This window comes from Ipomoea nil, unplaced genomic scaffold (genome assembly GCF_001879475.1).
Source record: "Ipomoea nil cultivar Tokyo-kokei standard unplaced genomic scaffold, Asagao_1.1 scaffold0317, whole genome shotgun sequence".
NCBI lineage: Eukaryota > Viridiplantae > Streptophyta > Magnoliopsida > Solanales > Convolvulaceae > Ipomoea > Ipomoea nil.
Window position 1 is genome coordinate 3096956 of NW_017616745.1, and position 144179 is coordinate 3241134.

General features: G+C 34.0%; 10 protein-coding genes and 2 long non-coding RNA genes across 15 annotated transcripts; 7 read left to right on the top strand and 5 right to left on the bottom strand.

Moving 5' to 3' along the window:
- The first annotated feature begins 1987 nt into the window (after positions 1 to 1987).
- LOC109169572 (KH domain-containing protein At1g09660/At1g09670-like) lies at positions 1988 to 6149 on the top strand. 2 transcript variants are annotated; one of them, XM_019318454.1, is made up of 8 exons: positions 1988 to 2160; positions 2279 to 2385; positions 2937 to 3022; positions 4159 to 4304; positions 4542 to 4673; positions 4763 to 4879; positions 5115 to 5301; positions 5544 to 5624. In XM_019318454.1, the coding sequence occupies exons 2-7, from the start codon at positions 2282 to 2284 to the stop codon at positions 5268 to 5270; spliced, it is 741 nt and encodes a 246-aa protein (XP_019173999.1). In that variant the 5' UTR covers positions 1988 to 2160; positions 2279 to 2281; the 3' UTR covers positions 5271 to 5301; positions 5544 to 5624. The 2 variants fall into 2 exon arrangements, with proteins under 2 accessions (XP_019173999.1, XP_019173993.1); XM_019318448.1 differs by having other exon boundaries at positions 1992 to 2160; positions 5115 to 5258; positions 5577 to 6149.
- Positions 6150 to 7218: 1069 nt separating this feature from the next.
- Positions 7219 to 12956, bottom strand: LOC109169463 (probable serine/threonine-protein kinase At1g09600). 2 transcript variants are annotated; one of them, XM_019318347.1, is made up of 8 exons: positions 11561 to 12956; positions 10860 to 11144; positions 10464 to 10775; positions 9713 to 9940; positions 9284 to 9384; positions 8458 to 8545; positions 7932 to 8348; positions 7219 to 7855 (listed from the first exon to the last, which is right to left on the bottom strand). In XM_019318347.1, exons 1-8 carry the CDS (start codon positions 12092 to 12094, stop codon positions 7652 to 7654), a joined length of 2169 nt encoding a protein of 722 aa, XP_019173892.1. In that variant the 5' UTR covers positions 12095 to 12956; the 3' UTR covers positions 7219 to 7651. The 2 variants fall into 2 exon arrangements, with proteins under 2 accessions (XP_019173892.1, XP_019173894.1); XM_019318349.1 differs by having other exon boundaries at positions 7687 to 7874; positions 7931 to 8348.
- A 14863-nt stretch (positions 12957 to 27819) lies between these two features.
- On the top strand, positions 27820 to 33211 carry LOC109169544 (arogenate dehydratase/prephenate dehydratase 1, chloroplastic). The gene is made up of 11 exons (XM_019318410.1): positions 27820 to 28581; positions 29025 to 29092; positions 29182 to 29274; positions 29369 to 29569; positions 29996 to 30076; positions 30145 to 30240; positions 30474 to 30551; positions 30638 to 30727; positions 30819 to 30883; positions 30971 to 31052; positions 32833 to 33211. The coding sequence occupies exons 1-11, from the start codon at positions 28296 to 28298 to the stop codon at positions 32887 to 32889; spliced, it is 1197 nt and encodes a 398-aa protein (XP_019173955.1). The 5' UTR covers positions 27820 to 28295; the 3' UTR covers positions 32890 to 33211.
- An 845-nt stretch (positions 33212 to 34056) lies between these two features.
- Positions 34057 to 37090, bottom strand: LOC109169587 (putative lactoylglutathione lyase). The gene is made up of 9 exons (XM_019318467.1): positions 36993 to 37090; positions 36250 to 36372; positions 36020 to 36144; positions 35634 to 35698; positions 35331 to 35543; positions 35011 to 35058; positions 34811 to 34918; positions 34582 to 34734; positions 34057 to 34318 (listed from the first exon to the last, which is right to left on the bottom strand). The coding sequence occupies exons 2-9, from the start codon at positions 36366 to 36368 to the stop codon at positions 34277 to 34279; spliced, it is 873 nt and encodes a 290-aa protein (XP_019174012.1). The 5' UTR covers positions 36369 to 36372; positions 36993 to 37090; the 3' UTR covers positions 34057 to 34276.
- Positions 37091 to 39306: 2216 nt separating this feature from the next.
- Positions 39307 to 43000, top strand: LOC109164888 (5'-adenylylsulfate reductase 1, chloroplastic-like). Its single transcript, XM_019313444.1, has 6 exons — positions 39307 to 39408; positions 39852 to 40149; positions 40277 to 40414; positions 40501 to 40630; positions 41434 to 42217; positions 42572 to 43000. Exons 3-6 carry the CDS (start codon positions 40285 to 40287, stop codon positions 42800 to 42802), a joined length of 1275 nt encoding a protein of 424 aa, XP_019168989.1. The 5' UTR covers positions 39307 to 39408; positions 39852 to 40149; positions 40277 to 40284; the 3' UTR covers positions 42803 to 43000.
- A 3443-nt stretch (positions 43001 to 46443) lies between these two features.
- Positions 46444 to 51868, top strand: LOC109169599. Of its 2 annotated transcripts, none has more exons than XM_019318487.1 (4): positions 46444 to 47828; positions 48631 to 49217; positions 49322 to 49541; positions 50027 to 51868. In XM_019318487.1, exons 1-4 carry the CDS (start codon positions 46587 to 46589, stop codon positions 51374 to 51376), a joined length of 3399 nt encoding a protein of 1132 aa, XP_019174032.1. In that variant the 5' UTR covers positions 46444 to 46586; the 3' UTR covers positions 51377 to 51868. The 2 variants fall into 2 exon arrangements, with proteins under 2 accessions (XP_019174032.1, XP_019174035.1); XM_019318490.1 differs by having other exon boundaries at positions 46587 to 47828; positions 48631 to 49202; positions 50027 to 51376.
- Positions 51869 to 52933: 1065 nt separating this feature from the next.
- On the bottom strand, positions 52934 to 54916 carry LOC109165871 (zinc finger BED domain-containing protein RICESLEEPER 2-like). The gene is made up of 5 exons (XM_019314840.1): positions 54437 to 54916; positions 53649 to 54342; positions 53509 to 53559; positions 53148 to 53205; positions 52934 to 52970 (listed from the first exon to the last, which is right to left on the bottom strand). Exons 1-5 carry the CDS (start codon positions 54914 to 54916, stop codon positions 52934 to 52936), a joined length of 1320 nt encoding a protein of 439 aa, XP_019170385.1.
- A 172-nt stretch (positions 54917 to 55088) lies between these two features.
- On the top strand, positions 55089 to 74321 carry LOC109167397. Its single transcript, XR_002051854.1, has 3 exons — positions 55089 to 55202; positions 55867 to 55870; positions 74308 to 74321. It is a non-coding gene; the product is annotated as an uncharacterized LOC109167397 (long non-coding RNA).
- Positions 74322 to 90365: 16044 nt separating this feature from the next.
- On the bottom strand, positions 90366 to 92135 carry LOC109165876. The gene is made up of 2 exons (XM_019314854.1): positions 90826 to 92135; positions 90366 to 90421 (listed from the first exon to the last, which is right to left on the bottom strand). Exons 1-2 carry the CDS (start codon positions 92000 to 92002, stop codon positions 90366 to 90368), a joined length of 1233 nt encoding a protein of 410 aa, XP_019170399.1. The 5' UTR covers positions 92003 to 92135.
- A 10566-nt stretch (positions 92136 to 102701) lies between these two features.
- LOC109165884 lies at positions 102702 to 110835 on the top strand. Its single transcript, XM_019314865.1, has 5 exons — positions 102702 to 103325; positions 103744 to 103820; positions 104161 to 106022; positions 106122 to 106666; positions 110830 to 110835. The coding sequence occupies exons 1-5, from the start codon at positions 102702 to 102704 to the stop codon at positions 110833 to 110835; spliced, it is 3114 nt and encodes a 1037-aa protein (XP_019170410.1).
- Positions 110836 to 113920: 3085 nt separating this feature from the next.
- On the top strand, positions 113921 to 114490 carry LOC109165898 (uncharacterized mitochondrial protein AtMg00810-like). Its single transcript, XM_019314867.1, has one exon. It carries the CDS (start codon positions 113921 to 113923, stop codon positions 114488 to 114490), a length of 570 nt encoding a protein of 189 aa, XP_019170412.1.
- A 7483-nt stretch (positions 114491 to 121973) lies between these two features.
- LOC109167380 lies at positions 121974 to 123031 on the bottom strand. Its single transcript, XR_002051832.1, has 2 exons — positions 122964 to 123031; positions 121974 to 122238 (listed from the first exon to the last, which is right to left on the bottom strand). It is a non-coding gene; the product is annotated as an uncharacterized LOC109167380 (long non-coding RNA).
- Between the last annotated feature and the right edge of the window lie 21148 nt (positions 123032 to 144179).

Below are 144179 nucleotides of genomic sequence, written 5' to 3' on the forward strand. Positions count from 1 at the left end.
ATTAGACACATAGTCTGGTTGACTAATAACTTCTAGTTATTCAGTCTAACCAGACCACTTAATAATAAGCCTAGTAAGAGTACCATAAGTGAATGTGTTATATCATCAATCATCATGTATCCCATAAATCCAGGATTATATTAAACACATAGTCTGGTTGACTAATAACTTCTAGTTATTCAGTCTAACCAGACCACTTAATAATAAGCCTAGTCAACTTGTATCACTTAATTAAGACCTGAATATATAATATATAATATATAATATATATTATTAGGGAAAATCTTACACATACATCATGCATGATACATGTTGATTGCATTCAAAAAAAAAAAATGTTGGATGATTGAGTTGAGACTATATCGTATGAGCCCAACATATATTATTTGAATATTTATGTTTTTTTTTTTATTATCTTCACACCAACTAATTTAATGTTTGAATACAAATTTATATGCTCCATTTTTTTTGAATGCTACTACCTCTGCAATCTACTGAAACACAAAGAGCCAATAACGCTTTCATTGAGGCTTGAACTCACAACCTTTCAAATAGAAGTCTAACCCGGGTACCATTAGACCACATGGTCTTGGTTATATGCTCCATTTATGCAAACCAAACATTAAAATAATGTTATTACTTTACACCTTTATATTCATTTTAAATTCCCATTTATATATTCAAAAAAATGTGTATTTTATTACGCGAATCAAAATGCAATTAATACTTCTAACAAAACAATGAAGATACATATTTGTATTAAACATAAGACTATATTGAGAGATACTATGCAAATTGAAATAGAAAGTTTTACTTGATAAGAGATAGTATATATTCTCAATACTCAATTTACATTGATGAGCTAAAAAGATCACATCCAATCAATACATCAATTACAAAGTAGGCAATATTTGAAAGAAGACCAAAGTTTGAATCTTGACGGCGATAGTGTATGAATTACACTCAAAGTGGATAGATCACTTGTGCGCAACAACAGTTGACCATGTACGATGAGCCATTGAATTATAATGATTTACATCATTCCAAATACTCTGTTGAACTGGGGTGTGGGTGCCATTGAGTTACCATGATTTACATCATCCCAAATACTCCGTTAAACCGGGGTATGGGGCCATTGAAGTTGGGGATTCAACCTTTTGGGAGAAGAATTACGGCAAATTATTATTACAGCAAGGTGGACCTGGGTCCAAATGTTCCCAATTTACTTTTTAAAAATTAACGATTTGCATACTACGAACACACAATGTTAACATATATGTAATTGATTATCTTGTTTTGTATTCACAAGTTCCTTTCAAATACTGCAGCCACACAATATCAATTGCAGTTGTTATGTGTTTTTGACTTTAAAACACAATTTATATTCTAGAAGTTCACAATTTCAATATTATAAATACACACTTTATACGTCGTTTAGGATCAAAAGGTGGACCCTGGTCCATGGTATAATAGCTCAAGAATTACAAAGTAATAATTTTTATATCGTCATTCTTCCAAAAGGAAGAATGCCAACCCGACAGAGCATTTGGGAGGATGTAAATCAGACTCGATCTCGGATCATTCTTCAAAACTTTCACCTCTATAACCAGTTGAGCTGCCCATGCAGGTATTTTTATATCGTCATGAATTAGCACATTGGGAGTCATAGGTTTAAGCCCTAGTGAGCGCGGTATTGACGCTTTGTGCTTCAGTAGGTTAAGAAAGTAGTTATGAATAGATATTATATTGTAACAAAGTCAGTAATACTAAAAAAAAAAATTATCGTCACGAATTATACTATGGTATATTTTATAACAAATGTACATTGTTCTTAAAAAAAAATAGTCATAATAAATTATAACAAGTAAAACTCTATAAAGCATTAGAGATGGGGAATGAATCTAAACGTGATTAATGTAGTGCAAGAGACAATAGTAGATTAGAGTTGTTTAACAGTGGTAACTGAGGTCCACCACACAGCCACAATCCAGCGCTGTAGTATAGTGACTGTTGAGTGGCATGAGTAAGTAGGGGTTTTCTTCTTTCTTTCTCCCCCCTTCAAACACCAATCAATCTTCTAATAAGGGGGGAAGCACACCCCAGAACTCATCTTCTTCTTTCTCCTCCTTCTCCTCATCCTTCCACCCCCATTGTTGCCCAGTAATTGCCCTTTTTATCGCTTCATGTGTTCATAATGTGTTGGAGTTTTGAGGATTTTCTTGATGCAACAGTGAACAAGTTGAGTTCTTTTTGTGATTTTTGGTTTGGGTTTTTGCAGGGAATGGAGAGCAAAGTGCCACCCGGGAGTTTCTTCCATTTTTCTCCGGCTGTTGTTCTTCAGGACCCGGTCCACAGGTCTTCGCCGCCTCTCACAGATCGTGAAAGGTGAAACTGAAATCTCTTTTTGTTGTTTCTGTGCATTTTTTTGATATTATTTGATTGTGTATTCGCCCACAGTGCTTGGATAGTTCATTTGGGCATTTTTTGAATCCATGAATTTGCTGTTTTTTTTTTTTTTTTTTTTTTTTTTCACTCTAGCTCACTCTTCCTTCCTTTTAGTTTGTGTTCCAAAATTCATTCTTGTTGAAATCTTGTAGGGTCTGAATCTAGAAATTAACATTCATAATGTCTCAATTAGGCTAATTACTTGTTACATCAGAGAGATTCATGGGTTTGGCATAATTGCAGAAAGACTTTAGGGATATAAATTCGGAGGATTGATTTGATAATATGATATTCAGTTTTATGGATTACAGAAACGTTTAGAGTTTTAAGCATAGCAGAGAAGTTCCCTAATTGAAATGTTGATCTTTAGTATCATTAACTCCCTCTCTTTATCTCTCGATCTGTTTGTGGACATATCTATATGTTCATTCTTGCTCTTTATCTGTTGCACTTTTTGCCGGATTCTAGTGACTGGTTTCTTCAAACGACAGGTATTTGACGGAGTTATTGGCGGAGAGGAATAAGTTGGGACCATTCATGCGAGTACTTCCCACGTGCAACAGGCTTCTTAATCAAGGTTGTTTGTATGTTCTTACCACTAGAGATTAGTTGTTGCATATGATAGTTCTTTGTTGCCCCATACTATTCTGAACTATACCGATGCACATTCCATTTGCTCACAATTTGATCATTGAAAAGCAAAAAAGGCAGATTTTTATTTGAACCCTAGTGACCTGAAAGATCTTTCATTACCTTGGGATGCATATCTTGACGCAAGATTGGAATGAATTACAAACAAACCTGTATCATTCCTTTAATCATAAGGTGAAACGATTACAAATAGGATCGATGGAATGGTACAACATTCCTTATAGTCAGACATAAAAACAACTTTCCTAGCAATGCTACAGAGAACTTGAGTCGCAGATTGTTTCACAAATTTGAAGCAAAATTCGTTAGAGGAACCTAACACTTCTTTAGTATCGTTGATGAATTGATCAAACGTAGTCAAAATTGACTTTGGTTGAAAAGTCTTGCACATCACCCGAGTATCTATTTTCATTCTTCCGTCCATTGACAATATGTCCATCGAGCTGAACTGCAGATGCTATTTTTCATTGTCATCTTTGTCACACTGCAAATGAAAGTCAAGTGTCTTCCTAATTACTTATCAAAGTAACAAAATGCCATCCTTATTCTTCTTCATTATCTCATATCATGGAAGTTTTATCACCTATTACATTTAAGAGTGTCATTAGTTTACTTTTTGTTCTACTTGTTTATTGGATTTCAAATTGATGCATGACTGTTTGTTTTTAGCACGTACATGTTCAGAAGGAACTTGATAGGAGTTGTTGTTGCTTCTTCTAACTGGCGTATTGTTTTTTTGGTCAACCCATGGGGTATCCTGAGCTAACTGTAGGAGGCACCTTTAAGCCTGTACTATACTCAGACTAATCCCCATTCGCACCGATCCGGCCCAATTAAGGGGCAAAGTGCTGGCCAGATTAGTTTTTTCATACAAGAGGGGGTTTGAACTCCTGATCTCTCTTAAGGGATGAGAGTGCACGGCCACTCACGCCAACAAAGTTGGTTAACTGGCGTATTGTTAAATCTTTTAAAGAGTCCTTTGGTCACAACAGGGTGTATTGGTGGTCCTTTTCTTTGACATATTTGATTAACCTACTTCGTTGTCTCTTTATTTGTTGACAGAAATAATGCATGTTCTGGGATTGTTATCCAACCAAATTGCAGATCACGAAAGAATAGGACATGATAATTTGAATAGGTCCTTTGGGCAACACCTCAATGGAGTGCTAGTAAACGTGGATGCATGGAATGCTTCCATACAACTAGAGGTACGATTCGATGTTTTTGTTGGGCCATACTTATCGTGTTTGATAGTGATCTGGACTCCACTGAAAGAGTCGAGAGACTACTTGAATTGTTAACAATTTGCTTGATCTAGCAAATTTGTTAAAATCCCTTAATATACTTATTCGGTTATTCGATTGCTGCAATCTTCTCGTTCTCTTTAAGTAAGAACTTGCTCACATTTGAACGGGTGATTCATTTACATCCCGGTTTTGCTTCAGGAAAACAAACTTCTTCAGAAAATGGCCACGTTTCACCCCACACCTTTGGATTGGGCTGTGCCACCCGGCACCACAACTACTATAGTGAAGCGAGTAATCAGACTGGATGTTCCTGTGGAGAAATTCCCGAATGTATTTGCATATCTATCTATTTTTTACCTTGAATTTTACAAAAAAAAAAACAATAAATTCTTACCACAAAAAGTAAAAAAACTATGCAGTATAATTTTGTTGGCCGAATTCTTGGACCACGTGGAAACTCCCTAAAAAGGGTTGAGGCCATGACAGAATGCAGAATATACATTAGAGGCAGGGGCTCAGTAAAGGATTCAATCAAGGTATTGGCCGCTTTTATTCCTAATGCTATGGTGCAATGCTATAGTATAATGTTTTTTTTTTTTTTTTTTTTTGGTCACGTTTATATGATTCCCTATCTCTATTCCTCTACACAAACATGTAAAACGGTGTAAGAATTGATTTATTTAGATTTTTATTCAGTAGGTTGCTTGATGTCTTCATGTCATTAGTTGTACTTTATACTCATACTGGATTGGATTTCTTCGTTTTCTTTAGGAGGAGAAACTAAAAGATAAAACTGGGTACGAACACCTTCAAGAACCACTACACATCCTCGTGGAGGCAGAATTTCCCGAGGATATCATAAATACCCGCATAGATTATGCAGTGAAAATCCTGGAAGACCTTCTAAAGCCTGTGGTACGAGTATAGGAGTAATATTTATCTGTGTATTTGACTGAAGGTTTTTTTTTTTTTTTTTTTGGGTCAAACCACGAGGTGTCCTGAGCAGACCCTAACTATAGGAGGCACCTTTAAGCCCTTACCATACTCAGACTAATCCCCGGCCCGGCCTGGCCCAATTAAGGGTCAAAGTGCTGGCCAAATTGATTTTTCCATACGAGAGGGGGTTCGAACTCCCGACCTCTCTTAAGGGACGAGAGTGCACGGCCACTCACACCAACCGAGCTAGTTACTTGACTAAAGCTTATTAACTGCACTTTCTCGTCTTGTCATCAGGATGAACCTATGGATCAGTATAAGAAACAACAGCTAAGGGAACTCGCCATGCTCAACGGAACACTAAGAGAAGAGAGCCCGAGCATGAGTCCAAGCATGAGCCCGAGCATGTCTCCATTTAAAGCAACAGCAATAAAACGAGCCAAGACAGGAATGTAACGGGTAACTTCTTGTATTCATGACAGCGGGGGTCTTCTCATTGCTGGCACCCGGAGTTCCTTCTAGCTCTCACATCTTCAGCTCATTCCGGCTGGTTATGCAATCCGTCCTCAAGTTTGAATTCAGCAAACAATGTCAGGAGCACAGACGGGCAGGTCTATTAGACAGGGAAAAATGGTATTTTGCATTGGTCTTCGATTAGATTTTGGGTGCAAGTTCAATTGTTCAATATCAAGTAGCAATAATCGAATTCTCGTTTTTAATCAGTTTTGTGTAGTAGATAGTTGGAACTGCAGCACTGACTTTTGTGTTACTCACCTGAAAAGACTTAATAGGAAATTTGACATGATAAGCTTGATGGACTCATGTACTGCTACCATCTACCAATTCAATGTGAAGATTTAGTTCTCTTAACCATTCATTGCCATTTTGTATTTCATCCATGGGCATGTTAAAATTTGAAACTCATTCTACATAACTTTGGGGGGATGCAAGGAGTTTTTTCTACTTTTGGTTATACAACTATTGGATCATTTTTACATTTGGTCCCCCTGACTTTTAGAACTTTTGTCACATTTGGTCCTCCGACTTGATTTCCTATCATCGATGACCAACTTTATCTTTCAAGATAAGTCACTTAATTATTTATGTACTCATGTTCAATAACATAAAGATACAAATTTGGTCATCGATGACCAAAAATTAGACCGAAGGGCCAAATGTTTCGTGTGGCTAAATGTGGAAATATTAATAGTCAAAGACCAAATGTTGAAATGGTCCAATAGTCATAGGACTCAAAGTGTCAGGGTCAATCAGCTTGGTTGGCGTGAGTGGTCGTGTACTCTCATCCTTTAAGACAGGTCGAGAGTTCGAACCCCCTCTCGTATGGAAAAACTAATCTGGCCAACACTTTACCCTTTAGTTGGGCCGTGCCGGTGCGAATGAGGATTAATCTGAGTATGGTACGGATTTAAAGATGTCACCTATAATTAGGATATGCTCAAAACACCTTATGACCTGACCAAAAAAAGTGTCAGGGCCCAAATATTGAAATGGAACAATAGTAAAAAAAAAAAAAAAAAAAAAAAAAAAAAAAAAAAAAAAAAACACCATTGCATAAGTTGTTTTTTACTTCCAATGTATTGAACATCCTCTGAAGTTAGATACAGAAGACTTAAATCTACATGTTTAGTTCACAAGATAGGTTTAAAATGAATCATGAAAATAAGCTTATTCTAACATACTCCTGATTCTCGAGACATTTTTTGTATATTCCATTGAATTAGATTCTTATTCTCTCAAAATTCAATCCGTAAACCAAACGCATTGTTTGTGACGAACATTTCTCCCCAAAAATTTATCATTCTGGGCTAGAAGGCTATCAACACTAGTACACTGCTTGCTCAAAGCTGCATCACAATCATATGTTATAGGAGCAGTGATATGAACAAAGCAACAAATTGCAACATAGGGCCAAGCAATGATGAAAGTAAACACTATAACTATTCATGATATTTGCAAGAAACAATCTATTGTCTATTCAGTACATGTTTTCAGTTTCTATTCATCACAGCGGAACAAGAAAGGTTTCCGCGGGAGCTCCTATTAAGATGAGATGTTAAGACGATGTTATACGTATGAATCTCCTCTATATGCATTTGCGACACTGATTTATGCTTACGAAAAAGGATTAAATTGATCAAAAACTGTACAAGAACGTTCCTGCAGTGTTTAAACGAAAGTTTTCCCGACCAAATAAACAAATTTTTTTTACCCTTTGTTGATCCCGAGCTCCATTCTTGATTCTCTGAACACCGGTGGTGGTGCTATCTTTTCTCCCTGCTCGATTCCTCGTTTTAACGTTAAGGGATATGGTGAAAACTGAAAAACTGCTGCCATGTGTCGTCTCGGAAGAATCACCGGCCTGTACCCACGTACTGCAGGAGAGATGTGGTTTGCCCGCCATGATCATTATGGTATGCTTTCTTCACCTTAGCGTTATTGAGATGATGAGCTTTGCGGACAGCGTGTTGGATTTGTTTCTCATGGTCTTTAAGGATTTCTTCTATGCTTCCCCCGGGTGGAAACAACGGCCCCGAGTAGTGCATTCTAGCATTTTTCTGTGGTGAGGATTAAATCAAAGGATTAGCGGGCGAGCCTTTGTATAGCAACTGTGATCGTAGATTAGATCCTTACCATTGTGTGGTCCTTTTTAGACGGCTGCTGATCCTTTTTGAACGAGTGATTTGGTATCCTGAGCAAAGAATGAGACGACTCTGGGTCGTTTATCGAGTTAAATTTTCGGTCAAATTGCTTTTCGGGCCAGTGTGATTGGTGGCAGCCGTCTCTGATAAGGTCAAATCTTGAACTACCACTGGCGGCCATTGAATTCGAGAATCTGGATAGCTCGGCCCGGGGTTGGAAGGATCTGTGCGGTCTCAGCTCTGGACCGTGGCCCGAAGAACTAACCTCATTATTCCATCCTCCATGAACCGCTAAATGACCATTATATACCGCTCCTCTAGACGCCACACCCGGGAAAACAGAACCACCATTCTCTGCCGGATCAAATTGCTCACTGATGCTCTTGGCGTTTGAAAGCCCTCGCCACTTCTAAATATCATCATTCAACGTAAATTTAATACGTATCCTAAGATCACTTGAAAATCGGATATATTTGTAGACGGAAATTGCAGGCACACACATATGAAACAGAAAATACCTGTATGGATGCTTGCAACTCAGCGTTAGCATCAGGTGCTGGCACAGCTTTAGACACTTTCGTTTCCCTATTAACACCGCCTTTTTGCCTGGCATTAAAATAAATGATTAGCGAGTCATAAGGTTTTGACAAGAAAATAAGACGCCATGCTTCAATCATAATGTTTTTGTTACAAACTAAGAGAGCTAAGGTCGCTCAACTGGGCTATAATGCACATGGGCCAAACCCCACTACAAGATTGAATCCAACCAATTAGCTAGTCTAACACATGACCTTATAAATCCATATGTTCTCTCTTATTTTATTGGGACTTTAACACTCCCCCAAGTGGACAACCAGGCCATTATAAATCTAACCGGTTAACCACCAAACCAAAGTGGACTGAACAAGCGGGTTTACGAAAGCTTGGACGACACCAATACCCATAATTGGACCGAGCAAGCTCTGATACCATGTTACAAACTAAGATTGGTTTAAGGTCACTCAACTGGGCTATAATGCACATGTCAAACCACACTAAAAGATTGAATCCAACCAATTAGCTACTCTAACACATGACCTTATAAACTCATATGTTCTCTCATATTTTATGAAAGTGAGACTCTTAAATTCAACAAAGCGGATAGTAGTTTTGTTGCAGACAAAAAATCCACACAAATAAATCTAGATGACCGAAAAAGCACATGGTTGTAATGGGATAGATTTAGTCGTAAATAACGGATCAGGGATCACATCTTGTAGTAAAGCATCTTATAGATACAAGATTAGGCAGAGAGAAAAAATAATAATAATAATAGAAAAGAAATTAAAGAAAAAATATATTTACTTTCTCGCTTCCTCTTCTCGCATTTTGATATCGAATTCCTTGGTTGGTGAGTACTTAGGCAAACAAGATGGATCGGATGGAAGAGGCTGTGTTGTGAAGAACTGAAAAAAGGAAAACCAAAGTGAAACTCAAAGAAAGTACATATGGACGTCGTGTTTACTTTTCAAAGTAGCTAGAGAGATAGGATAGCGGGAGAGACGAAATATGTGTAACGTGAAATAAATCCAATAGCCATTTCGAGCATATTGGATGGTAGCGGGTTAGAAATTGCAAAAAGGCGGAGTTTCCAAACACATAACGTTACTTCAGATCAAGAATTCTAGAAATCCTAAAGAAAATTGTTTTGATCAAAGATCTTAGGAACACAAAATGGAGAGCGATAAAGAAAAACAGAGTAAAAGATTGATACTCAGAGGAACAAAACTTTACCTCACTTTGAAGTGCTGAAGATGCAGATCCCCGGCACTCGGGTTCAAAAGCCAGGAGGGAATCCAGAATCGATAATGCTGATGGTGGGAAGTCCTTGAATGTCTCGGCAAAACAGCGTTTGTAAGGGTGTTGAGGTTTAAAAATGGTTGCATGTGGCAATTTTGATTTTGTCCAGTACTCATCGGACGGTGAACCGCAAAGTTTAAAGATTTTATGTAGCTGTTCAACCTGCAAAAAAAAATGCAAGGATACCAGTAAGTGAGCCAATTAGTTTAAACCAATAAATATAACAAATTGACAATTGCCAAACAAAACATGGAAACTATAATCTCAGTTACACCAAACAAAACACGGAAACTATAATCTTAGTTACACCAAACAAAACACGGAAAAACCAGCTTGGTTGGCGTGAGTGGCCGTGCACTCTCATCCCTTAAGAGAGGTCGGGAGTTCAAACTCATTCTTGTATGGAAGAACCAATCTAGCCAGCACTTTGCCCCTTAATTGGGCCGGCCTGGTGCGAACGGGAGTCTCAGTATGGTATGGGCTTAAAGGTGTCTTCTATTGTTAAGGCCTGCTCAGGACACCTTGTGGTCTGACCAAAAAAACAAAAGCCCCTTAATTGGGCCGGCCCGGTGCGAACAGGAGTGTGAGTATGGTACGGGCTTAAAGGTGCCTCCTACCATTAGGGCCTACTCAGGAGACCTCGTGATCTGACCAAAAAAACAGAACACGGAAACTAGACACGTACCTCAGTTCTTCCCGGCATGATAGGTTTTCCTGCAAACAATTCGGCAATGATGCAACCAGAACTCCACAAATCTACGGCTACTCCATAGTTTGTAGCGCCAAGCAAAAGCTCCGGTGGTCGATACCACAACGTGACTACACGACTTGTCAGTGGCTGATTGGAGCGGACAGAGGTTGCAAGTCCGAAATCAGCTATCTTTAGATTTCCGTTGTTGTCAATTAGAAGGTTTGCACCTTTGATGTCACGGTGCAAAACCCCCCGACCATGACAGTGTTCAAGTCCACGAAACAGTTGTTGCATATAACACTTTATCTACACATCACATCAAAATCTACTTAATTACGGATTTCCGGACAAGAAAATAAATTTCACGAAATGATGATATTGAATGAATACCTGTGACTCAGTAAACCTGACATTCGTCGATGCAACGAGACCTGCAAGATCATGCTCCATATATTCAAATATAAGATATAAATGTCCCGAAACCCGAGAAGTCATAAGACCTTCAAGCTTCATCACATTTGGGTGATCCAACCTACGGAGTATAACGATTTCTCTCGCCATAAAACGAACACTTTCTGGATCCATGTTTGCAAACCGCACTTTCTTTAAGGCAACTAGTTTTTTATTTTCAAGGTCTCGGCCTCTGTACACACTGCTATATGTCCCTTGACCAATCTACATCATGTTCATAGCAAAGAAAATAACTAAGACAACAATCACATATTTATCTCGATATTATACAAAATACATATGAATTACCATCCCAAAAAACCATTTGTTCCTTTTTTTTTTTAGTACTACTAACTCTGTTACAATGTAGTATCTGTTCATATAACTACTTTCTCGAACCTACTGAAGCACAAAAGTCAATATGGCCCCGGGCTCGAACCCATGACCTTCCATATGGGAGAGCCACTTCGTGCCACTAGACCAAAGGTCATTGACTTATTTAATTATATAATCATACCCTTAGCAACTAAATGGAATAGCTTGTTAACCCGAAAAACCAAGAATACATAAACAGATATGAAGAATTATAGTAACAAAGTCATCAAACGCAGAGAAAAGTGAGTGTTGGAATTGGAAAAGACCTTTTCTAACTTCTCGAACGAATCCGCCTTTCGAGGAATCCACCCTTTAATAGCTTCCCCGGCCACATCAGTTAGCCACGATGGCCACCCGGCGACGACCTGAGCACCATCAACTCCATTCCTCACACTGAACACACTGTTCAACTGAGGCTGCACCCTGCCCCCGCCCCCGGGGGCACTGCCAGCAGCATCAGTTGCGGGCCGAATTTGAACCTGAGGCACAACAGCCTTCTCGGAAACCTGCTCGCCCCCTTCATCCCAACCAGCGGGGGGCGAGGAGCCTGCACTTTTCTCTAAAGACTCTATGGAGATAAGCCTAGTAGTGACCTCATTAGTGCCACTATCAATCCCCACACCCAGATCATCCTTTCGATAGGACGCCACGGAACGTTTCGATGAATGTTTCTTTGATTCTTTCTCCTTCAATTTTCCATGCTTCTCTGGTAGCTTTTTCCTGGGAGATACCCCCTTTGAGCACATGCAGCCCATGATTTCTAGGCTAAAACCTAATCTAACTTTTCCCCCCTTCAGCATTAAGCTCTATTCCAACCGGCATTTCTATCCTAATCCTTGGATCAAAACACGAATCTTTTATCTATCCCTAATCAATCAATATACCTTAAAATCTGGCGTTCTCTATTCCAACCGGCATTTCTATTCTATCCTAATCCTCGGATCAAAAACCGAATCTTTAATCTATTCCTAATCAAATCAAATATACCTTAGAATCAACATGAATCCATTCCTAAAACACTCACACTCAACCCAATCAAACACTTGCTCAAATAAACGCCATCGGGCTTCAAACTGGAAATGCGGCCAAAAGAATTGGCACCCACCCGACGATCCAGACGCGAAAATCTTGGATCAAACTCAGTTCAAGCAGCCCACATTGCCCGAAAATCAAGTACCCAATACCCGACACCCAAAAATGAATCCAAAATCCGGAAAAGAAGATACAAAATTCCCAGATAAAGTCAAGAAACTTTCGGCACGAGAGAGGGAGGAAACGGTTGGGAGGAAGCAGTTCTAGTCAAACAAAAAAAACGTTGGGAATCAAATGCAAATGCCCATTTCTTCCGGTATTTCGGGTAATTCCGAATAAAATTGAAGATAAAAATTGGATCTTTAGGGAAAGAAAAAAAAAAATTGAAAGTTTTGCGTATGTTTAAAGATAAAGACTGAAGAGTGATTCTCGGATCTTACGAGGCCGGCAAATGCTACTGACCTTTCAGATATCTGAGTTTCAACGACGGGGTATCAACTATCAATATCAGAAAAATTCTTTTAAAGAAAAAGAGAGAAAAAAAATTTTTCTATTCTTTTCAGAAGAAGAAGCGTATCAATGGGGAATTTCTTGAGAGTTGAGAGAGAGACACGGACACCTCGTGAAGAAAAAGGAACATTGTGAGACTGCCAGAATGGTAGAATGGTGATGTCTTGGTAGGGCCCACTCTTAATGCCACGCCAGCAAATTATATATTTTTCCTTTTTGGCTTTTTCGTGATTATTAAGAAAATATACTATAACTATTTTTTCTTTTTTTGAGATAAATAACTATCTTTTCTAAAAACATGAAAATACTATAACTATTGTCACCCAATTTATGTGTATTTGTGGGGTCCATCCACGATATTTATACACTATGAGGCCTGGTTTCATACTCTTAACTTAGTGCTATACTCGTTTTATTTTATGTGTCTGGTTCGATTTGAGTTTGATTGAAAATTTTTTTAATTCAAATTTTCATAATATTAAATTTAGTATTAATATACAAACTTTATATATTTAGAAATTACACTAAAAGTATTATTAAACACAAAAAATTAAATTTACAAATAAGTAAAAAAAATACAAAAAAAAAATAAATAAATCAAACAATAGTTGGTTTGACCAATAAATAGTAAGTAGGACAGATAAAATGAGGTAATTAAAATGTTACTCCATATAAGTTTGACTCCAAAACTCTATGTATGAGTGGTCTATTAATTTTTTTTAGAGTAAATACCCAAAATGGTCCCTCGACTATAGCTAAATTCACAAATTGGTCCTTGACTTTCAATTTCAACCAATTAAGTCCTTAACTTTGTAATTTTGACACGATTTGGTCATCCATCTATTTGACCGTTTGTTTGACCGCGATCTTTGAGGATATATATGTAGTTTCACGTGCAAAGCTCAAGAGAACGCTCTTGGAGGTGACATCGTTGTTTCGGAGAGGGAAGTGCTTCTCCGCTTACTGCTTGGGGATCACGAGCCGGTTCAGCTTAGAGAACGCTCTTGGAGGTGACAGCGACGTTTCGGAGGGGGGAAGTGCTTCTCCGCTTGCTGCTTGGGATCCCGAGCCGGTTCAGCTTGCCTACATCGCTTGGAGTCACGACTTCCTCGAAAAACCACTCCAAGGATTTCGGCGATCTATCTATCAAAAGCTATAATCTCTCCGGCATGGGGTGTTGCGCCGACAGTGGATTCAAATGTAACAGTGCGGTCTAGAAATGCAACCGGAACCTTAAAAAACTGACGATGGACCATGAAATTACATATATATCCTAAAAAAGTGCAGTCAACAAACGGTCAAATAGACAAATGACCAAATTGTGTTAAAATTGCAAAGTTAAGGACTTAATTGATTGAAATTAAAAGTCGAGGACCAATTTGTGGATTTAGCTATAGCCGAGGGACCATTTTGGGTATTTACTCTTTTTTTTTAAATTTATTTTATTGTGGTAATTTATTTACTAAAGTCATAATATGAAATTTACTCAATGCACAATTTCTCGTTATTCAAAAAAATTAAAATAGAGAATATTGTAATTTATGCATTTCACAAATATACCAATTATTAAGGTCACATTTGAAATATTAGTGGTGTAAATGTTAGCTCTCAATTTTTAAAATGTGACATATTTCAAAATGTTTCGAGGACAAGAATGGAGAGTATAGTCTCCACGCAGCCCTGTCCCGTTGTCATCCCTAATTACTACTTTTAGATGGTTTTAATTTATACTTTTAAAATTAAATAAACACTCGGGCCATTGACAACAACCCAATAAAAAATGGGCCAACCCATGTGTATCAGGGTGGAATTAGATCCGGAAATTCGGTCCTAATCCGAATAATTAGACAGGATAATGAGAACATGACAAATACACATGACAGAAATTTTCCTAATTATATGTAATATGGTATGGATTAATTATAAATATTATATTATGGAAAAAAATCATTGAATATTTTTAAATAAATTATTTTGTTGAAAATATTTTTTAAGTAGCAATCAAAATTACTTAAAAAAAATTATCTAAACAGGAAGAAGCCACCGATTGTGTTAACTTGATGACAACAAAACCTTTTTTAGATGTTGAGAAAAACTCGCAGTGATAATCCGAGTATGTGTAAAGTTTTTTTTTTTTTTTTTTTTTTTTTTTTTTTTTTGATGTTGTAAACCTCACCTTATGACCTTAGTCGGCAAAGTACCACAATGACAAATTATCATAGATTGCACATAGCTGATTGGCTCCACAATTTTTATCTCCACCATACGGTCTCCCATCATTGCTGATGTGCACTAATATAATTTTAAAATGTGTCTCGGACATAGTTTAATTGATTGATTAATTTAAAATAATTTGATATCTTAACTTTTCGATGAAAGCTCTTGAGTTTGGAATCTAATCTTTTAAAATATATATGATATGACATTATGAAACTATCAACTAATTTTCACCACATTTCCCACATTACTAAATTCAGTAGAATTAGTAGAGGACTGGTCATTTTCAAATATCACAACCAAACCAAACGACAAAAATGTCCAAAAAAGACCAAACAAATACCATTAGATAAAAAAACAAACAAACAAACAAATATATTATATATATATGTTACTACATAGTTGGATACATGGTTCAAATTTTATCGATGACTAAAAAAAGATATATGAATTTGTCATTATTGTTAACACTAATATACAAACCTAAAAATTATGAGTTGTTCTATATTACAAACACCATGATTATGAAACTGCCAATACAATCATCCGTAATGATGATACCATACTATAGAGATTAGGATATGAGCGGGTTCTCCAAAGCCCCTAGGCCTCAACTCTATCATGCTCAACGAATTGAACTAATCAACTAAAAAATTTGTTGCTCTATTTTGTTCGCAATACACATGAATCACTATGTAAACATCACATTGTCTACTCATCTCTTTCATGCATGCATGCAAACAAGCTAAGTTAGATATGTGAAAATACACATATGATGTTTGTATATATAGAAAGAAAAAAGGATTTGATATTATTGTATCTAAAACGAAAATAATGATGATACTTTTTGATATTGTTGTACCTAAAACGAAAATAATGATGATATTTTAGAATAAATTATGTATTTTTCTTTATGTTTTAACTATTTGATATTATTACAAAAAATCCCATTTTCAATTTTAAGGAAAAACATTAGAGTATGAAATATTGAAAAATTATGCTTAAAACAACAACAATAATAAAAGACACATATATATGAGGTGATGTTATGTTAGGCATTATAAAGACTTCAAAAGTGTGGGTGACAAGTCCATATATATATATATATATATATATATATATATATATATATATATATATAGGCGAGTTCAGGTGCGGCAGTGTCTTACAGTGCGGTGATTTCTTACGGTGCGGCAACACCAATAGTTCAACAAATATGCACTATCAACGTTAGGAAAATACACCACACAAAACAGAGTAAACAGAGCCCTGCATCACCAAACACACACCATTAGGTGTGAGTAAAAACACCATACACTGTTCGGAAATACACCATTGGGGGTGGTGAGTTATATGGTGTATTTTTTTGAGTTTGTTGTGTATTTTGTGATGTTTTATTGCATTTCATTGTGGTGTGTTTTTATTACACTGTTGGTGCATATTGTTAACACTGTTAGTGTATTCTGAAATTTCGCCGCACCGCCGCACAGTAAGACCCCGCCGCATATGAGCGCTCTTCTATATATAATTATATATATATATATCCTAAAACAACCAACCATAATGAATATTATTGGATCATGTGATGTTTTGTCCCAATTTTGTTTCACAAACTATGAAAATGTTCTGCCAACAATTTGCTTATTTGGCAAATCACTTTTGATTTATGAACAATAATGAAATGAAGAAAAATATTGACTTTGCCAAATCCACATAATAGAGAACTCATATATATGGGAAAGGCTCAATATATATATATATATTTGTAGACATTATATATATTGGATTATTATAATAAATAAATTTGATTTTATATAGATTTTAATTACTAGGAATTTGTTAGTTATTTAAAAAAAAATATAAATATTGAGCATATGTTTTTGCGCATTATGCATAGAAAAAAACTAATATATATATGTGTGTGTTGAAATCACCTTTAGAAAATCACTTTCAAACTCCTTTCTCAAAACATAATAATTGATATAAAAAATTCTAGAACTTTTATGGTTATGTTTAGATAAAATTGTACATTTCATTTAAAAAAATATATTATATAATATAACTTTATTAAATGTATAACATTCTTATATATGGTACGGTAAATTTTTCTTAAAATATTTAAGCCAACTAACATTACATAGTTTTTTTTTAATAAATGTTTTCTTGTCTTAATCATTTTAATAAACTATTTTAACATTATATAGTTTGCTTTAAATTAGGTGTGAATTAGTGTGAGGGAAAGTAAGTAATAGCGGGTAGAGTTTGATTTTTATTAAAAAAAATAAAGTAACTATATTTAAAAAATCAATATAATATAATAGTTTAATCCTTTTAAAATGAGTATAAAAATGTTGAAAATAGCAACAAAGAGATGACATATGTTCTCGCTCTCGCTTGCTCATTGTTGTACAACACATGATCAATATTATAAATGTAACGTGCGTATAATGTTGCTATAACTCTAGAGATGTATTGTTATCATAATAAATGAATTGTTTGTCGAACCACTAAACTGTTGCGTTATTCTTTATTTTAATATTTCCAACATCTTTAATCTTGCATAGATTACAATGAACACAATTTAATAGTATGGTCTCTTCGGGAAGAATCTAAAAACTTTGAAAATAACATTGTAAGGGTAATAATTAATAATCAATCAACACATCAACTTATGTTAGATAAAATAGAACAAATGTAGTACAACTTAGGATACGTTTGGAAAGCATAAAAATGACTTCTGAAAATGTTTTTCAAAAAATGCATGACTCATTTTTCGAAAAATATTTTCCTTCCCGTGTTTGGTTGCATTTTGGAAAATATAGGAATGGATGAAAACTGAAGAATCGAAGGCAACCATGTTTTGAGTGTTGGCGGAAAATGACTTACGCCAAAATTTGGCGTAATGCCTACATTTTCTCAGTCAACGGAAAATGTTTTCCGTTAACTGTATTTTCCTACTGCATCCAAATACTGAAAACTCGAAAATATTTTCCAGAAGTCATTTTCCAGGTTTCCAAATGGGCCCTTAGGTGAAAAACTTTATTAAGTAGTTTGTTTGTTTTTTTTTGGGTAGGAAAGTACTACCTGGACTCCCATGTTGTAGACAATTTTGTTGGGACCCACATGATAAAAATATTCAATCCTTATTTGTCATATCATGGAGTAAAAGTGAGGGAGTAGAATTTGAGAGTACATGTAGTAGTACTTTTTTTGTTTTTTTTTGTTTTTTTTTTGTTTTTTTTGTTTTTTTTGTTTTGTTTTTTTTTTTTGTTTTTTTGTTTTTTTTTTGTTTTGTTTTGTTTGTTTTTTTTTTTGGGGTATTTTTCTCCCAAAATGTTGAATTCTTAATCCCAGGCTCTCCCACTTTGAGCATAATCCCCACACTGTGATCGCCGAAGTTCAAACATTGAATTTTTATCCAAAATACTACATACTGAAACATTGAGCTAAGTCGCTGCAAGCTTTAATATTTTTTAAAAAAAAATTAACAACAATTAGGAGCTCTGTTGGCCCACAGTTTGGAATATCGCAAATTATGCTGTGCAACCGAATGCACCATGCGCATGGTGCATTCGATGCAAAGCGACGTCGTTTTGGTTATAAAAAAAAAAAACGCGCGTCCCACTTAAAGAAGAAATCAGGTTCGATTCCCGGTAATAGCATTTTTATATATCCATAAATTCACAACTATATATCCATAAATTCATAACTATATATCCACAAATTCATAACTATATATCCACAGTGAATGAATGAAGTAAAAATCCACAGTGAATGAACTAAATATCCACAGTGAATGAATGAAGTAAATATCTATAATGAATGAACTAAATATCCACAATGAATTAACTAAGGGTGTGTTTGGTTCGCACATAGGAATCGGAATCGGAATCGGAATGGGTATCAAATACTTGGTAATGGTAATGGGTTTTGGTGAAAGTATTTAACATGTTTGGTAGTAGGGTGGAATGGGAATGGTTACTAATAGTAGTGTTTGAGAATGAATAAGGGAATGAAACCCTTATTTTATTTGGGTATGGGTTTTTGAATTGCTGGGGTATTCAAAATCCATAGTGGTGTTCTAAAAACCTATCAACCAAACAGCAACAATCACTTTTATACCCATTCCTATGGGCAAAACCCACCAACCAAACACACCCTAAATATCCATAAATTCATAACTATATATCCAGAAATTCATAACTATATATTCACAGTGAATGAATGAAGTAAATATCTACAATGAATGAACTAAATATCCACAATGAATGAACTAAATATCCATAAATTCATAACTATATATCTACAAATTCATAACTATATATTCAGAAATTCATAACTATATATCCACAATAATGCTATTGCCGAGAATCGAACCTGATTTTTTTTTAAGTGGGACGCGCGTTTTTAGTCAAAAGGACGTCGTTTTGCATCATATGCACCATGCGCATGGTGCATTCGGTTGCACATCATAACTATTGTTGGAATATGTGGTTTCCTAGTTTCGTACTACAATCATGCCGTAAATAGGCTATATACCCGGGACCTGGAGAGATTGCCCGTTGAAATATGTAAGAGGCTGAACTAGTGGACTGGCAGTCTATTGATTCATGAAGTTGTTGTAAATTGAAGTTCTAAGTTGTAACTTATAATTACTAATTTGTAAGTTTGTAACACTTGAACTAAAAAGTAATATATTTTGTATTTTGTATTTTTTTTTAAAATTCGAACAAAAATCGATATCCGATAAAAACCGTTCGAATATGAAATTATAAATATCTGACCTTTTTAACTAATTAACTAAACGGATTGGATATAAAAATAAAAATAAAAACCAAAAATCGAACGGGTTGACAGTTCATACATCCGAACTGTCTGAACCCGTCCAATGTACACCCCTAATTACAAACTTCAAAATTATTGTATTCAGGGCAAAAGGCACTAGTACCTATATAGTATATGAATTGAAATAATCAATATTATTGTAATAAGTCGACAGTTTAATAAAGTATATAAAACTTCAAATTATTATGTAAGTAATTTAGATTTAATTATATTCTTCGTAATAACATTTTGAGGACTTGTTATTTTGTTATAAGAAAATTTGTAATTTACGGCTCTCACAACTATACCAAATATAAATGTCACCTTTGAATTATTAGAAGTGTAAATGTTGCCCCTCAATTTTTAAAACGTGAAATATATTACATTTTTCTTAATAGAAAAAGAAAAAAGGAGAAACATTGTTGTCGGCAGAAAGAGAACAAGCGAATAAAAAAATGGAGGGGGGAGGGGGAATGTGGTCTTCGAACATGAAAAACAGCGGGGAACCACATTTACACCACTAATAGTTCAGAGAATAAGCAATATATGTCACGTTTTAAAAATTGATGAGCAACATTTATACCACTAATAATTTAAGAGTGACATTAATAATACACATATTTATGAAGGGCATAAATTACAATTATACTTTTATTATATTGAAATGTAATATGTCAATGCTGCTTTGTTGTGGATTAGTTGACATGGGGTATGTGCCATAACAATGACGTGACAAGAGGTATCCTTGATTAAAAAAAGAAAAAATTATAATTTATATCTCTACATAATATGTTAATTATCAATATCACTCTTAAATTATTAGTGGTGTAAATATTGTTCTTCAATTTTTAAAATGGTATATATAATGCACTCCCATAGTATATGAATTAAAATAATAAATATTATTGTAATAAGTTGATAATTTAATAAAGTATATAAAATTTTAAATTATTATTTAAGTAATTTATTAGATTTAATTATTCGTAATAGCATTTTGAAGACTTGTTATTTGATTATACTAAAGTTATAATTTATGCCTCTCACAAATATACTAATTAAATATTACTATTGAATTATTAGTAGTGTAAATATTGTTTCGCAATTTTCAAAACGTGACATATATTACCGATCTCTTAATAGGAAAAAGGATAAACATTGTTGTATGTGAAAAGAAAACAAATGAAGAAAGAAAAATGGAGAAAAAAATGTGGTCTTCGAACATGGAACACGGCGAGTAACCACATTTACACCTGTAATAATTCAGGGGATGAACAATATATATCATGTTTTAAAAATTGAGGAACAACATTTATGCCAATAATAATTCAGGAGTGTCATTAATAATTGACATATTTGTGAGAGGCATAAATTAAAATTTTTACAATTGTAATTTATGCTCCCCATAATATATCAATTATCAATGTTACCCCTGAATTATTAGTGGTGTAAATGTTGCCCCTCAATTTTCAAAACAATAAATATATAAAATAAAATAAAATAAATGATAGAATTACCAAATTTGCAAAGTATTTAAAATTATATTAATTGTTGTGGACATTATGAACATTGATTGTGTAACGGTCGTAACGACAGTCGAAGATTTTTTATCATTATTGTTTTCCGTTACAAATGTATATTTTATATAGTGTTGTAATATGTAAAAAGATTGAATGAATGGAATTCTGAGTTCAATTAGGTTCTTCTCCATCATTTTCTTCTTTGTATTATTCTGATCATACAAGTAGCGATTACACAAAATTTACACAAGATTAGATTATAATTTACAACAATTAATAATTTTTCCATTTCTATTGTTTTTTATTGATCTCCCTCTCACTATAAATACAAATGCATTCTCCTATTCATTCATATATAGTAACATAGAAATATCTATCATAATGGCTTCTAAAGCATTGATATGTTTCTTCATTATTTGTCTCATTCAATATTGTAAGTCTTTTTATATTCTATTTTTTCCTTGTTATTCACAAATTATTACTTCCCAACAAAAAAATTATATCTTATAGATTTATTTCAATTTTATATTTACTTTAATAATCATATTCTCTAATTTTTCATTTCACCACGCCATATTCTCTATTTACTTATTTAGAAAAATGTACAAAGATAAAAACGCATTCTCTACTTTTCTTTATATATTTTTTATTTGTTCACTCCCAACTTCTTGTAATTAAACATATTCTCTGCTTTTCTTTATTCCAATTTTTTTTTCACTATTTATATTCTATTTGCAGAAATATACAAGTACTTTTCTCTTTCCTTCTCTAGCTTTTTGTTTTAATGAAGAATTTCTCCACTTAATAAACATAATTAATATTTGTTATGTATTTCATTACTTGTATATGTAGGTGGTTCGTTTGAGGCTGAGGCAAAAATTGTGGGAGATGGACATTGCAAGTCTAATAAAGACTGTCAAAAGATTTGTGAGACTCCAGTCCCCAACGACTATTGCGATCTAACTACTCACATATGTGTTTGTCATGCAAATGCTAGGCTAAAGTTTGAAATGGTGAATGAACAAACCATTTCTTAGGCGCCTATATATTCTTAATTTAATTTATTAAAAGTGTGAAAAATACCCATTAAAAATTAATACAATCAACTATTTGAATTGAAGTACTCGATCTTTATTTGTTTGTTACAATTAAATACATATTATGACAATTTCAGTGCAAAATAGAAAATTAACAATCTTCTTCTCTAACAGGGCGTTTGGTTGGAGGGATTTTAAATTCCCTTCCCACTTAATTCCCACCTAATTCCAAAGGCCATTAAATTCCGTAGTTTGGTTGGAGGGAATTGCAATTCCCCCATTTTCATGGAATTAAAATCCCATGTCCCCCCTGGTATTTTAATTCTTGGGAAAAAAAGATAGTGATGAGTCAAAATTACCCCTTCCTTTTTTAACCTAAAATAAATGTCTAACAACAATAATGAACATTTTTGACTTTATACTACTTATTCCCTTTCAATTCCCATGTATACCAAACATTGGAATTGAAATTCCCAGTAATTCTATTCCTGTCAACCAAACACTGGAATTTAAATTCCCACTTTATTCCCAATAATTCAACTCCCATGGAATTACAATTCCTTGCCCACATAATTCCCCCCTCCAACCAAACGCCCTGTAAATGTCTCATTTTCAATTGTGTCATATCGTCCCTATTTTTCTTACACGATCATGTTAAAATCATGTTATTTATTTTACAAATGAAATATTGGGACTTAACAAGATTATAATTAAAAACAAAACATTAGAAAGTATTAAAATGCACATGTGCACAAAGTATATTTTTAATAGAGTTTAATATTTGTTACTCCATAGATTAAAACTGCATCGTTTTTAAAGAGTTAGGAATGTATATTGCAATGGTTAAAAATTAATAATTAAAACGACTAGTAGTGAACAATTGAGGAACTAAAATTATATTTTTTCCAAAAAAAAGTTATTCTTTCATACTAAATCACTACACGATGTTCTCTTCCATGATGTGGTATTGATTAAAAATGAAAAACTTTTTATTTTTATGAGTTATTGTCTCCTTGTGATCCCCAATAGAAATTTTTGGTGTGATTTTTTAGGAATGAAAGCTTACGTGGAGGAAAGAGAGATGAGAGAGAAACTTTTGGCTCTCTCTGCAACACTTTGACCCAAATTATTATTAATGTAAGAAAATTTTAATATGACAATTGCACAGGGTATAAGTGAATGTAAAAGTTTTGGATTTTGTATTGGGCGCAATAACGACATTATAAAGTTTATTTATAGGGACAATGTCTTTATTGCAATGTTACAAACTTTAAATTTATTGTCCATCCAGTGCATGAGATACTAATACCTATATAGTATATGAATTGAAATAATAAATATTATTGTAATAAGTTGATAATTTATAAAGTATACAAAATTTGAAATTATTATTTAAGTAATTTAGATTTATTTTTTCGTAAAAACATTTTGAAGGCTTGTTATTTTATTATAAAAAAAATTGTAATTTATACCCCTAACAAATATATCAATTATCGATGTCACTCTTAAATTAATAGTAGTGTAAATGTTGCCCCGCAATTTTCAAATTAAAACGTGACATATATTACCCATCCTTTAATAGGAAAAAGGAGAAACATTGTTGTCTGCGGAAAGAGAACAAACGAATAAAGATAAATGGAGAAAAAAATGTTCGAACATGGAAAAAGGCGGGTAACCACATTTACACCTGTCAGGGAATGAACAATATATTTCATATTTTGAAAATTGAAGAGCAAAATTTATTCCACTAATAATTCAGGAATAACATTAATAATTGACATATTTGTGAAGGGCATAAATTACAATTTTTCTAATTGTAATTTATGTCCCTCCATAATGGTTCTGTTTGGCGGAGCTTATTTAGGAGCTTATAGCTTATTTTAAGCTACTAATAAGCTATAAACCCTGTTTGGTAATGTTCCCAAAATAAGCTCCTAGCTTAAAATAAGAGCTTATTTTGGAACGCTACCTTAGGTAGCGTTTCAAAATACGCTCCTAGCTTCCTAATTTTTTTTTCCATCTTTATCCTTATTATTTTAAAGAAATAACATAATTTACCCTTCCCAATTAAAACTCTTTTCTATTCTCCTTTATCCGCAACTTTCACCTTTCACTGCAAATATTATTATTATTATTATTATTATTATTATTATTATTATTATTATTATTATTATTATGAGATTTGCAACAATATTGCTACTTTATTATGAGATGCAAGATCATGATTATGCTTATAGTTTTATTTCAAAATGTTAATTTAAAAAAAAAATAAAAAATGTTAAATTTTAATATGTAAACAAACTAATTTAAATTTTATGAAGATGTCCTTTTTAGTTTTTTTTTTTTTTTTTTACATTTATCAGCTTATCAAAAAGTTAATTTTACCAAACACTTTCAATCATAACAGCTAGCTTAACAGCTCTTCAATTTTCAGCTCCGAGCTTATAGCTTTTCAGCTTCCAGCTCCTTTTCAGCTAAGTTTGCCAAACAGAGCCAATATGTCAATTATCATTATATGGTTTTTTTTTTGAGTTAATACCAGTCAAGGTCCCTCGAGTATAGTGATTCCGCCACCTATGGTCCTAAACTTTCAAATCAACCCTCCGTGATCCTCTAAGTTTCAAAATTGACCTATCATAGTCCTTCCGTTAGTAATCTCCGTCTCAACCGTCAAATGTAAGGTTATAATAGTCTTTTTACATTTTGCTCACCCAAAACAATTCAGAAATTAAAATTACTTACTTTTCGCGTTTTGCTCAGCCAGAGACGGCGAGACGGAGGAGTGGCTGAGAGACAAAGATAGTGGGAGGGTCGAGAGTGGAGGAGACAGGGAGAGTGCGAGGTTGAGAGCGGCGAAGGAAGAGAATGGCGTGTGAGATTCTTGAAAAGCCCTACCCGAAATCGATCGAATTCCGACCTCCGGAATTGGTAGGAGCTGAGCGTGAGCGTGAGCTTGAGCTTTTCCGATTAAGAGGCGCCGGAGAGACAGAGTCAAACCGGCACGCCCAACTGCTAGGTGGTGGCCGCCGCCGTCCTCAAGAGCTTAGCCGTTTTCGGAGAAATCAAGGATGATTTCATCGAGGCTCATGTTCAAATGGTGAGAGCACTAGCTTCGTGCCCGTTAATCGTCGATTTCTTAGTGGACCACGAATTCTTGAGCCGCATTGCATCCGTACTGAGCTGCGGGATTTTAGGCGTCCGGATAGCAGCGAGAGCGGTTTCCGACAGCCTTCTCCGTCTTCTGTAAATTACACGCGAAGGCCGCTCTCGGTTGACGCTGCGAGGTTGAATATGGAAGTGGGCGAGATTCAATTGGTTAATTAATTTGCAAATACTAAGTATGTAAACTTGGTTATATGAATATGTGGATGTGTATATACAGGTTTAGTGGATCATTCTTGTGTATATAAGTGATTTCCGAGTTTGTGAAAAAAGGATCATTACTGAGTAAATTAAGGTAGATGAATAGAAATTCATAATATCTGTAAATTTGGTTATATGAATACGTACACACAGATTTAATGAATTAATGAAACTAACGCAATTTTCTTTATTTATTTATTTATTTATTGCAAATTCAAAATTCTGAGTTTATTTTTTGGAAATAAGACACAGTAAAGTTCAATTAGCTTTTAGATCTATGGGTATTAATTTGAGCTAACAGTATTTTTATTTCTTATTCTTTAATTGTATTAATATATAGCAAAAAAGGGGAAAATGTTTTGTTTAATGGTTCACTTACTGTATTTGAAATTGCAGGTAGAATGAAGGATAGAATCAGATTTGATAGTGGGAGGGATGAAGCTAGGCCTCTCCGGGCAGATTCCGGTGTCGAGAACCCCTACTATAACATCATATGCATAATCAGAGTTGGGTTAGAGGCCAGATGATTCAACTAAGCCCAAAAATGCAAAAACTAAGGCGTGCGGGTGGTGAGGAGGCGACGGACGTGATCTGGGAGGACAGATACCACGTCGGAAACTTTTCCTAATTCAGACGCTTGGATTAGTGATAGGGAGGCATGAGTTATTTTATTTTCTGATCGAATTAATGTGTATTGGGTGAGCAAAACGTGAAAAGACTATTATGCCCTTACATTTAAGGGTTGAGACGGAGATTACTAACAGAAGGACTATAGCAGGTCAATTTTGAAACTTGGAGGATCACAAAGGGCTGATTTGAAAGTTTAGGACCATAGCTGGCGGAACCACTATACTCGAGGGACCTTGAATGGTATTAACTCGTTTTTTTTTTCTTAAAATATTTAAGCCAACTAATATTATATAGTTTTTTTTTTTAATAAATATTTTCTTTTGGGTAAGAAGAGTTTGGACACTAAAAAAATTACACAAATGATGCCATCAGAGTTTGATCAAATTATCAATAATTTGAAAACCTGAGTTTTTGTGTTCTTTTTCATATCTTAACCATTGAACATAAAGCATGTCTTATGTATTATTACATATGTAAAACAATTATTAATATCACAATTGACCAATCATGTTCCCAACTTACTAATATCAAATTTACTCAAGTAAGAGCTAGTAGAGTTTAATTTTTATTTAAAAAATAAAGTAATTATATTTAAGGAATCAGTATAATATAATAGTTTAATCCCTTTAAAATGAGTATAACAATGTTGAAACTAGCAACACAGAAATGATAAATGCTCTTGCTCTCACTTACTCATTGTTGTACAACACATGATCAATATTGTAAATGAAACGTGAGTATAATGTTGCTATAACTTTAGGAGTGTATTGCTATCATAATATATATGAACTATTCGTCGAACCACTAAATCATTGCGTTATTCTTTATTTTAATATTTCCAACATCTTTAATCTTGCACAAATTACAATGAAGAAAAAAAGAAGACCAACAACGTTCAAGATATGACTACAATTTAATAGTATGGTCTCTTCGGGAAGAATCTATAAACTTTGAAAATAGCATTGTAACGGTAATAATTAATAATCAATCAACACATTAACCGTTATGTGAAAACCTTTATTTATTTATTTATTTATTTATTTATTTTTGGGTAGGAAAATACTACCTGAATTCCCATGATGTATATATTTGTTCTGGGACTCACATAATGAAAATAATTCAGTCTGTGTTTGCCCTATCATGGAGTAAAGTGAAAGAATAGAATTTGAGAGTACATAGTATTTTTTTTTTATTTTTGTATTTTTCTCTTAAAATATTGAATTCTTAATCCCAATGGCTCTTTCCACTTGGGCATAATCTCCACATTGTGATCGTCAAAATTTGAACATTAAATTTTTATTTTAAATACTGCATACCAAAACATTGAGTTAAGTCCGTGCAATCTTTAATTTTATTTTCTTTTTAATTTTTTTTAACAACAGAGGTTAGGAGCTCTGTTGGCCCATAGTTTGGAATATGTGGTTTCCTAGTTTCGTACTACAATCATGGCATAAATAAGCTATATACCCGGAGACCTGGAGAGACTGCCAGTTGAAAATTTTTACCGTTTTTAGCTGGAGGCTTATTCATTGTATCCGCCGCCGCCGCCGCCGCCGCCGCCTCATTGTCGTCCACCGCCAAGAGAAAACGTGGTGGCAACGTTGTATGTATACCTAACCTGGGAGGGTTTTTCTACAGGGATTTTTACAGCAAGAACACAGCCAAAGTCTATAAAGCTCGGGCCCATGTTAAAGATCCTCGATCAAATGTTAAATTAATCCCAATCTTTGACCTTTTGATTTTTTTTTTTTTTAAATTAAAAAAAATTCACGTTGTCTTATCTGGGTCTTCCAAGAACTCGACCAACAACTCAAGAATGCGCCATTCTCTCTCTATCTGATGAGTCTTGGGGGTGGTTGGCGCAGAAAGATATGGCTTTGAGGGCCGTGCCAATCTGGGGTTGTTGCGCGAAGCGACAACATTGTTTTCTGTACGCTAAAAGATCCGACTGTCAGGCGGGTGTTTCCGAGGTTGGGTTCTTGAATTCGGGTGGGGAGAGGAAATGGCGGTGCTCGGCTGTCCTGGTGGAAGCTAAGGAGAAGCCGCCATTGACGCTATCTGGTGTTGCTTCACTGCCTGGTGGAAGTGGGGTTGAAGAAGAAGAGCCTCAGATCGCTAAACCCAGTGGATTTCACAGGGATTTGCAATCTCTCCCAAGTTAGTTGTTCCAAATGCCCACAATAATTCATGTTTTTTTTTTTTTTATGCATTTGAGGAATTTCAATACTGGGTTGTTCATAATGCAGTTAAGGTGCTTGTAGAATTGAATCTTGTTTGGTTTATTTGGATTTCTAAACAAAGATTGCATGAAATGATGAAAGTATCCTAACTTTTAAAGGAAAAGAGTCAGCTTTTGTGGCAGATTATTATGTTCTGATACATATATTCCTTTAGATTGCTAATGGAAGAAGAGTCACTTTTCTTTAATGGTGAATTAGAAGTACTATTACTAGAGAGAATGAAGAATATACATTTGTCTTCCTGAATAGATCTTTGTTGAGTGTTTCTACTTTCATTTAGAGTGCTGTCTTTTAGGTTTTTATTTCGTATGGAATCTCTGTTTGTGTTTAGTGTCATTTACGCAATGCCTCAAACTGCAGAACCATTGACAGCCGCTGATTTCTCTTCTTGTCCTAACGATGCCTCAAATGTCCGGGTTGCTTATCAGGTACGATGAAACGTGGTTTAATGATGTTAGATACATCCTACATTGTATAATTGATGTTTCGTAAGCTTGTTTTCTTTGCCCAATTTTAGGGAATTCCCGGTGCATATGGTGAGGCGGCTGCAATTAAAGCATATCCAAGTTGCGAGACTGTTCCATGTGAGCAATTCGAGGCTGCGTTTAAGGTTACTTGTTTATGAAATACGAAAAATGTTTTTAGTTTGCCAATGAGTTTACACTTCACTATGGCGTTAATTGCTTTTGCTTTTTTCGGGGCAGGCAGTTGAGCTTTGGCTAGTGGACAAAGCGGTGCTTCCCATCGAGAACTCTGTAGGGGGTAGCCTCCACCGTAATTACGATTTGCTCCTTCGTCACAGGCTGCATATAGTCGGTGAAGTTCAGTTGGTAGTTAATCACTGCCTTTTAGGTCTTCCCGGAGTTAGGAAGGAGGAACTAAAACGTGTCTTGAGCCACCCCCAGGTAATTAATTTTCATCGTTTATTTCGGTGATGAATTTAATTCGATCCTTATTAATATGGTAAAAGTTTTGGTTATAAGCACTTTAACCTCTCTAATGTAGTGTGAATCGAGGATACGGTGCCGTTTTGCCTAGGATACAACTAAAAGCAAATTGGCCTCTTAGGATTTTTCGTGAATTGAGTACGAGATCCTAAGAACACAAAAGACTATGGAAAATTTAATAGAGTACGAGATGAATAGTCAACTGAATCTAATGAAATCCACTTCTCAAGAAAATAGTTTTAGGCCAAATTCACCCGTCTCTCTACTCACATTTCGGCTTGAAAATTTTTCTTATTTGGTCTATTAGTGTATTATTCTATTTCTTAATCTTAATGCGTGTGTGGATCTTCCATTTTGCATAAGATTCCAAATTTTGCGTTTTAGGCACTTGATCAATGCGAAATGACTCTGAATAAGTTGGGTGTTGTTCGAGTCAGTGTCAATGATACTGCGGGTGCTGCCCAGGTATGTTTTTGAACTTTTACTCTTACCTTTCCTACTTATCGTCAAAATTATTTTTAACACCTGAATAGATGATAGCCTTGGAAGGAACGAGAGACACGGGAGCAGTAGCAAGTGCTCGAGCTGCAGAAATCTATGGCCTCGATATCCTTGCAGAATACATACAGGTACTGATGTTTAAAATGCACTTTTACCAAATTATTGGTCTTTTTATCCTTAAAAACTGCCCATTTATGGAAAAAACCATTGTTAAGCCTGACAAGCTTTGTATGAAGTTATAAGCTATAAGCTCCTAAATAAGCTCTGCCAAACAGAGCCTTTCTGTTTCACACTTTCACATTTATTTGCCATGTTTCTATGATTCTAAAATTTGATTTCATTGTATAAACCCATTCATCAGGATATCTCCAACAATATTACCCGTTATCTGATACTTGCAAGAGAACCGATAATTCCAGGAACAGATAGGCCATATAAGGTAACTTTCCTCTGTTCAGCAAAATCTCTTGTTTTGGTTTTTGTGTTTTTCGGGAAGATTGAAATTAAATGGTCTTATCTGCATAGACTAGCATCGTTTTCACCCTAGAAGAAGGACCGGGAGTTCTATTCAAGGCGTTAGCATGTTTTTCTCTGAGAGGCATTAGTTTGTCGAAGGTAATTAAGTAACTTTGCGGACTTTTGTTAAAAACTCCTTTTTTTTCTGAAAGGTGCTGATATTGTTTTCTCTCTCACGATGTTCCAACAGATTGAAAGCCGGCCACAGAGAAAAAATCCATTGAGAGTAGTTGATGCTTCCAAAGGAAGTGTCAAGTGAGTTCTTTATGATCTAGATTTATACATAGATTTAAAAAAAAAAATCCCCGTTTTTGGCACCTTCTAAAGCTTGTCCTTTTGCAGGTACTTTGATTACTTGTTTTACATAGACTTTGAAGCATCTATGGCTGAACCCCGTGCACAATACGCTTTGGGACATTTACAGGTAACCTTACTTTCTATTTGTTTTCTGAAATCCTTACTATCGAGCAAATACTACTTGCGTAGTTGCATATTACCCCTATTGAGGACCTTGCTCCATCACCCTTTCATAACTTAAATAAAACGGGGCGTCAGTGTCATCGAGAAAGAGAAACATACGAAACTGCTAACATGGGGTGTAACTCTAATCTGCCGAGGTATATGTATAAGGACACAATTAAAATTAGTATGCATTCTTAATCAGTGTTGAAAAAGACGCTAGGCACCCTTTTTTTTTTTTTTTTTTTGGTTATTCGCCAAAACGACGTCGTTTTGGCGAATAACCTTAAAAAAGAAAAAAAAACAAAAAACGGGGTTCGATTCCGGCGTTCCTCGACGCAGCCGGGCACCACCTAGGCGCGAATTTTGCAATCTTGTTCTTAATAACGGTTTTTTCAAGTATGAGCTATGGCCTATGGCCATCAATGTGAGTCAACCCGATATTATGAGACCTGAACTTGAAGTTTCTTTACTCTTCACATTCTATTTCTCCATACTCCATAGAAAACTTGAGTTTATTCCATTTTTGGTCCTTCAACTATTGTGTTTTTTACTTTTTTTACACTTTCGATCTTCAAGTTCAAATCCACAAAATTTGGTCTTCAATTGGTTAAAATGTATCACTTTTAATCCTCGCACAAAGGACTGAAAGTGGCACATTTTCAATAGTTAGGGCTTTAGTGGCCAACTAAATTTTAGTTGATTTTGAATTCGAGGGTAAAAAATGGGGGAATGCAATAATCAAGGGACGAAAACAGGAATTAACCCAAAACTTAAGTCTACCATAATGCGGAGTACATCTTTTTTCTTGGCGGGGGTATGTAGGAACTAGGAAGGAGACTTACTATGTTCGAATCTGTCATAGTGTCATGATAATGTGTCTATAAGCTTTAACGATCTCAATGTCAAAAGTAGCTTGGTTGACATGAGCGACCGTGCATTCTCATCTCTTAAGAGAGATCGGGAGTTCAAAACCCCTCTCGTATATAAAAATCAATATGGCTCGGACTTTGCCCCTTAATTGGGCCGGCTTGGTGTGAACGGCTTAAAGGTGCCTCTTATGGCAAATTATGCCGTGGAACCGTGTCCACCTTGCAAGGTGGACACGGTTCCAAAATTGTTCATAATTATGAATATAGAGTTCTATAATTATGAACATAGAGTTTTATAATTATGAATATAGAGTTCTGTAATTGTGAATATAGAGTTCAATAATTGTGAATATGAAGTTCAAAAATTATGAACATAGAGTTCAGTAATTATGAACATAGACTTCCTGAAGACAATTTGGAACCGTGTCCACCTTGGTTCCACGGCATAACAACTCGCTTCTTATAGTTAGGACCTACTCAGGACACCTCGTGATCAATTAAAAAAAATGATGTCAATGTCAACCTAGCCCAAATCGGTTGGCCTAGGCGTGGCCTACGTGCTATAGTACTTGGACCAATCCGGTCCAATCGAGATTACATGAATGGTGGCCTAGCATTAGATTACGTGCTATATACCTGTTCATGCTTGACCGACCCAAGTATTGTATCACGTGGACCGTGTCTGGGCTTAAGCTCACATTGCCATCTAGGCTTCTTACTTTTCTAACACAAATTTACGAAGTTACCTGAAATGCGCTCGTTAACTACTCATCAACCATCTAACTTGCATTGTTGCTCCAGCACGGTTCCACACCGCCCTTTTCTTTTTTCACCAGACAGATCTTTGATAATCCTTGTATATGTTTCTGGCAGGAAATTGCAAGATTCCTTCGAGTCCTTGGTTGCTACCCTATGGATACTGCTTTATAAATGCCTGACTTCTAGTGATCAACATGAGAGGAAGTTTAGTGCCTTCCCCGCTGTTTGGTAGGATATGCACTCTAATGGAGGATTTAAGCTGTACATATAATCCTGTCAGAATCAGGAGCTGAGCTGGTGTTTTCCTGGATTAAAACTGGGTTTTTGTTCCATTCTTCCATATTCTTTTGATCTTTTTTTTTTTTTTTTTTTTAAACTGTATATTAAGTTTTAGAGATTCTCATGGGTCATATGGATCGGAATGAATATGATTTCGACATTAGTTGTAGCAGTAAATTTGATTTGGAAAGATGTATTCTTCCTTTTTGTTTTCTTCTGAACTTCTTACATCACATTATTTGGTAACTATGATTGATTAATGGATCAATGAATCCTCTGAGTAAGTTTACTACTTAATTTTGTGTAGAACACAATAAGAAAGCCTTGTGCGAGTATAATTTATTACAATTTTGTTAGAGGGAAATCAAGTTCCTTCGTTTTGCCAAGCACCTTGTGCTCAGATGACACATCTCTTATGTGGGAGGTCATGAGATCGAACCTCAGTGGAGGCGTTGTTGACTCTTTGTGTTTCATTAGGTTGAAAAAATATGTTTGAACAGATACTACAATGTAATAGAGTCAGTAGCATTTAAAAAAAAAAGTTTCTTCGTTTTAATATAAATGACAATAGGACGGGATAAGGAGTTGTTGACTCTTTTGTGTTTCATTAGGTTGAGAAAATATGTTTGAACAGATATTACAATGTAATAGTAAGTAGCATTCAAAAAAAAAAAGTTCGTTTTAATATAAATGACAATAGGGCGGGATAAGGATCTCACCGTTCCCTGTGTTGGTTCGAGAATCTTTTTTTTTTTTTTTTTTAGATTACGGGATTTTTTCACAACCCTTTTGGGTGTAAATAAATTCAAATTTCACATTGTAATCCTAACAGGCAAAAGACCACAAAAAAGTAAATCAGCCTACATTACTCATAGCTGATCAGCTCAAATCAAGAAGAATCAAGAAGACAAGGATTCAAATTCGTGACTTTGTGATTACAAGTGTGGATCTCTTACAATACTGACTGACGAGAGGGAGTCCCCCTGTCATATTCAGATCTGGGTAAAATTGCCATCCCTACCATCAAAATACAAGTCATTGGTGGAAAGAATCGAAAGATGCATTGTTCGGCTAAAACTTTAACATGCTTATTATAACCAAACTTACTCAAATGTCATGTTTTCTAGTTACAACAGTCATGAATTACACAGTGCTGCCATGCAAACGATGCTCAAGCATAGTTGATAATCTAAGAATATTCATTTTGCAGGCATATAGGTAATTCATGTTTTATTCTACGAAGATTCTGAGATTGTTCGCTGTTTCACTCGTGCTGTGCTTACTGAAGCTCCTTCAGAAAATCTTCATTGTCAACCAGAACCTATTAACGTAAAGACGAGGACCAAAACAAGATGTCAGATCAAAAAGTGTGTGTGATACTTTGCAGAAAAAAAAGGGTTTCTTATGGCGGAAATGATGCCTAGTGCCCTAACTTATTTGTTGAAGTGTATAGTGACATGAAGGCTTACTGTTTTCCAACCATCTGGGTGTAGGAAAGATGTGATTTTGGTGTTGATTATGGCAGTAAATGATGCATAACGCCCTAACGTATTTGTTTAAGAGTATAGTGAGACGAAGACTTACTGTTTTCCAACCATCGGGGTCTAGGAAAGAAGTGATTTTGGTGTTGATCCCAGGAATTGGACCTGGTTGTCGAGTTATCTTTCCGCCAAGCTCTTGGGTCACAAGGTTAACAACCTCTGCACTTTTGTACACATCATCTGTGCTGATCGCAACCTGGACCAAAACACGAAACTTTTATTATGAGGAAGAACAACAACAAGAACAGCAACAACAACAAAGGGAAACAAACCTGTGCATAGGCATTTCCTTTGGTGTACTCGGTAACACCATAATTGTATGTTAACTCCAAAACGATAGTCTCATGTTCCGGAGCATATCCCATCATTGCTATGGTATACTGTATAGTTAAAACAAATGGTATTTTTAGGAATGGTTCGAATGTTACAAAAATTCCAATTCAAATCAAAATGAAGAAAAGCAAAGTATAACCTTCTGTTCTGGCCTGTCAGTTTTCTTTAAAAGTTGCATTCCTAATGCCTGCATGAGAAAACCAATTAGATTTGCAATCGTTATGTACATTTTAAAGGCGCAATACAAGTACTCTAATAAGAGATGAACCATTAAAATCTAAAAGGATCTGGAATAATATACACAAGGACACAATGATGTAATGACGAAACTAATTGCAGTCAGTCAGTCACACTGTAGAACCCTAGACCAAATCTTTCATGGAAGTTGCATTTGAAAATCCACTAAATTTTGTGATCAGCTGAAATAGAAGGATTAAATAAATAATAATTTAAAGTCACCTTTTCATAGAACTTGATAGAACGTTCCAGGTCACCCACGCGGAGCATTACTTGACAGAGTGGTTCAGGAGTAGGACCACGCTGAATAATCTCAAAGAGGTAGCCATCGGGATCTTTCACAAAAGCAATGACAGAAGTTCCACCTTTGACAGGACCAGGTTCACGAGTAACAGTTCCACCCTTAGCCTTGATGTCTTCGACCAATTTGTAAACCTTAAAGAATAAATTTTCAAGAAGGAAACAGATTCAAAAAAACAAAAACACACACATTTTCCTACTGAACTTCAGAAAAGAAGCACTTACATCTTGTGTTGCAATAGCAAAGTGTCCAAACCCAGTTCCAATGTCATATTTGTCAACTCCATAATCTAAGGAGCAGTTGATAAAAATGTTAAATGTAAAAATTAAGCACCTTACTCAATTTGATGTAATGAACAGAGTAATAAATAATTTGAGTGAATATCTATCCTCTCACCATGGTGGCACACCTTAGAATTGATTTTGGAACACTCCTACAGTCCCACCCCGCCCTATCCCGCGAAGGCAAACATTTTTTTTTTTTTTTTTGGAGTCGGAAAACAATCACATACTTATCAAAAAATTGCAAACCCACCATGTAAATCGTATATCGTGATGACTATAAACCATAAAATACCATACATAGGAAAAAAAAAATAGCCAAAACATACTGTAAGTCAATTCCACGACAAAGTGAGAATCTTCAGAGCCATAACCAAGGAAAGCATTTGCATATTTCTCCTCAGGAACATCTCTCTTCCTTAATAACTTCATCCCAAAGCACTCTGTGTAAAACCTAACAAGAGCAAAGCGATTACAATTACAATAACAATCATCAACACAATGTTAACACAGCTGACTGCTGATATAGGAAGCAAATAGTGTCCTTCGAAATCCATACTTGATGGTTCGATCAAGGTCCCCAACACGATACACAGCATGCAGAAACCTGCGCTTATCCTTCTTTGGCCATTCCAACAACTCATCACTTGGAACAACAGGTGCAGCAGCTTCAGCCATGGTTCTGATCTCGATTAAAAATCAACCAATAATGATTAATACCATAATCTGTAAAAATCCTAAGAATATTCACAAAAGTTTTAAGGAATAAGATGCATACAGGAATTGCAACTTCCAAACCCCAAACTTTACACTACCAATCTTGGCAAACAGCAGACAACACCACAAGCAGCAAAAAAAAATTCAATTTCTAATGGTGAAACATAACGCCAGAGATTAATTTGAAGTTACAAACATTACACATAAGTTAACAAAAATAGAGCTACCATAAACAACTATTCTATTGGCTACAGCAGACAACACCATAACAAGAAATAAAAAAATAAAATTAAAAAAAAAAAAATCTCATAGATCATAACGCTAGAGATTAATCTAAAGTTCCAACTATACACTTAATTAACCAAAATAAAGCTATCACAAACAATTATTCCATAAAAATATATCATTTTCCTTAAAAAAACACACAAGAATATGTGGAATCTTCCAACTTTTGAAATAACACAATCAATCAGGAACTAAAGATTAATAACACATTCAACTGATAATCGATGGAGTAATCATGCAAATATGCAATTCCAACCGCATAGCTTGCCATCGAATGTAGAGAGAGAAAGAGAGAGTTACCAAGGGAGAGAGTGAGGAACCGAAATGGAGAACAGTCTGGAAATATGAGCACGCTAACATTTATTTATATACTGCAGTGAGGTTAGTTCATCACCGATAACGCAAGAAATTGAGCAGTAGCCGTTCGATGAGCGATACTTAGAATCGAACGGTTGATCTCATGTCTGTTATGCACAGAAATAACTAGCAGATAATTTTAGCTTATTTATTTTTCTTTAATGGGGTGGTTGGCACTAAGGGGCTTTTGGTTCGGGTCATCTTAGATTACCTAGGTAATCTGAGTCTGGTAATGTTATATGTTAATTTATATCCTACATTACGGTGCGCGTTGTACTATGCGCCCAGATGCAAAACGACGTCGTTTTATTTTTTTTTTTTTTTTGAAATTTCCCACCCCAGTAAATGGCAGTAGTTTTTTCTTTAAAAAAAAACCCGTTATTCAAGAATGTACATAATGTTATACTATAATACACATAATTGTATACATAAATGTACATAATTATATAACAAAATATACATACTCTTTTTAAAAGATAATACACATAATCTAACATAATACATAATAAACATAAACTTTTAATATAATACACACAAATTTTCTGATTCGGATGTACATAATTGTACAAAAAAAATGTACATAATTGTATAAAAAATGTACATAACTGTATGAACCAATACACATAACTGTATGAACAAATACACATAACTGTGTGAACAAATACACATAATCTCAGCAACTTCATATCGCGCCTCCCAAAACGACGTCGATTTGGGAGGCGCGCGGTGCACAGTGCTATGTGCACCGTGGTGTAGGGTATAATGATTGATGTTATATTACCTTGTTTGGTTCAAGTTACGGTATTACCAGGTAATGTTATATTACCTGAAAGCTGATGTGGCGGTAATGTTTCAAGGTAAAGTGATTACCCCCATTTTTTTAGGTAATCTTAGATTACCTTGAATTATTCCAACTTTGCCCTTGTTAACTAATCCTTATATTATAATAATAATAATAATAATAATAATAATAATAATAATAATAATAATAATAATGAAATTAATATATATATATATATATATATATATATATATATATATATATATATATATATATTTATATAATCAAATATACATATGTGTATATTTATATATTTAATTTTTTTAATATTTAAGCTTTGATATACATTCATAGATATAAATAAATACACAGACATTATATATATATATATATATATATATATATATATATATATATATATATATATATATATATATATTATTGAGGACATTATTGTAAATTGATCCATATAACCTAAAATATAATTTTGAACCAAACAATGTAATATTATATTACACCATCCAAACCAAACACATAAGATAATCTTACATTCTCAAAATCTCACATTACCTTTCAGGAGGTAATCCTATTACCTGGGGTAATCCAAGATTCCGTGAACCAAACGCCCCCTAAGGAATTATGAAGGAAATGAATTGTAATTCGGTATAAAAAAAAAAGGTAGAAATAATGTAGGAATTCAAATTAAATTGTTTGGTAATGAAAAATATAATAATTATTGAAATTGTGAAGGAAATAAGTGGTATAAATACTAAAATACTCTTGTGTAATAATAATCAAGAATAATAGTGCCATTTCATCTATTTTTTCCTTTGCCACATTCATTGAATTATAATTCAGTGGAATTACAATTGCTTCCAACTAAATAATGTAATTGATAACTTTTTTTTTTGAAAACATGTAATTGAGGACTTCATTGAATTGTACAAAAAAACTACATTCAACCAAAAACCCCGTAAGTGTTTCAAATTAACGATTATGAGTTAAAGTGGTAAATAAAACAATGGAAGCTTTATTTATTTATTTGAGTACAAACAATGGAGATTTTAAATAGTAACTATTATGCACGGGATGAACACTATATCATATTATAATAATATGAAGTGTTGTTTTAATGTTATGATACTAAGTAAATTTAATTTTATTAAAAATGTAAATAAATTATACAATGTAATAGTTAATATTTTTAAAAGTTTAATTAAATTATTATTATGTTCATTTTAAAGTTTATTGTTGCGTTCGAATGATAAACAACATTTGTATTATTATTTGAATTTAAAATAATAAATTTAATTATATAGCTAACATATTGAAATAAAATTTGTAAATAAAAGAAAGAATATGAAATTAAGTGATTTTTTAAAAAGATGAATAAAATTTACAAATTATTAATAATTTAATGATAAACAACGTTAATGGTTGAAGTACTAACTTTATTTATTTATTTATTAATAATTACAACTTTAAAAAGTTCATAAGCCTAATTGACTTATTCTATAAAATTTAAGACCTATTTGACATTTCACCAAAATTAAATTATTATACATACTCATTTTTAGAGTTAATTCCATTTTGGTCCTAGATTTATCGGTAATATTTCACTTTTAATAGTATTTTTTATTAGAACATTCACATTTTGTCATAATATTATTGTGACATGACTATTTTTTGTCATCCGTCAACAAAATCGTTGAAATATCGTTAAATACAAAGATATTTGGTAATTTTTTTTATACAAAGTAAGTTGACCCTGTTATATTTGTATGTTTTTGTTTTGTTTTGTTTTTTTTTTGAAAAAATCTGTAATTGAAAGATCAAAATGACTTTGTATTTAACAACATTAAAACTGTTTTGTTAATAGATGACAAAAAATAATCATGCTATAATAATATTAAGAGCAAATGTGGATATTTTAATTATAAAAAAGAAACTATAAATAGACTGATACTTATAAATATATGACAAAAATAGATTTACTCTTATTTTTAAATATTTAAATACAGTAATTTGTGGATAATCCTCTTTGACCGGACCGGTTATAACTGTAATTTCATCTCTCTTCCTCCCTTCCCGGGCGCATCACCGTGAAAGGCCATGATTCACCTCAAACTCGAAACACGTCTAGGTTCACCTAATAGCCCACATCTGCAAATTCGTATAATCCGGCGCATTTGCTCGCCTAATTTCGACGGAAAATTCATCAAGCTTTTGCGTTTTCTGCAATTCCCAGAGTGGCAGAAATGGCATTTGCGTTCAGTTCAACAGCGATTCATGGCGGCTCTCTATCTCAACATACAAAAGGTGCCCTTTCATTTTCGTGTAAAGATTTCAAATTTGGTGTTTTTTTCATGTGTTTAAGGGATTTCGGAGTCTGGGTTTTGGATTTTCTTAGTTGTAGTTTTGTTTTTTAATTTTTTTTTTTAAACAGGATAACAAATGGGATGCTTTCCGGCGTGGGATCGGCCACCGCCGGCGGTGAGTTTCTCCGGGCGGCATTCCGCCGTGAGGCCATTGAAGGCTGAGGCAAAGCGCACCTCAGCCTCAGCAGCAGCCATTGTTGCTCCAGGTACCTAACTTTTGCTTGAATTATCTGTGCCTATATATTCATGTGTGGTTTGAGCAAGGAAGATTGAAAATGGGTGTAATTTGCAGATAAAATTGCTGAGAAAGTAGAGGCAGAAGACTATGGGAAGCTAGCTAAGCAACTGGAAAATGCTTCCCCTCTTGAGATTATGGACAAGGCTCTTGAGAAATTTGGGGATGAAATTGCTATTGCCTTCAGGTAATCTTTATACTCCATTCTCAGCTTCACCTTAGCCTTAGGTATATAATAAAGTAACAATTGTTTATTTGTTTGGGTATTTATATAATTTATTACATTTACCCCCCAAAAAAGTAACAATTGTTTGGACCAACATAGCCAAGTTGGTCAGACTGGTGGCTTGATAACCACAAAGTTCGGTCTATTAGTCTTTCTTCTTGATTTGAACCGGTCAACTATAAGCAATCTATGCTAGTTTACCTCCTTGTGGCCCTTTGCCGGCTAGGATCACAAGGCGCCAAGGCGGGATTTACTCTATGTACACTCTCGAGTAGTAGCTACGAGTTTCCCTTGTCACAAACAAAAATAAGTAACAATTGTTTGGACCAACACAACCTAGTCAGACTGGTGGCTTGATAACCACAAAGTTCGGTCTATTAGTTTTCCTTCTTGGTTTGGACCGGTCAGCTATAAGCAATCTATGCTAGCTTACCTCCTTGTGACCCTTTGCCGGCTAGGATCACAAGGCGCCAAGGTGGGATTTACTATGTGCACACTCTTGAGTAGTGGCTACGAGTTTCTCTTTGTCACACACAAAAAAGAAAAAAGAAAAAAGTAACAATTGTTCAGTCTTCCATAAGCTGTTGTTTAGAGTGGTAATTTACAACTTGATATTGTCTTGTGGTTGTAGTTTTATCTGAATCAGATGATCTGGAAGTGATTGATAGAAGGGAAAAAATGATTTAAATGATGTTATTTTGGTGTTCATTCTCATGCTACTTGTTTATTTGCTAGAACGGGTTTTGACAGTTTATTTATTACAGTGGCACAGAAGATGTTGCTTTGATCGAGTATGCATGCCTAACCGGTCGACCATTTAGAGTATTCAGTCTTGATACTGGGAGGTTAAACCCGGAGACATATAGATTTTTTGATGTAATCGAGAAACGCTATGGTATTCATATCGAATACATGTTTCCCGATGCTGTTGAAGTCCAAGCTTTGGTGAGGAACAAGGGGCTTTTCTCTTTTTACGAGGATGGCCACGGGGAATGCTGCCATGTGAGGAAAGTCAGGCCGTTGAGGAGGGCGTTGAAGAGCTTACGTGCCTGGATCACCGGGCAGCGGAAAGATCAATCCCCCGGCACCCGATCTGAAATTCCAGTTGTTCAGTTAGATCCATTGTTCGAGGGGAAGGTTGGAAGCTTGGTGAAGTGGAACCCTTTGGCGAATATGGAGGGAAACGACGTTTGGAGCTTCCTCAGAATCATGGACGTGCCTGTGAACTCGTTGCATTCCCGAGGCTACATCTCCATCGGGTGTGAACCGTGCACGAGGCCCGTCTTGCCCGGGCAACACGAGAGAGACGGGAGGTGGTGGTGGGAAGATGCAAAGGCCAAGGAATGCGGTTTGCATAAAGGCAACATCAAAGACGGAAGCTTAAATGGCACCGGGAATGCCGCTTTCCTTGCCACTAAAGCGGATATTCTAGACTCCAAGCGTATCGTGACCTTAAGCAGGCCTGGAATCGAGAACATGTTGAAAACCGAAGAAAGGAGAGAGCCGTGGATGGTTGTTCTTTACGCCCCCTGGTGCCGATTTTGCCAGGTATTGATCCCAATATGCCATCAAACCATTCTGTTAACACAGAAATGTCAATTACAGGCCCGCATGGGTAGCTCTACTGGTCATAGAGGTGAAAGTTTGGAAGAATGACCAGAGATCGAGTCTCACCAGCGGCAATGTGGGAGCAACCTCTCAAAGTGAGGGGGGCTCCTTGTGCTTAGTAAGCTAAGGTCTAGCCTCTGTGGTCCATGTTCAGTTGAGTTACCATGATTTACATCCTCCCAGATGCTCTGTCGGGCCGGGGTGTGGGGCCCTTAGGGTTGGGGTTCAACCTTTTGGAAGAAATGTCAATTACAGACATCATTACAAGCGTTAAATTGATTCATTTCTATGCAGGCTATGGAAGAACCATACATTCAGTTGGCCGAGAAGTTGGCAGGGTCGAGCATTAAGCTCGCCAAGTTCAGGGCCGACGGTCTGCAGAAATCCTTCGCCCAACAAGAACTACAGCTCGGCAGCTTCCCGACAATACTCTTCTTCCCCAAGCACTCTTCTCGCCCCGTCAAGTACTCATCCGAGAAGCGGGATGTAGACTCGTTGCTGGCTTTCGTGAATGCCCTCCGATGAACAACCAAATGAGATCGATACGATATGCAAGTAGAAGATGAGGAATCGATATTTGTATCTCGGAGAATAGGTGATAGTTTAGGAAGCTCTGATATTGTAGACATCCTTTAGATAGAATTAGGAACTGCAGAAATATTCCAAATCCATTAGTCTTTTTCTGTTTGTCTGTGATTGATTGAGTTTTCACTTTACAGAGTTTCTAAAGCTTTCAGTTTGGGCAAAAAGCTAATTTGGTTCGGTATATTCGGTTAATAAGTGAATCGAATTAAGAGAATTTGCAAGATGCTTTAACCATTAAGTAAATTGAAATTTTTAATTTTATTTAATTGATTAACTGAAATATTTTAGTTAAGTGAAACAAATTTTAAAATTTGTAAATGGAAATTTTCAATTTACAAACAAAAATATACACACCAGTCAATTGACATTTTAAAAAAAAAAATCTTAATTTAATTGACATTAAAAAAAAATTCCTAACCCTTAACCTAATTAAGGGTGTCTTTGAAAATTAACTTCTGGAAAATACTTTTTGAAAATTAGTCATTTAAAAAAATATTTTTATTTCCCGTGTTTGGTTGCATTCCATAAAACCGTCTTGGTGTGTTCAGTTTATTTTTCGAAAATTGGGTAAAAATTTATAATTAAACATTTTAATTTTTTTGTTTAGAATATAATAATAATAATAATAATAATAATAATAATAATAATAATAATAATTGGCGGTAGTGTGGTAATGGTGGCGGTGGTAGTGTGGTAATGGTGGCAATGACGACGGTGTGGTGTTGGTGTGAAAATTGGAAAATGACTTCACAAAAAATGGGAGGAAGTCATTTTCCAAGAATATAACGGTATTTTCATTGGACTAAACACTCATTTTCGTTTGACTCACATTTTTCACTCTTTACCAAACATAGAAACCCATAAAATGATTTCTAAATTTTGAAACATACTCTAAAATTTATGAATTCCGTAGTTAACGGGATTTAACCAACACAATAGAGATCATGGGGAGTGGATTTAAAAAGTGTGATTTAATACATAAAAACCAAGTGCAAATATGTAAAGAAAAAAATAAAATAGAAACATAAGATTGAAAATAATGTATAAGTGTACATAAATGAAGCAAAATGTATAAATTATTATATTGAAAAAAAATTCAAATTAATCATCAAACTAAATACAAAAACGCAATTAGGTAATTGAACTAAAAAAAAAATACAATTAGATCTCTAAGTAGTCAATATGTTCAATTATAAAGTACCAAATAGTAGGTTAATCCCTTGATAAGACTAACCTCATCCCCGAAATTTCATTCTTCCAAAAGGCTGAACCCCACCCTAAGGGCCCCCTACACCCCGACCCGACAGAGCATTTCATGGCTTGCTAATGATGTGGCAAGAAAGAGAGATTTTTTGTTGTTGTTGTTGTTGTTGTTGTTTTTTTTTTTTTTTTTTTTTTTTTTAATTGTTTTTTAAGTCTACGAGTATTGGCAAGGGAGACAGAATTGACAAACTTAGCTATCCTTATCCTTGTAAATATCTCTTACTCTGAAAATGTGTCACACTCTCACATAATCAAATTTGCAAATTCTCTATATTTATTCTATATCAATGCAAATCTTTCCGACTTTTAAAAATGGATCTCACTTTCATATTATTTTTTTTGAAAACCAAAACAATGATATATTAAGCACTGAGCAATTCAGAAATACAAGCATGTGGGGAAAAAACTCACGAACCTAGGACAGACTCAGAACCAGTTGCCCTTGCAAGAACATGAGTTACGTGATTCGCTGACCTACGAATATGACGAACAATAACGCTCCCAATATCCATAGCAATAACATGAACCACGTGATTCGTTGACCTACGGATATGACGAACACGTGATTCGCTGATCTACGGATATGACGAACACGTGATTCGCTTATCTACGGATATGACGAACACGTGATTCGCTGACCTGCGGATATGGCGGACAGTAACGCTCCCAATATCCCTAGCAATACTACGACATTGCATAATCTCACTTTTATATTATATTATAAATATAATAAAAAATAATATTAAAAAAATAATAAAAATAATAATAAAACAAAAGGTTTGCTGGCGCCTGGCGTCAGCTTAGCCAATTCTCTCTCCCTTTGCCACTATTATATGTCAAATTGGATTGATTTTTTTTTTTTAATTGACTATATTTTCTTTGAATATCCAAACATGAAAAAATCTAGAAAACATTGTTCATGCTTTTAAACAAATCCTAAAATCATATCATTATTTTTTTTTAATACTATTGACTCTATTACAATGTAGTATCTTGGGATTTAATCATGTGACCTTCCCTTAAGAAGAGTCACAGAGGTGTCATTTGAGCACAAAGTATATAATAATTCATGTTTGAGGTGCCAGAAAATACTGTTCATATTTTTAAACAAATTCTAAAATCATATGATTATTTGAGTGTATTTAAATAATTAGAAAAATCAATAACCACTACTCGGGGAGTGTCCGTTATGCACATTCACTATTATATAATAATATAATTGACACAATATAAGCAAATCACACTTCTAAAAAAAAGAAGAAGAAATAATAAATAATAAATCATACTAAAACTATTTCGTGGAATAATTTGACCAAAGAGACACCCACTTAGCCGGCAAATTATACTGTCCATCCGTATGCACCATGCATGGTGCCTACGGATGCAAAAACGACGTCGTTTTAATAAAACGCGCGTCTCCCCTTAAAAAAAAAATCAGGTTCGATTCCCAGTAATAACATATGAACTAAAATTCCATAATCGATGAACTATATTTCCATAATCGATGAACTATAATTCCATAATCGATGAACTATAATTTCATAATCTAATCTATGAACTAAAAATTCCAGAATGAATGAACTAAAATTCCATAATCTATAAACTAAAATTTCAGAATCGATGAACTACAATTCCATAATCGATGAACTATAATTCAATAATCAATGAACTATAATTCCATAATCTATGAACTAAAATTTCAGAATGAATGAATAATATAATGTTGTTGCTGGGAATCGAACTTGAAAATTTTTTAAAGGGGAGACGCGCGTTTTTTAATAAAACGACGTCGTTTTGGCATCCGTATGCACCATGCATGGTGCATACGGATGCACAGCATAACGATTGCACTTAGCCACCCATTGGGCAATACAAATTGTATGACTATTAACTCTTATATAGGAGTATATATACTAGTTATCACGTGTGCATTGCTCGAATAATCTGATATCCAATGCATATTTTTAAATTAGTGTTTCAAATCTTATCAAATTATCATTCGGTATCTTGATGTATATCAATGTAAAATAGAAAAAATAATAAAAAAAATACTAAAATCAAAATAATATGAACCATTCATTTCAACGAACAATTACACAAACATTTTTGAGTTCCCGTTAGGAGCTCTTATTAGAGAGATGTATATATATAATAATTTGTATATATTTAATAGAAAAAAAAGATAATTAAATGCTTTTTAACTATTTATTTATTTTATAAAAGTTTAAAATTTGGACCCCATATTTATATATAATTTATATTTATATATCAAATATTTAGTCATTTAATTTAATTTATTTATAAGATTTTTCGTGAGAGAAACTGAGAAAGCGCCTCGCTGGTAACGCACACAGATCAACACCTCCTTGGGCCGCCCCCTGGTACCCTCACTGTGACCTACACGTATAGCTGCGCTGCATAGCTAAGCTTCCTCGTAATCGCCGTTCGAATTCCGGCGAAAATGTTGCCGCCGGAGCTCCAACCGCGGACGGTCCGTCCCTACATTTCGTCCTCGATAAGCGTTCCAAATCTCTCATCCACTCTGACCAGCGGCTACAGCCCCAAACGGAACCCTAGCCTCAGTCCCGATTCTTCGTTCTACGGTCTCGGCAGCATCGCTTCTTCTAGATCGCTCAAGAACTCCAGGTTTGCTCCGTCGTCTTTCGCGCACAACGCTAGAATCGCCGTTGCCCTGATCCCTTGTGCCGCCTTCCTCCTTGACCTCGGCGGTACTCCCGTGATCGCCACCATCACTTTCGGCCTCATGGCGGCCTACATCCTTGATTCTCTCAATTTGAAGTCGGCTTCATTTTTCGCGGTTTGGTTCTCCCTCATCTTCGCTCAGATTGCTTTCTTCTTCAGCTCCTCACTTACTGTCACCTTCAATTCCATTGCTCTCGGCCTTCTTGCCACCTCGGTTTGTGCTCTAGTCAATTTCCTGATTGGAGTTTGGGCTTCGCTGCAATTCAAGTGGATTCAGATAGAAAATCCTACCATTGTGATGGCTCTTGAGCGGCTTTTATTTGCCTGTATTCCGGTAATAGCTTCCACCATTTTCACGTGGGCAACAGTCTCCGCAGTTGGTATGATCAATGCGGCTTATTATCTCATGATATTTAATTGCATATTCTATTGGCTTTTCTCGATTCCCCGTGTATCATCATTCAAGATGAAGCAAGAAGTGAGTTACCATGGCGGAGAGGTTCCAAATGACAGTCTAATCCTTGGTCAGCTCGAGAGTTGTTTGCACACCCTGAACCTTTTGTTCTTACCTCTGATGTTTCATATTGCCTCACATTATTCGGTTATGTTCTCCTCCAGTGCTGCTGTTTGTGATTTGTTTCTTCTTTTCTTCATCCCCTTTTTATTTCAATTGTATGCCTCCACTAGAGGGGCTCTGTGGTGGGTCACTAAGAATGACCACCAGTTGCAGAGCATTCGCATGGTGAATGGTTCTATTGCTTTGGTTATTGTTGTAATTTGCCTGGAGGCTAGAGTTGTTTTCCATTCATTTGGGAGATACATTCAGGTGCCACCGCCATTAAATTACTTGCTTGTCACCATTTCAATGCTTGGAGGGGCAGCAGCAGCAGCTGCTTATGCTCTTGGGATGATCTCTGATGCTTTTTCTTCATTAGCATTCACCGTTGTGGGTGTTATCGTGAGTGCAGCTGGAGCTATTGTAATAGGATTTCCTGTACTGGTATGCATTTTATGTTCTGTAGCTTATCTTAATTGTGCTTTTCTTGATACCTCTCTAGTTCTAGATTCATGATGATTTTTTTGTCTTTTGATGTTAATTACAACTAATAAATCTTCCACAAGTTTCGCTTCTGAGCTGCAGTGTTCACAGGACGCTTCAGTTGGCCATGTTTACTAGTTTGGTGCTTATCATCCATATATATATATATATATATATATATATATATATATATATATATATATATATATATATATATATATTTTTTAATATAAATTAGCCAGCTTTATGAGCATAAAATTGTTTTTATATGTTTCTCAGAATATTTATCTTCTTTTTTATTATTGTCAACAATCCAATGCTATACTGGGTATTGGTAAAAAATGTTGTGCTACACCTAGAAAGGATTAAAACTATATTTAAAGCAAACATATGATCTGTACCCTCACCTGCATCCCAATGCAAAGATATGTAGTCCATTCAAACTTTCCAACTGGCCTCCAAAGGTTTCCCATTCATAGCATATGAAATTCAAGATATAATATTATGAAACTGTTAGAAATGATCATCTATCAATATAATTGTTGATTGAATGACAAAAATTAGATATGAGGTAACTAATAGGGTAGAAGAGAGATAGAAGCCTTGTGGTTCCCACTGTTATGTTAATTTATTATTCTGCAACAACTTGTTCCTTAAAATGACTCAAAATAACTCTTACATTTTGCTAGTTTCTTTCCCTTCTTTTTTTCAATTCTTTTACCTATTCTGTTTATTGAAAACAGTTCTTTTCTTGTTTTTGCAGTTTATTCCATTACCATCAATTGCTGGATTTTGTTTGGCTAGGTTTTTTACAAAAAAGAGTGCTTCATCATACTTTGCATTTGTTGCACTTGGGAGCTTGATGTTTGCATGGTTTGTGATGCACAATTATTGGGGTCTGAATATTTGGCTGGCTGGCATGTCTTTAAAGTCCTTCTGCAAGCTTATTGTTGGTTGTGTTATCTTGGCAATGACTATTCCTGGTCTAGCTATCCTCCCTCCGAAATTTCGATTTTTAACTGAGTTTGGTTTGATCAGCCATGCATTGCTGCTATGCCACATTGAAAACCAGTTTTTTAGTTACTCCAACATATACTATTATGGGATGGAGAATGATGTGATGTATCCAAGTTATATGGTTTTCATGACTACTTTTTTGGGTTTAGCAATTGTTAGGAGGCTGCTTGTGGACAATCGAATTGGACAGAAGGCAGTCTGGGTTCTAACTTGCCTTTATTTCTCAAAGCTGTCCATGCTTTTCATATCATCAAGGACTGTTTTGTGGGCATCAGCTATTCTTTCTCTTGCTGTTACTCCTCCAGTACTTCTTTATAGGTACTCAGTGTCTCAGTGAGTGTGATATTTATTCATTTTTCTCACGATTTTATTCCCCCCTCTTCCAATACGCAGTTTAAATGATTTTTTTGAAGATAGTTAAACTGCTAACATTTCAGGGACAAGTCAAGACCTGCCTCAAAGATGAAGCCTTGGCAAGGTTATGTGCATGCTGTGGTGGTTGCTTTATCAGTATGGTTCTGTTGTGAAACAATATTTGAAGCTCTTCAGTGGTGGAATGGCAGACCTCCGTCTGATGGTTTGATTTTAGGTTCCTGTATTCTATTGACAGGATTGGCTTGTCTGCCCATAGTTGTGCTCCATTTCTCCCATGTTATGGTATTAAGTTCTAAAGCTTTTGTTTGTTTTTCCTATTTATTTATCAATTTATATATAAGTATTTGTGACTGGGGTGGGGAGTGTTCTTTTATTTTCATTTTTGTCATTCTTAAAATTTCTATGGCACATTGACACAGCACCATTGTTTATAAACACTATACTGCTCTCAATTGAATATTCCATATTCTCTATCATTGACTCAAACACTATAGAATCTGTGCTCTTTCAAGGAAAGAGCAATGGACCGTACTCGTATACTTGGATGAAATTGCTCGCCTTTCATTGGGATTCTAATAATTCATTGTTCTCTTCTCTTCATACTTTTGTCAAGTGAACTTGCAAACATTATAGCTTACTGACAATCTGACACTAATACCCCCATCTTTTGGAAGTGAAGTGTCCTGAAAATATCTTGTTATTTCCATCCTTATCTTTTTCTCCATAATTCATATTAACTGGGAGTATCCTTTTTCTTTTTTGTGCAGTCCGCCAAGAGATGCTTGGTGCTGGTGTTAGCTACGGGCCTGTTGTTTATTTTGATGCAGCCGCCTATCCCGTTGTCATTGAATTACCGCTCTGATTTCATTAAAGCTGCCCGTCAATCTGCGGATGACATTTCCATTTATGGTTTCTTTGCATCAAAGCCAACATGGCCATCATGGTTGCTTATAGTGGCAATCCTACTCACACTGGCTGCCATTACCTCAATCATACCCATAAAGTACATTGTTGAATTAAGAACTTTCTATGCCATTGCTATGGGAATTGCTCTTGGAATCTACATATCTGCAGAATATTTTCTTCAGGCGGCAGTCCTGCATGCACTTATTGTAGTTACCATGGTCTGTACATCTGTATTTGTGGTCTTTACCCATTTTCCATCCGCTTCGAGTCCAAAGCTCCTCCCATGGATATTTGCTTTGCTCGTGGCCCTTTTTCCAGTCACTTATTTGTTGGAAGGCCAGGTGAGAATAAACAAAAACATGCTTGGAGACGATGGAGTGTTGGATGTGGGGGAGGAAGACAGCAAGCTGGCAACATATTTGGCAGTTGAAGGTGCAAGGACATCTCTTCTTGGCTTATATGCTGCAATCCTAATGCTTATAGCTCTTGAGGTGAAGTTTGAACTGGCTTCACTCATGCGAGAAAAAGCAGAAGGGGGTGGATTAAGACATAGCCAGTCTAGTCAGAGCAGCTCTGCCACTGTCACCCCAAGATTGAGGTTCATGCAGCACCGCCGGGCTTCAACTGTTACTAGCTTTACAATAAAGAGGATGGCTGCCGAGGGTGCCTGGATGCCTGCAGTTGGCAATGTTGCCACAATTATGTGCTTTGCAATATGCCTGATCTTAAATGTCAATCTCACTGGTGGGTCAAACCGTGCTATATTCTTCTTGGCACCCATCTTGCTCCTCATTAATCAGGACTCTGATTTTGTTGCTGGATTTGGGGACAAGCAGAGGTACTTCCCTGTTACAGTTGCCATCTCATTCTACCTGGTATTAACAGCCCTTTATAGTATATGGGAAGAATCATGGCATGGAAATGAGGGCTGGGGTTTGGAAATTGGTGGACCAATTTGGTTTTTCGCTGTTAAGAATTTAGCACTCCTTGTTCTTACATTTCCAAGCCATATCCTTTTCAATCGCTTTGTTTGGAGCTACACTAAGCAGGCCGATACACTGCCTTTGCTGACAATACCCCTTAATCTACCATCAGTTTTGATGACAGATATCATCAAGGTCAAGATATTGGGGCTCCTTGGAGTTGTATATTCTTTAGCTCAGTATCTGATATCCAGACAACAATATATTTCGGGATTAAAATATATTTAGACAAGAAGACAATGTGTACTATATGTCCATATGTTCAACCAATTTTCAAGTGAGGAATGAAAGTCTCGGTTTTTCCTGCTTCCAACAGTTCTCTATCTGTACTTTACCCTGAAGCTTGGAAGCATAAAATGTCTAGCAACTGCAGGGTGTATCCTTAGGGGTAATTAGTGTAGTGGTCTGCATTTCATATTCTAATACACTTCTCCAGCACTGGCTAATTAAATTTGTAGTTTTCATACTCTTTTATTGGGGTATAACACATGCCATCAGAATTTACAAACTGATTTAGCCCATTGCACCAGAGTTGTGTATATGTTGATAATTCTGTGTGACCAATGCAGCAGTTGATTCCTTATTCACAGATGTTAGCATTGAACCTTTTTATAGATGGTGGGAGAGGAATGAGTGGAAGGCTTATCCCTATCCTCTTGAGATAAAGATAGGGAGAAAGCTTCTCCCCGTCTTCTTCAACTACCGGTATTATTCTCTTCTACTTCATCTCAACATTTGCCATTTCTTATAAGAATTCTTGTTTTTGTTCCCTTTGAATCTCAGCATTCATGAAACTGATTGTCTAATGCTTGGTTCTTTGTACTAGATTGTTATGATATATTGATATGCATTGTCTTTTGTGTGTATTAGATTTGGTAGAGGTTAGACATAGGAAACCATGTGAATATCTGTTGATAAATCAATCTGGAGCTGTTGGTTAATTACTTCATTTTATGTGTTGGTTTATGACTGTTTGTCTCATGAGCCATTTTTGCAGACTAATTCCCAGATTGTAAAATTCTACTTATCTTTGATCTTTCTTTCTCTAGCCCGGAGATGAAACCACTTAAGAGTTGTATGCACTTTCCAATTTCATATGACTTGGATAGTAATTATTTTTTATTTTTTTAAAACGTCAAATATGTCATAGAACTTTTGTGGTTTGTGAAATTGGACTACTGAACTAAAAACATGAACAATTGAATTATCTAACACCAAAATTTAGTGCAATTAGCATTGTTAGCCGGTCTCTCCCACTGAGAACCAGTCAAAATGTTAAGTTGGTATATTAAGTGGCTGATTTGGAAATGTTGGTGCAAATAGGCCTGTGCACGGTTCGGGTTCGGACGGTTCGGGTGTCGGACTAGTCCACCCGTTCGGATTTCGGTTTTCTAAATTAATATCCTATCCGACTTTTTTTTGTACTATACTCCATTCGGGTTAAGTTGGTTCGGATATCGGACGGTTCGGATGTAACTTCGGGTTTGTTCGGATTTCATATTCAACAATTTTTTTTTAAAAAAAAACTAAGTAAAATTTCATATCATGGATTTCAAACTGTCAAACTGTCAAAGTACTTACTTAGTTAGTTACAACTACTTAGTACTTACAAATGACAAAAATACAAAATGATAAACAAAGTCATTGAATCATCAATCATGATAAACTGATAACAAAAAATAAGCATAATGTATTATCTATTCAGCAATTGAGCATTCAGCAAACTGCAACTGCACCAATCAACATCTTCCTGTGAACAAAAATACAATAATCATAATGTATTGTCTATTCAGCCTTCAGCAGTTCAGCTTTCTTGATCTTCCTGTACAAGTTAAATATAACATATTAAATACTTTGGGGATTGGGGCTGTTGGGCAGAAAAATTTAACTATGGAAGCCTCAGATTGCTATGTTTTCATGTCAAAGTAAGATTGGGGGCAAATTGCTACTTTTAGTATTGGAATGCAATTATGCAAACCAAAACTAATGAGCAACATACCATCCCAAAACCATTTCAGACAATGGTGGAAGCATCATCATAGCCAAATCAGTAAAGACTAAAGAGAAATAACATACTGATTACTGAGCACTTGAGATTTGAGAATAAGGGACTAAGGTAGAGTGACTGTTATTACCAGATGTCCAGATGAGAATCATGAGATGACATTCATATAGGCAGTAAGGCTATACTGCTGGGGTCATACACTCATACTTATCATAGGCAGCAACAAATCCAACAATTGAATTGTTAGTTAGTTACCAAGCCATTAATCCATAGGAAGCAACAAATCCAACAATTGGAATTAAAATCAAAAGTAAGTGTAAATAAAACATTACAGGAATGGTAGGAAGGGGAAAACCAGCAGCACCAGATCCTGTGGTACCAAATCGACTTACTCCAGTAGCCAAATCTGCAAAGTGCAAAGTGCAAAGTTAGAATTTTAATTTGAAATGCAAAGTTAAAGATTTAAAAACAAAATGTAACATTTAAAGAAATTACCTTGTTCAAGCTTTTCAACATCATCAATATTTTCCTCAACCTTAACTGGTTGATTTGGTAACCTCATCCAGTCTTGTGCACATACTAAGGCCTCCACAATTTTAGGAGTTAAAGAACTCCTAAATGCATCTAAAACCCTCCCACTAGTACTAAATGTACTTTCTGAGGCAACAGTGGAAATAGGAACTGCTAGGATATCCCTTGCCATTTTGGAGAGAGTAGGAAACCTCTCACTATTTAGCTTCCACCACCTAAGGATATCAAAGTCAGGAGTGTCCTCCACAATTTTTTCACTTAAATAAACCTGAAGTTCTGTTTCTTTATAGCTTCCACTAGCCTCCAATTTTTGCCTTTTTAGTTTGTTCTTTAACATATTTTGAGGTCTACCAATTGTGGCATGAGACTGGACAGGAGGCACATCTGGTTGGCTACCAGAAGATGAATCAGAAGATGATTGTTGCACATTGACAGAGTAGGTTGCTGCATAGTCACCAAACAATTCTACCATGGCAGCTTGGACATTCTCTAAACACTTCTTCCCATTCTCTTTACCATACAGTTCCTCAAACTGGTATGGCATATATTCCAACTTATCTCTTGGGTCCAAGATATTTGCAAAGAAGATCAAGGAATTCATTTTTTCAGGATCTCCCCAATACTTTTCAAATTTATTTTTCATTTGGGATCCCATAACCTAAGAAAACATTGAATTAAATACAAACAGCCATACACAAAATCATAAATAATCAGATTAACCACTGAAAATGATAAAAATATAAAATTATTACCTCTGTAGCACTACCAGCAACAATCATGCTACTCAACATGCAACTCAAATCAGATATCTCACTGAAGAAACTGTTAGAGGTGACATATAGAGAACCAGAGATTCTAATTGTCATCTCATAAAACCCTTTCAACAGAACTACCAAGCATTCAACAGAAGTCCAGTCAAGAAAAGAAGGGACAGAATCACCCAGATCAGCAACAAATGAGGGCTCATTCAATGAATATGCATCAAACACAGCCTTGTATTGTATGGCAGTGCTAAGCATCATGTAGGTGCTGTTCCATCTTGTTGGAACATCTAGTTGTAAAGAACTTTTGGCTTCCACCCCAAGCAGTTCTGCAAGATCTCTGAATTTTTTGAGTCTTGCAGGTGAGTTCCTCATCCATCTAACAGAATCCCTCACCTTCTTAACAGAACTATCTGCAAACCTTAACCCATCCTGGACCACCAAGTTTAAAATGTGGGCTATGCACCTCATGTGAATGTACTTACTCCTAACAGTGGTTGCACCCCATGACAACAATTTGGACTTAAAAAAACTAATAGCAGTATCATTGGAAGAAGCATTATCAACAGTGACAGAAAAAACATTCCTAATCCCCCAGTCAATCAAACAACTCTCTTATGCCTTGGCTATATGCTCACCCTTGTGAGAAGAAATAGGGACAAAGGATATGATTTTCTTATTCAGCTTCCACTGATCATCTATGAAATGGGCTGTAATGCACATATAATTGATCCTCTGCACAGAGGTCCAGGTATCAGTTGTCAAACTGACCCTTTGAGTGTTAAGTCTAAACAGCTTCTTGAGGTTTAATCTTTCATCAAGGTAAATTTGGTAAATGTCCCTTGAAATTGTCCACCTAGAAGGTATACAAAATCTAGGGCAAGCAACCAAAATAAACCTTTTAAAACCTTGCCCCTCCACAAACCTAAATGGAAGCTCATCAATAATTATCATCTCACATAATGCCCTCCTAATGGCTTCCTGATTGAAAACCCAAGTCCCTAACTCCCCAACAACCCCTTCAGAACCCCCACCCCCTTGAGTATCAAATGTTGTCATAGCAGTGAAAGTAAGCAGTGACTGCCTAGTCTCCTTAGAATGTGGATTTTTTAGACAAGCCAACATATGATTTCTTAAAGAGGTAGTACCATGCTTTTTACTCTCACAGTGATAGACTTTAGCACAGTATATACATTTCCCCTTTACTACTTTGTTTTCAGAATCATATATCTTTTCAAAATGTTCCCAGACCTTAGATCTAGACTCCACATTCTTCCTCTTCTGTGCAGGAACAGCAGGATTAACCTCAGGCTGCTGAGGAGCATTTGTCTCAGTGCCTTGGGTTGCTCCTCCAGGCCCCTCCTCAGTTGAGGGTGGAAGTCCAGATTGAGTCATTTGAGTGGCACTTTCCATCTACAAAGATGGGTACCAGTTTTCACTTTTCAGTTTGTGTGAGTGTGACATAACACATTAACACTAAAACTACCACATAAATTACATAATAAACAATTAAACATACAAAGATATCCAGAATCAGACACATGGACATAGTAGTTTGTGTCATCATTTTTCCAGGTTTAACAATTAGCAATTAAGGGTCATACATCCATAAACTGATAGACATAATAACATATACAATTATACAAACAAATCCAGATTCAGGAACTCAGTCTAGATCATCATTATCTGGATTTGAGTTAAGGGCTTCCACCAATAAATGGAAATTCACACACTGGAGATTTCACATTTTAGCCTTTAACTCGGATTGGTAGATTACAAATTTGCATGGAATAAAATTCAGATTTCACAAAATCAACACTTAGAAATTAGTTTGTAAAAGGCTTCCACCAACAAATAGCATAATATATGAATATATCACCAAATATTCATCACAGACTCATTGTAGAAAAGACAGAACACAATACATCTCAGTATCTCACATAAATGAAGTCATGAAGATATATAAAACTAGGGTTTTCGATTTCACACTGCTTTCTCAAAATATTCACCACATATCATCATAATGTATAATATAACACAAAGTCACAAACATTTTCTTAATATAAACTAGGGTTTACGATTTACTTGATTTCTCCCAAATAATCCCCGGAGAACAAGGGCTTCTAATCACCAGTTCACCACGGCTTCCACCACTTAGACTCTCAGAGAGACAGAGACAGAGAGTAAGAGATTAGAGATTAGAGATTGTAACGCTTCGATTCTGAGAACCCTGAGATTAGACAATAGAGATTAAGAGATTAGAGATTTAGAGATTACAGATTAGAGAGTAAGACTGTAAGAGATTAGAGATTAGAGAAATAGAGACTAAGATATTAGAGATTAAGAGATTAGAGATTTACCTTACGGATTTACAGAATCAGAGATGACTGATGAGTCTTGAGAGAACTGAGACTCTGAGAGACTGAGAGTCTGAGACTCTGAGTCTCTGAGAGAGTGAGACTCTGAGAGTCTGAGAGACTGAGAGAGTGAGAGTCTGAGAGAGTTGAGAGTCTGAGAGAGTTGAGAGTCGAGAGAATGAGAGATGCGATCTCAGATCTCAAACCCTAGGTCAGCTGCGCAGATGAGATAATGAAGACCAAGTGTTCGAAGGCATATATATATACATTGATGGAACGGCGCCGTTTAATACAAAGCCTTAGGGAACCCTAGCATAGTTCGGGTATTCGGACGGGTCGGTTGGCAAAATTGTATACCCCACCCGAACCTTCTAAACCGACGCCGTATTGCATGGCGGATCGAGTAATGAGAGTCGGGTTCGGGTCATTCCGTGTTGGTCTCTCTCGGTCGTCGGGTCGGTCGGTTTGAACGGATGGGTCGGGTTGTGCACAGGCTAGGTGCAAATATGGAGATATATATATATATATATATATATATATATATATATATATATATATATATATATATATATGTGGTATTGATGTATCAAATTACTTCAAGGTGGTAGCTGTCTGACTTGCCTCTTACCTTCCTTCGTTGTTAACCTTGATGGAGAAGGAGATGTCTCCCTCTTCCTTTTGAGTCTATGATTTTTTATTTTTTATTTTTTATTTTTTATGATAAATAAAAAATAAAAAATTAATAATAATATATTAAATTTACAATTTACAATTCATTAATGTTTTTTAAAAAGTTGCTTTATGTGCCAAATATTTTGCTATGTCATCATGTTACTGAAAACTTGTTTACTGGAAAGTAATGCTAATTCCATAGTGTTTTTTTTTGGTTGTTGTGGGATGTTTTAATTGCACTTTTTTGGGTATTTTAATTACACAAATTGTAAAACTTTGGTAGCTTATTTGACATTTTTCTTAATTATTTCAAGATCCAATCTAGAGTGCGTGATCTTACGTGACTTGCACTCATCTTTAATCTTAACAAATTGTTAAAAGGATGGTCTTATACAAATATATTGACAATCCTTGTTAGTGTCGCAATGAATGGTGAATTTTAAATTTTAACTTCTCTTTTTTCTTATTATGAATGTTATGTCATCTTTCAAAATTGAAAGATATTATGCGACAAAGATGCCATGTCATTGCCATTGCCATTTTGGCAATTCATACAATGTTAAGAGCAACCTCAATAGTAGTAGGATTTTTGTGGCTTTTGAGGTGCCAAATTAGGTGAGCAAGAGGAGGGAGAGAGAAAAAAAAAAAAAAAAAAGAGGGGAGAAAGGAAAAAGCAAATCTAGTGCAAAAAGAAAAAAAAATCAACCTCGTTAACGTGTTAGTCGGCGCGTGCACTGACTGGGTATTGTATGTGCATGGAACGCGTCTAACTGTGCATTTCTTCTGACTGGGTATTGTATGTGCATGGAACGCGTCTAACTGTGCATTTCTTCTGACTGGGTATTGTATGTGCATGGAACGCGTCTAACCGCGCATTTCTTCTGTTGTTTCTCTCTGCCTACGGACCGCGCATTAATTTTTAACCGTTGCAATATACATTGCTAACTCTTCAAAAACGTTACAGTTTTAACCCATGGAGTAACAAAACTATTACTCTATTAAAAATATATTTAGTACACATATTTTAATGTACTTTTTTAATGTTTTGTCTTTAATAATAATCTTGTTAAGTCTCGATATTTCATTTGTAAAATAAATAACATGATTTTAGCATAATCGTGTAGGAAAAATAGGGACGATGTGACACAATTGAAAATGATACATTTAGAGAAGAAGATTGTTAATTTTCTAATTTGTAAATGAAATGCCAAAATTGAAAATGTTATAAAGAACAAAGATAATAACATTTTAAAATATCAACGTAAGTAAAATTTTAATAGTTTTATTGTTGTAGGAGTTAAAAATGCAAATTTAATTTCTTGAAGAGTTGTGAGGGACTAAAATTGCATTGCATGACATTTTTTGTCATTATCGCTTCATCACATAGTATTTTTGCGTTATTAACTTATTATTCAAGAAATTATTAATTTTTTATTGGTGGAGATTAACTTATTATTATATATAGTCATGTTACATACTCCATGTCAACTATCAATGACATTATCGTTGTCATGTCATCCTTTAATATAATAAAATAATAAATATTCAAAATATTATTAAGAAGAATAGATATAGACAGAGCTAAAAAATGTTATCTTCATCTCTAGATAGAGGTCGGAGATGGCCTTTGCCTCCTTCAATTCCCTCTTTTGTCAACTGTCGACCTTGATAAAAAAGAAGGTAGCATCGGTTCTTATTTTTCCATCAAGGATGATGAATGATGTCTACCTCTTTCTTCAAATCTATTTGTTAATTTTACGGTAATTTTTTTTAAAAAAAATGCATAGATGGAGGATGATACAAAGATTGATGTGGATGTAATTTTACTCCCTCTTGGTCCAAATATTCAAAAGAGTAAATACTCAAATGGTCCCTCAACTATAGCTAAATTTAAAAGTTGGTCCTCGACTTTCAATTTTAATTAATTAAGTCCTTAACTTTACAATTTTAACACGATTTGGTCCTTCGAACACTTCTGCATTAACGCCCGTGCCCGCACTGTCATCGACAATCTGCAGAAGAATCTGTAGCTCTCATCGGAGCACATGTAGGCCTCCAGGTTGACGCTGCACCGGTTTGGAAACACGTTGTCTTCTTCACTCTGGTACGAACTCAACTACATTGAATCCAAAGGGAGGATGAAGAAAGGCGACAAGATTTGGCAGATTGCTTTCGGCGGTGAATCCAAATGTAACAGTGCGGTCTGAAAATACAACCGGAACCTTAAAAAATCGACGATGGACCATGAAATTACATATATATCCTCAAAAATCACAGTCAACAAACCGTCAAATGGATGGAGGACCAAATCGTGTTAAAATTACAAAGTTAGGACTTAATTGGTTAAAATTGAAAGTCAATGACCAATTTGTGAATTTAGCTATAGTCGAGGGACCATTTTAGGTATTTACTCTATTCGAAAGAGGCATCCATAACTTCTTGCATCTTTATAATTTTTTTTTTTTTTTAAATGAATGGAGGACTTATGCCAAGATCAACAAAGGCAACCGCATACTATAGTTGCATCCACAACTGATTTTGATAAAGGAGACACTGATGGTTGTCTTCGTGTTTTTTTTTTTTTTTAAATATTTTTTTAATATTTAATACTAGACTTAATACCATCTGAAGTTCTCCGAATATATGAATTTTGCCACGTTAATCATAAACTTTTAAATTGACCATCTATGAATCATGGTTCTTTGACTTTCAAATTGTTACCATCCATGGTATAAGTTAAATATCCATGGTCCTTCAATTATCTAATTTTAACCAGCTATGGCCCTGTTTGCTGAGCCATTGAATCACCGTGATTTAAATTCTCTCAAATGCTCTGTCAGGTCTGAATATGAGGACCCTTGGGGTTGGGGATTCAACCATTTGAGAGAAGTAATTAACCTACTTAGGTCTCAGTTGCACTGAAATTGTCATAATATGTGTTTAATTGTAACAAACAAATAAAGATCAAGTACTTCAAATAGTTGATTGTATTAATTTTTTGTGGGTATTTAACCACACTCTTATTAAAATTAAGAAGATATAGCGGCCTATTTCATCGAAGAAATGGTTTGTTCATTCACCATTTCAAACTTTGATTTTTTTTTAGGCTAGCATTTGCATGACAAACACATAGTTGAGTCCTTGGATCGCAATAGTCTTTTGGGACTGGATTCTCACAAATCTTTTGACAGTCTTCATTAGACTTGCAATGTCCATCTCCCACAGTTTTTGCCTCAGCCGCAAACGAACCACCTACATATACAAGTAATGAAATACTTAACAAATATTAATTATGTTTATTAAGTGGAGAAATTCTTCATTAAAACAAAAAGCTAGAGAAGGAAAAGCAGAGAATACATTTATTTGTACATTTTTTTCAAATAGAAAACAAGGTGCAGATAAATGAAAAAGTGAAAAAGAAATGTACTTGTATATTTCTTTAACTAGAATATAAATAGTGAAACATTAATTAAAAAATTGGATAAAGAAAAATAGAGAATAAGTTTACAGGAAATAGGGAGTGAACAAATAAAAAAAAAGAAAAGAAAAGTAGAGAATGCGTTTTTTTGTACATTTCTCTAAATAGAGAATATGGTTATTGAAACAAACATAAAACTGAAATAAATTCATACCATAACTTTTTTGTTGGGAAATAATAATTTGTGAACAACAAGGAAAAAAAAGAATAGAGAAAGACTTACAATATTGAATGAGACAAATAATGAAGAAACATGTCAGTGCTTTAGAAGCCATTTTTGTAGATATTTCTATGTTAATATTTTTTTTTTGTGGGTAGTAATTTCTATATATGTTAATATGAATGAATAGGAGAATGCATTTGTATTTATAATGGGAGGGAGTCAAGGAGATCAATACAAAACATCGGAAATGGAAAAAATATTAATATAATTTTAAATAATTTGCAAGTTTGGTAATTCTATCTATCTTTTTTTATATATAGAAAATTTTAATTTTAATTTGAAAATTTCCTTTTTGGGATGTGAAGTTTATTAATTAGAAGAAAACGTTACGCTAGATACCTCGTGTAGAAATCATTATATAACGTATCATCATTTTATTGAATACTTTTATACTTCATCTGTCTCATTTTACCCGTCTATTTATTATTCATTGGTCAAATTATTAACTCCTTTTGTCTTTATTTTCTTTCGTATATTTTTTTTTAATTATCTTTAAATTTGATTTTTTTTTTGTTTAATAGTACTTTTATTATAATTTATAAATACATAAATTTTATATATTATTATTAAATTTAATATTATAAAAAAAATTGAGTTAGAAATAACTTCGATTAAGCCTCATTAATCGAATCAAACACATAAAATGATACAGAAGAAATATTTGATTATAAAATAATTTTTTTATTAACTCATGATAGGATCAATTCACGAGTAAGCCATGAAAATAAATAATTTTTTATTTTAATCAATGCCATTCTACGGAATGTAAATTATGTACTATTGTTAAAAATTTTTAATTTTTACAACCAAGGGAATTGGGTGCCAAACCTTTCATTATGTAGTGATTATTGTAAGAAAGAATAACATTTTTTTTAATCAAGGATACTTTTTGTCATGTCATTGCTTTGTAGATATTATTTTTGCACTATTATTGTTATGGCACATACCCCATGTCAACAATCCACAACAAATATGTCAATTTTTAGTGTCATTCCTGAATTATTAGTGGTATAAATAGTGGTTATTAATTTTCAAAAAATGACATGTATTGCTTATCTCCTAAATTATTAGTGGTATAAATGTGGTTCCCCGCTATTTTCTATGTTCGAAGACCACATTTTCCTCCTCATTTTTCTTTATTCGTTTGTTCTTTTTTCGCCGACAATAACATTTCTCCTTTTTCCTATTAAGGGATTGGTAATATATGTCACAATTTAAAAATTAAGGGGTAACATTTACACCACTAATAATTTAAAAGTAACATTGATAATTGGTACATATATTTGTGAGTGGAATAAATTACAATTTTCACTATAATAAAATAGCAAGTCTTCAAAATGTTATTACAAAGAATTAAATCTAAATTACTTAAATAATAATTTAAAGTTTGATATACATTATTAAATTATCAACTTATTACAATAATATTTATTATTTCAATTCATATACTATATATGTACTAGTGTCACGTTTTGAAAATTGAGAGACAATATTTGCACTTCTAATATTTCAAAGGTGACATCTATATTTGATATATTTGTGAGAGGTATAAATTACAAATTTTCTTATAATAAAATAACAAGTCCTCAAAATGTTATTACAAAGAATATAATTAAATCTAAATTACTTAAATAATAATTTAAAATGGTATATACTTTATTAATTATCAACTTATTACAATAATATTTATTATTTCAATTCATATACTATATAAGTACTACTGTACTAGTGTCTCTTGCACGGGATACGATAATTTTGAAGTTTGTAACGGTGTAATAATGACATTATTGTCCCTATAAATCCTATAATGTTCTTATCGCACCCAATACAAAATCCAAAATTTTTACATTCACTTATTCCTGTTCAATTGTCATATTACCATTTTCTTATATTAATAGTAATTGAGAAAAAACTGTCAAAATTTTTGATTTTTTTTTTTTATTTTTGAAATAAAGTTTTCAGTGCTCTCTTTCACTATCTAAAGAGAAGAAAAACAATGCTCTATATTTATTATTCTAAGTAATTTTATTAAAGAAATTTAACTTTGTCGCGGAACTATAGAGTCTTTGTGAGGGATTGCTGCTTGCCTTTAACAAAGGCCAGGCTGGATAGAGTCATGGTGGATACGGACTCAGAAGCGATAGTGCATGCCATCTTAGGAGAGTAGGAATCTTGGCCTGAGGCTGACACACTGGTTGGGGATTGTTGGGCTCTTTGGAGACATTTTCGGGGCTGCGAAATCAAGCATGTGCTTAGAAAGATCAATCAATGCACGAATTATCTTGTCATTCTGAGACAAAGGAGTAGTTGGGGAACGACGATTTTGGACGAACCTCCCAAAGGGCTTGAAGAAATTTTGAGGGATGCTCACAAGTCACAACATTACTATAAGCTAAGAAGAATTTATTAATTTCCCGAAGCCGTCCGGTACGGTTCCTCCCTTGCACCAAAATAATTTAAAAAAGTTTAACTGAATCAAGTTTATCTTTCATACTCTTTGTCCTTGGGCCTTGGAGATGTATTTTAGTTCGAGTTTTTCAATAAGCATATTTAGCCCATGTTAACTCAGATGGTCTCAAGATTCTCCATCATGAAACACTTAAACATAGGTAAGACACGCCACACAAGTAAAACAATAAATAAAAATACTAAAGTTATAACACACATAAGATGCCAATCTTGAGTTCAAGAAACACGAAATGCCAAGAAAACTATACTAACAAATTAAATCTATTGATTCTGATACCAATTGTAAAATCCGTGAGTCTTGAATGCAAGAAATTAAAAATCATAACTGATTCCTATCCAATTTTAACCAAATTGATTATCTGAGTTACGCCATGTGTTAGACACAGAATGTTAAAAATAAAATAAACCCAGGAATAATAAAAGAACCAGAAACACCAGATATGTTCACAAAATTCAGAGAAACTTCTCCTACTACGGGGTCACACAGCACTGAAATCTAACTCCACTAGACACCACAGATTTACAATAAGATGAATTGATTTTCCATACAACTATGACCTAATAAAGTTTTGAGCAATGAAATCAATTGGATCGTAGCGGCTTGATTGTAGCTTGTTTGTCCTCCTTTCTTTGTGTAATGTACCAAGACTTGACATTTAATGAAGTATTTTGCTTTCACCATCCCTTCGTATAAGTGTTTGAATTCTCACTTCACTTAGCTTCTTCATTTTGCCTGCATGGTAGTGAGCTCCATGGGCCTCGACCCACCGTACACATGGGACGGGCCGAGCCCTTTTGGTTAGGCCGAGCCCTCTGCCGGCCATTCTCGTGATCAACAACTTCATAGAGACATCCATAACTTATTGCATCTTTATAATTTGTTTTAAATGAATGGAGGACTTATGCCAAGATCAACAAAGGCAACCACGTACTATAGTTGCATCCTCAATTGATTTTGATAAAGGGAAGACTGATGGTTGTCTTCGTGTTTTTTTTTTAAAAAAATATTTTTTAAATATTTAATACTAGAGTTAATACCATTTGGAGTTCTCCGAATATATGAATTTTGCCACGTTAATCATAAACTTTTAAATTGACCATCTATGGATCGTGGTCCTTCAATTTTTAAATTGTTATCATCCATGGTCTAAGTTAAATATCCATGGTACTTCAATTATCTAATTTTAACCAGCTATGGCCCTGTTTGCTGAGCCATTGAATCACCGTGATTTAAATCCTCTCAAATGCTCTGTCAGGTCTGAATATGGGGACCTTGGGGTTGGGGATTCAACCATTTGAGGGAAGTAATTAAACTACTTCGGTCTCGGTTGCACTGAAATTCATAATATGTATTTAATTGTAACAAACAAATAAAGATCGAATACTTCAAATAGTTGATTGTATTAATTTTTTGTGGGTATTTAACCACACTCTTATTAAAATTAAGAAGATATAGCGGCCTATTTCATCGAAGAAATGGCTTGTTCACTCACCATTTCAAACTTTGATTTTTTTTAGGCTAGCATTTGCATGACAAACACATAGATGAGTCCTTAGATCGCAATAGTCTTTCGGGACTGGAGTCTCACAAATCTTTTGACAGTCTTCATTAGACTTGCAATGTCCATCTCCCACAGTTTTTGCCTCAACCTCAAACGAACCACCTACATATACAAGTAATGAAATACTTAACAAATATTAATTATGTTTATTAAGCGAAGAAATTCTTCATTAAAAAAAAAAAGCTAGAGAAGAAAAAGCAGAGAATACATTTATTTGTACATTTTTTTTTTCAAATAGAAAACAAGTTGCGAATAAATGAAAAAGTGAAGAAGAAAAGTACTTGTATATTTCTTTAACTAGAATATAAATAATGAAAAGTTAATTAAAAAATTAGATAAAGAAAAGCAGAGAATAAGTTTACAGGAAATAGGGAGTGAACAAATTAAAAAAAAGAGAGTAGAGAATGCATTTTTTGTACATTTCTCTAACAGCACGTTTGGTTCACGGAATGAATTTTGAGGTAATAGGAATGCTATTCCATAAGGAATAGAATAGGCAAGGAATAGAAAGGAATTGTATTCTATTGCTTGGTTCGCGGAAGGAATAGACTTTAGGAATTATATTACAGTGTTTGGTTGATTTAAGGAATAGAAATGAAATATGTTTTAAAAGACATAAATACCCTTATAAAAATATGTGATGGTGGCGATGGTGGTGGTGGCGGTGGCGGTGGTGGTGGTGGCGATGGTGGTGGTGGTGGTGATGGTGGTAGTGGTGGTGCTGTGGTGGTGGTGGTGGTGGCTGTGGTGGGGGCGACGGTGGTGGTGGTGACGGTGATAGTTGTAGCAGTGGTGGTGGGGGCGGCGACGGTTGTGGCGGTGGTGGTGGTGGTGGTGGCGGTGGTGCTGCTGGGTGGTGGTTCTGGTGGCGATGGTGGTGGTGGCGGCGGCGGTGGCGGTGGTGGTGCTGGGGTGGTAGTGGTGGTGGTGCTGGTGGCGGTGGCAGTGGTGGGGGCGGCGACGGTTGTGATGGTGGTGGCGGTGGTGCTGCTGGGTGGTGGTTCTGGTGGCGGCGGTGGTGGTGACAGTGGTGGGGGCGGCGGTGGCAGTGGTGGGACGGCGGTTGTGGCGATGGTGGTGGCGGCGATGGTGGTGGCGGCCTCGGTGGTGGTGGCAACAACGGTGGTGATGGCAACAACGGTGGTGAAATAGGATAAATTTATATATAGGATAAAAAAATTAGGTTAAAGAAAGGGGTAAAAAAGAAAATAAATTCTAAAATCTATTCCTGAGATAGGCTAATACTAGGGGGGCCCTAGTAATAGCTATTACCTTATTTGAGGTAATAGGCTATTATCAGAAATACTATTCCTGGTAATAATAAAAATGGTTACCAAACAAAGGAATAGGCCTATTACTAGGAATGATATGCCATTCCCAGCCTATTCCGTGAACCAAACAGGCCATAAATAGAGAATATGGTTATTGAAGCAAACATAAAATTGATGAAATAAATTCATACGATAACTTTTTTGTTGGGAAGTAATAATTTGTGAACAACAAGGAAAAAAGAGAATAGGGAAAGACTTACAATATTGAATGAGACAAATAATGAAGAAACATGTCAATGCTTTAGAAGCCATTTTTTTAAAGATATTTCTATGTTAATTTTTTTTTTTTTTTGGTAGTAATTTCTATGTTAATATGAATGAATAGGAGAATGCATTTGTATTTATAGTGGGAGGGAGTCAGGGAGATCAATACAAAACATCGGAAATGGAAAAATTATTAATATAATTTTAAATAATTTGCAAGTTTGGTAATTCTATCTATCTTTTTTTATATATAGAAAATTTTAATTTTAAATTTGAAAATTTCCTTTTTAGGATGTGAAGTTTATTAATTCGAAGAAAACGTCATGCTAGATACCCCGTATAGAAATCATTATATAACGTATCATCATTTTATTGAATACTTTTATACTTCATCTACCTCATTTTACCCGTCTATTTATTATTAATTGGTCAAATTATTAACTCTTTTTGTCTTTATTTTTTTTAATTATCTTTAAATTTGATTTGTTTTGTTTAATAGCACTTTATTATAATTTATAAATACATAAATTTTATATATTAATATTAAATTTAATATTATAATAAAAATTGAGTTAGAAATAACTTCGATTAAGCCTCATTAATCAAATCAGACACAAAATGATATAAAAGAGATATTTGATTATTAAATAATTTTTTTATTAACTCATGATAGGGTCGATCAATTCACGAGTAAGCCATGAAAATAAATAATTTTTGATTTTTAATCAATGCCATTCTAGGGAATGTAAATTGTGTACTATTTTTAAAATTTTTTAATTTTTACAACCAAGGGAATTGGGTGCCAAACCTTTTCATTATGTAGTGATTATTGTCAGGGACTGCCCCTTCACCCCACTCCCAACCCATGTATAATCTTTGTATGTATATATGTATATATAGTATAGATTTTAGTATTAGTATAAAAAAAACTAGTAAATATTAACAAGTAAAGAGTTAGAGTAGTGGGTAAAGCATGTGTTTGTTAGTATGAAAGGTTTTGGGTTCAAATTCTTGCATTAACATACTTTTACAGGACATATTTTTGCGTCCTTCCCCTATGGCCTCGTTTCACACAGTCATTTTTTTTAATATTTAATATGTGTAATTTATAAAGTTTCGATGTGTTTTATTTTTCGCTCATATCTAACAATATTTTCAACTATATTTCTTAGGTAATTTGTTTATTTGTTTTACATTATCTCTTTTTGTTTTAATGTTTCGTCTTTACTGAATTTTTTTTTTTTGAATCTGTCCACACTTCTTCGCCCCCCCTCAACGGAATGTCTGGTTCCGTCCCTAATTCATTTTAATTTGTTTAATTTGAGGGGCAATATGGTTATTCTAGGTGGAAAAAAAGGGGGGAAGTTGGCTTGGATTTCACCGGCTTGAGCTCTGTTTTTCTTACATTCTCCACTACCGAATTAATTTTTAGATTGGATTAAAAGATGAAAACATATCTTATTTTTGGACTTTCCCATCATCTGGGTCTGGTCCTTTCAAATTGTGACTTGGTCACATATTTGATTGAATTTTATTTGCTTTTAGAGAGTAGCAGCTTGAGGTTTTTCGGCGACTTGGGTCTATGCTATGCTTATACCGGTTTTTCGCATGGTGTTTTCTCTGGCTACTCCATGAGTTTTGGTGAAAAGAGCTGAGAAATTTTGGAATTTGCACTGCCTAACCAGAGCTTGGAAATGATAAATATCTCATGCGATTTTTGTTTGGTCTGGCAATTGCGGTCTCCGGCGTTATCACTGGTGGCCTGGGTTTTATTGTGATTGCTTATCCAGTTCATTGATAGAGGTTTAGATTTGTGCATTTCTTTTCCTCATTTCTTGCTTGGGTTTTGCTTTCTCTTTGATAAAATCATTCAAAGGTGGATTTTGCCTGGGTTAAATTAGTACTGTACCCCCTTCCTTGGGTTTTGCTTTTCCGGTGGGTTGCTTTGGTGCTAACAGAGTAGATTTTGTCTTGGGGATTTACTGATCATCCTACACCGGAGTAATTGCCTTGCTTGATGTAGAGATGGAAAAACGTACAGATTTGATCAAAGTCAGTGGGCTACCATCTTTTTTGAGATTTTCTCTATGCCGTGAGATGCCATGGCCATCTCGAAGAAGAAGAACGAAGATGCCATGGAACATATGATAGCAAACGGTGCAGGTGCATCAAGGAAGAAGAAGAAATGATTTGAAATGACCAATTTGTCCTCATAATTAAATAATTAAAAATTATTTATATTTTTCCGGCGATATTTGGCCGGAAGGACCAAATATGTTAAAAATTGTATAGTTACGAGACTAAATTGTTAGTTTTTAAAGTCAAGTACTGAAATTAACAAGATCAATATAGTCATAGGATCAAAAGTGTAATTTTCTCTTATTTCTTATTTTGAATGTTATGTGATTGTCATAATTTAAAGATATTATACTACAAAAAGACTATTATTCTGAACCACAGAGGCTAGACATTTGCTTACTGTGCACAAGGAGTCCCCTCACTTTAAGAGGTTGCTCTATTATGTCATTGCCATTTGCGATCTATTTCAAAATTCAAGCAACATTGAAATTGTCATAAACAAATAAAGAGTAGTAGATTATATTTATTTTAAGTGCAGTATTAAACTACACTCTTTCTAAATGTAAGAAATGGTTTGTTCACCATTTTCACACTTTAATTTGATTTTTTAGCTCAGGATTACAAACACATAGGTGGTTACTTGTGTCGCAATAGGCGCCCGGGTGTACTGGAGCAGGACAAATGCTTTGACAGTCTTCATCGGATTGGCAAAACACAGGTTGCACATTTCTTGCCTCAGCCTCAAAGAAACCACCTACATATACAACCAATGAAAAAAAAAAGTAAATAATACAATATTTACTTGTATATTTTTTTCAAATAAAATATAAATAGTGAAAAAATAATTAAAAAATTGAATAAAGAAAAGAAGAGAATACGTTTACAAGAAATGGGGAGTGAACAAATAGCAAAAGAGTTAATTTAATTTTTTTGTCCTAGATTTATAGTTGATAGTCCACTTTAAGTCATTTTTTATTAAAACTTCCACTTTTGGTCCTAGTACTATTATTGTGGCATGACAATTTTTGGTCATTTATCAACAAAACAGTTTAAATATCGTTAAATAAAAAGACATTTCGGTCTTCAATTATGGATGTTTTGAAAAAAAATAAACATTAAAAATATCGCGGTTCAACCTACTTTGTATTAAAAAAAAAAGATTGAAATATTTTTGTAATTAACGATATTTCAACGATTTTGTTGATGGAGAACTAAAAATAGTCATGTCACAATAATATTAGGCCCAAATGAGGATGTTCTAATAAAAAATGACTAAAAGTGGATTGTCACTTATAAATCTAGGACCAAACATGAAATTAACTCAATAAAAAAATATAAAGAAAAGTTGAGAATGCGTTTGTTTGTACATTTCTCAGAATAGAGAATATGGTTATTGAAACAAACATAAAATGAAATAAATCAATAGGATGACTTTTTTGTTGGGAAGTAATAATTTGAGAATAACAAGAAAAAAGAGAATAGAGAAAGACTTACAATATTGAATGAGACAAATAACGAAGAGAAATGTCAATGCTTTAGAACCCATTCTTGTAGATGTTACTATGAATGAATAGGATGAATGAATAGGAGAATGCATTTGTATTTATAGTGGGAGGGAGATCAATACAAAACAACATAAATCGGAAAAAAAAATATTCATATAATTTTAAATAATTTTCAAGTTTGGTAATTCTATCTTGTTTTTTTTTTTTTTTTTTTTTTTTTTTTTTTTTTTTTTTTTTTTTTATAGAAAATTTTTAAATTTTTATTTGCAAATTTCTCTTTTAGACAGTGAAATTTATTAATTCCAAGAAATCGCTAGAGACCTATATAGAAATTACTATATAATGTATCATCACTTTATTGAATACTTTTTATACTTAACCTTCTATTTATTATTCTTTGGTCAAATTATTAACTCTCTCTATATATATAGAAAATTTTAATAATTATTTACAAATTTCCCTTTTAGGTTGTGATATTTATTAATTCTAAGAAAACGTTATGCTAGAGACCCATATAGAAATCACTTTATAACGTATAATCACTTTATTGAATACTTTTGAGTTAATTCCACCGTACCAGGGTTCCCTTGTCGACAATTTCAAATTTAGTCACAGACTATCATTTTTGTCATTTAACATCTCAGACTATTATTTTTTGAACATTTTTAGTTCTTGTCCTGACTTTTCTTATTTTAAGTAAGAGCATTTTTGTCTTTTCATATTTTTCTTTTGTTATTTTTCTGATTTCAACCATTTTAATTGGTTTAGAACTTTAGGTAACCTTTGATTTTTAGTAACCATATTATTTTAACCGGTTATAAGTACTATTACATAATATTTGATTAAGTGTTGATTTTTTACATTATTGAATATATATTACAATTTTTTACAAGATATTGCAATTGTTTCTAATAGTAACTAAGGTTATAATTTAATTTTAGAAGTTAGGGGTTTAAATAGATTTAGAAGTTAAAATAGATATATGAAATTAGATGGTTTGTATTAATTAAAATTAAAGAATTTTTAATTATAAATATAATAATTTAGAAATTTATTTTTAGATATCAATTAGAATTCTTAATTATAATAGTTTGAGTAAAGAACCTGTTAATTAACATTATTGTTAATTAGAATTCTTTTACAGGTTAATTAACATTAATGAATTAATCCTGTAATTAAATAATGGATTAATCAAATAATTAACTAATGAATTAATATGTGATGCACTATGTTAATTAACGTGCAAGTTATTAATCTTTCATTAATAATACTTAGATAATTAGATATATATAATAAATTAAGTAATAAATATGCTTAGAAAAGTATATATATATTTTTAATTAGAAATAAAAGAAGTTTAAAAAAAAAATACAAATCTTAGATATTTTACATAAAAGGACTTAATTAGTATTAATTTTAATTTTTAATGATGTGTTATCGCCGGTGTATAGCATCTATACACCGACGGTGCATCAAATATTAATCCAATAAATATATATAACATCTATATATATATATATATATATATATATATATATATATATATATATATATATATATATATATATATATATATAAGTAAAATCCTCCTATTTCATTTTCCCGCCCAAACTTTTGTAGTCAAATTAATAAAATATTTTATATTTTATTGGTCAAATACTTAATAAAGCTTATTTGGTAAGCAAATGAAAAATGGAAATTTAGTAATATCAATATTATGAATTAATTAGGAATAAGATTAATTAGGAATATTAATATAATGAATTTATTAGGAATATCAATAAAATGAATTGATTAAGGCAATACCTTAAATAAATAAATACACTTTCTTTTTGAAAAAAAATTTATAAATTTATAATTCTCATATTTTTCACCTATAAATACAATGAGTTGATGACTACAAAAATTATAAGTCTTCATTTTATATTGCATCCCTTTTTTCTCACTAGGTCTTCAGCCTTGATCATTTAGTTTAGCCGTGTTTCAAAATTAACGGTAGGTTTAGCATCCAAGTAGTTTGATTGGATTAGATACAATACGTTTTTCATGGTTGTATTGTCCAAATTTAATACTTTTTTTAGCGAAAAGCTATTCATATCATATGCCTAGATTATGATTTATTCTGAATATTTCTACGGTTACTCCAAGTCCATTTCATATATTGATTTTTTGTTTCTATTGAAGTTTCATTATCATTGATGAAAGGCAGCCTCATGTGAATCTCGCTTTGAGTGGTGCCTACTCCTGCCCGTTTAAAGGGATGCTGAGTGCTGACTCCTCTAATCTCTCTCTTCATTTTTTTGCTATATTGTTATTGGTCAAGAATTTAAAGTGCCACAAAATAAAATGTGTGACTCACGGGTGATTGGAGAATGTGGAGTGATTAAGTGTTTCTGTTGTAATATACACGACAAGATATAGCAGGAATCGCCTTTAATACACCAATTGACTATTATTATATTCTTCTTAGTTCTTTGCATTGATTATTGAAGTAATCGGTTTTGAAGTTCTGATTTGTTAAGTTGTTTTATTCTCATGGTGTCGATTTTGAAAGTTATGAAGTCTATGCTCAATTCCTCATTGTATAGGTCAAAAGTGTATTTATTTTTTGGCGTAATTATGAGATCGCCATAATTACTCCGTAGTAATAATAATAATAATAATATGATAATAATAATAATAATTGGTAATACTATTGTTCAAATATAATATTAAAAAAAAAAACCTAATTTTAATTGATAATCTATATTCTATATTAATCTATATTTATATTCTATATTAATTAATAAAAACAAATCCTCCTTTACAAGTTCCCGCCTAAACAATTAATAATAATATGAAAAAATGAAAAAGAATGGAAGGAAGCCGTACGCCCAAACAATTAATAATAATATTGGGAGAAAATTAATAATAATATGGAAATACAGAAAATAATGGAAGAAAATATTAGCCATGTGAATGTTTTCTACACTCTGAAAAATGGAAAAGAATCAATAAGCCGTATAAGGAAAATAATCATTAAGATATTTTACTATTAATCTTTTATGGAAGATTTTGCATAAAAAATAGAATAGAATTGGTTATTAATAATTTAACCTTATTTTACTATTAACCTTTAAGAAAAATTCTGCGTAAAAAATGTAATAAAATCGGTTATTAATAATTTAGCTTTATTTTACTATATTAATCTTTAAGAAATATTATGCGTAAAAAAATGTAATAGAATTGATTATTAATGATTTAGCTTTATTTTACTATTAATCTTTAAGGAAGATTTTGTTAAAAAATAAAATAGAATTAATTATTAATAATTTAAATTTAAATTAAAGTACATATATTTTCCTATCCGTAATATAATTTTTACTTATTATTTTACAAAATATTCAAATAATAATTAGTAATATTATTGGTCAATTATAATAAAAAATTTAATTTTAATTGGTAATCTATATCTATATTCTATATTAATTAATAAAAACAATATCTTCCTTTACAAGTTCCCGCCTAAACAATTAATAATAATATGGAAAAATAAAAATGAATGGAAGGAAGTCGTACGCCAAAACAATATAGAATAATATTGAGAAGGAAATTAATAATAATATGGAAAAATGGAAATGAATGGAAGGAAATGTTAGCCATGTGAAACTTTTCTACACTCTGACAAATGGAAAAGAATCAATAAGCAGTATAAGAAAAAGAATCATTAAGATTTTTACTATTAATCTTTTAGGAAAGATTTTGCATTAAAAATAGAATACAATTGGTTATTAATAATTTAGCCTTACTTTACTATTAACCTTTAAGAAAAATTCTGCGTAAAAAATGTAATAGAATCGGTTATTGATAAGTTAGCTTTATTTTACTATTAATCTTTACGGAAGATTTTGCTTAAAAAATGAAATAGAATCAATCTATATATATATATATAAAATTAAAAACAAAATCATCCTAATTCATTTTTCCGCCCAAACTTTTGTAGTAAAGCTTATTTGGTAAGTAAATCTCAAATGGAAATTAAATAAAATCTATTAATTCGTAAATAATAATAATAACAACAACAATAATAATTCAAACAAAACTATGTACAAATTAAAATTAAAATTAAAAAAAAAAAAAGAAGAAGACAAAGGTGGCTCCCCTTTGTAAATGATGTGGGATCATTTTGATCCCACATAGAAAATGTTTGGAAAGAGGAGCTCTTGAGCTCCTCTATATAAGATGATCATTGCTCACCTTACAAATGTATAATTGCTTGCCCATCAATGTGGGCAAGTATTGAGAAGTCCAAATATATATATATATATATATATATATATATATATATATATATATATATATATATATATATATATATATATATATATATATATATATATATATATATATATATATTTTAGTACTATTGACCCGACAAATTATGTTGTGGCACCGTGTCCACCTTGCAAAGTAGACACCGTTCAAAAATTGTTCATAATTATAAATATATAGTTCTATAATTATAAACATAGTGTTGTGAACATAATTATAAACATATAGTTATGTAATTATGAATATAGAGATTCAATAATTGTGAATATGAAATTAAAAAATTATGAATATATATCCAAACAAAATGATATACAAACATTTATTACAACAACAACAACAACAACAACAACAACAACAATAATAATAATAATAATAATAATAATAATAATAATAATAATAATAATAATAATAATAATAATAATAATAATAATAATAATAATAATAATAATAATCCAAACAAAACGATATACAAAATAAAATTAAAATTAAAAGAAAAATAATAAGAAGATAAAAAGGAGCCATGGGCTCTTCTTTGTAAATGATGTTGGATCATTTTGATCCTACATTGAAAATGTTTGGAAAATGAGCTTTTGAGTTCCTCTATATAAGAGGAGCAATGCTCTTCTTACAAATATAATTGTTTGTCCATCAATGTGGACAAGTATTGAGAAGTCCAAAGGCAAATATTTTATTTTTTTGAGTACTATTGATACGTCAAATTATGCTGTGGAATCATGTCCACCTAGCAAGGTAGACACGATTCCAAAATTGCTCATTATTATGAATATATAATTCAAAAATTATGAATATATAGTTCTAAAATTATGAACATAGTGTTGTGAACATAATTATGAACATATAATTATGTAATTATGAATATAGAGATTCAATAATTGTGAATATGAAGTTTAAAAATTATGAATATATAGCTTTATAATTATGAACATATAGTTTAGTAATTATGAACATAGAGTTTTGTAGTTGTGAATATAGAGTTCAATAATTATGAATATGAAATTCAAAGATTATGAATATTTAGCTTTATAATTATGAACATGTAATACAATAATTGTGAACATAGAACTGTGTCTACCTTGCAAAGTGGACACGATTCCACAGCATAACTATTCGATTCACCGTGTTACATGTAGTATCTGTTCATAGAAACTTTCTCAACCTATTGAAGCCCAACGTTTCAAAAGGCTCTTATTTAAGAAACCTTATTTTAAGGCAAATTATGCTGTGCATCCGTATGCACCATGCATGGTGCATACGGATGCAAAAACGACGTCGTTTTAATAAAACGCGCGTCTCCCCTTAAAAAAAAAAATCAGGTTCGATTCCCAGCAACAACATATGAACTAAAATTCCATAATCGATGAACTATAATTCCATAATCTAATCTATGAACTAAAAATTCCAGAATGAATGAACTAAAATTCCATAATCTATAAACTAAAATTTCAGAATTGATGAACTACAATTCCATAATCGATGAACTATAATTCCATAATCAATGAACTATAATTCCATAATCTATGAACTAAAATTCCAGAATGAATGAACAATATAATGTTATTGCTAGGAATCGAACCTGATTTTTTTTAAAGGGGAGACGCGCGTTTTTTAATAAAACGACGTCGTTTTGGCATCCGTATGCACCATGCATGGTGCATACGGATGCACAGCATAACTATTGTATTTTAATGGCTTCTTATTTTAGTTTTTTTTTTTTAAAAAAAAATTATTAGGGGGTTTGGCTAAGATTAACCCAAAATGTATATGTGTTGTTTTAGTTTTTAGCAGTTTGTAGCAAATTGCTAAATTATTAAATAATATTTTTGATGTTTTGATTAAATATAAAATGTTAAAAGACGAATTTTTTAAAATTTTGGAGAATTCTCCAAATAATCAAATAATAATAACAACAACAACAACAACAATAATAATAATAATAATAATCCAAACAAAACTATATTCAAAATAAAATTAATTTTAAAAAAAAAAAAACAAAAGAGGAGTCACAGACTCTTTTTGTAAATGATATGGGATCATTTTGATCACACATTGAAAATGTTTGAAAAGAGTGCTCCTCTTACAAACATAATTACTTGCACATCAATGTGCGCGAGTATTGAGAAGTCAAAAGGTTCTTATTTAAGAAACATTAGCTTTGTCTTATTATTTTAGTTTTATTTATTTATTATTTATTATTTATTAGTGGGGTTAGGAAAGATTAACCCAAAATGTATGTGTTGTTTTAGTTTTTAGTAGTTTGGAGCAAATTACTTAGTTATTAAATAATATTTTTGGTGTTTTGACTAAAGATAAATTGTTAAAATGGCGAATTTGTCAATAATCAAATAATAATAATAATAATAATAATAATCCAAACAAAACGATATACAAAATAAATTTAAAATTTAAAAAAAAATAAGAAGAAGACAAAATGGAGTCACGGGCTCCCTTTGTAAATGATGTGAGATCATTTTGATCTCACATTGAAAATGTTTGAAAACAGGAGCAATGCTCCTCTTACAAACATAATTGCTTGCCCATCAATGTAGGCAAGTAACTTGGAGGGTGTGGTTGAGTATAAGGGACTCATCCATCCTTAACCAATGATCAAGGGTTCGATTCTTGGATTTGGGAATTGAGTAGCCTTAAATCTTTAAGTCAATTTACCGTGTCCGACAGTGAAAACCCTGTGTTTACCCGGAAGATTAAAAATGGAAAGAAAATATTTCAACAATAATATTTTACATCATCAAATAGTAAAGACATATTTTAAAAAATAGTAAAGATAAATTAAAAATGAAACGAAATCATCAAATTAAAATGGAACGAAAATTAGGTAAAAATATCACTGCATATATATTCTAATTGACTAATTGATTAGAAATAAAAAAGAATATTTTAAAAAATAGTAAAGATAAATTAAAAATGAAACGAAAATATTTCATTAATAATATTCTACATCATCAAATTAAAATGGAACGAAAATTAGGTAAAAATATCATTGCATATATATTCTAATTGACTAATTGATTGGAAATAAAAAAGAATAATTGACTGAAAATGAATCTAATATTACTAATTGACTGAAAATATAAAAGGAAATGAATATTAATAATTGACTGCAAATAAAAAATTATCTATAATTGACTAAAAATGGTCAGAAAATTGCATTTTAATTAAAAAATGGCGAGCACATTTGTCTAATTATGAAAATACTAAACAATGATAAATAAAATTTTCAAAATTATAGGACTGCACGCGTACATCTAGACATTAGTTATTAATTTGAGTAATTATTTGCACAAATTCAAGCAATGATAACATCAATATATATATATATATATATATATATATATATATATATATATATATCTATATATATATATATATATCTATATATATATATATCTATATATATATATATATATCTATATATATATATATATATATATATATATATATATATATATATATATATATATATATATATATATATATATATATAAATGATTCAAATCATATCTTTAATTGCACTATATAATATTTGATGTTCTAATTTAAATAATTATATATCGATTCATATATTCTTAATATATTACAACAAATCCATTCCGTGCATCGCACGGGTGCAAATACTAGTATTTTAAATTTTAACTTTGATATTTAATTACAAGATAATGTAAAAAGAAGACAATAGACAATGTAGTGAATATAATAAATTAATAAATTTGAAGATAAGAAATCTTTGAATTGTAGAAAATAAAACTAATAAAATTATATCTCTTTTTAAAATTTTTATAATGCATAATTCTTTTTAAATGCATAAAACTATGTGGTCTAATAGTACATGGGTTGGACTTCCATTTGGAAGGTTATGAGTTAGAGGCATTATTGGTTCTTTGTTTTTCAGTAGGATGAGAAAGTATATGAACAGATACTACAATGTAATAGGGCTATTCTAAATTAATTAAATACATATGTTTTATTTTTTGTTGTAGCTACTAATTTATTTTTTAATTTAATAAGAGCAATAAAGTGGCGTACATACTTTTTATCCACAATAATAAAATCATTGATTTTTTTAAATTTCAATTCGTTGTTGAGACAAATTATTTTGAGAGTTTGTCAATAACAATTGCTGTCAATAGAGGATGATAATAAATAATTCAAAATATAAGGTTACAATAGATATTGTTATAATAATATAGTAAAAATTAACTTACAAATTTCTTTAGAAGTTTTCATGCACTGATAAAAGCATAATTGAAATATTATGTTGTGTTCTCAATAATCAAAAGAAAATTAATTAAACGAAAAAAAAAACTTAACTTAATTTTTTTTTTTTTTTTTTTTTTATAAATGAAAGAAAATCAAATGAGTTTCAAAGTTCCTGATTTATAATATTTGAATGCTATGTATTTAGTCGGGCTAATTATTTGACCAAATTTTATGTTAAATATTATATTACATTTTTTAATACATTTTTAACATATTCGTAGTATATGTTTAACAATTATGCCAACTCTAATTGGGGTGGGTTCAAACCTAAGACCTTTCTTTATAGAAATTAATGAGTAAGTAAAGAATAATAATAAATAATTAACGGAATATTTCGTTAATAAAGTTTATACTAACGGAATTTAAGGTTATTTAAGGGAAGAAAATAATATAATAAATGGTAAATAATGAAAATGATTAAAAAAAATACTAAAATTAAAATAATATGAACCATTCATTTTATGAAATAATTACCATCAACATTTTTTTATTCTAGTTAAGTGCCTATCATTATTGGCTCTTATTAAAATTGTAGAATTAAAGATAATAAGATATACCCGCCTATTATTTCATCTAAGAAATGGTTTGTTCACCATTTCACACTTTAATTTCATTTTTTAGCGAAGCATTTACATTACAAATACACAGGTGAGTTTTTAGGTCGCAATAGACGCCCGGGTGTGCTGGAACCGGACAAATGGTTTCACATTCTTCATTCGTGTTGCAATGCACATGTACCACATTTCTTGCCTCAGCCTCAAACAAACCACCTACATATACAAGCAATGAAAAAGAAAAGTAAATAATACATTTACTTGTATATATCTCCAAATAAAATATAAATAGTGAAAAAATAATTTAAAAAATTTGGATAAAGAAATGCAGAGAATACGTTTACAAGAAATATGGAGTGAACAAATAAAAAAATATAAAGAAAAGTAGAGAATGTGTTTGCTTGTACATTTCTCTGAATAGAAAATATGGTTATTGAAGCAAACATAAAATTGAAATAAATCTAGCTATACGATAATTTTTTTTGTTGGGAAGTAATAATTTGTGAATAACAAGGAAAAAAGAGAATAGAAAAAAGATTTACAATATTGAATGAGACAAATAATGAAGAAACATGTCAATGCCTTAGAAGCCATTCTAGCTTGTAGATATTTCTATGTTACTATGAAATATGAATGAATAGGAGAATGCAGATATTTCTATGTTACTATGAAATATGAATGAATAGGAGAATGCATTATGCATTTGTATTTATAGTGGGCGGGAGGTCAATACAAAACAACATAATATAAATGGAAAAAATATTAATATAATTTGCAATTTTGGCAATTATATCTTTTTATTATATATATATATATATATATATATATATATATATATATATATATATATATATATATATATATATATATATATATATATATATATATATATATATATATATTGAGTTATTACCATCCAAGGTCCTCCGAGTATAGTGATTTAGCCACTTTTAGTCTTAAACTTTCAAATTAGCCATCTGTGATCCTTCGACTTTCAAATTTAACCATTCGTAGTCCAAGTTAACAACCCATGTCCCTTCAAGTTTTGAAATTTAACCAGTCATGGTCCTCTTGAAAGGACCATGGGTGATAAACTTAGACCACGGATGGTTAAATTTGAAAGTCGAAGGACTACAAATGGTCAATTTGAAAGTTTAGGACTAAACGTGGCAAAACCACTATACTCGGAGGACTTCAAATGGTATTAACTCTCTCTCTCTCTCTCTATATATATATATATATATATATATATATATATATATATATATATATATATATATATATATATAAGGATGCACTCTGGTGCGAATAAGTGCCCAGGAGAGAATATGCGAACGAATTTGCGCGCGACACGTGTCCAAATCTAATAGATTAAAAAAATGCGGTGGTATTTTCGTAAATCATTGAACATCGAAGTGCAAGTAAAATCACTTACAAGTGCACCTACTTTCACCTATAAGTGCATGTAATTTTGCCTTGTTAACATTCACTTCCCGCAAACATTATATGCATGCACCTGGGTGCACCTCCTTATAACTATAGGTGCAACTACTTATATCTATAGGTGCAACTACTTATAACTATAGGTGCACCTACTTTCATCTATAAGTTCATGTAATTTTGCCTTGTTAACATTCACTTCCTGCAAACATTCATGCACCTAGGTGCACCTACTTATAACTATGGGTGCAACTACTTATAACTATGGGTGCACTTAGTATTGATGCTCAGTGTAAATTTTACTTGCACCTATAATACATTTTACATGCACTTGTAATACATTTTACTTGCACTTCGATGTTCAATTATTTACGAAAATACCACCGCGTTTTTTTTAATCCATTAGATCTGGACACGTGTCGCGCGCTGATTCGTTCGCATATTCCCTCCTGGGCGCTTCATTCGCACCGGAGTGCAATTATATATATATATATATATATATATATATATATATATGTTTAAGTTCCAGTGCGGGTGAAGGTTTCCCGTGCGGTTGTGCGGGTGATTAATGTGCGCGAGTTTTGTACTTAATGTGCGTGAGTATTGTGCTTTAGGTGTGTGAGGTTTGTGCTTAATGTGCGTGAGTGTATAATACTTAAGGTGTGTGAGTTTTGTACTTAAGGTGCGTGAGTGTTGTGCCTAATGTACGTGAGTTTTGTGCTTAATGTACGTGAGTGTGTACATAATGTGTGTTGTTGAAACTTTAAAGTGCGTGAGTTTTGTACTTAATGTGCATGGGTTTTGTGCTTAAGGTGCGTGACTTTTGTACTTAATGTGCGTGAGTGTGTACTTAATGTGAGTTGTTGTTAAAACTTAAGGTGCGTGAGGGTTGTGCTTAAGATGCGCGAGGTTGTGCTTAAGATGCGCGACTTTTGTGCTTAAGGTGTATGAGTTTGTGTTCTGAATGTATTTTGTTTGTGTGTTTAATGTGCGTTTGTTGTGTACTTAAAGTGCGCCAGTGTAATGCTTAATGTGCATTTGTTCTTTGGACTGAAATTGTTTTAGAAAGTATAGAACATATACTACCTTGTAAAGAATTATGAGTATTTCGATATATATATATATATATATATATATATATATATATATATATATATATATATATATATATATATATATATATAATTTTTATTTTTATTTGTAAATTTCCCTTTTATGCTTTGAAATTAATTAATTAAAAAAAAAACGTAATTCATACTCCATCCTTGATAGGATGTGAACGCTGCACTCTGCAACGGCTAACAAATCAAAACTTATTAAGATTATTTACATAACATACATAGTATTTATTTTAAGCCATTTAATTTGTCATTTAATATTCAATTAATTGATTTTTATTTTATTGAGAAATAAAGTTTATAGTAACGTATGTGTATTTGTTTTATGTGATTTAATTTGACATTAATTAATATCTACTTTTCAATTCTTGGTTCCCCATCAATTCTTCATTCATATTTATGAAATTTTGTCAATATGAGCAACTCAATGATTCTTCAATTCGATGATAGATTATTAATAAAGACACAAAATTTTTCCTCTCACAAAAAATGACGCAAATCCCACCCCCCCCTCCCCCCTCCCCCCAAAAAAAATACACTAATTGAGACTTTGCAGTAGCAGCATGCAATGTGGTAGTTTAATTCAATATCGTAGTCCTCTCACCTTTTACTATCTTGTTGAGGTGAAATGTGGATATCATGAGAAAGAATTTCATGTTGTGTTTTGTCCAATCTTTTTTAATTGTCAAATTCGCCCTATATGTTTTAACATTTGAGTCAATTTGATCATTTTAAAAATCTACTATTAACATTTGACCTACTTGTTTAGTAATAATAATAATAATAATAATAATAATAATAATAATAATAACAATAACAATAACAATAACAATAACAATAACAATCTACCAAATTTAACATTCGTAATTAATTTCCGAGTAAATGTCAGCCAATGTCCCTCGAGTTTGGTGATTTCACCACCTATAGTCCCTAGCTTCCATAATTATCATCCGTGATCCTCCGAGTTGCGAAAACTGACCTGCTACCATCCTCCCGTTAGTTCCTACTGTCTAAGCCATCAAAAGCGGGGTAGAAATGTCATTGGACATATATAATTCTTTTTTACGCCCCAGGCGCCGGCGAATTATTGCTCAGCCATGATGTGAGACTCCATTTCCGACCCATTCTATGGTTATGTTAGATATACAATAGTCTAACTATATGAACCATAGTATACGAGAAACCTAACCTCGTATGATAGCGGAAGCGTAGCCGTGTTGATCTCCAGCCACAGTTGATGTTTCTGTTGTGTTGCCTCTTAACGGTAGACCGTCAGCCATGTTTTGTCTCAGACCTGACTCAGAACCCTAGATGGTGTATTGGTATCTACTGAGCGGTCTGAGTACCGTAACTGAATGTGCTATCTAATCCATAATCCTGCATCCCATCAATCCAGGTTATATTAGGCACAGAGTTTGGTTGACTAACAACTACTAGTTATTAAGTCCAACCAGACCACTTAATAAGCCTAGTCAACTTGCACCACTTAATTAAGGCCCTAATATATAATATATAATATATATTATTAGGGAAAATCTTACATTCTCCCACTTGGTGCAAGTACTAACACAACCTTCATCAAAGAACAAAACACAAGAATCATAGTGACATGTCCTCTATTTAATCAGAGTAGTATCCATTATGATCACATGCATTTTAATTCTCCAACTTAGGTCCTTAATGAACAAACCCTATGTTTATTCTCGGTACCTTAAGGGATGTTTCTCAAAATACATTATGTGCACAACTGAAGGAGAAAACGCATCCAAATTGTACAAAAGAGTACACTGTATGATCTCTAAAACTTTATAAGCATGCCTTAAGTAGAGATCTCTTAATGTTAGCATAATGCTAACTATATTCCATGACTTCTTTTTATAAGTTAACTTTAAGTACTATCTCTAACAGCTAAGAGCTTGAAGTTGACATGTCTGTCACTCCCACTCATCAAAAATAGCCAAAAGATAGTCAAGTCACAGAAGCACAATAACTTAGACAATAAACCAAAAATCTAAGTCCATAAATTTGGAATCTTAATCATACACCACAACTTCCCAAATAACTTCAATGTCCATTTTAAATGAACTGAACACAATGAGTCTTACTTATAAACCAAAATGACCCAGGATCAATTTTGAAGAAACTAAAGACTCTATTAATCACTGAAGAATTTATTAAATGACAGTGCACCACGAGTTAAATGCTTTTGTTCTAATAAATTTCATAATATTGTTGCAACATTTTCATAAATATGTTGCACAACCAAATGTTCAATAATTTGAACTTATGAATTTATATGAACAAATACAAGATTAATACTTGTGGAATCTTTTGGACTTATTGTTTAACATACAACCCAATTTGGAATGTATGAATACAATAGTTAAATCCAAAAACTTTAGTGGAGTATCTTAATGATCTTTTTCTAAATGATCACTCCCATTGATTAAAATATTCTTCAGCGAAATTAATAAAGTGAACTTAATAATATACATACTCATAATTGATTTATTGACCAACTAACAAATGAAGATATAATTCCCCACCATTAGTTGGACATACTAAATAATCAATTTTTGGTTTCAATTAAAGTCCAACTAAATAATGAAGATATATTTCCCCACCATAGTTGGACATACTAAAAGAAACAAAATACATCTTTCAAAACCAAGTTAAAATTTGGCTCAAAAGATACATTTTAACATTATTGGAATCCAGAATTCTCCCAATCTCCACTATCGGTGTCAATAAACTCGATGCAGCGTCAAATGGTACGTTAAAAAATTTATTGGTAGGACTTAATTACCAACATTAATAGTCATGTAAAATGAAGTGGTAACCATGCCAATGTACCAAATATAGCAGATTACCATTAAATGATGATTATTATGAAAAGTAATAAAATGAGATTAGCCTCCCCTAAACTGAATAACAGTAATTAATAATGTCAATTCATAATAATTACAATAAAGGCAAAACTGTAATTAAGGGATGCCAAATACTAATCTCAATTTACCACATAATAATTAACCATGACTATTATGATACTTAGAGAGACTGAAGTTAAGGTAATAACCAAATTACCATTATATAGACAATATACCAACTATATTGTTGTTGCCATAAAATTAAGTACTTAATATTATTATTAAGGCCCTGAAAAACTACTGATAGATTAAAAATTAATCAACTTAAATAATAGTTTGTAATTCTTAATGGCCAAAATAACAATTAAATCCTTAATCCTTAATGTCTCAAAATAGATCAAGACAATAATTATAGCACTCACTTAATTACTCAAATTAGGCTCATAAACCTCAATGGCCTAAGTGAATTATAACATGAATGAAAAATGGTCTAAGTACTGAAATAGACCCAAAACTTAATATTATTACCAACGATGAATACCAAAATATGATAGTTAGTAATAATTAAAACTTAATAAACATGTTATAAGGTGCTATAATTATTATTAAAATATCAATCAAAATGGTGGGATCCATACTTTAATGACCCAAGATAGGTCCCAAATCGCTTGTTCAAAATAGGTTCTAAAGTCCCTGAGACACATAAAACAAAAATGTGCTCAAAATTAAGGGGAAACCAAACAAACTGATTTAGTAGGTCATAATACCTAAAATTGACCTAAGGATCCAAAATTAAATGATATTTAATAATGAATTTATGAGTTAATAATATGTTAAATCCAACCTTAATGCATGCTTTTACGAATGTATAATTATAATAATAAAAAAATTATTTAATAAATATACATAGCATGCTTTGATTTTGCACACTAATATATTATTAACCATAAATTGTAAAACTTAAGACAATTCAATTTGCACCTTAACATTAAATTAAAATTCACACGACAAATTAAAACTTAATATTTGTCCCAAATTGAATAATAATTTAATAATGAATTAAGGAGAAATTAAAGTTGAACAATTAAGTTAGAAGAAGTGCTATGATGAATGAAAGTTGAAGCAGGCCTAAAATGCTTAAATAGGCCCAAGATGGTTTTTTTTTTTAATAGTGGACTGGGTCAGACCCGGCCCAAATTTTATTTCCATCACCATTATCTTCTTTCTAATTAATCAGCCGATGCAAGCCCTAGCAGCCTTGGTGAATTAGCAGCGCCACTGAAGCTACGAGGGGCAACCCGCCGGCGGGAACCAATGTCGCCTGAAGGAGGGTAGAGGACGGCGACGACGCCGGAAAAACAACCCGGCTCCGCCATCTCTCCTCGCCGCGACACGCCGCCGTTCACCCATGTTCGCGACGCCTTCCCCGGCCGATGAACTTAATAGCAGCACGAAGATGGAGAGCGGCAGCCCGTCGCCGGCGTCGCCTGAAGGAGAAGAACAAGCAACGACGTTTCCGTGGAAACCCAGCCTCGCCTCCGCCATCCCCCCTGGTGCAACGCCAACAACCACCGCCTGCCATTCCAACTCGCGCCGCTGCCGTCGTCACCAGAAGAAGCAGCGCCGTCCAGACTTGAGCCACGAACGTCGTCGTCGTCTATAGTCGCGATGCCATCTCCGATCCATAGCCCGCTGCTAATGCCTCGCGTAATGGCGTAATTCACGGCTCATATTTTTGCTTAATGTCAGAATTAAATTCCAAGAATTCCAACAAATAGAGATATCTTGTATGTTAATTTTGAAGAATTAATATCCAAAGCCATATACAAAAAATTAATGTATATGAAAACTGAATATTGTTTAGGCAAAATAATCAACCAGACAGAGATTATAAAGGCTCTGATACCAAATGTTAGATATACAATAGTCTAACTATATGAACCATAGTATACGAGAAACCTAACCTCGTATGATAGCGGAAGCGTAGCCGTGTTGATCTCCAGCCATAGTTGATGTTCCTGTTATGTTGCCTCTTAACGGTAGACCGTCAGCCGTGTTTTGTCTCAAACCTGACTCAGAACCCTAGATGGTGTATTGGTATCTACTGAGCGGTCTGAGTACCGTAACTGAATGTGCTATCTAATCCATAATCCTGCATCCCATCAATCCAGGTTATATTAGGCACAGAGTTTCGTTGACTAATAACTACTAGTTATTAAGTCCAACCAGACCACTTAATAAGCCTAGTCAACTTGCACTACTTAATTAAGACCCTAATATATAATATATAATATATATTATTAGGGAAAATCTTACATGACTCCCAACGTCATGCCCGACAAAAGGGCATCCGTGGGGTTGTCGAAGCTAAGCCGTCGGCGTTCGTCTCCCGGAGTACCAATTCGTCGGAATCCTGTAAAGTGACTGAGACATTCCGGCTAGTTCGCTTGGATGAAACCGGGTAAGGACTGCCTTGTTTTTCATTGTGTGTTTCAATCTCCTAGGAGAATCTATGAGAAGCTTAGCAGAGGAATTTGTTGGGAGAGGCGCTTCTCTGTTGCCTATCCATAATGGCATTTCACACTCAACTCGCGCGGTGAACCATATTGCTAAGTAAGTCATGTTGGTACTCTCTGGCGTAAAGAATCCTAAGGTGAAAGTCTTGCCGGCGGACACAAGAAAAGTGGTTTCCGAGGTGTTCAACACATCATCTTGTTTCATACTGTCCGTCTGCGACGAAGCAACTGAGGCCACAAAACATGAAATCAGTAGGAAGAGCAGCATTTCGACTTTGAAAATTGAAGTGTTGTTGAGCAATTATAATAAAGTTTTGAGCCATGAAATCAATTGGATCGGAGAACATTAGGGAGATTTTGGAGTTACGCGTGAAACGTGTCCATCTTGCAAGGTGGATATGGTTCTATGTTCATAATTACTGAACTCTATGTTCATAATTATAAAGTTCTATGTTCATAATTTTTGAATTTCATATTCACAATTATTGAACTCTATATTTACATTGTACGACATTTTATTACTCTTATTAAATTAAATAAATTAGTAGCTACAACAAAAAATAATGATATGCATATGCATTTAATTAATTTAGAATTAGATGTCTATAATGCTTTATTTATAAAAAAAATTCCTTACCTTCAAATTCCATAGAGGCTAGACCTTTGCTCACTGTGCACAAAGAACCCCCCTCACTTTGAGATGTTGCTCCCACACTGTCGCTGGTGAGACTCGATCTTTGGTCATTCTTCCAAAGTTTCACCTCTATGACTAGTTGAGCTACCCATGCGGGCACCTTCAAATTTATTAATTTATTATATTCACTACATTGTCCATTGTCTTCTTTTTACTAGGGAAAAACTGTCACTACTAAATATCAATAGGTGTTTGTAAGATAAAGAGTTCATATTACAACTAAACTCTCAGCCATATACACAACAAGGCAAATCTAAAGCTTCCTACACCATAATCTCATTGCATGATGAATCTCTCTATACTGCCACCAGCAGGGCCGTTCCTAAGAAAATTGGGGTCCTGTACGAAAATTAACATTGGCCCCCTTTTTGTATAATTGTAAATATATAAAAGATATATTGTATTGTACCAAAATATATAATAGTCTATAAAAAAATTATTATTCAAAATTTCACTTGAAAAGTGACATTTTTCTTTTTCTTCGGCCATATTTAGGTGTAAAATTATTCACCAATGCATTGAGTCTTTTTTTTTTTTTTTTTTTTTACAATATAGTTGATCATAAGTAGGATTTCAGCAACTTTAACTTTAAAAAACTTCTTTATGCATAAACAACAGTAATGAAAATAGTCAAGACTAATTGATATTGCAATTCTAGGATCAAAATACAAGAAATTAGATTGTTATTCACCAATCAAAAAAATTCCTAGCTAGGGTAAGTTATTGAATTAATAATTTTAAAATTTTGAATAAAATTAAAGAATTAAAATATTTAATTATTTACATACCTTCATCCTTTTATCGTGAAGAATAAAAAAATTGAGGATGCCAAATGCACAAACAACGCACTTTAAATTAATGATTACTGAGACTGAATTCTTGCGTTGTGAATACAAATCTTGCGTGTATGCATTATAATAGGAATAAGAGTAATTTTTTACTCTTTATATATAATAATTTTTACATTTTTTACTCTTTATATATAATAATTTTTACAATAATCAAATAGGTCCGCCTAAATTCTTATAAGTTATAGGTCTATAACTCTATACATAAATCAAGTCCTTTAAGAATTAGGAATATAAACTTCTTAGAATTTTAGACCGTCTTGATTTCTTTATACATAAATTACACCTACACTATTATATAAAATATAAATATAAAATAGTATTTTTTTTAATAAAAGTGCCCCCAAAATTTGGGGCACAATGCACATATATACTACGTATGTAATATTTGGGGCCCCCAAAATTTGGGTGCCTTGTGCACTGGCCCTGACCAGACATGGCCAGGGACGGCCCTGGCCACCAGTAATCTAATTGCACATGACACACTATCAATAAAAAAATAAAAATAATAAAAAATAAAAGAGGATATGTACTGAAGATGAAAACAATGACAATGCTACCCAAAAGAGAATTAAGAAAAATTAGAGAAATTTAAATTAAAAGTAGTATTTATTTAGACTACCGCTTTAAGGCTAAGTATTTAGACTACCGTTATTACAAATTTGCAAACATTAATTTTAGTGACAATTATAATCAATCTCTTACATATTATCTTGAATTTATATACTTTAAATTACCGATTTAAATAAACAAATTCAACATTTATTTACCTATGCATAAACATCACCGATCCTATATAATATTGCATTGATATACTTTGAAATACTTATTTAAAACTAATTATTGGACATTATTCCGTTCGCGCAAAGCGCGTAAAAAAATTAATTCATAATTATAAAACTCTATGTTCATAATTTTTTTATTTTTGAAAAAAAGAACTTAATTCATTAAGTCAGAAGAAAGACAATGTTCATAATTATTGAATTCTATATTCATAATTATAGAGTTCTATGTTCATAATTATAGAATTCTATGTTCATAATTTTTAAACTCTATATTCATAATTATGAACAGTTTTAAAAACGTATTCACCTTACAACGTGAACACGGTTACACGTCATAATTCACTGTTGAATGAAGCATGGAAAGCCACTAAGACGGCCGCCCCAATGGGAGTCTAACAATTCTTGGGAATTTCAATTTTTTTTTTTTTTTTTTTTTTTTTTTTTTTGCATTTTGGAATGACTTGGACACCTGTCCACTAGATTGTCCAACACTTCCAAATCTTCAAGTTTTGTTGCATTTTGGAATGGGTTGGACTACCTCTTGGACACCCGTCCACTAGGTAGTCCCAGCATGCTCTGCCACTAATTTAAGTACAAATTGATCTTTATTTTCACGGTTTTGACATATGGTTAAATCTTAAACCATCTCCAACTATTGCACCAAATTCTGCACCAAATTTACACCAAAAAGAAATATTCTCAGCATATTCTTACACCAAATTTTTTCCATCTCCAACCCATTACACCAAATTTTGCACCAAATTTTATTCCTACACCCCTCATAAAGTTTATATTTATACTTTTATTCTTTTAACAAAACTAATAGTTGTAATTTAATAAATTAGACTTTAATTAAATTATATTTAATATTAGTTTTGTTTTAATCGTCTTGATAAGATCTTTCAAATGATATAACTTTATTTTAGTAATATACAATTTATGTTTAATATTTAACGAAATATGTAAATATATAAAAATAAAAAAGGATACAATATAATTATAATGCAAATATTATTTTATTCCACAATAATAAGTTATAGAACATCCGCTACATTTAATTGACAGAATTACCATAATGTTCCCACATATGCTCGATCAATGCATCACGAAGCGCATAATGTGCTTCTTTATTTTTGATTTGCCTATGTCGAGCAAGAAACTCTTCAAAGACAATTCTTTCATCTCTACATATATCAACCTCAGGAGCCGGTGCTTCTCTCCAACTTTGTATATCGACTTGCTCATCACGTTCATCTTCAATTATCATATTATGCATTATGATGCATGATGTCATTATATCATGCAATACATGTTTATCCCAAAAACGTACTGGTCCCTTGACTATTGCAAATCTTGATTGAAGGACCCCAAATGCACGTTCTACATCCTTTCTACATGCTTCTTGCATCATTGCAACTAACTTTTTCTTTGGTCCTAGGGGCTGATGAATAGTTTGTACCAGGGTTGACCATTTCGGATATATCCCATCAACTAAATAATATCCTGTATCGTACACTTTCCCTTGAATAACATAATGAGCAGGAGGTGCGGTACCATTTGCAATGTTTGCAAACAAATGTGATGCCTCCAACACATTAATATCATTATTCGACCCCGACAAACCAAAATGTGCATGCCAAATCCACAAATCATAATCAGCTACGGCCTCGAGAATAATAGTTGGTTCTCGACTACGCCTAGCATATTGGCCGGCCCAAGCTGTTGGACAGTTTTTCCAAGTCCAGTGCATGCAATCTAAACTCCCAAGCATCCCTGGAAAGCCACGCCTCTCACCAATTTCAAGCAACCTTGCAACATCATTAGCATCCGACGCTCTTAGATAGCGTTGTCCAAAGACCTCTACGACCGCTCTGCAAAATATCTTCAAACTTTCAATTGCTGTTGATTCCCCAATTTGGATGTATTCATCTGTTGCATCTGCTGCTACTCCATAAGCCAAAATTCGAAATGTTGCTGTTACTTTTTGTAAAGTAGACAAGCCTAGTCTACCGACTGTATCTCTCCGTTGCACAAAGTAATTGTTGTGCTCTGCAACAGCATTGGCAATTCGTAAGAACAAATTTCGACTCATTCGAAATCGTCTACGAAATATTGCCTCATTATATTTTGGATTTTCTGAAAAATAATCAGCATGTAATCTTCGATCACCATCTTCATGGTCACGGTGAATCACTCTATGCCCGGAAATTGAACCGCCATGACTTGGGTTGATGGCTTGAGTAGACATAATCTCCAAACAGTAAGCAATGACAGCATTGTTGTTAGCATACGTACTTAGTAGTGCTTGTTGTTGTGATTGTATTATAGCAATGAGATCATCGTCATCCTCTTACGAGGATGAAGATGGGTGTTGGGGTAAGGATGAAAATGGGTGTGAGGGATTCATATCTCAGGATTGCTATGGTGAAAGATAAGTGTGTATGCCATGTATTTATATATCTGATATGATATCTTTCCCAAATCTCAAAAGCAATTCCTTTCAACCGTAGGATTTTATCACAACCATCTTAGCCATTAATTGGTATTCATATACTTCCAACACAAAATCCAAGATCTGACATGATATCTTTCCCAAATCCCAAAAGCAATTCCTTTCAACCGTAGGATTTTATCACAACCATCTTAGCCATTAATTGGTATTCATATACTTCCAACACAAAATCCAAGATCTGACATGATATCTTTCTCAAATCCCAAAAGCAATTCCTTTCAACCGTAGGATTTTATCACAACCATCATAGCCATTAATTGGTATTCATATACTTCCAACACAAAATCCAAGATCTGACATGATATCTTTCCCAAATCCCAAAAGCAATTCCTTTCAACCGTAGGATTTTATCACAACCATCTTAGCCATTAATTGGTATTCATATACTTCCAACACACAATCCAATATCTGACATGATGTCTTTCCCAAATCCCAAAAGCAATTCCTTTCAACCATAGGATTTTATCACAACCATCTTAGCCATTAATTGATTTTTGCTTTCACTCTATATAATAGTACACCACTGGTGAGCTGTCGTAGGCTCCCAAATTAAAACCTTACAAACGTAGTAGCGGGAGTAAGGATCGATCCCACGAGGAGTAACTAGTTTAACTTTTGTGCTCAAATTAAAGGTAGGGGGGTTTGGAATATATCGAGAATAAAGATAAAATAAAAGAGAATTTAAGTAAACAAGAAATTTAATTGAACGAATAAAGTAATGAAAATAATATATCGAAAACACTTATAATAAGAAACCTTGGTTAGTAAAGGTCCACCACCGGAATTCAACACTGATCATTGATTAATAAAGTAATTAATATGCAATTGAACATTTGTCGTGAAATTATTTCATTTCTGTTTTCCCTTAGTTGTAGGTAAATAAAGCACAAGCGGTTTAATTACCCCTAACTACTAAATAATCTAAGACAAGCGCTATAGATCTAATTTAGTAGCAGCAATAGGAACTAGGAAAACCGACAAACTAAATAACACAAGCACAAGCGGTTGCATTTAATTTAGGAAAATATTCTGCCCGAGACCAATTATCACTAAGCCGTCAATAATTAACCTCAGTTGCTACTGAATATTAGAATAATTTGTAGCACAACATTATCTAATATAGCAAATAATTATATCAAATAAATAACTAGTAGGCCTCCCTAGCAATTAAATGATACAACTATTCAAATAACTTAGAAGAATATTTAATACTCAAAATGCATAAAAACATATATATAATAAAGTTAAATAAATAACCTTACAGCGTTATGAACTCCGGGGCTTCAATTTACTAAACCAACTAGAAATTAGCCACAAATGGACATTGATAACAACTTCAACGAATACTATAGAGGAGGGAAGAATGAACCCAAATGAAATTGAATTGATGTAAAAAATGGGATGCCTTACAAAGGAAATTAACAACGTTATTTATACTAATAAAGAAGCAAAAGAAGTGGTAATTGTGTGGAGACAAAATGGAGACAATTGCGGCATGAAGTGGAGCTTGATGCGTCGATTGCTACGTGGGTGTTGCATGAGAGGAAGATGCCAACATGGAGAAATGGTCTTCATGGATGAACTTGAACCACAATTTCTAACAATTGCAATTAACATTTAATATATTACTTACCCCAACATTTAATATATTACTTGCATGCATGTTAGGTAGATATGAGTTGGGAATTCATTAAATAATATATATAAATATATAAAGCATATATATGTTACGTGACAAATACATATATATCTATATTAGATAGTACGTAATATGTATAAATATATTATATATTATATATTATATATAAAAAGAACTAATTATTAGATAATATTAAATAACTAATGAAAAATTATTATAAAGATGTACCTAAAATATGAGTGTAAAATGTGTCTATCAACCACCAAATCAGAAACCACAACTCTTTGAATTCTCTATTCTATATTCCTCTCCATCCTCTTTTTAAAAATGTCCAAGGCACGCATAGTTCGAACTAGTTCATACTCTATTGAAGAAGATAAACTCCTTTGTCATGTGTATCTTAATATTTGCCAAGATAAAGCTACGGGTTATCATCAAGCTGGGGACGTATTTTGGACTCGTATTATGAATGCTTATCATGAAGCGCTACCAGCAAATGTTGGAAGCACTCGATCATTGAGGTCAATTACGTCCCGGATGCAAACTATAATAAAAGCTATCGCCAAATTCAGAGGATGTATTGTACAGGTTGAGAACTTGAATCCGAGTGGAGCTTCAGAAAAAGACATTGTGAGTATTTTGTGTTTATATATAAATTGTGAATACTTTGAACGTTTGTGTTATTTACTTACTTTAATTGTGGTTTATAACAGATTAATAGGGCAAGAGCACTAATGGAACAAGATGCCAAATTTAAAAATGGTTTTAAATTTGATCATGTATGGCCTATTGTTAAAGACTTGGAGAAATTTCAAAGTCCTTCGGGTAGAGAACCAAGTGTTGCAAGTCGAAAGCGAAGTTCTGACATTGAAGCTGCAGAGTCACAAGGCGATAAGTCAATAGGTTCATCATCGTTTTGCCTTAACTTAGACGATGATTTCGAAAGTCAGGGCTTGAACAATGAACGTCCTACCGGACGTAACAAGGAAAAAAAGAAGAAACAAGCATTTGCAGAATGTCATGATTATTTTGCCAAAGTCACAGAACATAATGAAAAGATCGCACAAATGTTCGAACAAAGTCAAACTCAACTCCAACAAAATTATGAGCTTCAAATGATAAAAGCTCAAAATGAAGCAAAGCAACTACAGTTGGCGGAACAACAAGAAGATAACAGAATCATGAGCATAGGTGTTGATTCCATCACAGATCCAATAAGGCGTGATTGGCTTAAAAATACACAATTACAAATTCATGCAAAGAGAGCTCGTCAACCACTTGGAGGAGAAGAATCAAGTAGTCAGTTTACTCAATATTTTAATCATTTGGGAGGAAATGATGCTGGCCTAGAAGATTATTGAATTAAGTATGTTTAAAGTAGTTTTAATTAAGTTTTATGTGTTTGTTTAAAATTAAGTATGTTTAAAGTAGTTTTAATTAAGTTTTATGTGTTAGCTTTAAATTAAGTATGTAATTTCCTTTCATTTTGTTATAATTAAGCTTTATGTGTTTTCATTTTTAATTAATCTATGTTCAATATTAGACTTATTTTAATCGTCTTGATGAGATCTTTCAAATGATATAATTCATTTTAAATAATATAAAATTCATAGTTAACAATTTAACAAAATATACAAATATATTAAAACAAAAAAACAAAACACAAAAGGAATTAAACAAAAAAGTGGGGTCAAAATGAAAAAAACAAAACTTATAGCGTTTTGGCGCACTGTGAACAGTGCTGCGCCAAATATGGCGCTGCACTGTTCACAGTGCGCCAAATATTTGGCGAAATAGCGCATGGTTGGAGCTGATTTTTGACTTTTCTTTTTTTTTTTTTTTTTTTTTTTTTTTTTTTTTTTTTTTTTTTGTGTGTGTTTTGGTGAAATAGTGCTCCCCTTGGAGATGGTCTTAGCCATTTTCAACCATTTCCTTTCATATTTTAGGATTAGATGGGACTTAGATTTAAGTTTTATAACATTTTGAAAATTTGTAATATTATATTTGAAGCTTGTATTATATGATCTTACTTTCATTTCAATAGATAAGTTCTTCTTTCTTTTTTTGTTTCCTTTGTAATATTTATGCTTGTTATTTGTAATTTGTGAGTAATTAGTTTATGGATTTGAGTTATGATTGTGTTATCTATCTTGATGCTATATTTCTTGATTATTGCATAAAGGAAATTTTTTGCCTACTTAGGGTTCATGAGTTTATGAAGGATTCGTGTTTGTGTCTTGTTAATCTTTGAAATACAACATTTATTAACATGTTTTTTGAACAATTTTGGTCACAACAAGAGTTGGGTCAAGATTTCGAGCCACTCTTTGCATAAACTCGATTTTTTCCGATGAAAATAGAGAAAATTAGGGGCTTTTGATGGTTTTTGTGCCTGATGGACTTGAAATTGATAACTCACGAGAGTGGAGCAATTTCTTGTTATAATCCTCTTATTTATTAATCACAAGAGTGGCTTACAGACTAGGATTCCTACGTCCATCCCCCAAATCCTTGATTGTGTGATTTTTTTCCCAATCCCTAGGTTGTGTTTTGCATCAAGATGATATGCTCCCTAACTTGTAGGGGTGTGCAAACTTCGGATAATTTTCGGTTAACCGACCGAACCGACAAAGTTCGGTTAACTGTTTTTGAACCGAACTTTTTCGGTTCGGTTAATGGTTAAAGGAATTTTAAAATTTTGGTTAACGGTTAATTCAGTTTGAAAGGTCGGTTAACCGAACGGTTAACCGAAGTTTTTAATATATATATAAATAATAATATAAATATAAATACTAATTTGAAGTTATGGATGTTTGGAGTTTATAATCCATGTTTTTTATATTTTGTTATGAATTTATTATGATATGTATTTTATTTTAATTGGATTTATTATTTTAGGTGTTATTTTTAGAGTTTTAAATTTTAGCTTTAAAAAGTTCGGTTAATCGTTTAACCGACCGATTAACCGAAAAAAATTTCGGTTCGGTGAATTCGGTAGAGCAAACTTCGGTTCGGTTAATGGTTAAAGAAAAAAAACTTCGGTTAATTTGGTTAGGTTAAAACGGTTCGGTTAACCGAACAGTTAACTGATTGAACACCCCTACTAACTTGAGTCCCTTTTTCTTTAATTTTTTTAATTTATCTTTTGTGTATATGTGTTAGTATTATTTTGTTTAGTCATAATTTTTTATTTCTATTTATGAATTGTTTGCATTATTGTTGATTTTCTAGTACTAGTGCCTAATTTCTTGTTATTGCATATTGAAATTAACATATTCTTGTTTATAGTTAACATATTATGTGTCTGTAGTTAACATATCATGGGCATTCAATTAACTTACAGAAACATAATTTATTATCTGAAGGTACATAATATTTTAACTGCAAACACATACAGAGTAATTTTTGAATCAAGGTCCACAATGTAAGGTGGACCTTGTCCATGGTGTAACAATTGTATTAACTTTGGGTGTGCTTGACCAATTTGATTACAAGGAGACAATAGCCCATATAAATAAAGAGTTTTTCATTTTTAATCAATCATCATGGAAGAGAGCTTTGTGTAGTGATTTAGTATGAAAGAACTTTTTTTTTTTTTTTTGAGAAAAATATAATTTTAACCCCTTAAATTGTTCATTGCTAGTCGTTTCAGTCCTTAACTTTTAACCGTTGCAATATAGATCCCTAACTCTTCAAAAATGTTACAGTTTTAACCAATGGAGTAATAAAACTATTAAATTCTATTAGAAGTATACTTAGTACATGTGTATTTTAATTAATACTTTTTAGAGTTATTTCTATGAATGGTGTTTCGAGTATTGGCTTTTACTAATATTTGTTCTCGACTTTTAATTTAATCAAAATTAGTCCCTTGACTATTGAAATGGAGAAAAAAAAAAGGACAAAAGATTTGATTTTACATTATTACCCTCAAATTTAACTCCCAACTAACTGAGATTTAACAGAAGGACTAAAATTGGAACAAAATCAATAGTCAAGGGACTAATTTTGGTTAAATTAAAAGTCAAAGACAAATATTGGTAAAAGTCAATAGTCGAATGACCATTCCTGAAATTAACTCTACTTTTTATTGTTTTGTCTTTAATTATAACCTTGTTAAGTCTCGATATTTCATTTGTAAAATAAATAACATGATTTTAACATGAACGTGTATAAAAATAGGGACGATTAGACATAATTGAAAATGAAACATTTAGAGAAGATCGAAGATTGTTAATTTTCTATTTTTCAGATGAAATACCAAAACTGACAATGTTATAAAGAGCAAAGATAATAAAATTTTAAAATATCAATATACTAAGTAAAATTTTAATAGAGTTCAATAGTTTTATTATTGCAGGAGTTAAAATTGAAACTTTCTTGAAGAGTTGGGGGTGTATACTGCAACGATAAAAAGTTATTATAGACTAAAACCGTTAGCAATGAACAATTGAGGGACTAAAATTGCATACCCCTCCCCCTTTTTTCTTCTTTTCAGAGAAGGGTATTATTATGAAATTATTTCCCAATGCATGACACTTTTTTGCATTGTTAGATATAGTCATATATGTTACATACTCCATGTCAACGATCGATAACACTACCATTGTCAGTCATTCTTTAATCTTAATTATAATAAAGCTATATGGTTTGGGAAGTAATCAATATTACAATTAATGCCACAACATCTTTTATTATAAATAAATAAATAAATAAAGTACAACATTTGAAAAATAAAATAACTATATATTATATAATCATATAAAAAATGTACTTTTGAAAAATAAAATAGCTATATATTATATAATCATATAAAAAAATGTGTTCAATTAGAGTTGAAATTTACTCATACAAAATTTGAAATTTGCTTTCCAAATGTAATTATCTTAGTTATTATTCGTATTGTGAAAATTATAATATAGATGAAATACAATTAAGAATAAATCAATGTAATTATGTAAATTCTCTCTATAAGTTTATTTGAATATGCACATAACTAGAGATTATATTAACCATACAAAATTTTAATTTTAATTTTAATTGTAATTTTGTATTCTATAAAAATAATAAATACTTGACCAATGGAAGCTCAAAAATATTATTATGTTAAACAATTTAAAATATTTTAGTTTTTTTATATTTTATTTATATTTATAATAACATAATTTTTTCCCGTGCATCGCGCGGGTGAATTACTAGTATAATAAAATAATAAATATTCACCATTTATTTTTAATGGGGCCGGGTATTTAACCACACTCTTAATAAGGGCTAAATGTGAACAATATGTCATACTTGTTTGATATTTTGATCTGACAAGAACAAGGATTAAGATGATAAAAACAGAACAAAATTAAAAATTTTCAAAGGCATGAGCTAGGTTCACTCTCCTAAAAGTTTCATATCAATCATTCATCAATGTAATGGAATAAACAGGTAAGAACAAACGTTTGAGATACAATGAAAGGGTAACCACAATCTTATTAAAATTAAAGATAAGAAGATATAGCCGCCTAGCCAATTTCATCCAAGAAATGGTTTGTTCAATTCATTCAACCATTTCATACATTAATTTGATTTTTTAGCGAAAGCACTTGGATCACATTCACATAGGTAAGTAGTCCATACGCAATAGGCCTCCGGGTCTACTGGAGGCGGACAAATGTATTGACAGTCTTCATCGGTTTTGCAATGCACATATACCACATTTCTTGCCTCAGCCTCAAACAAAACACCTACATATACAACCAATGAAAAATAAAAGTAAATAATACATTTACTTGTATATTTCTACAAATAAAATATAAATATATAGTGAAAAAATAATTAAAATTTTGAATAAAGATAAGCAGAGATTACGTTTACAATGAATAGGAAGTGAACAAATAAAAAAAAATAAAGAACATTTGAGAACGCGTTTGTTTGTGCATTTCTCTGAATAGAGAATATGGTTATTGAAGCAAACATAAAATTGAAATAAATCTATATGATAATTTTTTTGTTAGGAAATAATAATGTGTGAATAGCAAGGAAAAAAAGAAAGAACAGAGAAAGACTTACAATATTGAATGAGACAAACAATGAAGAGAAATGTCAATGCTTTAGAAGCCATTCTTGTATATATTTCTATGTTAGTGTGAATCAATAGGAGAATGCATTTGTATTTATAGTGGGAGGGAGATCAATACAATACAACAGAAATGGAAAAAAAAAATATTATATAATTGTAAATAATTTCCAAGTTTGCTAATTCTATCTTTTAGTTTTATGTATATATATATAGAAAATTTAAATTTTTATTTGCAAATTTTCCCGTTAGGCTTGAAATTTATTAATTGAGTTAATACCCAAAATCGTCCTCGACTATAGTGGTTTTTCTCAATTTCGTCCTAAACGACTTTGGTGACCTAATATCGTCCCAGACTTTTGTGTTTCGCTCAATTTAGTCCTCCATTTGTTATTCCGTCAAATTGGTGTTAAATAAAGGGACAATTCAGTAATGTCAATATTGATCTCTCTTTACTTTCAACTTGTGAAGTGCGAAATTCTTTTTTCTTGTACGAATTACACCCAGAATTACTCCCGGACCTGCAAATCAAATTTTATATTCGCAGTTTTAGGAGTAATTCGTAAAAAAAAAAAAAAAAGGATTTCGCAGTTCACATGTCTATGAGTAAAGAGATGCCAATATTAAAATTACTGAATTGTCTATTTATTTAACACCAAATAGACAGAATAACAAATGAATGACTAAATTGAGCAAAACACAAAAGTCTGGGACTAAATTGAGCGAAACACAAAAATCTGGGACGATATTAGGTCACCAAAATCGTTTAGGACGAAATTGAGAAAAACCACTATAGTCGAGGACGATTTTGGGTATTAACTCTTTATTAATTCAAAGAATTCATAATGCTAGAGACCTATATAGAAATCATTAAATAACGTATCATCAATTTATTGAATACTTTTTATACCCTATTTTTTATATTTTACCTGTCTATTTATTTTTTATTGGTCAAATTATCAATTTTTTTTCTCTTTTTTTTTTTTCATTGGTATTTTTTTAATTACCTTTAAATTAAAATATTTTTTTGTTTAATAGTATGTTTAATTTATTGTAATTTATAAATATATAAATTTTATATATTAATACTAAATTTAATATTATGAAAAAATTGAGTTAGAAATAACTTCGATTAATCCTCATTAATCGAATCGGACACATTAAATGAGACGGAAGGAGTATTTGATTATTAAGTATTTTTTTTATTTACTCATGATAGGGTCGACCAAATCACCAATTCACGAGTAAGTGATTAAAATAAATAATTTTTTTTAATCAATGCCATTCAAGGGAGTGTAAATAATGTACTCGTAGTATTATTTTAATTTATAATTTTTACAACCAACGGGATTCGGTGCCAAACCGTTTAATTATGTAGTGATTTTTGTACCCGCTCAATAAGGAATACGTACAACTCCCTGAACTCTAGGGTTTTGCCGGTGGTGCTCCCTGATTTCTAGGGTTTCGGTATCGACGGTGTGCGACGGACTATCGCCGCACTGCTTCTTGCGACGAGTTGCGACGGAGGAAGCTGCTTTTGTTACGACGATGGATGTGCACGATTTAGTAGATGCCACGGCAGATATCAATCTTGATGGTGATGATGAGGGAGTTCGGTTCGAGGACGAAGCTTATGAGATTCCGGCGCTGCCTCCGGAACGGAAGACGTGGACGCTGGTTGGGAAATTCCTAACGGACCGGACGCTGAAGGTGGAGGTGATGAAGAGGGTGATGGCCTCGGCTTGGCGTCCTCTTATGGGGATAGAGATAACGGATGTTCTTCCAAATCTGTATCTCTTTACGTTTTTTGATGAAGCCGATATGCGCCGGGTGCTGGAGGACGGCCCATGGGCGTTTGAGAATACAACTTTTTTGTGTCAGGTCCTGGATGATGGAGTTGACCCGACGCAGGTGGTTTTGAACACGGTAAACTTCTGGCTCCAGGTTTTTGATATCCCCTTGGGCTATCGAACGGTGAGGGTTCTGGAAAGGATTGGGGATTTTGCCGAAGTGTTTATACGGTATGATGAACGAAATTTTGAAAGACCATGGACTTCATATTACAGAATTCGTATTACGCATGATGTAACTGTGCCTCTGAAACGCCGAATGAAGATGATCATGCGGGATGGGTCGTGGACGTGGATAAACTTCAAGTTTGAGCGACTACACATGTTTTGCTTCTTTTGTGGTATAATGGGACACACGGATAAATTTTGCTTGGCTGCGCGGCGTTCGTTGTTGACTCCCGATCAGTATATTTACGGTGCAACAATGAGGGTGAGTGGAAATAATCCGGCTAAATTGGTCGGGGATAAGTGGTTCAAGTTGGGGCAGCAAAGGAGGAGAGAAATCGGTTTTGGGAGGGAAGGGGTTGGACAGCAAGGGGCGAGGGGTGAGGAGCCGGCTTTGGCCAGTATGGGGAGTCGGAGGGTAGGTGAGGGCGGGAGTGGACTGCCGGGTTTGGGGGGAGGGAACGGGGTGGCTGGAGAGGAGGAGGGGGTTAGGGTGGATCCCAAGCGGAGAAGAACGGATGGTGGGATTGGGTGTGAGGTGGTGCCGGGGGTGAGGGTGGAGACGGGAACCATGGGTGGGACCGTATCGGTGGAGGGGGATGTGAGGGAGGGGCGGGTTAGTGAGGGTGGAGTGGTGGAGGAGGATGTAACAATGACAGAAGTACAAAAAAACTTGCAGATGGCGGGTGCTGCGGTGCAGACCCGCCCAACCCAATGAGTACTCTGAGTTGGAACTGCCGTGGCTTGGGTAATCCACGGACAGTTCGGGAGATTGAGGACATAGTGTCCCGAAAGAAACCCGACTTTGTATTTCTGATGGAAACCAAGGTTAACCGAGATCATGCAGAACGACTTCGGGTTAAACTTGGTTTTGAAGGCCTGTTTAATGTTGACAATTCTGGTTTAAGTGGGGGGATGGCTATGTTGTGGAGGGCGAATAGTATGGCAAATTTGATTGGCTATTCAAATAACTACATTGATATTGAGGTGACTATTCCAGGTTTTGATAAATGGAGGATGACTGGATTCTATGGCTTCCCGAAACGCCCCCAGAGAAGGGAATCATGGGATTTAATTCGGTCCTTGGCAGGTAAGTCTGAGCTGCCGTGGGTTATTATTGGAGATTTCAATGATCTCTTATATCAGTACGAGAAACGGGGAGGGAATCCACACCCGGACAGTTTGCTACGGGGATTTGGAGAGACTATTGAAGAGTGTGGTTTAACGCAACTACCAATGTCAGGATATCCTTACACTTGGGAAAAGGGGAAGGGTACCTCGAATTGGATAGAGGAACGCTTGGATAAGGTGTTGGCTACGCAGTCTTGGAGGGAATTGGTACAGGATGCAAGTGTACAGAACATATTGACCCGAAAATCGGATCACTCTTTGCTTTTCCTTGGGATTCTAAATCTCCGGGGGGGGGGGGGGGGGGGGGGGGGGGGGGGGGGGGGGGGGGGGGGGGCGGAGTGGTCGGGGTAGGGGCTTTCGCTTTGAGATGGCATGGTTACATGATGAGGGCTGTAGGGAGGTGGTGGAGAAGTCGTGGGGGGAAGGACGGGATAGGGGATTGCAGGAGTGCACAGCTTTTTGTGGAACTCGGTTAACACGATGGGGTGGAGACCGTTTCCATAAATTTGGTGAGAAGATTGCTGCCCTACGAAAGGAACAGATGCGCCTCGGAGGACGTACAGATTCGGTATCCCTGACCGAATTTAGGAGGTTGGATGCGTGTCTGACTCGGATTGAGCTGCAGGAGGATGTATACTGGAGGCAGAGGGCCAAACAGCATTGGCTCAAGAATGCGGACGCAAACACAAAATTTTACCACAGGTATGCCTCTCACCGAAAGAAAAAAATACCATTTCTAAGATTATGAATGATAGCGGGGATTGGATTGAGGGGGAAGCTATGACAAGTATTATCTTGAAGTACTATCGTGACATTTTTAATTCAAGTACACCTATGATTGATGAGGACTTCTTTGGGGGTATACAACCCCGGATCACTACTACACAAAATGAGAAGCTAGTGCGGCCGTTTGAGGTGGAGAAATAAAAGCAGCTTTATTTTCAATGCATCCGGATAAGGCACCGGGTCCGGATGGGATGAACCCTGGTTTCTACCAGAATTTTTGGGATGTGGTAGGATCTGATGTTGCTACTTTCATCAGGAATTCTCTGAATAATTGTTCTCTACCGGATGGTTTAAATGAGACGAATATTATCTTGATCCCGAAAAAGAAAACCCAGGAAATGGTTTCTGATTATAGGCCAATTGCGCTTAGTAATGTGGTCTATAGAGTTATGGCAAAAGTGATAACGGCCAGAATGAAACCGGTGATGGATAGTATTATTTCTGAATCCCAGAGTGCGTTCATATCTGAAAGGCTTATTACAGATAATATATTGGTAGCGGCGGAGGTGGGCCATTATCTGAACAGAAAGCAATGTGGACTAGCTGGCTGGGGGGCTTTGAAGTTAGATATGGCAAAAGCCTACGACCGTATGGAATGGTCTTTCTTGCAAAGGATGTTGGAAGCACTGGGTTTTGATGACAGGTGGGTCAAATTTCTAATGATGTGTGTATCCACTGTGTCATATAGTGTGTTGATAAATGGATCAAAGTCTGAACAAATAACACCGACTCGTGGTTTAAGACAAGGTGATCCTTTATCACCTTATCTGTTCATTATTTGTGCTGAGGGTCTCTCAATATTGTTGAAACAAGCTGAGGTCAAAGGGGATATACATGGATGCAGAGTTGCGAGGGGGGCTCCCTCTATTACTCATTTGTTTTTTGCGGATGATAGCCTGCTGTTTTTCAAAGCTAATAATCAGGAAGCAGGAGCGATTAAGCGTTGTTTAACAACCTATGAAACCATGTCGGGACAGGCGGTTAATTATCACAAATCAAACATATGTTTCAGTAAAAATACAAGTGAGGAAGTTCGGGAAGAGATTGTTGATATATTGGGAGTTGTACGGGCCCAGAATTTTGGAAAATATTTGGGACTTCCATCTTTTGTGGGCAGGAATAGAAGACAGGCTTTCTCATATATTGAGGATAAGATAAAGCAGAGAATTGGCTCGTGGAACAAAAAGCTTTTATCACAGGCGGGGAAGGAAGTTCTACTAAAAAGTGTGGCTCAATCTATGCCCACTTTTGCAATGAGCGTATTTCTGTTGCCTATGAATTTATGTACAGCCATTGAGAGAGCTATGAATCGGTTCTGGTGGAGGTCAGGAAATGAACAAGGCATCCATTGGAAGGCCTGGGATAAAATGTGCATCCCAAAGACATTTGGAGGACTTGGGTTTAAGGAATTGAGAGCCTTTAACCTTGCAATGTTAGGTAAGCAGGCATGGCGCTTCCTGACACAACCACAATCACTGGTCTCAAGAGTGTATAAAGCTAGATATTACCCTGCTAGTTCCTTCTATGAAGCAGCCTTGGGAAATAATCCAAGTTTCTGCTGGAGGAGTATTTTGGCGGCTAAGGGGTTAATTTGTGGGGGAGTAAGACGCAGAATTGGGAATGGCAAATCAACTTTGATTTGGGACCACCCGTGGATACATGATGACAACCAGCCAAGAATTTTAACAGAAAAACCGCCTCAGTTGGCTCAGGCAAAAGTGGAGGGACTGATAGACCAGCAGACTGGAACCTGGGACCATGAAATTTTAGTGGATATTTTCATAGCCCAAGATGTGGAGAAAATATTAAAAATACCTGTGTCTCTTGAGTATGAGGATATGTGGTACTGGTATGGCGACCCAAAAGGGGAATATTCAGTTAAAGAAGGATACAAGGTGGTAAGAGGGAACTACTCTCAACCGGAGGGTAACTTTCATAAGTGGAAAAAATTATGGAGCCTCAAAGCCCCCCGAAAATGGAAAACATTCTTGTGGAGAGCTCTAAATGATATTTTGCCTACTACGGAGAATTTACTTATAAAGAGAGTTGATATTGATCCAACTTGTGCAATGTGTGGAGTTGGGCATGAGAATCTTGTGCATTCTTTGATCACTTGTGGTTATACGATGAACATTTGGGCACGATCCAACCTTCCAATCCCCAATAGTGCCACAAATATTTTCAGTGATTGGTTTAGTGATTTGTTGAATATTTTAGATGATGATAGGATTATTTATGCAGTGGCTCTCTTGTATTTCATATGGCGAACGAGAAATGGAGCTGTATGGGAAGCAATGTTGCCCAGGCCCCAAAACGTGATAGCAATGGCGTTGTCATCCGTCAATGCATGGAAAGAGGCACATCCCGCTCGAAGAAGTCCGCAAGCCATCACCACGATGCCGGCTGCTATTTTACCGCCAGTTGCGGCAGTTTACTGCCCGAGGGAAGGCGCAGCAATTATGGGAGAAGGGGAGGCCGAAACACTGCCATTATCACGGGAATTTTCAGCAACCGTCCAACACAATACTACGCAGAACGGGAGGAATCAATGTTATTTCGATGCGACGTACGATCCAACAACAAACAAGGCAGCAATGGGGGCTATTATATTGGATTCACGAGGATGCTATGTGTCGGCGATGACCACCCCTATCATACACTATTTTTCGCCCTTAATGGCGGAGGCTTTCGCATGCAAAGAAGCTTTGTCATGGCTCAGACACCGAGAAGAAACAGATATAGACCTCTACACAGATTGTTTGGTGCTCCAACAATATCTTTCGTCTACAACACACTCATTGCGCTCTTATTTAGGCTATGCCATTGATAGTTGCAAAACTAGTATGGCATCTTTTGATTACTGCTTAATTTATTATGTTCCTAGACTAGACAATTATTTAGCGCATACATTAGCTTCTTCTGCAACTAATCACCTATCTAGTATGTACGCGGACTTAGACCCGCCAGACTCTATTTCAGCATATTTCGAATAAATACCGCACAGGCTCTTTTCAAAAAAAAAAAATGTAATGATTTTTGTAAGAAAGAATAACATTTGTTTTTTCAGAATAGGATATTATGAAATTATTTTGTAATGTGGGATACTTTTTGTCATGTCATTGCTTTGTCACATATTATTTTTGCACTATTATTCTTAATTTCTTATGGCACATACCGCATACGCCATTTCAACTATCCACGGCAAATACTGACATATTACATTTCAATACAATAAAGAAAACATTGTAATTTATGCCTCTCACAAATATGTCAATTATTAATGTCATTCTTGAATTATTAGTGATTTAAATGTTACTTTTTAATTTTTAAAACGTGAAATATATTGTCATTCCTCAAAATTATTAGTGGTGTAAATGTGATTACTCGTCATTTCTCATGTTCGAAGGCCACATTTTTTTGTCCTCATTTTTCTTTATTCGTTTGTTCTCCTTCCGCTGACAACGATGTTTCTCCTTTTTCCTATTAAGGGAAGAGTAATATATGTCGCATTTTGAAAATGATATTAAGGGGTAATATTTACATCACTAACGGAGCGTTTGGTTGGAAGAAGGGAATTACGTGGGAAACGAATTGCAATTCCATGAGAGATGAATTACTGGGAATAAAGTGAGAATTTTAAATTCCAGTGTTTGGTTTGCAGGAATAAAATTACTGGGAATTTCAATTCCAATGTTTGGTATACATGAGAATTGAAATGGAATAATAAGTAATATAAAGTCGAGTGAATTCCATTTTTGGTCCTACTGTTATAGGGACGTTTCCAATTTTAGTCCACCTTAATTTTTTTTGCCACTTTATAACCACTATTATTGAATGTGTTACACTTTTAGTCCCACCGTTAGTATTTCCATCAAGATGCCGTGTAATCTAGGAGTATTTTGACATTTCTTCTCATCCAAGACTATGTTTGATTAAAGAAATGAGAACATTAAACCTAAAACCTAAGAAACCTCGACGGGCCATGTTGGAACGAACAAAACGATGTAGCTTTGGCTTCCCATTCTCGTTATTCAAAGAGCCATCTTCAAATATCGGAGGAGGAGGAGGAAGCGCCTAGATTAAAGGAGAAGAGACAAACATAAAAAGACCAAAATACCCTTTGATTATACGGCCTCTTGACGGAAATATTAACGGTGGACTAAAAGTGGAACACATTCAATAACAGTGGTTATAAAGTGGCAAAAAAAATTAAAGTGGACTGAAATTGGAAACGCCCCTATAACAGTAGGACCAAAAATGGAATTCACTCTATAAAGTCCAAAATGCCCATTGTTGTTGTCAAGTATTAATTTTATGTTAAAAAAAAAGGGAGGGTAATTTTGTCTCATCATTATCTTTTTTTCTTCCCAAGTTCCATGGAATTAAAATCTCATAAGGAGCATGAGATTTTAATTCCACGAAAATGAGGGAATTGCAATTCCTTCCAACCAAACTAAGGAATTTGGCCTTTGAAATTAAGTGGGAATGGAATTTAAATTCCTTCCAACCAAACGCCCAGTAATAGTTTAGGAGTAACATTATTGACAATTGGTATATTTGTGAGGGACATAAATTATAACTTTCCCCATAATAAAATAACAAGTCTTCAAAATGTTATTAGGAAGGATTAAATCCAAATTATTGCCAAACGCATTGTGGTCGAGCGGGCCTCTCAAATGATAGGTCTCATGTTCGAATCTCGGTGTGGGGGCATTAACTCTTTACTACATTGTAACTGTTAATAAGTGTTATATTATATAGTTTTTATATTCTTTGTTTATGTAGTTTAGATTCAATTGACCTGAGCTCTCTAATAGATAGGAGAGTTTCACGTCAAGTTATCTTTTATCTGATGTATTCTTGTTCAGTTGTAACTGTTCAGTTAATTCAAACTCTCATTGTAACAGAGTCAATAGTACTAAAAAATCCAAATTACTTAAATAATAATTTAAAATTTTATGTACTTTATTAAATTATCAACTTATTATAATAATATTTATTATTTCAATTCAGATACTTTATAAGTACTATTGTCTATTGCACTAGATACAACAATTTTGAAGTTTGTAATAGTGCAATAATGACAGAGCGTTATGCTATGCAACCGTGTGTATCATGCAATGTGCACATAGAATTGGATCCATAATTTCTATACTATAAATCAATAATTTCTATACTATAGATTCATAATTTCTATACTGTAGATTCATAATTTCTATACTCTAGATTCATAATTTCTATACTGTATAGTTATCAAATTATGAACATATAGTTCAGTGATTTGTGAATACAGAATTCAACAATTGGGAATATGAACATTGAAAATTATGAACATAAAATTTTGTAATTGTGAATATAGAGTTCAATAATTATGAATCTATAATATAGAAATTATGAATCTATAGTATAGAAATTATGGATTTATAATATAGAAATTATGGATCCAATTCCGTGTGCACTATGCATGATACACATGTTTGCAGGGCATAATTTGCCAATAAGGACATTGTCCCTACAAATCCTAAAATATCCTTAATTATTGCACCCAATACAAAATCCAAAATTCTTATATTCACTTATACCATGCTCAATTGTTTATTAAATTTTCTTATATGAATAGTAATTAAGAAAAAACTCTCAAATTTATTTATTTATTTTTTCGAAATAAAGTTTTCAGTGCTCTCTTTCACTATCTAGGGAGAACAAAAACGACGCTCCATCTTTTTTTTTTTGGAAAATTTATCTTTATTTTTCTAAGTAATTTCATTAAGGGCTAAACATCTTGTGCTCAGATTGATGGCATGTAGTGACCTCTTCCATGTGAGAGGGATGTTTCCCATGTGAGAGGTCATGAGATTGAATCTTAGTGGAAGTGTTATTGACTTTTTGTGCTTTTCATTAGGTTAAGAAAATATATTTGAACAGATACTACAATGTACGTAATTGAGTCAGTAGCATTCAAAAAAAAAAAAACTAATTTCATTAAGGAAATTTTACAAAATCAATTTTAACTTTCACTTGTGGACAAAATAGTGCAATTTAGATTGAAATATATTATTTCTACCTCACTTACGTGTTATGTTTACTATTTAATAATAAAATTATGAGTTAATTATATTTTTGATCCTAAATTTATAGGTGATAGTTTACTTTGTGTGTGTGTGTGTGTTTTTTTTGGAAAATATTTACTTTTGGTCCTAGTATTATTGTGACATGACTATTTTTGGTTCTCTATGAACAAAACTGTTTACATTTCGTAAAAATACAAGGCAATTTCAGTCATCAGTTATGAATTTTTTTCAAAAAAATAAACATAAAAAATATAGCAGATCAACATAATTTGTATAAAAAGATCAAAATATCCTTGTATTTAACGACATTTTAATTGATGGAGAATAAAAAATGTTCATGCCACAATAATACTAAGGCCAAATAAAGATGTTTTGATAAAAAAGAAATATAAGTGGACTATAACCTTTAATTTAGGACTATAAATGGAATTCAATCTAAAATTAATTAACTCTGTTAATTTGCTTTCCTTTACCTCTCCTCCCGAAGGGTTTTTGTCATATCCTTTTGCTAAAATTATGGGTTGTAAATATATTATGTTCTTGAATCTTACAGAATTTCTTCTATAAAATATCTGATTCTTAATCTAATCTAAAAAACTGATATATAAGAGTCATTAGAAGATGGTATCTCCGATTTATGTCCGTATTTTTATGTTTATTAAGTTGTACATTGCACTACAAATATTATATTATTATTCTATGGAACAAAACTGACCTTATACCATTAAACTTTTGTTAGTATATATAAAATGTTGTGATAATTGTTATTATTATTATTATTATTATTATTATTATTATTATTATTATTATTATATGATTGTAATAGTGCTGACTTAGTATATCTTGATTGTCAGGAGTAGTTACAGTTTGGGTTGTGATATACTTTGCATCTTCTAATTCTATCGGAATTGAATGAAATCATTTCTCTAATTTGGTATCAGTCTGGTATCGATCCGCTCTCTCTCCTCCTCCACCACAAATTACCTCCTCTCACCTATTTTCTCTCCGACCATGGCATCCGAGTCGTCTGAGCGCACCATCTCGGCTGGAACACCGTCGTCGGTTGGTGCCAACCCTCTCGCAGGAGCACATCACTATGTGTCGATGAAGTTGACGACCCGAAACTTCCTGTTCTGGAGAACACAGCTGATCCCGTTTCTCCGCAGCCAGGATTTGCTCGGTTACGTCGATGGAAGCATCAAGTGCCCACCGGCCTTCATCACCCCGGACTTCGGCGAATCCTCATATGCAGTAACACCTGCCACGGTTGTTCCCAATTCGGCCTATAAGGCGTGGGAGAAGCAAGACCAGGTTATCCTCTCGCTTCTCATCTCATCAATGGCGAATGAGGTCCTCCACATGGCAGTCAGCAGGAACACCTCGGCTGAAGTATGGAGCTCCATCATTGCCGCCCTCGGCTCATCCAGCGAAGCTCGCTGCCTCAACTTGTTTGGGCAGTTCCAAATGCTCCGGCAAGGGAACTCTACCACCGCGGAGTATTTAGGCCGGGCTGAGCTGCTTGTGGAATCCCTTGCGCTCACCGGACTTCCATTGTCGCTCACGGAGCAAAACCTCTATGTGTTCCGTGGTTTGCGGCCGGAGCTCAAAGCCATGGCTACCTCGCTCACGGCAACCGGATCACCTGTCTCATTGGCTCATCTATCTGATTTCTTGCATGTTAATGAATTTATTTTGGTTGATGATTATCCCACGGCGGTTGATGTCGGCAACTCCCACACTGCCCTCTTTACCGGCACTGGTCGCGGCACTCCGGGCGGATACAGTGGCGGACAGCAGTTGCACCACCAGCAACACCAACAGGCTGGTCGCGGCCGTTCCGGGCGCGGTGGACAACATCGCGGCGGCGGGCGAGGTGGTCGCGATGGCCCTCGGTGTCAAATCTGCTGGAGCTATGGACACACCACTGTTTATTGCTTCAAGCGCTATACCACGCAACCCCCGCAAGCCCATGTCGCAATCTCGGGCGAAGCTCCTTCCACAGCGGTAGTACCGCGTCCGGTGATGGTTGGTACCCGGACACGGGGGCTACGGCTCATGCTACGCCGAACCCCGGGATGATGACCCATTCAGATGAATATGCTGGTTCCGATGTGTTACGCGTTGGTAATGGCGCAGGTATGGCGATTTCACGAATCGGACATGCATCCGTCCCATCCCAGTCTAAAACTCTAAATTTATCAAATATTCTATATGTTCCGTCTTTGTCTGTTCCGCTTTTATCTGTACATAAATTCACAAAAGAAAACAATGTTTATTTTGAATTTCATAATGATTGTTTTCTTGTGAAGGATTCCACAACCAAAGCCACTCTACTTAAAGGGCCCACCACAAGCGGTTTGTACAAGCTCCCGGTCTCCCGGTCTCATTTTGCGTTTGTCAGTTCCCGGACTTCTCCCGCAGTTTGGCACAGCCGGCTCGGTCATCCGCATAAAAAAGTCCTCCATAAAGTGCTGAAAAATTGCCCAATCACCTCAAATAAAATTGAGTCCTTGGAGTCTTGCACAGCCTGTCATCTTGGAAAATCCTCAAGATTCAAATTAGATAGGGTTTCTAATTCCAGTGAAAATGTACTAGATTTACTTTACACTGATATATGGGGCCCTTCTCCTGTAATGTGTACGAATGGATATCGTTACTTTGTACTGTTTGTGGATGATTTTTCTCGTTTCTGCTGGTTTTATCCATTACGGGTAAAATCAGACATATATAAAATTTTCGAGTCATTTCGTGTGTTGGTAGAGCGTCAATTCTCGCGCTCTATCAAATCTATTCAGTCAGATTTAGGGGGTGAATACCGTAAGTTGCATAACACTTTCTTACAACTTGGTATAAATCATCGCCAATCATGTGCGTACACACATGAACAAGACGGGCGAGTAGAGCGCCGAAATCGACACATTGTCGAAACCGGCTTAGCTTTACTCGCGGAAGGCAAAGTACCTCAACAGTATTGGGACTATGCCTTTGAAACAGCAACTTGTCTAATAAATTTCCTACAGTCATCAGCTATAAAGTTTGATACTCCATATACCCGTCTCTTTAAAACACCCCCACCATACACTTTCCTGCGTGTCTTCGGGTGTTAGTGTTATCCATATCTGTGCTCATATAACAGGCACAAGATTGAATATCGCTCGACACCCTGTGTCTTCGTAGGTTACCCACCCTCCTTTAGGGGATACAGATGCATTGATCTGACGAGTGGAAAGACCTACATTTGTCGTCATGTGCGTTTTGACGAAGCTGTTTTTCCTTTTTCAGCAGGGCCGGTTCAACAGGTTATTCCCCAGCCCACTTTACCTTGGGCGGTTGGACCTATCATACCACCTATGGTAGCTGTTTGTGCAACTCCGACACCAGCTCAGTGTTCTACTGAACCTGAGCCCGTGCCACTGGCCAGTGAACCACCTCGGTTGGCCATCACTCATACAGCACCGGCAAGGACTAGGAAACGCCGTCCTCAACCCCAAAGTCGGGATCATGTCATGCGCCTTCGGCATATGACTAAGGGAACGGATGAGAATTTTCAAGCACTCACCGCCACCACTGATCCTTCTTGTTATTCTCAAGCTGTGGGACATCCACATTGGCGCGAGGCTATGGATCAGGAATTTAATGCATTACTGCATAATAACACTTGGCGGTTGGTGGCTCCAGAATCTCATATGAACATTATTGGATGTAAATGGGTGTTCCGCACTAAGTGTAAAGCTGATGGGACTATAGAGCGCTATAAAGCGCGCCTTGTAGCCAAAGGGTTCAACCAGGTAGCTGGTGAAGATTTCGTTGATACCTTCAGTCCTGTGGTCAAACCGACCACGATACGGATGTTATTCGCCCTTGCTGTGTCTAATGGCTGGACCCTACGCCCAGTTGGACGTCCATAATGCTTTTCTAAATGGACATCTGGCCGAGACTGTTTACATGAAACAGCCACCAGGCTACGAGGATTCGACTAATCCGGGGCATGTCTGTCACTTACAGCATTCCCTATATGGCTTGAAACAGGCACCACGGGCCTGGTTCAAGAGATTGCATGATTTCTTATTGTCTGCAGGGTTTAACTCATCGAAAACAAATGTCTCTTTGTTTTACTATACTGCTGGGGGCGCACGGGTGTTTCTGCTTGTGTATGTTGACGACATTATTATGATGGGGACTGACGCAACTTTGGTCACTACTTTATTGGGTCGTTTGGCTTCTACCTTTAAAATACGGGATCTTGGGAGCCCACGGTTCTTCTTAGGCATTGAGACAGTTCCATTTGACAATGGTCTCCTTCTTTCACAACGCCGCTATATGACTGATCTCCTAGGGCGGTCTGGGATGGCTGACTGTAAGCCACTTACCACACCGGCCGCTGTCACAAAGTCAGTCATACAGACAGATGAGTTGCATGACAACCCGACTCAATATCGTCGCATAGTTGGTGCCCTGCAATATCTAACCATTACACGGCCTGATCTTCCATATGCAGTCAATCGCCTATGCTAGTTTATGCATGCACCGACTACAGAACACTAGGGTCTTGCTAAACGGGTTCTACGCTATATCAAGGGTACACTTGACTATGGGTTACGTCTATCATCTTCACCCACTACTAGCATTCATGCATATTCGGATTCAATAATCTTATCTCCTGGCTCTCCAAGAAACAACGCACAGTTGCACAGTCATCCACCGAAGCAGAGTATAAAGCTCTAGCCGATGTTTCCGCTGAAGTTACCTAGGCTGTGTCTCTACTTCGGGAGTTAGGGTTACACTCCGGCCAGCCAGCCACGTTGTGGTATGATAATCTAGGGGCGACTTACCTATGCGCCAATCCAGTTTTTCATGCGCGCACAAAACATGTGGAAATCGACTACCACTTTGTTCGTGACAAAGTCGCTTCTGGGGATTTTTTGGTCAACTATGTTTCTACTGCCGATCAGCTTGCAGATATCTTCACTAAATCGCTGCCATCACCACGTTTCACTGCTCTACAGGACAAGCTCAATGTTGTTCCTCACCCTTGTGCTTGAGGGGGTGTGTTAGTATTATTATTATTATTATTATTATTATTATTATTATTATTATTATTATTATTATTATTGTTATTGTTATTGTTATTGTTATTGTTATTCTTATTCTTATTATTATTATTATTATTATTATTATTATTATTATTATTATTATTATTATTATTATTATTATTATTATTATTATTATTATTATTATTATTATTATTATTATTATTATTATTATTATTATTATTATTATTATTATTATTATTATTGTAATAGTGCTGACTTAGTATATCCTGATTGTCAGGAGTAGTTACAGTTTGGGTTGTGATATACTTTGTATCTTTCAATTCTATCGGAACTTAATGAAATCATTTCTCTAATCATAATTATATTTAATTATTTACCATATATAAAATTCTTACTTTAAGAATTATTAATTATACAAATTATTACACAAATTATACGCCATTCCCTGGCCAAGGGCCAGCTGGGCCCTTGCCTAGGGCCCAAAGGGTGCCTACCTCATCCCCTATATATGTGTATATAGTATATGTATAAGTAAAGATTATACACAAGTTTTGTAAAAAATGATGTAGTTTAATTAGTAGGTAAAGTTGTTTTCATTATAAAGGTCATACGTTTAAGTCTTGTTGTTGACATTTTAGAAACGACGAGATAATGTCTAATGTTTATGTTTATTTTTAAATAAGTACTTCAAATGCAAGATTATATAGGATATAATCATGCATAAGTAATTGTTTTTTAGTTTCATAATTGTTTTGGCAATTAAAGATATAGTTTGGATGATTCTCTGAAATCCTAATTCTCTCGAAACCTCTCTTTCTGTCTGACAAAATCTTGCTTCTTTTTTGGGCGTTTCTTCATCTGGTGATCGCCGGCCTCTGGCCGAAGCTTGAGCCTTTGACGGAGCTTCTTTTCTTGGCCGGCGGTCTCCTTTTTTTTTTTCTTTTTGTTTTGTTTTTTAGTTTCATAATGAAGTCCAGTGTCGATTCAGCCACCAACCCTTCAAGGAAGTTGCGGTAGTTCCAAGGATCTAAAACTTAAGGATAATGCCAGATCTGGATAAAGAAGTGGTATCGTTCCCGTGGATCCGTAAAATAAAGTTCAAGAGGTGTATTGTTGCTTCTCTTTTCTTTTGTGTTCTGCTTTTTTTTTTTCTGTGTTTTTGTATCGTTTGTGTGATGAGTTTGTTTTCCACTCGTTTCTTTTGGCGAGTTTGTTTTCCTCTCGTTTCGTTTGGCGAGTTCATAAGTGTGAAACATATAAGTTGGTCATGGCGTATGTGAACTTCATCCGCCAAGCACCTTGTGCTCAGATGGCATGTAGTGACTCTCCCATATGACAATGTAAAAGAGCATCTCCATCTCAACTCATTAGATATATTGTCGCATCTCCATCTCAACTCGATGGATATATTGTCAATGAACGACATATGGAAAACATATACTCAGGTGGTGTGTAAGACTTTTCAACCGAAGTTAGTCTTGACTACATTCGATCAATTTTTCAATGATATTAAAGAAGCGTTAAATTCATTTAACGAATTCAGCTTCAAATTTGTGAAACAGTCTACGATTCAAGTTCTTTGTAGCATTGCTAGGGAAGTTATTTCTATGTCTGACTGTAAGGAATGGTATACCGTTCCATCGATCCTATTTGTAATCGCTTCAGCCTATGATTAAAAGAATGAGGTTCTTTATTTTTTTTTAAAAAAATGCATAAGTAATTAAATATAATGTCAGATTTGTTTATTTCAATCGTTCATTCTAAGTCTTCTAGGAAATTCTGGATTTCCCAACCACAGAGGCTAAACCTTTGCTCACTGCGCACAAGGAACCCCCCTAACTTTTAGAGATGGTTCACACACTACCGCTGGTGAGACTCGATCCCTGGTCATTTTTCCAAAGTTTCACCTCTATGACCAGTTGAGCTGCCCATGCGGGTTCCCTACATGTTTCATGTTTTTGTGAGATGTGTGTCGTAGATTAGTTTCGTCATTACTATCAAACCCGTTACCTGAGCAAAGAGACATACATTACGCCGTAGATGAAGTTCACATACGCCATGACCAACTACTACTACTGAGCAAAGAGACATACATTACGTCGTAGATGAAGTTCACATACGCCATGACCAACTACTACTACTGAGCAAAGAGACATACATTACGTCGTAGATGAAGTTCACATACGCCATGACCAACTACTACTACTACTACTACTACTACTACTACTACTACTAGTGTATTTGGAATGATTCTTGATTTAATTCCGTTAATTGAATCCGTGGTGTAGTCGTTATGTGTTTGAATGTGTCTGGACATGGTTTTGGATTCCACGAGAAATCCCGGGACCGGAAAGTTGCCTATGAGTCAGGTGGGGGTAGGTGGGGGCAAGGGTGCCCACCACCTACCCGCTGCCCGGGAGCACTGTCCCAGCGGGCAGCCGGCGGGAGGTGGTCTGCCCGCCGGCCACCCGCTGGAATAGTAGGTGGCCGCCGGAGGGTGGGTGGCGGGTGGTCCTCCACCCGCTGGAAAGTTTATGTGCGTCGTGATGTTTTTCTCCGTTTGTTGTTTCCCCGTATCCCGTTGTGTCCCGTTGTACCCCATTTGTCGTGTATGAGTCCCGTTTGATGTTTCGAATACCGTTCTAGGAATTTATGTGTAGTACGTGTCGTTGTTGTTATGTCTTGATTGTTATTGATTGATTATGTGTTGATTGATTGAATGATGATGATTATCGTGGTCATTGTGCAATGGCCGGTGTGATTAATGGTGATGATGATGATGAGATTGTGATTGGTGGAAATGAATTGTTGGCGGTTGGCACCACTTGTGCCCAGTCATTGTACTAAAGGTACAGGCCTAGCGGTTACTGTGATAAAGGCACAAACCCACCTTTGACTTGCTTGCCGTTGAGCATGGGTCTGGTTATAAGTGCTGCGGTGTCATGTCAGGGCTATATGCGTTGACTCCTTGATATTGGCATTAGAGGTGCGGATCATGCGAATGGCACTGCGGCTCTATCTTGATATGTTGGTGGTTGAAAGGTGGTTTGTCGGTGGGGGCATGTAGTTACCCGGAGGAATAAGGGAGGCGATATAAGAGTGGCCTGGAGGTATAGGTTGGAACTGATATAAGGACGGAGGGGAGCTACAAGGTTTGAACTTGGTATAAGGTTGGAAGATGGATTGTGTGACTTGATGATTGCTTGTTAAATGATTGCCTTGAATTCCTTTGTTGTCTCTACTTGCTGTTTATATGCTTATCTGTCTAATTATGCCTCGTATTGTGTTTCTAGGATGCATGCTAGTCTTTATAATTATTCTATATTGTTGAGTCTATTATCGTTTCTTGAGTCTTGATCTTGGATTTAAATTAGAGTCTCATAGGTTATATATGTATTCCGGTTCCAAAATGATTTTCTTATATCTACCTATATTGTACTTAATGAGTTGGAGTGTGTTACCAGCATTATTCGCTGACGATTGTTACACCGCATGTTTTTCAGGTGTAGATTAGTATGTAGCTTGGAGTGCGCTAGTTGGATCCCCCAAATCTAGTCTAGATAGTCTTAGATTCAGTTAGTCGACCTGCGTGTCTTGGTTTGTACTCAATTATGGATTTATGGATTTATGTTTGGTTAGTTAGTATAGCCTGTGCATCTAAGTTCTCCAGCTTAGATGTGGTATAACACCCCGACTATTATGTTTGGTTTATGCTCTGTTTGGGATTTAATATTAGATTCGCCTTTATTTTATAAGCTTTAAATATTTTAAATTTTAAGGGGTGTTACAATAGCAACCAAACCGAAATACAATTTAGAATCGAAACCCGATATTTAGAGTTTATTAAAATTGTGAACCGGAATGGCCGGTTCATGTTTCGAACTAAAAAAATAAAATAAAATAAATTTATTATCAAATTTAGACTATTTTAAAAATAAAAAATAAAATTTTAATTTAAAATAAAGTTTGAACCAGCAGTTCAAACTGGATTCGGAACCGTGAATCGGCAGTTCAAAATTAAAACCAAAACGCAATCATATATACTTATATGTGAGAATCAGAATAAATGTAAAAAGAACATACACTGTTTGTAAATATTATAATTCTAATTTTAAGCTAATGCTAGTAGTTATTCCAATTCGAACCGTCAATTTACGGTTCAGGATCCAGTTTTTTCGATTCATGATTTTAATAAACTAAAATCTAAATATTGGGTTCTAGATCTGAATCATAATCGGAACGATTGCTATAGTGTTCGATTCAGTTCAAACCGAACCGTGATCATCCCTGCGTATAAGCAATAATTTGTTGGAGAAGGAAAATATATAAAATGAAAAATAGAACTATTTCCCTCTGAGTTATATACTTATAACACTTTTTCTCCCTGAATTATTCAAGTGGCTGTTTTTCTCCCTGAAATGTTAAATGGACATATTTACCCTTAAAATAAATATTTAAAATAAATATTTCATTTATTTTTCTTCTCCAACAAATTATTACTATAATTTGGTTCAAACCAAACACACACTATATTCCAATTACAATTTAGAATCAAAACGCGATATTTAGAGTTTATTAAAATCGCTAGCCGGAACGGCCGGTTCATGTTCCAAACTGAAAAAATAAAATACATTTCATTGTTGAATTTAGACTATTTTAAAATAAAGACGGTTCAAAATCGCGAACCGGATTAGGAATTGCCGGTTCACGGTTCAGGATCCAGTTTTCTTATTCATAATTTTAATAAATTGAAATCCAAATATTGGGTTCTAGATCTGAATCATAACCGGAAACTTTTAATTCGATTACTATAGTGTCCGGTTCAATTCGAACCGAACCGTGGTCATAACTACATATACGCAATAATTTGTTGGAGAAGTAAAATAAATAAAATGTTACTTTAAGGGTAGAAATGTCAATTTAATATATCAGGTGGGAAAACCGCCACTTTTAAAATAATTGAGGGGACTAATGTGCTTACATGAATAATTCAGGGGAAAAATGTGCTATAAACATATAATTTAGGGGGAAAAGTGCTATTCCCCCCCCCCCCCCCCCCCCCCCCCCTCTTTTTTTTTTTTTTAATTTATCATTTGTGTATATGTGTTAGTCTTATTTTGTTTAGTCATAATTGTTTATTTCTATTTATGGATTGCTTTTTATTTCCTAGTGCTAGTGCCTAATTTCTTGTTATTGCATATTGAAATTTACATATTATGTGTTTATAGTTAAAATATTATGTGTTTTAGTCCTTAACTTTTAATCGTTGCAATATACATCCCTAACTCTTCAAAAATGTTGCAGTTTTAACTTAACCCATGGAGTAATAAAACTATTAATTTCTATTAAAAATATACTTAGTACATGTGTATTTTAATTAAGACATTTTATTGTTTTGTCTTTAATTATAATCTTGTTGCCTCAATGATCCCCATCTTGTGGAGGCCTTTGCAGTTAAAGAAGCTCTCTCCTAGACTCTCGAACATGGCTGGCGTAACATTGTGCTCAAATCAAATTGTCAGATGGTATGAAAGTTTTTCGAAAATGATTCACCGAACTATTCTTATGCAGGTTGCATTCTCAAGTATTGCCGGTCTCTAAAAAGGCACTTTAAATCAGTGTCTATTCATTATGTCAATCGATCAGTGAATAAGCTTGCTCATGTGTTGGCTAGAGCTGCTAGTTCTCATACTGGTCATTTTAATTGGTATATATTCTACTATTCCTTCTTGTATTGAACACTTAATCTCTTGATTTTAATGATATTCTTTCCTTTCAAAAAATAAAAATTAAATGATTTTAACAGGATCGTGTAGAAAAATGGGGACTATTTGACACAATTGAAAATGAAACATATAGAGAAGAAGATTGTTAATTTTCTATATATTTTGCAAATGAAATACAAAAACTCACAATGTTATAAAGAGCAAAGATAATAAAATTTTAAAATATCAATATACTAAGTAAAATTTTAATAGAGTTTAATTAATAGTTTTATTATTACAGGGGTTAAAATGAATCTTTCTTGAAGAGTTGATGGTGTATATTGCAACGATGAAAAGATAGAGACTAAAATCGCTATATCATCCCCCTTCTCTTCTTTCAAAGAAGGGTATTATGAAATTATTTCCTAATTCATGGCACACATACTATTTTTTGCGGAAGGGTATTATGAAATTATTTCCTAATTCATGGCACACATACTATTTTTTGCGTTGTTACATATAGTCATGTTACATACTCCATGTCAACTATCAACAACACTATCATTGTCACGTCATTCTTTAATATAATAAATTAATAAATGTTCAAAATAATATTTAGAAGAATTAATATAGATAGAGCTAAAATTGCTACTTCCATCTCTAGATATAGACGAGATGGCGTTGGCATCCTTCCCTTCTTTGTCAACTGTCGACCTTGATAAAAAAAAGAATGTAGCATCGATTCTTATTCTTCCATCAAGGTTGATGAAGGATGGCTATACCTTTGTTTTCAAATCTATTTTTTTTTTTTTTTAATTTTATGGTATTTCTTAAAAATCATAGATGGAGCTAGGATGATGCAAAGATTGATGTGGAATTGTATTTGACATTTTAATTTTGTCTTCAATTTTATTCATGATTTGATCCAATTAGGATCCAATCTAGAGAACTTGATATCACACTCATCTTTAGTCCTAACAAGATGTTAGGGGATGGTCTTATACAAATATATTGACAATCTTTGTTAGTGTGGCAATGATATTCTAAATTATTTCTTATTTTGAATGTTATGTGATTGTCAAAATTTAAAGATATTATGCTACAAAAATGCTATTATTCTGAATCACAGAGGCTAGACATTTGCTTAGTGTGCACAAGGAGTCCCCTCACTTTAAAAGGTTACTCTATTATGTCATTGTCATTTGCTAGCTATTTCAAAATTCAAGCAACATTGTCATAAACAAACAAAGAGTAGTAGATTATATTTATTTTAAGTGGGGTATTATATTAAACCACACTCTTTGTAAATGTAAGAAATGGTTTTTTCACCATTTTCACACTTTAATTTGATTTTTTAGCGAAGTATTAACATTACAAACACATAGGTTAGTCTCGAAATCACAATAGACGCCCGGTAGTGGATCCGGACAAATGTATAGACACTCTTCATCGGATTCACAAAACACATGTACCACATTTCTTGCCTCAGCCTCAAACAAACCACCTACATACATACAACCAATGAAAAAGAAAAGTAAATAATACATTTACTTGTATATTTCTCTAAATAAAATATGAATAGTGAAAAAATAATTAAACAAAATGAATAAAGAAAAGCAAAGAATACATTCACAAGAAATAGGGAGTGAACAAATAATAAAAATAGAGTTAATACTCAAAATGGTTCTTAACTATAATAATTTTTCTCAATTTCATCCAAAACAACTTTGGTGACCTAATGTAGTCTTAGACTGTTGTGTTTTTGCTCAATTTAGTCCCAAACTTTTATGTTTTTCTCAATTTAGTCATCCGTTTGTTGTTCCGTCCATTTGGTGTTAATAGATAGACAATTCAGTAATTTCAATATCGAAGTAAAGAGATGTCAATATTGAGATCACTGAATTGTCCCTTTATTTAACACCAATTTGATGGAATAACAAACGGATGACTAAATTGAGCGAAAACACAAAAATCTAGGACTACATTAGGTCACCAAAGTTGTTTAGAATGAATTTGAGAAAAATCACTATAGTCGAGGACCATTTTGTGTATTAACTCAATAAAAATATAAATAAAAGTAGAGAATGTGTTTGTTTGTACATTTCTCTATATAGAGAATACGGTTATTGAAGCGAACATAAAACTGAAATAAATTCGATAACTTTTTTTGTTGGGAAGTAATAATTTGTGAATAATAACAAGGAAAAAATAGAATAGAGAAAGACTTACCATATTGAATGAGACAAATAACGAAGAGAAATGTCAATGCTTTAGAAGCCATTCTTGGAGATATTTCTATGTTACTTTGAATGAATAGGAGAATGCATTTGTATTTATAGTGGGGGGAGATCAGGGGAGATCAATACAATACAACAGAAATGGAAAAATAAAATATTCATATAATTTTAAGTAATTTGCAAGTTTGATAATTCTATCTTGTTTCCTTTGTAACGCTCATATTTATATCTATCATTTATTGCTTTCCGTTACAAATGTATTATATATATATATATATATATATATATATATATATATATATATATATATATATAGATTTTGGTTCCTGTGAGGTCAGGTCTTCCCGTGCGGTCAGTGCGGCATACACCATTAGGTATGCATAAATGCACCATACAGTGTTCGAAAATACACCAGAATGAAATGTCAAAAAATACACCACACACAAAAAAAAAATACACCACATAATGGTGTATTTACAAACACTGTGTGGTGCATTTATGCATATCTAATGGTGTATGCCGCACTGACCGCACGGGAAGACCTGACCTTACAGGAACCTGACCCTATATATATATATATATATATATATATATATATATATATATATATATATATATATATATATATATATATATATATATATATATATATATCTTCCTTGTACTCAAATGGATGGTTGGGATAGTGAGGTCTTTACTCCTCTTTCACCCATATCTCTTGTTCTATATTTTATTTTTATCTTTTATATTATTGATACAAATGTTACAACCCACCGGTTAGGAGCTAAAGGCCAACGGACACAAACAACATTACAACACGTTATCAGCCGCTCAATCCCGATGAACGGTATGTTCATATTTGAATAATTCTATTCTGGAAATTCAATCAATCCATCTGATGTTTATATGCTTTCGGATATTGTTTAATATGTGATATGTTTATATCCTATGATACATATCATATGTATATATTGGTTTGTGCATTGTGTTTGCTCATTTTTTTGTATACACATTGAAATGTATGAACATAAATTGATAATTTCTGCTTTGAACCGTCGAAAAAAAAAAACGAAAAACAAGACAAATGGTTTTCAAAGCAAAATATTCTAAATTTTTATTCAAACTCCATCAATTTCTGCTTTGAACCGTCGAAAAAAAAGCGAAAAACAAGACAAATGGTTTTCAAAGCAAAATATTCTAAATTTTTATTCAAACTCAGTTTTTTCTACACCTTCAAACAAGTTTTTTTCTCAGCATGTATGTTTTTCAAAAAATTATAAATCAAATCAAAATCATACCATATGATTATACACGTGCGTTTTCTGAAGTTTTTGTATACACATTCTGGGTATATATATTTTTCGCACGAATATATACATGATTTCCGAGTGATTAATTCACAGAGCTCAGGATCAAGAAAAAAACCCAAACCAAATCATATGGAAATATGGAATTTTTACAGATTTTCGTATAGTATCTGTATATATAATTCTGTTGTATTTTGACATCTCAGTTTTTTAAAAAAAAAACACGAAAATCAAAATCGAAAACAAAACAACCACCCAAACCTACCTTAGCGTCGGTTATCGCTGATCGGCGTCCAGATCAGCGTTTTCATTCTCGCTAGCTGCGAGCAGGTGGAAAGTTGCGGCGGTCACAGATTCGGGCCGCGGCGACTGTGCGGGTTGTGCGATGCCCCGGCCGCGAAAGGCAGCTGCGGCACGCCTGTTTTTTAGAATTCATTCCGAAATGTTTTTCGTTCCGCCGGTCGAATAACGATGATGGTAACTTTTGCTTTCGATCGGGGAAGATCGAGGTCCCGGAAGCCCGCGATTACCCGGTGCTCCGGTAGAAGGCCGCGGCGTGGAGCTCCGACAGCTCTGGCTTTCCGTCCAAACATTCGCGATGGTTTCATTGTTTTTCATAGCCGCGCCCCTGGTTTCTTTGAGAATAAGGGTTTTCGGCAAATTATGCTATGCGCACGTGCGCACCTTGCAAGGTGCGCACGGCGCTAAAACGGCGTCGTTTTCCGTGAAAACGACGCTGTTTTAATTATAAAAAAAAATTTGTTCGAAACGCCGTTAACGGCGTTAACGGCATATTCGTTATGAAATTATGAATATACAGTTATGACATTATGAATGTACAGTTATAGAATTATGAATGTATAGTTATGGAATTATGAACTTACAATTATGAACACAGAGCTTCGAAAATTATGAATGTTCGGTATGGAATTATGAATATACAGTATGGAATTATGAATGTACAGTTATGGAATTATGAATGTACAGTTATGGAATTATGAATGTACAGTTATGAAATTATGAACATAGAACTCTGACATTATGAACTTACAATTATGAACATAGAGCTTCGAAAATTATGAATTTACAGTTATTGAATTATGAATGTACAGTTACGGAATTATGAATGTACAGTTATGGAATTATGAATGTACAGTTATGAAATTATGAACACAAAGCTGTGAATATATGCTCCTATAACGAAGCGGTCTGAAATTAAATTTTTTTAAAAAAAAAAAAAAAAAGAGGGAAGATAACGGTGCCTGACGGCACCGTTATCCGTGCCCATGATGCACGCTGGGCACGAGCCCACAGCATAACTATCCAGGGTTTTCACCCTTGTTTTATTTATTTATTTATTTTAATATGGATCTGAGTTTGGATTTTTTTTTGTCCAGATCTTAATATTAAAATTTTGTGGGCCTTAGTTTTTCTTTTGGGTCCAATCCTATTTAGTACAACAAAAATGTGTGTCTTGGGCCCTTCTTATTGGTTTTTGGATCCAGTTTTATGTTATTATATTTTGGGCCTATGATGATTTAACCCTTTATGATATACATATAACATATACATGTTTTATTTAGGCCTAAATTATATGTATACATTAGCAAATTATGCCCTGGACCCATGTCCACAATGAATTGTGGACACGGGCCCAAAACGACGTCGTTTTAAAAAAAAAAAAAAAAAAAAAAAAACGCGTCATTTAGTTAAAAAAAAAAAAAAAAAAATAGCGCGCGTTTTGCCGTTAACGGTGTTATTACCCAATTTAACTCTGCACTAGTGCCCGAAGCACACAACGTTGCTCAGTCATGCAACTCCAAGAGTTGCTGAGGAAGAGGTCACGCTATGAATCAAGGCAAGGGTGGCAACAATAACTCTCGAAACCAAAATAAACAGTGAAGTGATCCATCTCGACGACCACATTCATATGATCATCATTCTGGCCCAGCAGCAAATATGCTTCAATTGTTGGTGAAAAAGGCACTGATCACGTGCGTGCCACACCTCGAAACATTTTGTTGAAACCTAAATGAACATCACAATGTTGAATCCAACCAAGTTGCCTTGCCTGAAGCAAACGCTCTTGTTGGTCATATTGATGACCTACTTTTTCATTCAACATATTTCCAGTGATGTTTTATTTTGGAAGATCTTTATACAAACATCTAACTTCTTCCTGCAATTATTGATAAGGTTTCCTTTGTCGATTCCGGTAGAGCTTCACTTTTACTCCATCAATTTTTTAATAAATTGAAATGCCTTCATCCGATCAAATATCTACTTTGATCAAATATCCTTCATCTGATGAGTAGACATATGTTACTCATTCTTTATGATCTAAAAAGACGGATATGATCTTGCATCTTATGGATAATAGTGCCTAATTTTCGGATTATCCTATGAACTTCGTCCTTTTTTCGACGATTATTATATGACATTAAGCATTAAGGCGGAGTATCAAGTACCTTATGCTCTTACCCAAATGGTTTAGCGAATTAATAAAGTTATGGCTTATTACTAAACCATTATTTTTCAAAATTTCAATGTGCCGGATACTTGGTGGGGAAAAGCAATATTTATGATAAAAATTTTGGCACAATGCATATCCTTATTCCCCCTTACATCTAATACGTGGTTTTCAAACAAACATTTCCCAAATCTGCGTTTCTATTCTTATGAATGCAGTCCAGTCTATTACATAATCACCATAGTGTATCCATATAAACTTCCATTTGTTGTCTCCAATATTTAAAGCCCCTGAAAGAGATGCGATGGATACGCTGACTGCATGAAGATCGGTTCACGGCATTAGGGGGGGATATGATCAAAATTGAAATGGAATGCCGAGAAATTTCATGAAATGATCTTCAAAAATTAAATCCACGTACCATTTAGACTGAACTTGAAGTTCAAAAAGAAATCAAACATAGCTGCCAAATAATCTATTTCATAAAAAGAGTGACTAGGTCCTATACATATTCCCCAAAATTGGACCATATATATCTATCAATACTCCTTGACGCCAGAAGTGCGGGAGATTCATTGGGATAGAAAAATAAAGAATCAACTAGATCTAGTAAAGAATTTATGTCACTCTTGAAAATCTTAGAGCTCTTAAAATATTAAAAAGTTATTTCTTTAAGACGATCGTCCAAACGACGAGAAAAGCCCAGTAAAATTATTGGTGCACCAAATATTCATAATACTGAGTTGTGGAACAACCAGATATAAATATCCTTGGGAAATGGCTATAATCTGGTTAACTTTGAAAATTACTTTTATATATATATGGTAGAAATTCTTGAAAATATTATAAGTTGTCGACAACACAGTTGCCTTCAAAATTGCTCATATTATATGACAATCTGGATCCAGAGCTAGGTGCCAGAAGCGCCTAGATTGATTAACGTATAAATAGAACAATTAAAGGCATATATAGCTCAACTCGCTAATCCTTTTATACACCATTGAAGTATTAACCCTGTAGGTTACAAATGGCGTTTGTATAAAGGAAAAACAAGAATGACAAGGTGGTGAGATATAAAGCGAGTCTGTAGCATAAGGGTTCACGCAGAAACCAATAATCAAGTATACTCTCCCATGATGAATATCATTAAAAGTTCCACTACATAATTGACAGAATAATATATTTAGATATGCAATTTATTAAAATCATGACCTAGAAATTATGGGTCATTAGACTCTAATGTACATGTTTATATGAAAATCCTTGATGGATTTATAATTCTCAAAAATGAAAGAGAATAAATATCACAACACGTTTGTTGTTGAAGTACAATTGCTTTACTCAAACTTAAAATAGTGAAGCAATTGGTTGAGTAATTTCCTCTTAAAATAGGAAATTATAGAAATAAATATATACCTTTAGGTACTTATTAAGGGGCTTATTGTAAAATAAAGGAGATGAAGAATCAAGTATTACATCGACCTGTAGATCAAGCATTTCCTTAAAAGGAATTTTACATACTATTTAGTCTATGTCCAAATAATCTCCTGAAGTAGATAAGGACCATTTTTACCTAAAAGGATACTTCAGGACCAGAAGTCCGCTGCTTCAAAACGTCATTTTTTGAATACCTTTTCTTTGAGACCGAAAATTTCTAAATTCGCGTATTTTTTGTAAAGAGTGATTTGGTAATTCTCCTAGAAAGAAAAGGAAATGATGTTAAATAATATCCATTAATATCCTTACGATATAAAATATGTCTTCCGAGAAGTCATTTGAATATTGGCATTCTGTTAAATGTCATGACTTGGATTGATATATTATAAATCAATTTAAGCTTTAAAGCATCTTAAGCCTAAAGAATAATACTTGTTCTTATAGATGTACTTTGTACATTTTCATCTCATCATTACTCTACTATGCTCTCGCTTGGTTATAGCGACGGTTAAGTTATGAGATGAGATCAGGAATAGCAAGTCAAGGTACAAATATTCATATTGATGCTTTTTGACATGAAGTCATCATACTTGGACAACTGAACGTATATGGGTTTCATGATATAAACTCCAGAAGAGTGATAAAATATTTGTCCAAAAGATTTGCTCCAGTGACAAGTTAGCAAATGTACACCTACAAAATATGCATAAGATTGATATGCGTAGGTAAAGAAAATTATTATATTTAGGGGGAGCAACAAAATATAAACTATAAATAATTTTTTGGTCCAGATGATCATGAGAAAATATGATAAAATCTAATGACAATCCTAAAGATTGTGTCACATCCCTTGATAAATTCTAATGACAATCCTGAAGATTGTACCATATCCCTTCTCTTTTGAAACAATGATTTTACTTTAAACAATGTAGAATTTGAAGATTGTTATCTTCATGGGGAGACGAGAAGTACATTCACTCAAGTCAATCTTGTAGATTGATCAATCCTATAGATTGGGTCTTAAAAGGACTAATAATTGCACTTTTTGCAGCGTGTATATTCACTCGAATCAATCCTGTAGATTGGGTCTTAAAAGGACTAATAGTTGCACTTTTTGCAGCGTGTATATTCACTCGAATCAATCCTGTAGATTGGGTTTTAAAAGGAATAATAGTTGCACTTTTTGCAACGTGTATATTCACTCGAATCAATCCTGTAGATTGAGTCTTAAAAGGACTAATAATTATAATTTTTGTAGCATATACATACCATGTACTCTTTTTCTCACTAGGTTTTTCCCAATGGGTTTTTCTAGTGTGGTTTTTAACGAGGCACGAGTATGATATAGTAATGTCAATTGTGGTGTTGCAAATATATAAATACTTAAATAGACAAACCCCGAAATCCTGAAGATTATGCCCTGAAGGCTTACGGTTGTACTCTTTTTCCCTTAACTAAGTTTTTCCCACAGGGTTTCCTTAAGTTATGGTTTTTAATGAGGCAACTCGTACCATATATGATTCTGCAAATGTCATGTACTCTTTTCTTCAACTAGGTTTTTCCCACGTGGTTTTCCTAGCGAAGTTTTTAACGATGCATGAATGTATTCAAATATACCATCTATATATCTTGTACTATTTTCTTGTCTAGGTTTTTCCCACAGGGTTTTCCTAGCAAGTTTTTAACGAGGCAAGGTCATGGATACATAATGTCCAAGGGGGAGTGTTAGAAAGTATTTATTAATAATGTGGACACTATGAGTAGCCTTTGTAACAGTTGTAACGCTCATATTTATATCTATCATTTACTGCTTTCTGTTACAAATGTATTATATATATCTCTTCCTTGTACTCAAATGGATTGTTGGGATAATGAGATCTTTACTCCTCTTTCACCCATATCTCTTGTTCTATATTTTACTTTTATCTTTCATATTATTGATACAAATGCTACAACCTACCGGTTAGGAGCTAAAGGCCAACATACACAAACAACATTACAACAGTTTTCTTATATATAGAAAATTTTAATTTTTTATTTGCCAATTTCCCTTTTAAGATGTGAAATTTATTAATTCCAAAAAAAGTGATGCTAGAGACCTATATAGAAATCAGTATATAACATACCATCACTTGAATACTTTTTATACTTACCTTTCTATTTATTATTTTTTGGTTAAATTATCAACTCTTTTTTTCTATATATATATATATATATATATATATATATATATATATATAATTTTAATAATTATTTGCAAATTTACCCTTTAGGCTGTGAAATTTATTAGAGACCTATATAGAAATCACTATATAACATATTAAACAAAAAAAAAAAAATCAAATTTTCGAGTTGACGACCACTCTCAGTTTAATTAAATTCTGGTCGTCGCTGGCCCAGCAATGACCAAAATTATATCCGTTGCCAGCAACGACCATATTTCTGGCCATTGCTGGCAACGGTTATTTATATATACCACTTGTCATCACATTTTATCCTACTCTCAATTCATTCATATTATCCTCTCAATTTCTACTCAATTCCTTTTATCATAAAGGAGAAAGACAATTCTACCAATCAAAATTCATAATCCAATTTTCCTTTTTTCTCAACCATATTCCTAAAATTCCAATTTCCCCAAAATTCTCAATTTCAAACAAATTTTCAATTTCCACCAAATTTTCAATTTTTACAAAACTCTCAATTTCCACAAAATGCCCAACTTCCGGGTAATATTCAATTTTCTTAATTTCCACCTATATTTCAAAACTCTCAATTTGCGGGGTCTTCTCAATTTCTTATCAACATACCAAGTGGCCAATTTATAGGTAATATGCAATCTACTCAATTTTCGCCTTTTTCTACACAAAGTGAAAATGAAGTAACAATTGCTCCACCACCGAAAAATTCGGAGAGTCGTCGACAATTATGGAATGTCGAGGATGACAAAATGTTGACACGTGCTTACATCACAATCTCACAAGATTCAAGGAAGGGCAATGAGCAAAAGGGTGACACATTTTGGAAGAGCATTGAAACATATTATTACAACAACAATCACTCCAACGGTGGGCCAAGGAGAACCAATAAAAATTAAAGGCGATTGGGGTCATATTTGTCCTATAACCAGAGATTTTCATGCAATTTGTTGTAAGTTACTAGCAATGCGGCCTAGTGGTATGCCAACGATGCGGATGTTGTTGTGCGTGCTTTGGAAGAATATAAACAAAAACATGGTCGAGAAAAATTTGGCTATACGATCGAACACGTTTGGGCCATTGTGAAAGACCTTCCAACTTAGTAACCCCAAGTTCTCGGTCATCAGATCTCCTTAGGTACGCCATCCGCTAATCAAACTTCAAGTGAAAGTGTAGGATACTTTTGTCATGTCATTGCTTTGTCACATATTATTTTTGCACTATTATTGTTATGGCACATAACCCCATGTCAACTATCCAGTATCCACTACAAATCATCATTGACATATTACATTTTGAATATAATAAAAGGAAAATTATAATTTTTGTATTATTAATGTCATTCTTAAATTATTAGTAACATAAATTTTGCTCCTCAATTTTCAAAACATGACATATATTGCTCATTCCTTAAATTATTAGTTGTGCAAATTTGATTATTCGTCGTTTTTCATGTTTGAAGACCACATTTTCTCCCTCTATTTTTCTTTATTCGTTTGTTTTCTTTCTATCGACAATAATGTTTATCCTTTTTCATATTAAGGGATGGATAATATATGTCACATTTTGACAATTGAGGGGCAACATTAACACTAGCTACTAATAATTCATGGGTGACATTGATAATATTTACGATTTGTGAGAGACATAAATTACGATTTTCCTATACAAAAATAACAAGTCTTCCAAATGTTATTAAGAAGAATTAAATCTAAATTACTTAAATAATAATTTAAAATTTTATATAAGTTATTAAATTATCAACTTATTACAATAATATTTATTATTTCAATTCATAAATTATATAGGTACTGTATCTCGGATACAATAATTTTGAAGTTTAATTTGTAACAATGTAATAAGGACTCCCTATAAATGCTATAATGTCCTTATTGCACGCAATACAAAATCCAAAATTTTTACATTCACTTATAATCTGTGCAATTATCATATTAAAATTTTCTTATATTAATAGTAATCAAGAATAAAACGCTCAAAATTATTAAATTATTTTTCGAAATAAAATTTTAAGTGCTCTCTTTCACTACCTAAAGAGAACAAAAACAACGCTCTATCTTTATTATTCTAAGTAAATGTAAGAAATGGGTTTTTCACCATTTTCACACTTTAGTTTGATTTTTTAGCGAAGGATTACAAACACATAGGTGGTTACTTGTGTCGCAATAGACGCCCGGGTGTACTGGAGCAGGACAAATGCTTTGACAATCTTCATCGGATTGGCAAAACACAGGTTGCACATCTCTTGCCTCAACCTCAAACAAACCACCTACATATACAACCAATGAAAAAAGAAAAGTAAATAATATATTTACTTGTATATTTTTCCAAATAAAATATAAATAGTGAACAAATAATTAAAAAATTGAATAAAGAAAAGCAGAGAATATGTTTACAAGAAATAGGGAGTGGACAAATAAAAAAATTATAAAGAAAAGTAGGTAATACGTTTGTTTGTACATTCCTCTAAATAGAGAATATGGTTATTGAAGCAAATATAAAATTGAAATAAATTCATACAATAACTTTTTTTGTTGGGAAGGAATAACTTGAGAGTAACAAGGAAAAAAAAGAATAGAGAAAGACTTACAATATTGAATGAGACAAATAACTAAGAGAAATGTCAATGCTTTAGAAGCCATTCTTGTAGATATTTCTATGTTACTATGAATGAATATGATGATTTGATGAATGAATAGCAGAATGCATTTGTATTTATAGTGGGAGGGAGATCAAAACAAAACAACATAAATGGAAAAAAAATGTTCATATAATCAAAATATATATATATATATATATATATATATATATATATATATATATATATATATATATATATATATATATATATATATATATATATATATATATATATATATATATATATATATATATATATAATAGAAGTGCTTGGAAAGGTTTTCCCCTCAAAACTTATGCGCATATTTCTAATTTTGATTTCCAAAAAGTATTACGGAACTTTGACTCATAATTATTTTACTTAAAATCATTGCTAATTTATTTAGTATCCAATTTTTATTTCCAAAATTTATGACAGTTAATTGATTATGGAAATATTATTTTGGAATAAAATATGATACGGTTAACAATCATTATTGCATGGACCATGGTCCACATAATAATTTGCCTACGGTTAATTGATTATGGAGATATTATTTTGACAAAGAAATTATGCTGGCAATCCTCTCCAATCTCCATAATTACTTACCTATTGATTACGAAAATATTATTTTAGAATAAAATATATTGTCAATCCTCTCCATAATTACTTACCTTACCTACCTTAATAATAATTATTTTTTTTTTAAATTATCTCCAATATGCTAGCAATCCTATTACGTTATTACGTTACTACTATAATAATAAGCTAACAGTCAAACGCCTTAATTGCTTACCTTCTTAATAATAATAATAATAATAATAATAATAATAATAATAATAATAATAATAATAATAATAATAATAATAATAATAATAATAATAATAATAATAATTCTATTACCTTATTTACTTTACTTTCGTGACTACTATATAAGACAATCATTCTTAGAAATATTCACCGTGCCTCCAGCACTACAATTATTCATCGTGCCTCCACCATTGTATCTGTTATTGTTTTAGCCATAGTCAATCTCAAAAGGGAGCTCTTGAGAAATTCATTACAAAGAAACTCAAATAGATGTGCAAAAATATGATGTCAAGGAAAAAATATTAGATGCAAATCTTCATATAGATTATCAAGATGATTGTGAGATTGAAAAAAAAAATAAATGATAGTGCGCACAACGATGATAAGTATCACAGTGACAATAAAAATAATAAGAATGTTGATAGTGGTTTAGATGATGTTGGTCACAATGATAAATCAAATTATTCGCTTTTATTCGACATATATATATGATCCAAGAAATTGAGATGCCTTGATTCTAAATTAATAGATATTATTGTGAAAGATGGTCATAAAAGAGATTTATCAATAAATAAAGATCCTAAAGATAAATTCTCTAGAAAATTTTCGTCAACATTTTACATACCAAATGGGGAGAAGTGTGATCAAGATTGACTTATATAGTTATATATTCAAAAGAACTTAACAAGATGTTTTGTTTTTGTTGCAAGATTTTGTTCCAACTATTATTTATATATACAAATTACTCCGTATTTGAAAAAGGAAGCCCAATTTAACATATTACACAGGACCATCTTTTTTATTGGAACGATCCTGCCTTTACGGACAAATCTATAAAAATTTTGGCTAAAATGTCAACTTGTTCCTTGTGTTTTGTCCAATCTTTTTATTTTTCCACAAAAAAAAGATTGGACAAAACACAAGGGACAAGTTGAGTCAAATTCACCACCCTATATGTTTTAACATTTGAGTCAATTTGATCATTTTTAAAAGGGAAAATATCACCTTTTTTTTCCTTCAATTATATGTTTATAGCATTTTTTTCTTGAATTATTCATATAAGCATATTAGTCCCCTCAATTATTTTAAAAGTAGCTATTTTTCTCACTGAAATATTAAATTGACATTTCTACCCTTAAAGTAAACATTTTATTTATTTTTCTTCTCAAACATATTATTGCTTATACGTAGGGATAACCAGCAAATTATTGTGTGGACCATGGTCCACACAATGTATGTGGACCATAACAAAAAGTACATTTTTAATATACTAAATATATATTATTTTTGTACTGAATGTACATTATACAATATAATGTACACTCAGAACAAAAATATTGTATATCCCCTGAATACAATGTATATTATTTTTGTATTGAATGCACATTATTTTTATACTGAATGTACATTATTTTACAGTAGACAAAATATGGTCCACACAATAATGATTGTGGATGACCACGGTTCAGTTCGAACTGAACCGGACACTATAGTAATAGAATTGCAAGTTTCCCGTTATGATTAAAATCTAGAATCCAATATTTGGATTTCAGTTTATTAAAATTATGAATAAAAAAATAAAAAAATAAAAAAAAAAACTTGTTCTGAGTACTTGATGATTAATTCCATCTGCCAATGAGAGAACATATGTTGTAGTAAACAGGTCTGAACCAATACTTGATGATCCAATCTCTCAAAATTCTGAGGTTGTCTGGTGTGAAGAATCAGGAGTGCAACTCAGGCCTCCTCTACATTCTTCTGCAATATACCCACATAGTCAACTACATGATGGATTATTGCACTTCTCAGGGATGCTGCATGATGGAACAACACAAACTTCAATGTTGCAATATGCATGGACCACCTCAAAAGACTTCGCTTTGCATTTCTTGGAAAGCCTCGAGCTGATCGAAGAATTAAACAAACACTTCTTTCCACAGTGGGCCTTTAAGGCTCGCGCGAGTCTCTCAAAACGACCTTATTAGACCGGGCAGAAGCTAGGGGTGATATTCATGGGATTAAGGTGGCCCGCAGTGCGCCTTCGGTTTCTCACCTATTGTTCGTGGACAATAGTCTGCTCTTTTTTAAAGCAACGCAGCGTGAGGTGCAAGTAACCAAGGATTCTCTGGACTTATATTGTGCGGCTTCGGGGCAGGCTATTAATTATGATAAATCCAGTATAATGTTTAGTTCAAGCACACCTGCTGATATGAGAAATCTGATTGCAAATTTCCTAGGAGTTCAAGTAAAGGATGATTTGGGCAAATATTTGGGTTTGCCTTCATTTTTGGGCCGTAATAAGGGTATGGTGCCCGGATTGATTGTGTTCGTGATTCCTTGTTGGCAGAAACCATGGCGGTGAAGGAGGCACTCTCCTGGTTAAAGTCTAGTGGCTTTAATAATTTAGTTATTGAATTAGACTATCTTACTTTGTGCTCTCTTTTTCATTTGAACTCTTTAGACCTTTCTTTTGTTGGTTTGTTAGTTAAGCAATGTCATATTATTGCTGCTGACATTGGTAACGTGTCTGTTCACCATGTCAAGAGGTCAGCGAATCATGTGGCTCATGTGTTAGCTTGGACAACTGATTCTCCGTCTGTCCTAGGGTCGTGGCTATATGTTCCATCGGCCTATATTTCCCACTTGGTTGATTATTAATGTATTTGTGTCTTTCCTTAAAAACCTACCAAATACAACATTTCTTAATTCCCCTACTGATTAACAATAAATTATACAATAATTATGCACCGTAATTGATTTTATCCTATTAAGCTTTCCGCTCATTAAATTATTATCAATTATTTGCCAAGTACTTTGTAATTGATGACATCACTGTTATTATTTTAAATGGAAGGGCATAAAAATTTCTACCCCTATAAAAAATCAATTATTTATTTCCTTTTATGTGTATCAAAAAGACTAAAGTTCACAACCATTATTCCTACCCACATCAAATAATACTAATTATGGGCTAAATGTGAAAAATATGCCTTAGATATTTTGATATGACAAGAAAAGGATCGGATTAAGACAATAAAAATTGGATAATACTTTGAAGGCATGAACTAGATTCACTTTTTAAAAAATGTCTTATCAATCATTTACTACAGCAACAGGATAAATAGGTAAGAACTTTTGAGATACAATGGAAGTGTAACGCCACTTTTATTAAAACTAAGCCGCCTATTTCATCTAAGAAATGGTTTATTCACCATTTTCAAACTTTGATTTTTTTTAGCTTAGCATTTAGATGACAAACACATAGGTGAGTACTTTGTTCGCAAAAGTCGTTCGCGACTGGAATCGGACAAATGTTTTGACAGTCTTCATTGGAGGAGCAATACACATGTACCACATTTCTTGCCTCAGCCTCAAACAAACCACCTAAATATACAAGCAATGAAAAAGAAAAGTAAATAATACAATATTTACTTGTATATTTGTCCAAATAAAATATAATAAATAGTGAAAAAATAATTAAAAATTGGATAAAGAAAAGCAGAGAATAAGATTACAAGAAATAGGGGGTGAACAAATAAAAAAGAGTTAATTCCATTTTTGGTCCTAGATTTATAGGTGGCAGTCCACTTTTAGTTCTTTTTTTATTTGAACAATACCTTTTGGCCATAATATTATTTTGACATGACCACTTTTGATCCATAATCAACAAAATCGTTGACATTTCGTTAAATAAAAGGACATTTTGATCTTTTTAATACAAAATACGTTGATTCGTTATATTTTTTATATTTATTTTTCTAAAAAAATTCATAATTCAAGAGCGAAAAGCACTTGTATTAAATGAAATTGCAACGATTTTTTGATAGAAGACCAAAATTGGTCATGTCACAATAATACTAGGACAACAAATGAATATTTTGATTAAAAAAAAAAAAAGAACTAAAATTGGATTGCCACTTATAAATCTAGGACCAAAAATAGATTAACTCAATAAAAAAATAAGGAAAAGTAGAGAATGTGTTTGTACATTTCTGTAAATAGAGAATATGGTTATTGAAACAAACATAAAACTGAAATAAATTCATACCATAACTTTTTTGTTGGGAAGTAATAATTTGTGAATAATAAAAACAAAAATGGAGAATAGAAAAAGACTTACAATATTGAATGAGACAAATAATGAAGAGAAATGTCAATGCTTTAGAAGACATTCTTGTAGCTATTTCTATGTTACTATGAATGTCAAACGACGAACCACATCCTCCGCGAGTGCGACTTCGCTTCTCAGTGCTGGGATCACGTCCAGAACATGGGAGGGGTGGCCTCACACATGTTTGCGCCGTTCTGGCATTGGTTCGAAAATAATGCTCAAAGCGCGAAGTTGATGCCGAATGACATTCCTTGGAGTACAATGTTCTTTTATACCCTTTGGCTTATTTGGAAAGCGAGAAATGACTTCATCTTCAACAATAAGACAGGTGAGCCGCACCTGCAGGTGGCTATTCTGGCTTACAAGTGGGCGAAGGAAGCCAAAGAGAACCTCACATTGCATGGGGGAAAGTCGAATGGCCTTTGGAAATGGATCACGTGGTTGCCACCGCAACAAGGATGGTGGAAACTTAATACGGACGGAGCAAGGAAACACAACCCTGACATGGCTAGTGCAGGGGGTCTAATTCGAGACGAGAGAGGTATTTGGGTTAAGGATTTTGCTATCAAGATTGGTACTACTAATAGCTTCTCGGCTGAACTGTGGGGCCTAAGGGAGGGTCTACGGATTAGTCTGAGAATGGGGTCGATAAAGTTTGGGTGGAGATGGACTCGGCGGCCACTATAGCTATCATGAACAGAAGAGAGCGGTCCGAGACCATGGTGGCTTTAGTCAAAGATTGCCTCGACCTTGCATCTATGTTCCATAACATGTTCGGTAATTAGGTGGAAAATCCCAAAAATAATAATAATCCTACGGAAAGATTAATATTATATGGGAAAATAGAAAATTGGGAAGGAAAAGGTTGAGTGTTTGGGTATAGGTTTAACACGAGTTCGAACACAATGTTCTTTTCCTTAAAACCTTATTTGCTACCTCCCACAAGTGCTAGGAGTGTTGTAGCCTAGGTTTCCCAGAATAAAACGTGCTACGATTCCTTGTTTAAGCACCTAAACAAGGAACCCGGCAAACAAAGCAAAGTAGAGAACACTAGTTGGTAAAGAAGAGAGTAGAAGCAGAGTTTTAGGAAGCTGAAAGCTACTGGAATTCCTTTCGTTTTTGTACTGTGTGAAAATACTACTGCTTTACCTCTCTTTATATAGGGCTGTTGGAAGGGATATCATTCAACATGGCTTTTAATTGGTATTAAACCAATTGTATAACACCTGTAACGGTCACCCACTAAGTAGGATTAAACTCAGATTTAAAATTGGAATTAAAACAGTATTAACTCCGTAACAGATGAGTTTAATCTGTACAACAGGCTGAACTTTCGGGTTTCAGACCGTTGGGGTGCAGGTTCACACGAGAGCACACGGACCAGCAACACGAGAGTACATCTCTCGTGCTCACTGTGGTGCAACCCGAGAGTGCACCACTCTCGTGGTCACAGAATGCACGAGAGTTGTGCTCTCGGTGCACCACAGCCTCTCTTGCTCCTCTGTAGCACGAGAGTAGGTCACAGATGCACGAGAGTTGTGCTCTCGGTGCACCACAACCTCTCTTGCTCCTCTGTAGCACGAGAGTAGGTGCTCTCGGTTCGGTTCTGACCGAACCAAGTGACTATATCAGATGGAAAATGATACCGAAGTTAGGCATAACTTAGCCCGCAAGGCCAACCCATTTCCGGACGACATTCGTGCCCGCAAGTGCCGGCGCACGCGAGCTCGGGCTTGATTTCAAGCCTTTTTGATGTCCTCTAGTTGGATTTTGATTTGCACCCCCCCCCCCCCCCCCCCCCACGCGAGAGAGCCTCTATGCTATACAATTCTACAAGCTTGAAAAGAGCTCATGTATATAAGGGGGGCAAATCTTGTTTCCAAACCAATGTGGGACAAAGTCCTACATTTTCCCTTCATTTCCCAACTTAAATGGGTCTACTTTGAGAATCAATATCTCATTCACCCATTATCCGTTTTGAGCGTACAATATATCAATCTCTTCGTCTTACTACGAAGAATCCGAATCCACTTTGACCCGACCCAAATCGGAAGTGGACCCCACTGATAATTGTACCACAAAATAGCCACTTAATATGCCATTTTATGCCATTTTATGCCATTTTAAGCTAATTTTTCCAACATAACATACGGTTCACCCACATCGAAAGGGAAGGTAATAAATGTGCAGACTGGCTAGCAAACTTGGGCCAGACGATCGACTGGGGTACTATTGTACTAGATCACGCACCCACGGGCTTGACCGAACTTTTGTTGGCTGACTTATGTAACACACCCTACCTAAGGGTTAGGTAAAGCTCTCGTTGAGGGCTTCAATCTCACCCAAAAAAAAATGAATGAATAGGAGAATGCATTTGTATTTTATAGTGGGAGGAAGGTCGATACAAAACAACATAAACGGAAAAAAAATATTAATATAATTTTAAATAGTTTGCAATTTTGGTAATTTTATCTTTTTTATATATATAGAAAATTTTGATTTTTATTTGCAAATTTTCCTTTTAGACTTCTAAATTTATTAATTCAAAGAAAATGTAATGCAAGAGACCTATATACAAATCACTATATGACGTATTATTATTACTTTATTGAATACTTTTTATACTCCATCTGTCCCATTTTACATGTCTATTTATTATTTATTAGTCAAATTATCAACTCTCTTTTTTTGTACACTAATCCCTACATCAAGGCCAAAATTCATACTCCATCATTGATAGGATTTGAACTCTTCACTTTACGACTGCTAGCAAATCAAAACTTATAAGATTATTATTATAAGTTATATAGCATGCATGGTATTTATTTTTGGCCATTTAATATTCAATTAATTGAATTTTATTTTTTTGAGAAATAAAGTCTATAGTAACTTACTAACTTATGTGTATTTATTTTATGTAATTTAATTTGACATTAATTAATATCTAATTGACGAAATTTTCAATTCTTGGTTTTCCATCTATTCCTCGTTCATATTTATGAAATTTTGTCCATATTATGATGATAGATTCTTAACAAACTAACAAAGATACAAATTTTTCCCCCTAAAAAAACCAAAAAAAAAAAATAATAATAAAGACACAAATCTAGACTTTGCAGTAGTAGTGTGATAGTTTCACTCAATATAATGGACACTAGTTCTCCCACCTAATGAGTTTTTTTTTTTTTTTTTTTTTGTATGTTTAGGATTTCCATCGTCGGACATAGTGACTAATCCCATCGGCTGGATTGTAGGCACCTCTTTTGGGTACACCTAATGAGTTATTGAGTTACCATCATTTACTCTTTTATTCAAAAGTAATCAAAGGAAGTACACGTATAATTGATATTATTTGGAGTAAAAATAAAATAAAATTATCGTAAGAAGTGATTCTCTATGTTTAATTACCACAATAAATTCATAATTTCATATGTTAAATATGAATGGTAATTACCACGGGTTATTTATATGGTAAATAGTATATGGAAATTACCTATATAAATTACCATAATAAGCGGGTTAACATATGGATCAATATTATAAACAAGAGAGGAAGCCTTTTAATTAAGATATATTAGAGAAAAGTATCAATTAATTAAAATATGATAGGAAAATTATATTAGAAAATTAATTAGCTAGTATCAATCCTGCTAATTTTTCATAATTCTATATTTGTAATTATTGATATAAACGAATTTAATATGAAAATATAATTAGGAACTTATATTAAGAGTTTTGGATTATATATTATTATTATTATTATTATTATTATTATTATTATTTTTAGGGAAATTATATTAGAAAATTATATTAAGAGTTTGGATTATTATTATTATTATTATTATTATTATTATTATTATTATTATTATTATTATTATTATTATTATTATTATTATAGAATATATTTTAAATCGAGGCTACAAACATACCGGATACAGTTTGAGTAAGGGAGAGGTTGTCTCATCGTGATCCGCCAATTTCATTTTATCAAATAAAAAGTGATACTTTTTTAGAAAATTTAAATAATATGCATTCTCAATTATTTTAATTTTGTGAACCAAACGGTTGTTTATAATTTGGTCGAGCAAAGATCTGGAAAAAGGTCTTCATGGCCTTTGTCTAGATTTTAAAAGAAAAATTAAAGCATCGAATAGTCATTAATGCCAAAAAGAATAATAATAATCGCAAAAATTCATGGAGCAATGATCGTCCCTATTAGGAACTGGTTTAGCATGCCAAATGGATGAAGGGGGCGACAATAGCGTTAAGGGTTGTTCTGACTTAGACGCTAAGCTCTGGTCCAGTTAGGCACGCTGACCCGATTCAGTTTGGGGAGCCTATCCCTAGTCTTGGACTTGACTATGAAGCGGATCGATGCGATTCGAAGGGCACAACTGGTTGGGAGCTATTGTCGCTTCCTTGATGAGCCCATGGCAGGATGAAATCAGTGTGTGTGGCACGTATGTGGGTAAGGTTGGTCCATTGGGTAAGAGGGGCCCCGGGACGCCGCACGGGTGTTATGCGCTGCGCCAGACTCTATGCCCGTGTCAAAGTGGTATCAGAGCGGGACGTACTTATATGGCTGCGCGTTATGGTGGTGTCCTCAGGGGGTGAAGACTATGCGAGCACGGTGGCGCGAGAGGGTGAGCACGTCGCGTGCTGATGACGGCTCCACCCCGATGGTCCGCAGGGGGCGGATGGGTTCTAGCGAGGAAAGGGGGCACGGGTGGGCTCCAGCTCTGATACCATTTTTAGGCATCAAAGATTCTGGAAACTAGAAAGGTCCCAAGCCTGCTGCGTTAAAAATGTTCATTATCCCATTTGGTGTTTCAACATAATCTTCAATCATAATAGAGATAATTTTGAAGGATTTGCTTCAAGAAACTCCCGAATCTCTTCCAGGGGAGATATAAAAGGAACTAGAGGTTGCAAATGTCTGTTGCATTTGTTGCTTGTAGAATGACAAAGCCAAATATGACTGTTGAAGTCATACCATTCAAACACGAAACTCGTAACGACATTCTTTTTGCTCTCCTAATTTTTTCTCTTTGAGCTGGAGACTCACTGTGTCCTGCTGAGTAGTCACCAGAACGGTTCTGCCTACATACACCCTCACTTTGACAATTGAAATGTGCATGGTAATCCAAGAGTAGCGATTAAAAGACATTCCCTTCACCTTAGACAATGGATTGAGCGGTTAAATACGGGTACATCTGCGCGCAGGCTAAAAATCAGCATTCACGATACAATCCTCGCATTGCAGGCTTTGAGAGCTGCACAACCGTCGATGGTGACGGTGACGACGATCGGATACACTCCAATAAAGAACTTCATAATCACTTTACTGTAGGACTCTGATCTGTAGAGATATGAGCTAGGAAAAAGATTAAAACCTACATTCGATAGGGCACAACTGGTTGGAAGCTGTTGTCACTTCCCTGATGAGCCCATGGCAGGGCGAAACCAGTGTGGCACGTATGTGGGTAAGGCTGGTCCGCGAGGTATGAGGGGCCCTGAGACGCCGCACGAGGGTTATGCACTGCGCCGGACTCTATGCCCTTGTCAAAGTGATATCAGAGTGGGACGTACTTACAATGTTGTGAGTTATGGTGGGGTCCTTAGGGGGTGAAGACTATGCGAGCACATGGTGGCGTGAGAGGGTGAGCACGTCGCGTGCTGATGACGACTCCACCCCGGTGGTCCGTAGGGGGCGGATGGGTTCTAGCGAGGAAATGGGACACGGGTGGCCTCCAGCTCAGATACCATGTTTCGGCATCAGAGATTCTGGAAACCAAAAAGGTCCCAAGCCTGCTGCGTTAAAAATGTTCATTATCCCATTTGGTGTTTCAACATAATCTTCAATCATAATAGAGATAATTTTTGAAGGATTTACTTCAAGAAACTCCCGAATCTCTGCCAAGGGAGATATAAAATGAACTAGAGGTTGCAAATGTCTGTTGCATTTGTTGCTTGTAGAATGGCAAAACCAAATATGACTGTTGAAGTCATAAAATTCAAACACGAAACCCGTAACGACATTCTTTTTGCTCTCCTCATTTTTTTTCTTTGAATTGGAGACTCACGGTGTCCTGCTGAGTAGTCACCAGAACGGTTCTGCCTAGATCCACCCTCACTTTGGCAGTTGAAATGTGCATGGTAATCCAGGAGTAGCGATTAAAAGACATTCCTTTCACCTTAGAGAATGGATTGAGCGGTTGAATGCGGGTACATCTGCGC

Excerpts from the sequence above, each read along its gene's own strand:
- LOC109169572 (XM_019318448.1), top strand. The coding sequence starts at position 2,282 with ATGGAGAGCAAAGTGCCACCCGGGAGTTTCTTCCATTTTTCTCCGGCT. Across the intron at positions 2,386-2,936 it reads CCTCTCACAGATCGTGAAAG|GTATTTGACGGAGTTATTGG; the intron begins GTGAAACTGAAA and ends TTCAAACGACAG. Across the intron at positions 4,674-4,762 it reads CTGTGGAGAAATTCCCGAAT|TATAATTTTGTTGGCCGAAT; the intron begins GTATTTGCATAT and ends AAAACTATGCAG.
- LOC109169463 (XM_019318347.1), bottom strand. The coding sequence starts at position 12,094 with ATGCTGAAGGGGGGAAAAGTTAGATTAGGTTTTAGCCTAGAAATCATG. Across the intron at positions 8,349-8,457 it reads AGTTGCAAGCATCCATACAG|AAGTGGCGAGGGCTTTCAAA; the intron begins GTATTTTCTGTT and ends GATGATATTTAG. Across the intron at positions 7,856-7,931 it reads CTAAAAAGGACCACACAATG|AAAAATGCTAGAATGCACTA; the intron begins GTAAGGATCTAA and ends TCCTCACCACAG.
- LOC109169544 (XM_019318410.1), top strand. The coding sequence starts at position 28,296 with ATGGCTTTGAGGGCCGTGCCAATCTGGGGTTGTTGCGCGAAGCGACAA. Across the intron at positions 28,582-29,024 it reads GGATTTGCAATCTCTCCCAA|AACCATTGACAGCCGCTGAT; the intron begins GTTAGTTGTTCC and ends CTCAAACTGCAG. Across the intron at positions 30,077-30,144 it reads ATACTGCGGGTGCTGCCCAG|ATGATAGCCTTGGAAGGAAC; the intron begins GTATGTTTTTGA and ends ACACCTGAATAG.
- LOC109169587 (XM_019318467.1), bottom strand. The coding sequence starts at position 36,368 with ATGGCTGAAGCTGCTGCACCTGTTGTTCCAAGTGATGAGTTGTTGGAA. Across the intron at positions 35,544-35,633 it reads TTGCTATTGCAACACAAGAT|GTTTACAAATTGGTCGAAGA; the intron begins GTAAGTGCTTCT and ends TTATTCTTTAAG. Across the intron at positions 35,059-35,330 it reads CTATCAAGTTCTATGAAAAG|GCATTAGGAATGCAACTTTT; the intron begins GTGACTTTAAAT and ends TTTCTCATGCAG.
- LOC109164888 (XM_019313444.1), top strand. The coding sequence starts at position 40,285 with ATGGGATGCTTTCCGGCGTGGGATCGGCCACCGCCGGCGGTGAGTTTC. Across the intron at positions 40,415-40,500 it reads AGCAGCCATTGTTGCTCCAG|ATAAAATTGCTGAGAAAGTA; the intron begins GTACCTAACTTT and ends TGTAATTTGCAG. Across the intron at positions 40,631-41,433 it reads GAAATTGCTATTGCCTTCAG|TGGCACAGAAGATGTTGCTT; the intron begins GTAATCTTTATA and ends TATTTATTACAG.
- LOC109169599 (XM_019318487.1), top strand. The coding sequence starts at position 46,587 with ATGTTGCCGCCGGAGCTCCAACCGCGGACGGTCCGTCCCTACATTTCG. Across the intron at positions 47,829-48,630 it reads TAATAGGATTTCCTGTACTG|TTTATTCCATTACCATCAAT; the intron begins GTATGCATTTTA and ends TTGTTTTTGCAG. Across the intron at positions 49,542-50,026 it reads TCCATTTCTCCCATGTTATG|TCCGCCAAGAGATGCTTGGT; the intron begins GTATTAAGTTCT and ends TTTTTTGTGCAG.
- LOC109165871 (XM_019314840.1), bottom strand. The coding sequence starts at position 54,916 with ATGAGGTGCATAGCCCACATTTTAAACTTGGTGGTCCAGGATGGGTTA. Across the intron at positions 54,343-54,436 it reads TTGCTGGTAGTGCTACAGAG|GTTATGGGATCCCAAATGAA; the intron begins GTAATAATTTTA and ends ATGTTTTCTTAG. Across the intron at positions 53,560-53,648 it reads TGTTGAAAAGCTTGAACAAG|ATTTGGCTACTGGAGTAAGT; the intron begins GTAATTTCTTTA and ends TGCACTTTGCAG.
- LOC109165876 (XM_019314854.1), bottom strand. The coding sequence starts at position 92,002 with ATGTCTACTCAAGCCATCAACCCAAGTCATGGCGGTTCAATTTCCGGG. Across the intron at positions 90,422-90,825 it reads GCATATGTGGGAACATTATG|AATTTGGTGCAATAGTTGGA; the intron begins GTAATTCTGTCA and ends AATTTGGTGCAG.
- LOC109165884 (XM_019314865.1), top strand. The coding sequence starts at position 102,702 with ATGAGTACTCTGAGTTGGAACTGCCGTGGCTTGGGTAATCCACGGACA. Across the intron at positions 103,326-103,743 it reads CGCAGTCTTGGAGGGAATTG|GAGGATGTATACTGGAGGCA; the intron begins GTACAGGATGCA and ends ATTGAGCTGCAG. Across the intron at positions 103,821-104,160 it reads AACACAAAATTTTACCACAG|GAATTCTCTGAATAATTGTT; the intron begins GTATGCCTCTCA and ends TACTTTCATCAG.
- LOC109165898 (XM_019314867.1), top strand. The coding sequence starts at position 113,921 with ATGAAACAGCCACCAGGCTACGAGGATTCGACTAATCCGGGGCATGTC.